Genomic DNA, 122,779 nt, shown 5'->3' on the forward strand with positions numbered 1-122,779 from the left:
AGCGGGATGTGGGTCTGTCCGGATCTGTCCTCTGTGAGCAAGGTGCGAGGCTGGGCTTGGCATCGGGCTTGTTGTCGCAGCAGGAATTTCCTGCTCTTTCAGCTGGGAGCTACCTGGGCACTGGGAATGACACGCCCCAGTGGGACCTTTAGAGGAGAAACCCCCGGCAAGGGGGACCGGGGAGCGCCCTCGGCTCTGCCCAGAGCAAACAGGCGAAGCCAAGCAGCTGCCGCTGCCCATGTCCCACGGCCCCCTCCCCGCACCCCCGGCACCTTCCCACCACCCACTCGGCCCTTTTCCTGTGGGATGGCGCTTGTGCGGAGGGAGGGCTCGGGGCGGCTGCGCGGGCTGTGCCTCCTGTCCAGGTGTGCGAGGGAGCGATGCCAACCCTGAGTCACGGGCACCCCCTCCTCCCTGCCCAGCTGGGATAAAGCTCGTCCTCACCTGGGATCCGATCTCATTTATCCCGGCTCCCACCTTTCCTCCCCGCCAGCCCCCTGGGAGGGAGAAGCGAGGGGAGCGAGAGCAAAGTCGAGACTTGACTGGAGGGTACAGGAGCCAGCGGGGTGGTATGTGGGATCGCGGGCTGCCGGCCCTCCCTGCTGCACTGGAAGTTGACGTTTAACCGGAAAGAGAAAAGGGACAGAAAATAGAGAGGAGGGAGGGAAAGAAAAAAAAAAAAAAAAAAAGAAGAAAAGGCCAAGGCTGGAAATCAAGTCGCAGCAGCGAAGCAGCACGTTCTCCCCCTGCCTTCGGAAGAATTTCTTGGCTTGGTGTGTGGGTGCCTGTTATTCGGGCTGCAGCTGAGGATTTGGACACTGAGTCAGACCCAGCGCTAATGAGGTTTGTGGAATTAATTCATCTGTGCTCTTTAGCGTTCAGCTTGCTTTAATTTCACTGTGTTGATTAACCAGGGGGTGAAATAAGGCGCGGGGCTCCTTGCAAAGGCAGGTAGGCAGGAGGTGTGGGGAGGGGGCTCAGCTCCCTGCCGGCTTGTTCCCCCTTTTCCCGCTGGTTTTGGCTGTCGGACGCTGCCTCATGCCTCTCGCCCGGCTGGGAAGGGCAACACTCGTGACCGAGCAGGGCTTTGCAGAGCTGCACGGTGCGGTTTTTGTCTCTGAAGGTATTTGGGTGAGCGGCCGTGGAGCGGAGGAGGGGGTACCGCGGCGTGGCAAGGTAGAGCAGAGCCCTTGGGACCCTCTGTTGCAGGTTTCAAAGGTTGCCCTCTCCGTCCGCCCCGCTCCCGGGGGAGAAAGCGGTCATGCCTCTGAGCTGGCACCCAGGGAAAGTTTTCCCAGGTGAAACGGCACAAGGTCGGCCGGGCTGTGGGTGGCTCCAACCCACTGAACCCACGGAGGTGGTTCTGCAGAAGAGGCAGCTGCTGGCGACCCCCTGCGAGGGGGGGGGGGGGGGGGGGGAGGCAAGGGCAGGGGGTGTCCCTGCAGGAAAAGGCCACGAGGGAGTGGGGACTCAGGGTCAGTTTTGCTGAACCGCAGGTATCGGGGTGTTCGGGAGCTGGTGGGTCTGAAATGGATGGGAAATAGAGAAATGGACGGAAGGATTGGTGCGAGGGAGCTGGCAGGTGGGCGTTAGGAGGGGGAAAAATCGGATGAGGAGCACCCGTGGAGGGGCTGGTGAGGAAAAGTGTCTCGTGGGGCCAAGGGAACAGTGAACGCGCTGGGAGCAGCACGTGGGGAGGCGCGGGGGGGACGGGAGGGTCCCGGGGCTGTGCTGGCATTTGGGCAGCCCCACCGGCAGGGTCCTGAGCTTCCTACCTGACCCTCGGGGCTCCCCCTGCCCAAACCCGGGGGGACAGAGGGACAGATGGCACCGCAGCCACCAGCACAGGGTGGTATTGGCCGCTCCCCAGCTGCCAGCAGCACCGGCTGGGTCCCCGGGCTGGGTCCCCGGGCTGGGTCCCCGGGCTGGGTCCCCGGGCTGGGTCCCGCTGTGTTTTGTCCTTTGCTGGAAGATGCCAGGGGCTGCGTCCGGGGCTGGAGCTCAGCCTGGGAGCTGAGATCCCCCTTCTTGCTGGAAGCAGGAACTGGTGCCACTCGCATGGAGCTCCCTGGTGGCATAGACATGCCCAGGGCAGAAAAACAGAAGCAAAGATAAATAGGATTTCATGTTTAAGTGATTTGTGGGTCAAGTTTTTGAGTTTTCTGGGGGGCTTGGCTTGATAATTTCCAAGTTCTGGAGCGTGGCCCCTGGCAGCTTTGTGCTGCCGCGTATTCTGGGGAGGGAGAGAGCATGAGATGTGGCCCTGATCCGTGTGCCCGCAGCCCAGACCTGGAGGAGAGCTGAGCCTGCATGAGCCGCTGTGGCTGTCACTGTGTGGCACCCGGGGGAGCAGGACATGGTCCCTGGGGGAGGCACCCAGCTGCCTTTCTGCTTTGCCTCCACCACTATTAACTTTCCCATGGGACCCCCAGCCCCGTGCTGAGGGTGGCCGCAGTGACCAGCACTGCCTGCCTGCCCCAGCGTGCTGCAGTCCTCAGCACATGTGGTCAAGCAGATGCTCCTCTAGATGCTGCCAGGGCATCAGTCCCCTACACAGTCCCAATGCACCCCTCAGCAGGACGGGGGGGGCTACAGCCATGAAAAAGGGAGTGCCCACCGGAGGGAGGGAAGGCTGTGCCAAGAGCTTGAGCATCTTCCTCGCTTTCCCACTCTGGTGTCCCCAACCTGCCGGGTGTCCCCTGCACGGCAGCTGGAACCAGGCTCCCACCTTGGGCGTGTGGCTCATCATAACCTGCTCCTTGGTCCCTCTCCCCCACCCCCCGCAGGGGTGATACCTGACTTCAGCCTTGTCCCTTCCCAGCACGGAGCTGCTGGGGTGGGGATGAGGTTGGGACAGGATGGGACAGGATGATGGAGCTCTGCCGCTCCAGCCCTGTCCTCTCGCTGCTCCAGTGGTTTCTTTGGAGCATCCCCTGGTTTTGGGGGATGAGGTAGTCAGCCCAGATGTCCAGAAGCTCTGGGATTCCTGGATCTTTCTGGAGTAGGTTGTCAGCTGTGCTGAGGTGCAGGCAAAGGCTGGAGGAGCAGGAGGGACCCAGGAGGAGATGTGGGCGCAGTGGCCTGGGATGGGGTAGGATGTCTGTGAGCAGCCAGGAGCTGCTCCGCTTCGTTCCTTGGTTTTGCACAACTGAACAGCTTTTATTGTTGTTGTCATCGTGAAAACCGGACCAAACCCCTGCAGTTTTTCCAAAGTGAAAGTGGCCTTTTCCCTTCCAGAGTTCACTTTTGAAACGGACGGATGGCTGCTCGCATGTTTTTGCACAAATATTATGGGCTGTGCTCCTGCAGCTGGCGGTGCCAAGCGGCAGTGGCGATGCTCTGTGCCACCAGCTCCCTGCCCGCTGGCAACCGGCCAGCTGAATCCCTGGAGGCCAGCGGCTCACAGAGCAACAGGGCGTTAATATCGAGCTGAGTTTTATGGCCGTTTATCTCAGCACTTGAAAAGACCTGAGAGCAGTTTGTGCCCAAGGCCCAGGGTGTGTCTGTCAACCCATTGGTGACTCTCTCTTGACTTGCAATTGAAGGAAGATGAATTAGATGTGTACTTGGACTTGTAGACAGGCGTGTGAGCCAAGCAATCCTTTCCTTACGGCCTTTGCCATGATGGGAGATGGGATTTGCCGAGTGCTCAAGGGAAGTTTTCACTGTGTTTTCCCTTGATGGGCTCAAAGGACTTCCCTACCCTTTCATCTCACCTCTAGCTGGCATCTCCCCACGTCTCCGCAGCACCAGTCGCTGCGGCTGGCATGGCTCGCTGGGGTGGAGCGAGGGAAAAGGGGATTTTCCTGGCTTCAAAACCTGCCCATATTGGTGGCAAGGGACATGATGTTTGCCAGCGAGCGGTGGCGTGAGGACTGCTGCTGAGAGAGGTCACGGACATGTCCAGGGATGAGGATAACTGCCGGCCTCAGAGCCAGCGCTGGGGTTTGGCTGGGGGGACCGCCTGAGGCCAGACCTGCGCAGAGGCTGAGCTGGGCACAGGCAGCGTTCCAGGGAGCTCCGCTCAGGGGCCACCGCAGGGAAGCAGAGGGATTTCCTTGGTCAACTGGTATTTTTTACCCGTAAGAAAAACAGCGTTTTTTCTACCAGATCATGACCAACAGTAAAACTTCCCTGGGTTTCCCTGCAGAGATGCTGCCCTGAGGTTTCCCTATTTCTCACATTTCAGCTATGGGGCATTAATTACTGTGATAAATCCCCCTGGGCACAGCAGACAAGATAAATGAGATAGCAATGCCTTGTCATTTGCTACCTGTGTATCCAGTGACTGTCATGGGGAAGAAAGCGCAACCACAAGGGGAGATGTCCCCCGGTGTCGATGCTGTGTTGGTTAGAGCCCTGTGCCACAGTGATTTCTGCAAGTGCTCAGCTTCACGTGTTCGGTGTATTTCTATAAGCTTCAGTGGCCGATGCAGGATCCAGAGGCCAAGTGTGATCCAGTGCTGTTGAGACTAGAGAGGGTCTTTCCAGGGATTTCCCTGGGCCCCAGGTCAGGCTGTTATTAGCAAAGTAACCAAGTGACTGGTCTGAGTACTGGTTTGTCCTGCTGGGAACTCAAACTTCTTCACTGCACACAACAACTATTCCTGTTTTCCTTCTCTGTTTTTAGGTGGTTTTCACATTATCTTCATTTATTTTAGAGTCAGTGCTTGCACAGCAAGGAGCTATAAGAATGTTAATTTGCATTTTATATTTCACATTTGCATCTTCCAGAAAGGAGATGCTTTAAAGATGTCTTTCCACTGGATTTTTTTTGCCTTGACTGCTCTCACTTGCTCTGCTGGGGTGCTAGAATCAGAGCCGCTCTGCAGCACGGCAGCTGCAGAGCTCGAGTTCCAGCTTTGTCCCTTTTGTTTACCATGTTCAAATGCTGACTTCTGGATGGCACCGAGTCTTCTCAGTCACGTGTGGGTGTGGGGAGAATGGTTAACTCTGTTTGGGATTTGGCCTCTGGATCCACACGAGGGGTCCTACTGGGACAGGGCAGAGGGGAGCTGCCAAACTCTGAAGACCACAGATTCATTCAGCAACTCCAAAGCTCCAAGTCTGGCATTTCCCAAGGCCTCAGCTTCTATTTATTGTTGGTTTGACTATCCTGGAAACTCTTAGTGCAATAGGAAATAGCTGAAGGGAGGGGTCATTTTGTTTTTGGGGAGAGACAGCCACTTTGTTTTCCTCTGCTATTTTTTTTTTTTCCTTAACCTGCCAGGAAAAGCAAGGTCTTGACCTGGTCGATGCTCGGATGTGTGGATGGTGCTGGGCTCCAGCCAGGAGCAGCCTGGGCTCCCGCTGCTCTGGTGACCCATCGAGCTGGACACCCCAGCTCTGGGACGCAGGGGTGCGGTGGCATGGCAGCTGCCAGCCCTGGCATGGCCGGGGACTTTGAGACTTTCGCAGATGCCCAAGCAGAGGACAAGCTGCTCTTGGTTTTGCTTTTGTGCCCTGCTCCGCTGCCATCAGAGACTGCTTCCAGGCATCACCTTCTCTGGGTGGGCAGGGCTGTCCCACGCCGGCGGGGCCGGGCAGGGGCTCTGCGGGAGCTGCCCCCATCACCTCCAGGATCGTGTCCATCTCAGCTCTCCACAGCATAGCAATCCATGTGTTTCAGGAGGAAGAGGATGGATGTGCTGCCACGGGCATGTGCCGGGCTGCTCCTCCTGTCCCTGCTCTGCGCCACCGGCCTCTGCCAAAGGAGCAAAAGTGAGTGCGGCTGTGGTAGATCTGTCTGTGGTGTCCCCTTGGTGCTGCCTCACGGGGATGCTGTGCACCCTTCCTGGGCTCCAGAAATGTTGGTCCTCATGTGCCTAAGGCCTGTTGTGTGCCTTTCCTCCTGTTTTCCATGTCCCTAGCACTTGGGGCCCCTCTCTGGTTACCCAACTGCTGTTTTGTAGCCAACTTCCATTAACCACCCATGCAAAACCCCCACCAGCTCCCCCAGGAATGGGATCAGCCTTCTTCATGCCCTCCCATGGCTCACCCAGGTTTTCCCATTCCTGATACCCTGATCTTTCCTGGTAGACAACCGCTGCGTGCTGTCCCGGGCGAAGAGCTGCACCGAGTGCATCCGAGTGGATAAGGATTGTTCCTTCTGCACCGACGAGGTGAGACCTTGCAGGGGGGCCGGGGCTCTGCTTCCCACCCTCTGGCAGAGGACATCACTCTGCTGGGACAGGGACCCCAGAGCAGGGTCAGCTTCTGGCTCCGGCTTCTCTCTGCAAAGAGCTGGTCTGGGTGGGAAGCGCCAAAACGTGGGTTTTCTTTGGTGCGGACAAATGGTGGGGGAGGGGAATCCAGGGCAAACTTGCAGAAATGCAGAGGTTTATCAGAAAACGCCAGTGTGCCAGATCTGAAACTGTGTGCAAAGGCTGGAGGGAGGGCCTTATCCCAGGCAACCCAGTAACCCACCGGTGGTCATATTTCCCTCTTGTTGGGGGACATTGGTTCTTCTGTGCGAGACTCTTCCCCGTTTCTCTGCCCTGCCTCTGCTCCCAGAGGCTCGCTAACGGTCTCAGCAGAGGACCCTGCCTCCTGATAAGTGCCCTTCTCCCCTGCGTGGAGGATTTGCTGCTTTCTGTGGCTGAAACGTTGTTCTCACCCCCTGGGCAGAGCTTTGAAGAGCCGCGTTGCAACTTGCGGGAGAACTTGCTGCGGTACGGCTGCGGGGAGGCCAGCATCGTGTACACCAGGGGCGAGATGCAGACCCAGCAGGTGGGTGCTGGGGAGACAGCCCTCTCCTGAGGGGGTCCCACCATTCCCAGTGTCCTTCATCCTTCTCTAGAGTCTTCAGCAGGAAAAATACAAAGTCCAGGCCTCTGTTTACGTAGGCTTTACTCAAAAACAGTGCTCTGCCTCTTCTAGCTGATGAACCTGTTGGCAGCCAGCCGTGACTGCTCAGGGCTGGGGTGGCTTTTCAGGCAAAATAGATGTAAGCAAAATGCCAAGGTCTGGAGGAGGTGCCCAGCTGGGCACGTGTGGACACAGGGGATGCTGCCTCAGCTGTACGTGAGGGAAGGGAGCATGATCACCCTTGTCTTTCCCCTTCCCGTGTGTCTCCCTGCTCCTTGCCTCCTCCTCACTGCATCTGCACAGGGGATGGGGTCTATCCCAGGAGACGGACCCCACCCCCTTCACGTCACTCTTTCTTCACAGAATTTCAGCATCAATACATCCCTGCAGAGGACCCAGGTGTCCCCCCAGGGCATGCTCGTGCGGCTGCAAGCTGGGGAGGAGAAGAGCTTCAACATGGATGTCTTCCAGCCTTTGGAGAGCCCTGTGGATCTCTACATCCTCATGGACTTCTCCTACTCTATGTCTGACGATCTGGACAACCTCAAAAGCATGGGCCAAAACCTAGGTGAGACCAGAGCTGAGAGAAGAGGGGAGTCTGCTCCTGTGCTGATGAAGCCCGGCAGCTCACTCCTGCCTGCAGCTGCAAGTTCTCTGCCACCACCAGAGAAAGAGATGGGTGTCTGTTTTATCCAGAGTTCCTTATTATCGCTGCTTTGTGCAGCTTTGGGGGGGATTGTCTCCTGGCCCTGCAGGGATCATGTTCTCTCTCCTTTCAGCCCAGCGTGGGGGCTGGTGCCCTGCAGAGTCCATCTGTGCAGTGGCTTTGGCATCCCAGACCTATAGGTGTGGCGTGTGCTACTGCAGAAGCTCCAGTCTTGGAAAGGGGCTACCAAAGGGAGTATAGGTTTCTACCCCAAAAAGAAAGACAAGCCACAAGCCCAAACTGCTTAAAAGCTGACAGTCTGGGAGTCTTAATCTAAGACGTGGCCAGCACAGATGATGCCCAGGAAAGGACTTCTTTCCCTGAAGCAACACCCTCACAGATATCTCTTTATTCATGTGTGTCTTCTTCCCTCTCTTCCTCTCCTCCCAGCGGAGTTTCTGCAAGCCCTGACCTCCAATTACACCATTGGATTTGGCAAGTTTGTGGACAAAGTCTCATCCCCTCAGACAGACATGAGACCTGAGAAGTGAGTGAGGCCAGTGGGTCCCCAAGATGAGGGCGGAGGGGAGGGCAGGCACCTCCTGTTTCTCTGTGGCTTTCCTGACCTTCACCGCCTGTGGTGGGAGAGCCTCTGTCCATCTCTCTCCCTTTGTGGTGAATGCCTCCCCTGGCCTCCCCACCCTGTGCTCAGGGCTTGCTGTAGCACTGTGCCAATGCCAGCAGTGTCATCCTCTGCTTTCACACCTTCCCTGCTCTGCCACGACAGGTTGCATGTCTTGTCTTCTTCTCCACCTCTGCCCTCATCCATTCTACCTCTCTCTGCTCATGACTTGCCAGATCAACTTCATCTCCTCCCTTGAGGGATGCCCCAGCCTCTGGTGCCCTCCCCACACTTCCTCTCCTGGCACCCAGGCAACCCCTTGCTCCTGCCCCCCACAAAACCCCCTGCTCTCCCCTTCTGTCCTAGGCTGCGTGAGCCCTGGAACAACGCTGACTCCCCTTTCTCCTTCAAGAACGTCATCCGCCTGACCAGCAACATCAGCTCCTTCAGCCAGGAGCTCAGGAAAGAGCGCATCTCTGGCAACCTGGATGCCCCTGAGGGTGGCTTTGATGCCATCCTGCAGACAGCCGTTTGCGAGGTGAGGGTGGCCAGGGATGCAGGAGCCATGTGGGCAGGGCTCTGTCTCTAATGAGTTGATCTCCTTGACACTGGGTGATGAGCAAAAGGGCAGCATGCTGGGCAGCTGACGAGACAGCCAGGGAGCCCAGGGCAGACATTCAGCTACAGCCGGTTCTTGCCCTCCCAGCCGCATGCTCCCGGTGCCGAGTTGTTTTGCGTTCCCAATGCTTCTTAGTTTTTAGACCATCTGTGTGTGTATCCCTGGTGCCTGATCCCCAGCACAGGAGCTGCTTGCTGGGCACCCTGCCTGTGCTCTTTGCTCTGTCGCCCTTTGTGCCTGCGGTGGTGAAACTCTGCTCCCTGGAAACGAGCCCGTTCGGGCTTGGCCACTTGGCTGAGGGATAAGCACAGCTCCAAACATGTCCAGAAACGCGTGGGCTTGCCCCCTGTGCATATATGTGCCTGGCACCGAGCTGCTGGGAGATATCCCATGCATTGGGGGTGCAGATGGGGGAAGCGGAGACCTGCTGGCTTGGATTCCCGGGGCTACGTAGCTGGTGTGTTTGCTGCCAAGAGGCGGTTCCTTGCCCCTTGGGTTTTCCAGCTCCTGCCAGTGCCGGCCTGCCAACGGCTGCAAGTGCAGTGGTTTGGGGAGCGCAGAGATAAAGGTTCCTTCTCCCCCTCCCTGGCTGTAGGATAAGATCGGCTGGAGGAAGGACAGCACTCACCTGCTCGTATTCTCCACCGAGTCTGCCTTCCACTATGAAGCTGATGGTACCAACGTCCTGGCGGGGATCCTGGCAAGAAATGATGAGCAGTGTCACCTAGACACCAATGGCACCTATGTGTATGACATTAAGCAGGACTATCCTTCAGTGCCCACCCTGGTGCGCCTGTTGGGCCAACACAACATCATCCCCATCTTTGCTGTCACCAACCACTCCTACAGCTACTATGAGGTGAGGAGACCATGGCAGTGGTGCCGTGAGGGCTTACCTTTCCACCAGCACCATCACTCCTCTGCCTGGAGCGCAGCTGTGAGAAGAAAATCTTCTCCCATCTCTTGTCCCCTAGTACTAAACCACCACCATGATGCTTTGGAAGGGTGCCAAAGTGTGCTGGGGGGCTGCTTTGGGTTGTGGGAGGTCTCAGGGTGTAATCTTGGGTGCAGGAACCTGGGCTTCTAGAGGTGTCCCCTTGTTGGTGTTTGTTTCTTTTAAAGCAGCGGGGACGCAGAGGTGGAGAGTAATTTAGGGTGGAAGGAGCCTTTGGAGGCCTCCAGTCCGAGCCCTGCTCAAAGCAGAGCCCGCTGCAGTGCCAGAAGAGGTTTCTCAAGGCCTTGGCTCAGGGAGTTCCTGTCTCTCTGCAGAAACTGCACAAGTATTTCCCCATCTCTGAGATCGGGGTGCTCCAGGAGGATTCTTCCAACATCGTGGAGCTGCTCCGCACAGCCTTTGAGGTAATGGTGTTCCCTGGAGCTTTGCTCTCACTCCCAGGGAAGGCAGAGGCTGGGCACCTCCTACCCAGGGCAGGAGGCAGGATGTGGCCCCTCTGGGGCAGACCATGGGGTGGTTGCAGGTGTACCGCTGAAAATCAATGTTGTGGTTACCTTCTGCCACCCAGCGCATCCGCTCCAAGATGGACATTCGGGCTGACTTTGTTCCCAAAGCCATGAAGACGGAGTTCACCTCCTCGATGTATAAAAAGACAGAATCTGGCTCCTTCCACATCACCCGTGGGGAAGTGGTAAGTCCTTGGGTGGCCCTGGAGGGAGGGTCACCTAGACACACCTGCAGGGTGCACGCGGGGCTGAGCCCACCGCTGCGTCCCTCCTTCCTTCTTCACCTGGGGTCGGTCTGGCAGAGCTGGCTCACCCCTGCGGCATGTCCCGTCCTTCAGGGCAAGTTCAACGTGCGCATGAAGGCGCTTGAGTATGTTGGTGGGCAGCACGTCTGCAGCCTCCCTGAGAAAGACCGGCAGGGAGTTATCCACGTGAAACCCACGTCCCTGAGCGACAGCCTCAAAATCACAGCCTCTGTCATCTGTGACGTGTGTCCCTGCGAACAGGTACACGGGGGTGCGTGGTGCAGAGAGATGTTCCCCTCCTGGCCAGCCTGGGGTGGGAACATGTTGGCTGGCACGTGTGGGTCTCGCTCAAGCCCTCACCACCGCTCAGTGAAGGCTCAGCCTGGCCAAGGAGACCTCCCTCATTGCCTGTACCAAGCTGGGCATGCTGTCCTATGGCAGAGCTTGGTCTTGTGGGCAAAACTTTACCCCTAGGTCTGCTTTTCTGATTCCCGAAATGGTCCTGGGGCAGCTGAGCTCATCCAGCAATGTCTCTTCTCTCTTCTTTTACAGCAACAAGAGTTTAACTCGCCCAAGTGCAGCTTCCATGGAGACTTTGCCTGCGGACAGTGCATCTGCCACCCGGGCTGGTAAGTCCAGCTCCACAGCCCTCCCAGTGTTCCTGCTGGGTCCGGGGACCCACAGTGACACGTGTTCATGCCCCGGGCATCCTGCTCAGGACCCTGCTGTCCTGCGTTCTGCTCCTGCCTCTCTCAGCACCAACTTCTCCCCACCAGGCGAGGGGACATGTGCGACTGCTCTCCAGCATCATCCCCCAACAACGAAGCCTGTATCCGCCCGGGGGATGTGGAGCCGTGCTCGGGCCGGGGCGAGTGCCTGTGTGGGAAGTGCCAGTGCTACTCTGAGGACCTGATGCAGCGCTTCGACGGGGCGTTCTGCCAGTACGACGTCCTGCAGTGCCCGCGCACCTCCGGCTTCCTCTGCAATGGTGAGAGGATCCCCATCGCCCCACCGCCCCCAGCTGTGGGATGTGCTGTGCCCTGCTCTGTTCTGGTGGCACCGGCACAAGGGGTTGGCTGACCAGCGCTGGGCTGTGGGGACTCTGCACTTGCGAACATACAGGGAGGGTGTCTGCAGCCCTTTTGCACCCCAAAGAAAAGGGGGGAGCTGCAGACGGGGCCAGGGAGCAGCGCAGCACCGTGCCCTGGGTAATTACTCCTCCTGCGCTGCAGATCGCGGGCGCTGCTCCAAGGGCGCATGCGTGTGCGAGAGCGGCTGGGAGGGTCCAGGCTGCGAATGTCCCACCAGCAATGACACCTGCATCGACAGCCGAGGGGTAGGTCCAGCCCTGCCTGTGCGAGGGTGACCGGGCCAGGCAGGGCTCCAGCACGCTGTCCCGGTGCCCGAAGCGCAGGGCTGCTGGGAGCTGGCACCTTGCTGACTCCCAGTGCCACTGCGTGTCTACGATGGCTCTCGGACACCAGCTGTCACCTCTTCCCTCCCAGGGCATTTGCAATAACCACGGGAGGTGCAAATGCGGCAGATGCATCTGTGACAAGGCTTCGCTGTACACCAGCTCCACCTGCGAAATCAGCTACTCGCTGGTAAGGCTCAACCTGGGGACCCTCTGGGTTTGTCACTGCTCCTTCCCACGCAGAGCCTCCAGGGAAGGAAAACAAAGCAGAGAGGAAAGCGCATCTTGGTCAGGAGCAAAATCCTGAGCAGGGGTTGTCTTGCCTGTCCTGCCTTTGGTAGCCAGGAAGGGTCTGGTATGGGACCTGCTTTGTAGCCACCAGCTTTTTTTGCCCACCAGTTCACCAGCCACAGCTGGTGAATGTCTGTGTTTACCTGCACACTGGTGGGGGGCAGAGGCTTGAGGCTCAGCTCCTGGCTTGTTCTGATTTGGTTCAAAATTGGAAAAAAATATTTCATGGTCTGGTGCTTCAGCTTCCCCACTGACAAACATGAGTTGATCTCACAGTGGGAGTGGAGAAAGCTGGCTTGGTTCGATTTTGGAAAGGCCACCTAAAGCCCTTGGAGAAGATCTAATGGCTGCCCATGTGCAGGCTGTTGATGTAAGAGATTTTGCAGCCGGCTGTACTGGGCTCCTGGGCTCGTAAATCCTTCGTTAGCTGCTGGTTCTCTGGGATTCCTCTTTCTGACCTTGCTCCGGTGCTGGGGTGAGGATGCAGCGTTTCCTCTCCAGATCTGCCTTTCGGAAGCGATGCCCTCCCCAGCTCCCCGTGGGCTGCATCCTGACCCCCCCCACACCTTGCCTGTCTGCCCAGGGCTTCCAGGCTGTGTGCGAGAGCATCCGGGACTGCGTTCGCTGCCAGGCCTGGGGAACAGGCAACATGAAAGGGAACTGCAGCAGGTGCCACCTCCAGATCCAGATGGTGGAAGAACTGAAGAAAGGTACCTGGAGAAGCAGAACTGGGTGCAGACACGTGGGGTGTCTCCCGTGGGCCCTGCTCTCTGTGTTTGCGTGCACATGGGGCTGTTCCCCAAGCTTTTCCTGGTGCTGATGGCTTTGACCCATGTCCCCTCTCTCCGCAGAGGGGGCCAGCGAGTACTGCTCCTTCCAGGATGAGGAGGACGATTGCACGTACCACTACACCCTGGAGGGAGACCCCAGCGTCCTGCCCAACACCACTGTCCACGTGCAGAAGAAAAAAGGTGAGCAGGGACCCGGCAGGAGGGGGTGCCCGGTCTGGCGTGTGGGTCAGCAGTCACCTATTCCACAGCACCTCCAGTCCCTGCTTTGCCCCTTTGCTGTGCTCCTGGGCAGGGTCAGCTGCAGGCAGCACCTCCCTCCCCACCTTCCTGTGTGACCCGGGTGGGTGACATTGACTGTTACATGGAGCAGACATCCTCAGAGGCCAGCACCTTTAGAGATCACTGCCTTTTCACTGCTGGCAAGGGCAGGGATCAATGTGAGGTGCTGAATAGTCCCTTGGGATGGCTGGATGTGAGCAGAGAGGTGGGAGAGTTCTCCCTGAACAGCACTTTTCATTGTGAGCACCAAGACAGAAGTTCCCAAGTGTAACTGGGCTGCTCCATCCCTCAAAGAGCCGTGGTCCAGCCTTCCCCCTCCGTCCTTGCCTCCCCACTCCCTCCCTGCACACCCCACGCAGGGGCTAATGCCCAGGACTGACATTGCTGTGGCTTGCAGAGTGCCCGCCGGGGAGCTTCCTCTGGCTCATCCCGCTGCTCATCTTCCTCATCCTGCTCCTGGGACTGCTGCTGCTGCTCTGCTGGAAGTTCTGTGCCTGCTGCAAGGTGAGTGCCTCGGCTGGCAGCCCCAGCCCAGGGAGACGATCAGATAAAGGCCAAAAACATGACAAATTTCCAGAATCCATCCAGCCTCCAGCATGGCCAGATTGGCAGGGGCTGGGTCCCGGTGGTATCCAGCACCTCCTCTGTTGCCGACATGAGTTGCTGTGGGATTTCCCTCACTGAAGGGACATCAAGCTGGTTACCTTCCATAGCACCATCCCCCCGCTGCCCACCCAGCCCTGCTGTCAGTCCTCCCAGCTGGAGACACGGGGCGGGGGGTCGCCCTTGGGCGCAAAGTGATTGTGTCTTTGGCCATTTGTTTTCTAGGCTTGCCTGGCCCTGCTTCCCTGCTGCGCACGAGGTACCAGCCCTTTGAACTGGGGGGGAGGGGGATCTGTGGGGTTCACTGCCTTCCTGGGTTGGGGGGACATGCTGAGGTAAGCATCCCTCCTCCTCTCTGAGCTGGGGAGGTGGATCAGGGGACAAGCTCCTAGCAAAAAGCCTGAGCCAAGGAAGTGCTTGAGTTGCTGCTCCAGTGCTTGTCCCTGCCCCACACCCTGGTGTGCCCTACTGGGAATCACTGCTGGCTCTCCCTTGGCCAGTGCCCCTTGTAATGCCTAGCTGCTGTGATGTGTTCTCCCCCCTCATGGACGCTCCTTGCCTTTTCCACTCTGCTCCTGACATCCCAACACCCTTAGCACGGTGGAAACCCTAAGGATTCCCCAGAACAAAGTTTCCAGCATTGGGAAGTTGATGACTGGTGGCGTCCCCATCTGCCCAGACTCTGACCCTGTCCCTGGCCCGCAGGTCGCACTGTCGGCTTCAAGGAGGACCACTACATGCTTCGCCACAGCCTCATGTCCTCCGACCACCTGGACACCCCCATGGTCCGCAGCGGGTCCCTCAAGGGTCGGGATACAGTCCGCTGGAAGATCAACAACAATGTTCACAAGCAGGGTTTCGCCTCCCTCGCTGCCGCCAACCCCAAAGATCTCAGTAAGTGCCGCATCTGAGGAACAGGGTGTAGAGGAGATGCTACGGGTGTTGTAAAGGACATGAACCCTTGGTGGTGACCCCTAGCTCCAGCAGCTATGGCGTTACCTCCAAGCCCAGTTGCAAGGGGAGTTGTTCCTTTATCTGCTTCCATCCTGGGGGAAGCTGAGCAGCACATTCCTGTGTCCAGCCCTGTAGCAGCACAAGCAGTAGCCTTGGAGACCTGACAGCCTGGCCACATGGTAGATGCACCCTACGTGTGTCTTAGTCTCGTTAGCTCAGTGACCCAGTCTTGGTTTCCCTGCCTCACCAGTCCAGAGCCACCACTGGACACTTGCCTTTGCTGGATCTGGCAGAGAGCTTCCCAGTTAGCCCTCCAGTTCTCAGAGGGTTTTCTCTGCTGGTGCTGTGGGGTTTGGGTGCTAGCGATACAGGGTCTGGATGCTGACCGTCATGTGTGTCCCCATGCATCCAGCTTTTGGATGGGTTATTTCTCTGACCAAGAAGGAAGGAGTTTCATAGAATCGTAGAATGATTTGGTTGGAAGGGACCTTGAAGGTCACCTAGTTCCACCCCCCTGCCCCGGGCAGGGCCCTCTGCCACCAGCCCAGGGTGCCCCCAGCCCTGTCCAGCCTGGCCTTGAGCCCTGCCAGGGATGGGGCACCCACAGCTGCTCCGGGCAGCCCGTGCCAGCACCTCAGCACCCTCACAGGGAAGGATTTCTTCCTAACATCTGATCTAAATTTACCCTCTTTCAGTTTAAAGCCATCCCCCCTTGTCTATCGCTGCAGACCCTTGTAAGAAGTCCCCCTCCAACTGTTTGACTTGGGAATTTCTCTTCCCAGTTCCCTATGGGCTGTCTCTGAGGCTGACCCGGCTTTTCACGCAGAACCTGGTGAAGCCGGACACCCGGGAGTGCGAGCAGCTGCGCAAGGAAGTGGAGGAGAATGTACGAGCCTGGGCACGAGTGGGGGCTTGGGGTGGGACTGGGGGGCAGCCACGCTGAGGGGCTATCTGCGATGCTGGGGAAGGGGGAGTGCCCTTTCCCTGTGAAGCCAGGTGGTTCTTGAAAGGCAGAAGCAAGATTTCCTCTTTCTGACAGAAAGCACAAAATTGTAAGATCACACCTGTGAGAATTATCAAAGCATCACGTTGATGAGATTTGAGGTTTGCTTCGGGGCATGTGGTCTGAAGCTCCGGGTTGGCTTCAGTTTGCAGCCTGGGGAGAACCCACGTGGTGGTCTCTGCCTGGCGTGGCAGGGTGAGGTGGGAGAACCCGGGGGTGGCCAGAGGGCTCTCGTGTTTGCTGGCAGCACTCTCTGCTCGCTGAACACATCCCTGTTCAGCAAGGAATATCTTGGAAACTCCCTCTTCTCCTTGCAGCTGAACGACGTTTTCAAGCACATCCCTGGCTGCCACAAGCTCCAGCAGACCAAGTTCAGGTGAGTCACTGGGGGAGCGACCCCCTTTGGGCAGGGTTCCCCAGGGCCCTGCTGAGGAGGGAGTGGACCAGAGACCTGGGGCGTGAAATCTGGGATGCTGAGAGGGAGTGTGGTCTGTGAGACATCCCTGGCACAAACCAGGTGTGGTGCTTCATCCACCCAGGGCTGTAGAGCAGAACCCAACCAGCTGTCTGGGTGATCTCAGCTACATCTGACTTTGGATCCAAGACTCCTGCAGACAGGGACAAATCCTGGTTCATGGTGCTCAATGGGAAAACTCCCATTGACTTCAAAAATATCAGCCCTGTGCAAAGTTGCAAATGCTTGGTGTGGGACGGAGGGGTGTGGGGATGCTGGTGCTCAGCAGGGAGTGTTATCCCCTCCCCGCATCTCTGACGAGTTGTGATGTCCCCCGTGGGCATGTTCCTCCTTGCATTGGGAAACCCAGGGCTGGAGGGAGCAGCCAGGCAGGAGGGAACATGTGATGGGGCCACAGGCTCTGCAGGACGGGTTGGTACCCGCAGGGCAGCTGCCACAGCTCAGACCTGCACAGGGCTGTGATTCACGCAGAATGTTGTCTCCCCAAGTGTGTTAGTCACTCTGATTTGGTTTTTTGCCCCCCCCCCCCCCCCTAGGTTACAGCCCAATTCTGGGAAAAGGTAAGAGGAACTCGCAACCTTCCCTTGTGCTGCTTCTTCCCCTTTGTACACGCACGTGTGGGGTGACTGAATGCCCCCCCACACTCCCTAGTGCCTCCAGCTGCTATGTGAGATAAGCAACCCTGGCCCCAGCTCATACTCGGCCTTCTCTTCCCGCTGGTCACAGGCAGGACCACACCATTGTGGACACAGTGCTCACTGCCCCTCGCTCAGCCAAGCCAGAGATCATCAAAGTGATGGAAAAGCACGTTTCCCACGAGGCTTTCAATGACCTGAAGGTTTCACCGGGTTATTACACTGTGACCTCTGACCAAGGTAGGGAGCAGAGCCCAGTGCTGCCTCCTGGCTGGGCCACGGGGAGGCATTTCCCACCTCTTCTTACCCTTGCCCCTTCCCCCAGATGCTCACGGGATGGTGGAGTTCCAAGAGGCTGTGGAGCTGGTGGATGTCCGTGTCCCACTCTTCATCAGGGAGGATGACGATGATGAGAAGCAGCTGCAGGTGGAGGCCATTGATGTCCCCACTGGCATTGCAGAGATTGGACGCAGGCTTGTCAACATCACCATCATCAAAGAACAAGGTGCAGGGCTGCGACCGTGGCACAGGATTAAGGGCATTTGGGTTTGAATGTCCCATGTCCAGATGGACTCGTGTGGTTTCTAAGGAAGGTGCAATCTGCGTATCTGAGCTCCCCCTGATCACAGGCTGGAGACTTGCTCGGTGACCTCTATCTTAAGTCACCTGGGCCTAAACTAGAGCATCTTTTAAAGCATCCAAAGGAGCGTTGTTATTCCTGATGACAGAGACCCAAACATTTGGCCATCACAAGTTTAGACGTTACCAATTACACAGCAGATCCAGGGCTGACCTTATCCCTCTGCTGCTCCACTTCATAGCTTACTGGAGTAAAGTAAAACCTCCTTTGCTGTTCTGCTGTGCTTGGGGCAGGTGAATGCCCCCAGCAGTTTGCCTCTGCTTCCCGTCTGGCTGTTTCGAGCAGGGAGCATGAGTCAGGAGCGGTGAAGTCTCCAGGCCATGCAGTAATATTTCATACACAGTTCACGCCCATGGGTGATATGAACTCTGTTCAGGGAGGACACCTGCATGTCTGTAATGTGATTCTTCATGTATTTACTCTACACATTCCTTGTTTCCCACCCCTTCCAGCCAGCAGCCTCATCACCTTCTTGCAGCCAGCTTATTCCCACAGCCGCTTTGATAAGCTGGCCAAGATCCCTGTCTTCCGGGAGATCATAGACAATGGGAAATCCCAAGTCACCTACAGGACCCGGGATCTCACCGCCAAGAATGGCAGGGTAAGGGTGATGCTCCTGGCCTTGGCAGGCAGGAACGAGCGGGCACAGAGGGCTGGGAAGGAACCGGCCCCAGGGCTGCAGAAGAGCAGCTGACCAGGCTCAAAGGGGACGTGGCTGGGAGAGGGGAGACCCAAGGCTTGACATTCCCCTCCATCCTTTGCTCCCCGTGCCACAGGGACCTGAGAGGCTGCCTGTACCTGAGGCAGTGGGTACCAGCTGCCCCCTGAGCTGTGGGCACTGGGAAGCAAGTGGGGATTCACTGGGAGAGGAGGGGAAGCTCTCTGGGAGCCTTCTCATGGGTGCTGTGGGCTATAATGAGGCGTTTTTTCCTTCTCTGGCAGGACTACATCTTCACAGAAGGTGACCTGGTCTTCCAGCCTGGGGAGACCCGAAAGGAGGTGCATGTCCCCTTGCTGGAGCTGACTGAGATAGACACCCTCCTACACCACTCCCAGCTCAAGCAGTTCGCCATTGACCTCCTCCATCCCAAGCACGGCGCCAAGATCGGCCGGTACCCCCAGACCACGGTGACCATCGCCGACCCAGGTAGGGGCTGGCAGCCAGGTGGTGGGCAATGGCAGCAGGGAGTGTGGGACCCCCGCACCAGCCCAGCCCACCCCGAGGTGAGGTACAGAGCTCCAGCCCTGCTTCTCACCCAAAAAGCAACTGAGGAGGTTCCTCCAGCTCCAACCGGTAGATTTGGGCCTCCCCCTAGAGGCACTGGTGGGTATAGACAGTGGGTGCGAAGAAGAAGGATGCTCTACCTGGCAAAAGGAAGGAGTGCCGGGTTCTTCATGCCTTTTCCTTGAGGATTGGAATAAAAAGCTATAAAAAGCTATAGGGGAGAGGGAGGACTTGTCATGAGCTGTGCTTGGTGGGTCCTGTGGCTGGACAAGCAAAATTGTAAAGGTTGTCATCAAGCGGGTCAGTAACCTAAGTGTATTTATCATAGTACTGGTCATGAATATTGGGGGTTCAGGAAAGTCCCTTGTCACCGGACCACCCAGAATCACTTCAGAAGCAGGCACTGGGGCTGGAGAGGCTCTGGAGAGCTCTCACCTGGAGCTGGTGGGTTTTCAGTAGAAGCAGCTGGGTGACTTGAAGGCTCTGCCCATCTCTGTCTTCTCTCATGGCTGCACAAGGCCGAGATGTTGAAGCATTATTCAACACATTCAGACAGAGCTGAAGACTTTTCAGAGGCAAGAAGGTGGTCTCTTCATGTCCTCCTACCTGGGCAGCCTGTGAGAAGCAGCAGGAAGAGCAGGACTTGGTGATGGGGGATCTGAACCCAGCTCTCATGCCGGCTTGCTGTGTGGCTTTGGGGGATGTCATCACCAAGTGCCTCAGTTTCCCTCCCCTATCATGGGGAATCTACCCCTTAGAAATTCTTGGAGAGGCTCCTCAGGGTAGCAGGGCAGTGCTGGAAAGAGGCATGCTTCCTTCTTTTCCTTCCATGCGGGGGACTAGCACTGATGTGACATTTCTTCCTCATGTCTGCAGAGGTGGTGGATGGTGTCCCCTCGATGGCTGGCCTGAGTCAGGTCTCCCAGTCCCCCAAAGGCCGCCTGAGTGCACCACTTAATCCCAACGCCCATGCCGTCAGCTCCAGGGAAATCCGCTTCAGCTGGTTTCCTCCACCGGGAAAACCTCTGGGGTACAAGGTAAGGGGTGAGTGGATCCCAGGAGAGGGTGTGGGTCCCATCCTGCAGGCATGTCACACACCGTCATTTGTGCCGAAGGGATGGGAAGAAGATCCCCAAAGGAGGGAGCAAGCTCACCCCTTCTGGCCCCCTCCATCCCTGGGGAACTATCGCTGGGTGGATGTGGGATTTGCAGGAAAGATCCTTGGTGATTTCCTCTCCCTTTCCACCGCTGACCACAAAATGCCCAGATTGTCCTGGCCTCGCATTTCAGAGGAACGGCACAACGCCCTGGCTTTCCCAGAGCAGATCTAGTAAGAGATGGGGAATTCCTCACCCATTACAGCAAGGATCTGAAGGAATCATGGCTTGCTTTTGCTTTGCCAGGTGAAATACTGGACCCAAGGGGACCCCGAGTCAGAAGCCCGTCTCATTGATGTCAAAGCACCATCAGCAGAGCTGAGTAACCTCTACCCCTTCTGTGACTATGAGATGCAAGTCTGTGCCTACAATGCCATGGGTGAAGGGGCTTACTCTGACATCATCCACTGCCGCACGCTTGAGGACGGTGAGCAACTACTCTGCTTCCCACCATGTGGGAGCAAATTGGTGGCTGTGCACTCAGCATGGGGTCAGGGCTCCAGCTCTGAGCTTCTGATGGTCTTGGGGACAAGCACTGAGCGGCTCCCACTGCGACCCAGCCATGACCCATGGAACTCTGGGCATCTGTGTGTGCTGGCTCCCACCTTGTGCTAATCTGGACCTCTTGCTCTTGCCCTTCCAGTCCCCAGCGAGCCCGGCCGCTTGGCTTTCAACGTCGTGTCTTCCACTGTGACACAGCTGAGCTGGGCTGAGCCTGCAGAAACCAACGGGGAGATCACGGCTTACGAAGTCAGTTACGGACTTGTCAACGAGGAAAACGGTAAGAGCTCATTTTCTGACTGGGGCAGTCCAGCCAGACCGAGGGGCTGGAGTACACTTTCCACAGCCCCAAGCAGCAGCAGAACTGGAATGGCTACAAGTAGGTTTCTTGTGAAAACTGAGATCTGGAGGAGTCACTCCTTGGTGGAAGGAGTACAGAAAAATCACCACTCGGGATTTAATCCTGCAAAGCCTAGAGCACTCTCAGTTCCCATTCACTTCCATAGTGTTTTGTGTTGTTTCTCATCTTAAAAACTCAGTTCACAGGTCTAGACCCAGGGCTAGGGTGCCAGGAAGATGCTATTTGGTGACACACCTGGCACAGGAGACCTCTGCTGTAGGTTGACTTCAGCATTCAGCTTGGGAATTTCCCCGAGACGATGTCTGTTGTGAGCAGCCCAGATAGCTGCTGCACCTTGTCCTAGAGCCAGACACCAAACTTCAGCGAGCCTGTTGGCCAAGGGTGGGGTGCTGTGGGGTCTTCTGTGTCTTGTGACCTCGTGGGTGATAGGCGTACCCGTATCCGCAGTACCCATTGGCCCCATGAAGAAGGTACTGGTTGAAGACCCAAAGAAACGCATGGTGCTGATAGAAAACCTGCGGGAGTCCCAGCCCTATCGCTACATGGTGAAGGCCAGAAATGGCGCTGGCTGGGGACCTGAGAGAGAAGCCACCATCAACCTTGCTACGCAGCCCAAGCGGCCGATGTCCAGTGAGTTACTGCCCTGCCTGAGTGGGGAGCAGGGGGGACAGGAGCAGTGCTAGGGAATGCTCCCCAGCTGCTTCTCCATGTCCTGTCTGCTCTGCTGCACTGGCCACCCAGTGAATGCTGAGGGCCAGCTTGAGCATGGGAGGCCTGTGTGGTTATGAGCTGCTTGTCTAATGGCACTTTCCACCTCTCCTTCAGTCCCCATCATCCCTGATGTCCCCATCATTGATGCAGAGGGGGGTGAGGACTACGACAGCTACCTGATGTACAGCGCAGACGTGCTTCGCTCTCCAGCTGGCAGCAAGCGTCCCAGTGTCTCTGACGATTCGGGTACGTTGCTCTGAGTTTTGCAAAGGTCATTTGTGACGTTCATTTTCCTTAACAGCAGCTTTCAGCAATGAGCATCACTGCTCCTTTACCCCTCATGGAGATGGAGAGATCCAAGTCACGGAGATGGTGGAGATCAGCCTTTCCAAAGCACAGTAGCTGCATCCATGGGAACACTTGGCTAGTCACAGTGTAAATAAGACCAGTGCCTCCTTACCTTAGCCGTGAGGCACAGACAAATCTCAGCGTAGGGTGGGAGAGGAGCTTTTCATGGCCTTCTCTGCTCATCTTCCCTTCTTGTTGCCATTTGGCTGGACTACGAGAGTTACTGTCAGCAAACAAGCACTGGCGAGGCACAGACCTCTGAGTCCCTTGAACGCTCAGGGTCTTGGCCAAGCCAACAGGAGGGAACTCACCAAGTGCTGGGAAGGCACTGGCGCCTCTTCTCCATCACTTCGCTCTCTGAACGAGACTGGCTCCCTTGTCTTGTACTGGGACAACGAGGGGAAGATGGGCCATGAGTGAAAGATGAGGCTTGTCAATAGGATCTGGAGGGTCTTCCCTGGGAGGGTTCTCCAGGGCCTGGGATCCAGGAGCGAGTCCCTGGTCCTTTCAGAAAGCAAGGTAATGGGAACACCAAGAATTCAACCATCCTGAATGCACATCAAGAAGTAAGGAAACCTTTCCTGAGCAGAGGACAATTGTCGCAGACTCTTCATGGCAGGGACAGGTGTGTGGTGGGACTTTGACTCTCGCCTTTTGTCGCAATGGACATAGGGCTGGAAAACAGCCCTGGGGTTGAGGAACCCCATGCGTGTCACGCTCCCACCATCCTCCATCTACCAGTCACACGATGGTTGCACCGCCTGACCTCATCAGCCAACGTTTGGTTAGACGGGCTATGAACGGGTGTCATCCCCACTGGCGCCTGCCCCTTCCCCTCCCTGGCAAGCTGCACGAAGGTGGTGGGTAGCCCACTCTGTTCCCTGCAGATCATGCCAACACCAGTGCTTGCATTGTCCCAAAAGGCTCCAGGTGGAAATATGTGCAGTTGCTGGGAGAAGACTTGGATCTTCGCCGCATCACCTGGAGGCTTCCACCTGAAACCATTCCCCGCCTCTCTGGCAGCAGCCGCTTCTCCTCAGACACCGAGGGTCTCCTCCACGAGGAGGACAGCGACGTGGCTACTGGCAGCCTGAGGAGGAGTGGGACACCCCGGCCCCAAGCAGGTGAAGGACAGCTTCGTTACGGCACTGAGTGTCCTGTCTCGTCCTGCTCTGAGCCAAGGGACCGGCGGCTGGGCTCTGCCCCAGTACATGTCCCCTTCCTTCCCTTGTGTGCCCATCCTCGTGTTGGCGTGATGCACTGTTCACGTGCTGTAGTCTGCTTCAAAACCTTGTCCTGGTGTGTCTGCTCACAAGAGTGTCAAGGTAACCCCCATCTCGGCACGGACTTGGGAGCCTGCTAGCAAGTTGCTTCTACAAAAGGCTGGACCTTCAAGGCAGGAGCAAACTCAGATGATACCTGCTAAGTGCCACCTCCAAGGGCAGCTCCTCACCTTAATTAAGTGCTCCGAGCTTCTGGGGCAGATCCACTGGACTGATAAACAGAAATTACTCTCTTGTGGGTAGCTGATCTCTCCTGGCCTGCTGGGAAGGGATGGGGGTTTGTCAAGGACCAGAACAATGGAGCAGAGTTTGCTTTTCAGATCCAGCTGAGATGGGATCCAGAGTGAGATCTGGAGAAACTGCCTCCATAAAGGGCTGTTTTCCTTCTTCCGCCTTCTTTTAGAATCTGGAATTATAAACCTGTGCTTGCATTTAAGGAGAGATGTGAGAGAACATGGCGAGAACCACAAGGCAGTGCCCCAGTGAGGCCGAGGTCTGGAGTTACCTTGGGCACCATGGGTGTCTCTGGTGCTGGGTGTAGGGCAAAGTCTCCGTTTACCTGTTTCCACATCATCGTGTTGGGTGGTTGTGGCTTGTTCTAGATGTAGTGCTCCAGAACAACCTTCCAGAGTGGCTGAAGCCGGGATGCAGCCAAGGCAGGGTGCACCATGATGCCTTCTGCTTCCTCCCCATGGAAACTGGAGCAGCAGACCTGCCCACATTGCCATGTTCCTCATTGTGTGCCCTCTTCCACAGAGCACTTGCTGAACGGCCGGGTGGACTTCTCCATCCCTGGCAGCAGCAGCAGCACCCTGACCAGGACAACAAACACCGGCTACCACCAGCTGAGCTCACACATGCAGCAGGAGCACAGGGTGATGGGGAGCTCCTCGCTGACGAGAGACTACTCCACAATGCTGATGGGGCACGGTGAGTACTGTGGTGATGGGACCTGTCCTTCCTTTCCACCCCCATGGCTGTCTTGGGACCCCTGCCCTGCAAGTCCTGTTGGGGTGAGGACTGTGTTCACAGAAAACGGAGCCTATGAACCAGAGATCTGGAAGGTCATGTTCTCACTGCCGAGGTGTCCTCACCGCTGAGGTGTAGGTGCTTTGCTAAGGCCACCCTGCTCCCAGACCAGTTTGCAAAGTGTTCCCATCCCTCAAGTGCAGAGTGCTTGGGAAAGAGAGCTACGTCCTTATCCTCACACTGGGAAGCACTCTGGGAAGAGCATGTGTCTCTTCTTGCTCTATCTAGCAGCATGGTTGCCTTTCAGCTCCACACATGTACATCAGCCAGCACTGACAGAAGGTTGCTAAAAGGCTCTTCAAATCCAAACCTTAAAAAGTCATCTCTGCAGGAGCCAACACCGGGGCTGAACCTGCTCGGAGGTCTCCAATGGTGGTTTTTTTTCTCTTTCTCTTGCACCACTTCTGTAGATTACCCGGGGAGACTCCTCCCTCCCATCCATGAAGATGCTAGGAGGACAGTCCCACGGCCCCGGGATGTGGGTTTCAGGAGCAGGGCAAAGGTGAAGGGTTACTACCCCAGCACTGGCTTTCGGGACTCTATAATCATGACTGATGGGTCCGCGGGGATTTGCAAGTACATAGGTACAGCTTTGTCCAGCGTCTCCTCCCAGTCACCCATCCCATAACAGCCAAGCCACCGGCCCTCCATGAGCTGTTGCCATCCACTGCTCGCCCCAAACCCTCTCCCCATGGCTTGCTGTGTGCCACACTGATCTTCCTCCTGACGCAGCCTGTGCTTCCATCACACCACCTTTTCCATTGGCAGGTGACTTCAGCTGTGTTTCAACCCACCTGGGCTGATTAACACTCACCACCACTGCCACCGTGCTCTAACGAGCTGATCAGCTCATTGTCGCCGTACTCTTCATTCCTAACAAGCTTCTTGTTCTCAAGTCTCACCCCACAGGCCCTTGGAGAACTCTTGGGGAGAACGTGTGCTCTGTATGAGATGTCCCTCTGCAAGCTCCTTGGCCAAAGCCCATGTCAATGATGGGTTTCAGTCCCTGAGTGTCACCTGGGAGGCTGCTGTGCTCGCCATGAGCCTTGTGTCCCCATGGGCTGAGCTGGAAAGGAGCCAGAGCACCCAGCTGTGGTCCCAGCCACCCCTGTCCCCTTGAACAATCCCTGGAGGTGTTGGGCTGCTTTAGCTATAGACTAGAGCCAGTCTTAACTGATCTACACCTGAAGACATCTGTGGAGCTTCTGGCTGACTGGCCAGGGTGCTCCAGGGTGAGTGAGGAGGGCCACACACAGCACCCAGCCCCTGCTCTGGTCTTTCTACCACAGGGGCATGAAGACCACTTTGACTTGTCCCACCCAAGGCTGGCACCAAAAGGCTATGGGACATCACTGTAGGTGTGCAGAACCAGCCAGTCCCTCCTCGTGACAGGCCAGCTTGCAGAGATGGCATCTTGCCACGTTCTCCCCGGACCATCGGGACCATCCCACGCTTGCGCGTGTCTCCCTCCTTTCTCCCAGCCCCCTTAGCTGCAGCCCCCAAATCTCTATCTTGATGTTCCCTTTTTGCCTCAGACTCCAGGCTGCCACTGGGCGTCCCTGACACCCCCACACGCCTGGTGTTCTCTGCCCTGGGACCCACCTCCCTGAAGGTGAGCTGGCAGGAGCCGCACTGCGAGAAGGAGGTGCAGGGCTACAGCGTGCAGTACCAGCTCCTCAACGGAGGTCAGTGAACAGGCTCACCAGTGCTTGTCCTGGTCACGGTGCTCACCAGGTGGTTGGTGGGTGGGAACTTCTGGTGGGGGAGAGTCTGGTGGTCTGCATCTTCTCTGGGGCAACTGGCTCTGGGTGACCCTGCTTGAGCAGGAGGAGTTGGACCAGATGACCTCCAACTCCTGTTGGAGGAAGCTGGAGGAAGGAACCTCTGTCCCTTCCAACCTCAGCCATTCTGGGATTCAAGCACTCATCCCAACTCAGCTTTTTGTGTAGCCTTGAGGAAATGTCTCGGCTACCCCACCGCTCTCATTCCCCATTTCTGCTGAGGGGACAGTTCCTGGGGTTGCTTGTGGAGTCACCCCTCTTCCAAAAACTCTTGGAATCATTCTCTACCAGCCCCCTAAGATTAGCTGAAGGTTTTTTCATCACATTGGACTTGGAGGAATGATTTTTACATGAAACTTGGGGCAGTGTTAGTGAAAATGTAATTCTCTCTGGCTGAAAATCCTTGAGTTTTCAAGAAGCTGTTTGCCCCAAGCCTTTTTTGGAACCACATCTCATGTTGCACTACCAGTTGGTGGTGGCATGGTGTGATGAAGGCTGGGGAGGGGCCCTGAATGTCTTTTCCAGGCAGTTCATTGGAGATAGGGTTTAGGTGAAAGCCATAGCTCTGTCTTTGTGCCTGCAACGTGGTGCTGATGTCCCCCTTCCCTGTGCGTCCCAGGAGAGGTGCACCGACTCACCATCCCCAACCCCAGCCAGAACTCGGTGGTGGTAGAGGACCTGCTGCCCAACCACTCTTACATCTTCAAGGTGAAGGCGCAGAGTGAGGAAGGCTGGGGTCCCGAGAGGGAAGGAGTCATCACCATAGAGTCCCAGGTGGACCCGCAGAGCCCGCTCAGCCCCGTACCAGGTGAGGTGGATGGATGATGAGAAAAGGGTGGCATTGATGTCACTGCTGCTGCTGCTGCTTCTCCCTTTACCACTTCCTGAGCTCTCCTTTCCTTCCTTTGTTTTAGAAATAGGACCTTCTTCCCCAGGCACTCACCTTCCACTAGCTGCCTAGAGAGCTGAGACCTTTCCTAACGCTGTGTGCAGATCCCTCCCAGGCTCTTCCTTGCCACCTCCTGGTGCTGACCTCTCTCGTGCCCCTGCAGGTTCACCCTTCACGCTGAGCACACCCAGTGCTCCTGGACCGCTCGTTTTCACTGCCCTCAGCCCTGACTCCCTGCAGCTCAGCTGGGAGAGACCCCGCAAGCCCAATGGGTCCATCTTGGGCTACATGGTCACCTGTGAGATGCTGCATGGAGGAGGTACGGTGTCAGGCTATAGAAGCTTGGTTCCCTGTGTAGAGCACAAAATGCCCCAGCCCTGGAAGTATGCAAGGCTGGATGGGGCTTTGAGCACCCTGGGCTAGTGGAAGGTGTCCCTGCCCAGGGCAGGGTAATTGAAACTAGGTGATCTTTAAGGTCGCTTCCAACCCAAACCATTTTATGATTCGATGCCTCCAGCAAAGGCAGCGACTTGCTGCATTTTTGCTGGGACCAGCAACAAAGTTGTCTGCTTACATCAGTGCAGACAAAGTGGGGACATGAGGCTGATTCCAGGCCTGGGAGCTGCTGGACCCTGACGCTTTGTGTCATTGCGTGGTCTGGTGTAACAAACGTGATGGGAAGAGGAAGGACCTGTAGCTTATTACAGCCCAGCCCCAGTGGAGGTTGTTTGTTGAGGGTCACCACTGTACTATAATAGCGTTATTTTAACCCTTAGTAGAACTAGGTGCAATCATACAGTCTGTGAGTGGCATAAAGCTTAGAGAAAGCCAAGACAGCAGCCAGAGTTGGGGGGAGTGTGTTTGGAGGGACCGCTGCTCCTGTCTGTCTTCACCGCTGGTATGTCTGTGTGGATTAGGGGAGCCCAGGAATATCTATGTCGAAGGAGACAATCCAGAAACTACCCTGACTGTGCCCCACCTGAGTGAGAATGTCCCATACAAGTTCAAAGTGCAAGCCAAGACCACCCAAGGCTTTGGGCCAGAGAGAGAAGGCATCATCACCATTGAATCTCAGGATGGAGGTACAGTATCATGTTTTTGTGGAGGTGCAAAGATAAGAAACCTCTCAGAGCAGGGAACACAGCTCCTGGAGTCCCTTTCCAGCTCTGGTGGGGACCCATTTTCCATGAAAGACATGGAGACATCGTCTTCCATGAAGACAATGCTGTGCCTAGTGAGCACTGTCCCAATCCTGATGTACTGAATGAGGAAGGATCATGAAAACCTGCCAATGTTTAATTTATTATGAAACTTTTTTCTTATGCCTGGTTGTACACATACCTGGAGGCAGCTTCTTACGCTGCACAGGTGTAAGACCTTCCCAGTCCTCCCAGTTTCTCTTAAACCTGGCTCTGATGTCCAAAAGAGGAACCTCCTGATCTGGCTATTGATGCTCACTGTGCAAGGCTGAGGGCTTGGAAGCTCCTCATTGTTTCCTGGCTGACTTGTCCCTTTCCCTTCTCCCCAGGCACTTTCTCTCAGTTTGGAGGACAGCAGTACATGAGAGAAGAAGTGTACAACTTCCCCACCGAATACACCACCAAAACCAGCATCAGCCATTCCTCTCTGGATCCCCACTTCACAGGTAGGGACTCGCTGTGTGCTTTGAAACCCTTAAAAAGCAAAGGATAACTCTGCTTGTCCAAAGGTCTGAGGATGCTTTTACCTCAAGCATCAAATGCAGGGAGGGAGGCTCCGTCAGGTGAGATTGATGAAGAGGACCAGACCCTTTCCTACACCATGTCCCTGCTCTGCCCCAGAGGCAGCTGCAGTTGTTGCCCCTTGTGCTGCCCAGTCACAGAGGGAATGCTGAGTCTTCAGAGTTCCCCAGGACTATCACTTGGGGCCAAATCATAGCTCTTCTTCCAAGGTTAGCTCTCTTTAGAGCAGGAAAAAACAGAGAAGTGTGACGACCATCTTAAATTAAATCAGTGTGGTTGTCTCATGTTGTTCCACTTCAGTTCATGGACTCACGGGTTCATGCTGCAACAGGGAAGAGTCTGGGAGCTGTTAGGAGATCCATCCGACTGACTGACATAGCAAAGTACTGAATCACTTGACCTGGAGAGGTTTTCCATCAGTGAAAGTGGTATTTAAGGCAAAAGCTCTGCCAGGAATCATCAGGTAGAGCAGACCTTACTCCCTGTGACTCTGTGATCCTGACCACTGAGCATCTCGTTGCAGATGGCATGCTCATGACGACCCAGCGAGTAGAGAGCGCCAGCAGCACCCTCACCAAACAGATCACCAAAGAGTTTGTGAGCCGGACCGTGATGTCCAGTGGGACCCTCACCAAACAGATGGAGAGGCAGTTCTACGAGGCCTGAGCCAGGGCAGGCTGCCCGCCAGAGGGACATTTGTGTTCAGATGGCAGGACTTTGTAGAACAATACAAGGGTGCTTCATCCAGACCCTGCTGCAGTGCCTGGGCAGCCCCTCCTGTAGGCAAGGACCCTCCACGGCACTACAAGCTCTGGACCTCTCCTTTGGTGTCCAGTGAGCTCAAAGCTCTGGCATGGTTGGGTCATCAGATGTGTGGGCTTCATCATCCTTCAGGGTTTCTCCACCCTGTCCTGCTCTGCAGAGACTCAGTTCTGCACAGTCCACAGGGATGCCTTCCACGAACAACCACCGCTCACCCCAATACCATTCTTCAATGCCCATCCATCCCAATACACCTGCCAAAATTCGGGTGTCTCGATGGCTCCAGCCTCCCCAGATAAATGGAACAGAAAGATTTATTCTCAGGTCCTCAGTTTTGAGAGGATCCCAGCTGGCAACACCCTGATTTATAGAAGGTCACTCTTTCCGTCTTTGCTCCAGGCTCTCTGGCAACTTGCCTGTCCACTGGAGATGGTTATTTTGTTCTGTTTGGGTTTTTCATGAGAGCTGCAAGGTAGGGGTTTGGGGTAACCTATGCTTTCTTACTGCACCTATTTGTGTCTGTCCTTCGCTGCTAACATTGGGTACCACGATAGCAAAGTATAGCCTTTCGTTTGTATAGCGTTACTGATGATGGCCTCTGCTGCATTTTTTTTTCATACAACATTGTACAGTTTTCATAGTATATATATAAATATATATAAATGTATTTTATTGTTTTATAAAAAAAATGGAGGTAGATGAGATCTATGCTGAATGTGGAGGCTACACTGGGACTGGAGCTGCTGAGAAACATGAATAACTGGAAGAAATTAGTTCAGGGCTTGATCCAAAGGCCACTAAACCCTGTGGAAAGCCTGTTGATGACCTGGTGGGCTCTGCCTTGGGCTTTATATCCTCCAGCAGCAGAGACTCCAGCAAAAGGCTGCAGAGCATCTGTGAGCTAGGTGTGCTCCAGCCACAGCACGTGTCTGCAGAAGGGCTGGGAGCTGCCTGGAGGCGAGGGATGGGGATGGCCCAGGCAGCTCCCATGCCTGCAGTTGGGAACAGCACCTGGCGTTCCTTACGTGGCTGGTGAGGACAGTGTGAGATTTTGGAGCAGGAGATGTTGGTTATCTTTCAAAAGCCCTTTTGCCCAACAGCAACGTCCATGAAGAGACCTGCGACCCCTCATTAAATGCAGGGGAAGAGCAAGCCTGGGAACAGCGGGTGCCCTCACCATCCCGGGCAAGGCTGTGCTGCCCTCAGCCCTTGGCTTCAGCTGCCCCTGCACGGTGCGGGGCGCAGGGCTGAGCTGAGACCTTGCTGGGCTTTCCTGGCTCTGGGCACGATGCCTGGCGTCTCACTGCCCTGTGCCAACGGGAACAATCGGGCTCTGTGTCTCATTGAACAGCATGCTTCCCTGGCGTGCTTCAGCCGCACAGGAGCAGGCGAGGAGCCTGCCGAGAGCAAGGACCCTGCCGCAAGCAGCAGCTGCCGCTGCTCTGAATTAGAGCTTCCAACCAAAACAGCAGCTGCCTGGTCTCCCTGGCAGCATCCCTGCCTGATTTGAGCTGACACTGGACCTCGGTGCTTTCGTTCTTTTTTTTCATTGCTTTTCTTCTTTTTCTTTTTAACTCAGAAGATGACTTTCCAGCACTGACACCACCGAGAGCTCCCTCTCCTCTCCAGGATGTTCATTTGGGTGGGAGGGGTTGTACATGGTTGAGCCAAAGATGCACGTGGGTAAGTAAAGTCCCCAGCAGTCTCCAGGACTGCAGCTGAAGCTGGGTCAGTTTTGGACTTGGGTCAACAGGCACTTCACCAACCCTGTGGTTTTACTGTGCCTTGAAGAAGCACTTATTTTCCCAGAGCAACTATCAGTGGCATTAGCCTGTCTGCCTCCCAGCTCCCATCTCACCTTTGTGGCTGGGGCATCTTCTTTGGCTGATGTGCGTCCTCCTGCACAAGGACTCTGTGACACTTCCCTTCTGCTTTGTGATCCAGGGTAAAATGCCGAAAATGCTTAAAAAGGGAGCCCCATTTCTGAGCATTTTAGCCAAAGAGTATCCTGTTACCCAAGAGAAGAGCACAGCCCCTCAGCTGCTGCTCTCCAGCGCATCACACCATCCCCATGCGCAAGGCAGCTCTGCACCTAACCAACGCCTCGTACTAGAACAGCGTCACTTTTTAATTTTCATCTGGTCATGAGGGCTGGTGGTGGTTCAGCCTTTCCGAGGTGGATCCAACAGCCCGCCCTTTGATCAGATGGCTTCCTATTGCACTCAATAAATGTGTTCTCTACAGTCTGTCTCTTCCCTTTTCTTTCAAAAAATACTGTAATTAAAAAAAATATCACACACACCCCACTACCTTCTATCTGCAGCAGCAGGTGAAGGACACGTGCTAGATGCAGGTACCCAAGCAGGGGCTTCTACCAAATGTCAGTACGTGCCTCCTCCACCACCATCCTCTCCCGCCACTGCAGCTTCAGAGGCACTACTGGACCCCATGACAAACTGGAGTTAAACCAGTCTCCTGTGAGGAAAGGTCTCCAGTGACTCTGGTGTCAGAGCTTGGCTCAGGCAGGCGCAGAACAGCTGTGCAAATGTTTTGCATTTATTAGGCAAATCATGCAAACAGGCAAACGATTCCCTTGCAAATCGAGGCAAGTGGCTGCCTCTCAGGGGGAGGCGATCCCAGCCTAGGCAAGGTGGTTGCACCTCTACAGGGGCAGCACCTTTGCCCCTCCGGAGGGTTTGGTGAGGTAGAAGGTGGCTGTACCGCTGAATCTCTCCTAGGAGACAAGAGAAAGAGTGAGTGCTGGTGCTCTGGGGCTGTACCACACCACAGGCCTGGGGATGCCAGAGCTGGGGGGACAAAGGCCCTGCCAGTCATCCCAGCTGTGTGTCTGGTCCAGCCACCGCTCCAACAGTGGCCGTGTGAGATGCTTTTTGGGGACAGCATGCTGCGCTGGCCACTGCCTGGGGTTCCTTGGTCCATCCACAGCATGAGGCAGGGAATCTATCAACACATCCCCAAGCTGACCCTTCAGCAGCCCCGTATGGACTGTTGTCCATGATTTTTCCAAGCCCTTTTTGACCCTGCTGATGCTGCCAACCTCCATGGCCTCTGGCAACAGCAGAAAACTCACCGCCAGTTCTGTGCAGTGCTTCCTCGACTCTCTTTTTCTCCTCTCATTGAGTGGTTGCTGGTCCTTATTTCAGAGGATTTGAGGGCCAGTTCCACCCTCACCCTATGTAACCCCCTCACTGTTCTGTAACTCCTGGTCATGTTCCCTCTCTCCCAGCTTCCCATCAGATGGCAGAGGCACAGACCCTTCGGTCTCTCCTCATTTCAGACAGCTTCCTCTGCCCCTTCTTTATCCCCCCTACTATTCACAGGGCGCAGCACGATCTCCTATAGCAGCAAAATGAGGCTCTGCCTAGTTCACAGCCCCCCTTTCCTGACACCCCCATTTTGCTGGCGTTTTCAGCCACCAGTGCACGCTGAGCTCCTGCTTTAGAGAACATCGATGACGGCACTGAGATCCTTCCTGGGCCATAACTACCAGCGTTAAGCTCAGCATTGCCTAAGCTCAGCTTGGATTACTTTCCCCTAGACGGATTTAGCCTTCCTGAAGCTCAGCCGGCACCTTTTCACTGACTTTCTCCATGCAGCAAGGTCCCTGGGCAGCACTCTGCGACTAGCACAGCACTGAACAGCCTGCAAGACACCCTGAGCACCCTGAACACTGAACCAACAGTGAACCAACACTGAACACCCTGAGCAGCATCAGCAAACTTGGGGTCACCCCTGCGCAGCACTGGATGGGCTACCCCAACCCCAAGCGCCTCAGGAATGCACCTTCAGCGGCGTCCCCGGGCCATGCCCCTGCGTCTTTCCTTGGGATCTTTAAGTCAATCTCCTGGCGGTTTTCTGCCACGTACCTGGATGTGGTGTTGGGCTCTCTCTGCAGCCCCAGCCTCCAGCAGCGTCACCGTGCAGCCTCCAAAGCCTCCCCCGGTCATCCTGCTGCCATAAACCCCATCGACCTCCAGGGCTGCCACTACCAGCTCGTCCAGCTCCGGGCAGCTCACTTCGTAGTCGTCCCTGGAGAGAGGAGACCGGTGGTCAGCCCCGTCCCACACCCCAGCAACAGCCCCTGCACCCCAAACAGCTGAAACATGCATCTTGGTGCATCCATGGCCGTAGCAAACTGCAGCGAGGCAGGATGCTGCAGATCCTAGTCCAGATCTTTGTCTGTAAGTGCACGTAGATGTGAGCAAGGCCATGAGCACTGGGGACCCGCTGGGCACTGCTGTAAGCAGCACATCTATAACATACGTGACCGGCTGCCTCATCCCCCCGGCACAGAAGCCTGCAGGGCTTTTCTTAAAACTCCCTGGGAGGCTGAACCACGAGAGATGCTGGGCAGGACACGGTCCTGGCTGCCCTCAGTGCTGCATCCACAGGCAAGGGAACCCCACGAGGACTTGATGCTGATGCCCCCCCAACACAGCTTGCCCTGCCCCACGTAGGTAAATTGGTAAATTCTCACCTGAGCGAGTTGTGACTCTCCACCATCAGTCTCCCAAACATCCTGTAGTCCCTGTCCTGCAGCGCTTGTGCTGCCTGGACCGTCCGTGCTATCTCGCCAATGACATGCCTGGCCCGCCGGTACACCTCCTCGCCCAGCCGGCTCCTGGCCGCTGCAGAAACATGCATGCCACTGCAGCAAAGCCGCTCAGGTCTGCAGGATGCTGCTGGGGCTGAGCGCGGCCTCATCCTGCAACCATCCTGTGCCAGAGCTTCTCTGCTTGCAGCATGCTCCCGCCCCGGTATGTGCACCCCCCACCTGTCATGGGTGCTGCCCCACAGTCTCAGCCCGTGCCATGGGGCACCGAGCTCCCACTTCCCTGAGGCACAGCCAGAACCCAGAAAGGGACTGTCCCCACCTTCCAGCTCGGCCATGGTAGCATCTCGAAGGCTGGCTTTGCCGAGCGCCGCTGCTGCCTCCTCGCACTGCCGCCGGCGCGTGGGGTACTCACTGCCCGTCAGCGTGTGCCGCACGTTGGAGTTGGTGATGAGGACGGCCAGGCTGGCATCGGTCAGTGGCACAAGGGTGGTCTCCAGGGACCTGCAGGGAGAGCTCAGCACAGGCCACGTGCCCGTCCCCTCTGCCCGCTCCAGCCCTTGGCCATCCAGGTGAGGCCACGTGGCAGGCAGCTCCTGCCTCAGCAGAGGCAAAGTCCAAGTGGTTTAGGATTTTGCTAGAGCATTTAACTCGCTCCCAATTATTAGTCCCATAATAGACCCTAATGACTTCGCAGGAAGGACAGCCCAGGCAAGCAGCAGAAAGGATGCAGGAGGAAGAAACAAGACAAGGGAATTAAAATGCAGGGAGCCCCAGCCCTGTGATGAGATCCTGGGCTGTGTTCAGGGGTTAACCCCTCTCTGCACTCCTGCATTTATTTTGTAGCCACAGAACCAGCTCGTCCCCACCCGGCCGAGGTGGGCACAGCACAGTGACCTCAGCCCCCGGCCCTGACCTGCAGTCAATGAGCAGCGCGTGGCCTTCCTTGCCCATCACAGATATGAACTGGTCCATGATCCCGCAGGGCATGCCAGCAAACGTGTGTTCCGCTTTCTGGCATGCCAGTGCCTTGGCTACCAAATCACCATCATCTGTGCCAGAGCAGAAGGATGCAGGTTAGCAGCTCTGGGACCTTTGCCCCTTGCTCTGGAGCAGGGGGAACAAATGAAAAGGTAAAGGGTGGCTTTCCCACAGAATGGGGTTTTGCTAAGGCATCAGCTGCAGGTGCTTGCTTCTGCACCAGTGCATGGCATCAGTGCCAGCATGGGTCCCTGGAGCCAGCTGGATGCAACAATTTGACACTGATGTCTCAGATCTCTCAATTTTTGGGGACATGAGGGTGGGGAGATGCTCCCAAGGGAACATCCTCCCATCTCCGCAAGCTGGGCTTGTCCATGTGCTTTAGAGCATGGACAGGTCAGGCTGCGTGAGCCAGAGAAGCCCCACAGCCACAGTGGTGCCAGCTCTGGCTACAGGGAGGGCAGGGGGTTGTGACCCATCCCACATTGGCATTTCCCCAAGGGCTGTGGGATCTTCCTAAGGGCACCCCCCTCATCCTGGCTCCCACCTGGGAATGGAGGTGCTGGGGCCAGGACCGGCTGCTGCCTTACCAGGACAGAGCTGCTGGAGGAAGGTGTAAGTAGCCACCTCCAGAGCGGCCGAGCTGGAGAGGCCCCCGCCCAGGGGGATGTTACTGGCTACCACGGCGCTGAAGCCTGGCACAGGACCACCTGCGGGAAGAGATGGGAGGAGGGGGGCTGTGAGCCCCTGTGAAGCTGGGGGTTGCCCTAGCCCACAGCTCGTGGGGAACTCAGTGAGGAGTCCCTGTCTGATATCCCACTTTAAAACACAGAGTGTGACCCACGAATGCCCCACCCCCTAACACGGAGGTCTCTGGAGTGGAAAGCATCTCTGCTGGAGCCTGGGCCCAGCAGCAGCTGCAGGATTGCACCGGCACTGGAAAAGCCCTTGGAGCACGCCAAAAGCCAGGAACAGAGCACTAGCCCCGCGTGAAGGGGGCTCTAACCCACCCAGCAGCCTGAGCCTTACCCCGGTAGTGCTGGATGACACCCTTGATGTAGTTGGCCCAGCGAGGCTGCCCCGGGCTCAGAGGGCTGCCTGAGCGTGGGGTCGGGAACTGCACCCTGTGGGGCTCATCTGCCTCCGCCGAGGTGGTGAGGATGGAGATGGTCCCGTCCTGCGTGGGGGATCCCACCAGCACCGTCCCCAGCGGCAGGGCCTGGGGGGTGGGGGGGGGGGAAGGTGCGCTCAGACCCTGCGGCATCCCTTGGAGCATCCACACTGGTGGTGGGGGGACAGCTGTGACCCACAGCTGGCAGCACCCAACACTGTTACCATTAACTCTGCGCAGAACTGCCAGCCCCCAGCACACACTCCAGCTCATCACAGGCTATTTAATTTATTTCAGGGTATTTAATTTATTTCTGGCTATTTAATGTCACACAGGGTCAGTCTTAGCACTGAAACGCTGTGACCGACCCCCTCAGCTTAGCACCGGGGTGCTGCTGCTGGGCTCTGGGGGAGTGGAAACCCTCAAAAAGGACATGAGAGGCTTCAGGAAGTTTTCATAACTTCAAGGGAATTCGGCTGGCCTGCTCCCACTTTCCTTGCCCCCAAAATAATTAGCTGTAGGTTTGATTTAGGACTGAGCAGGGGCTTCCCTGCCAAGCCGGAGGAGGGCAGGAAGCCCCAGCTGCTTCCAACCATCTCTGCCACCAAACCATCGCCCTCCAGGAGAGGGAATTTGTTTGACGGGGTTGCAGAAAAGAGGTTTCAGCCCCTCAGAAAGGCGGTCGGGGAGGGGGAACCGCATCCCCTCTGCGGTGCGTTAGGAGCCGGAGTGCGGGATGCTGCCCGCGATGCTGCGGGTCCCGCTCCGAGCTCCGGTTCGGGGATCCCGCAGGGTCCTGGGCGGGGGATCCCTGGGGGGTCATAGTGGGGCGGGGGAGGGGGGAAACGGCAGCCGGGGACCCCCGGGAGGCTGCCGGAGGGACCCGGAAGGGTGACAGGAGGGCTGGCGGGGCCGGGGCGGCGGAGCGCGGCCTTACCATGGGCAGCACGAAGCCGCCGTTGTAGTCGGTGTGCTCGCCGATGAGGTTGACCCGGCCGGGGGCCCAGGCCGCCAGCACCGCCCGCGCCCCGAGCGCCGCCCCGTGCTCCCGCCGGGCGGCCGCCACCAACGGGGCCCACCCGGGCTCCGCCACCGCCTGCGCCATGGCCGCCAGCCCCGCGCCGCCACCCCGCACCGCCCCCTGGTCCCGCACCGCCCACGGGCTCCGCCCCCTGGGCCCCGCACCGCCCCCTGGGTCCCGCACCGCCCGCGGGCTCCGCCCCCTGGGTCCCGCACCGCCCCCTGGTCCCGCACCGCCCCCTGGGTACTGCACCCGCCCCCGGGATTCCGCACGGCCCTCGGGCTCCGCATCACCCCGCCGGCGGCCGGACTCGAACTTTCGGCACTTTGGGACCGAGCTGGGGGGGCCCTCCCGGTGCGGACAGCCCCCTCCCGGTGCGGGCAGCCCCCTCCCGCGGCCTGGGAAACGCTGCTCGTGCGCGTGCACCCCTATAGGCAGGGCGACAGCCGCACCTACACACGCCCGTGTGTACCTATGGCGGTGCCGGCACCGGGGGCTTTCCAACACACGTACCTGCCCCCCCGCCCCCCCTGTGCTGGGGTAAGTGTCGACACACGCGCACACACGTGCACCGCCGACTCTTACATAGGCCATATATATGCCAAGACATATATTTTGTGTACGTGTATCTGTGCGTGTCTGTCACACCTATATACATCAGCGGCTGTCAATGCTTTTGATACACGTAGAGGTTTGTATGTATAGTTGTGTGTGTGCCGGTGTGCTGTAAGTGTGCGGGGTAGGGGTGTCGCTGTGTCGGGGTGTCGGTCGGTCCGTGCCTGGCCGGCCCCGCAGGGGTGGGGGGTGTGAGCCGGGGTCCCCCCCGCGGGGCCGGGCTACTCCGCTCCCGGGGCGGGGCCGTTCCGGTTCCCGGTTCCCGCCCGGAGCCGCTCGCAGGACCTCCCGGGCGGGGGCAGGACGAGCCCATGGCCAGGAAGGAGCCGCTGCTGAGCGCCCTTAAAGGTAAGCATGGCCCCCCAGGGCGGGCCGCATCCTGCCGGGGTGTCAGGCCCGTCCCACAGCACCGGCAACCCACGCTGGGGGGGCTTGAATGAGTGCCCCCCCCGCCCCGCCGGCTGGGGTGCCACCCGTGGGTGCTGATGCTCCCCTCACCACAGGCGGGGTGCTGCGGCTGCGGGAGGGTGGGGGGCCCTGCACCGACACCTCGCCGCACCTCGCCTCCCTCTGCCAGCTGCTGGAGAGCATCCTGCGCAAGGGGCTCCAACGTGAGTGGTCCTGTGTGCCCGGGCAGGGGGGTGGCAGCATCCCAGGGCCCACGTGAGTGGTCCTGTGTGCCCGGGCAGGGGGGGTGGCGGCATCTCAGGGCCCACATGAGTGGTCCTGTGCACCTGGGTGGGGGGTGACAGCATCCCCATGCCCACCTGGGTGGTCCTGTGCACCTGGGTGGGGGGTGTCAGCATCCTGGTGCCCACGGCGAGGGGCCTCGCGCTCCCTTTCTCCCGCAGAGCCAGCCTGGGGCTTCAGGAGACGGGATTACTGGCACTGGCTGGAGCAGCTTCCCACAGGAACCAGCGGCGGGTGAGCAGCCCCAAGCCGTGGTGGTGTCCATCGCGACGTGCTCCCCCCAAAAGACCCCAGGTGCAGGGGGGTGCTCCCACATTCTGCCAAAATCTCCCCCGCGCACTGCTTCCGCTCTCCCCAGCAGGCCGACCCCTCTCTCCGCCAGCATCCAGCAAGTGGGCAGCTGCCAGGGGGTGCGGACGGCACAGGGTCGCGGGCGGCACTTTCTGCGCTTGGCCCTGCAGAGGAAGGTGCTGGCGGCGGCCGTACAGCAGCTGGCGCAGACCCCCCGGCTCCTGGAGGTGCAGGACACAGTGGGGGGCTGTGACCCATGGGTGGGGGGCGGTGGGCAGCGGCACGGCGGGGTGATGGTGCCGTTCCTCTGCGTTTCAGTTTTACGATCCGGTGAGCTCCATCCTGGGCAATGAAGACCTTCTGGGTAAGACGGGTGGCTCCTCCAAGGTGGGGTGCAACCTGCCCCCGGGGTGGCTGTCACAGGCATTATGGCACCCTGATGCTGCAGCGGGGGATGTGGGAACAGTCCATTGGGATTTTTCTAAGCCAAACTTAGTGGTGAAATCGGAATCTGCTGCTGCAGAGGTGGAGAACGAGGCGTAAACATTTAACCATGGTTTCAATCCATCTAAGGTTGGTTTTAGTGTCATGGGATAGGAAAACTGCTTCTGATGTGTCTCCTGTGTTACCTCTTTGCACCAAGGGTGCTGGTTAAGCAGCCTGGCTTCTCGGGGAGCCCTTGGCAGCTGGGTCTAGGCTGCGGTCCCGTGGGGGGGTCACAGGGGGGGTTGGTGCGGTAACTGGCTGCGTTGCCTTGGCAGGCTGTACCACCCCACCCGCAGCCATGCTCCTTGGGGGGGGCCGGGTGAAAGCCTTTAATCTTTTGATTATGATAAATAACCCCGTGTTAAACCTGTACCTTGATGGCTTATAAATCACCCACACTGCTGGTTCATGAGCAGATTGCAGATCTCCGTCAGTGTAATTGCAAGGCTCGGTGCAGGAGAGCCTGGGCAGCTTGGCTTTGCATGTAGGGGGAGAAATGGAGAGCAAGTTGCTCGTCAGCAGCGTTTGCTGTGAGCCTTGGTCTGAATTTGGGGACATCAGGTGGCAAGCTGCAGCACTTCTCTCCCCGTGCCGGCAGCAGGAGCCCGGGACGAGCCTGCAGCAGCAGCCAGGGTGCCGTGGTGCTGGATGCTCTCAGGGCCTCACTCCCCAGGGCTCATCAGTTATGCTGAAAATGGCTTTATTCGGACCCCTGCCATGTCCCTGCCAGGCTGTGGCTGCCATGAACCCAGCGGTGACACTCTCTCCCTGTCCCTCTGCAGAGCCCTTCCTCTCGCTGCTGCTGGTGATGACAGAGATGGATTTCTCTCTGGACCTGCAGGTACGGTGACAAATCAGTGGGGTGGTGGCCAGCCCATGGCTACTGGTGTTTGGCCCTGGCCCCTTCCTCGCCGGGACCGATGGCACTGACACTCCTTTGTTTGCAGAACTGCAGCTTCTTGGATGAAAGCTGGCTGCTGCCGGTAAGAGCTCCCCTCTCCCCAGAGTCATCCTTTCACCACCTGGTCCTCGCTGAAAAGTCCAATGAGGAAGATAAGGAATGATGTGGTGGGGAGGGATTGCCACACAGCCCTACCCAGCCACAGCCAGGGGTGAACTGGCTCAGGGCCACCAGCACGAGCGGAGCCATCTCTGCCACCGAGGTGGGATCCTGCTGGGTGCCTGTGCTGTCACCGGGAGCAGATTCCAGCATTTCTGGGAGTAAACCCAAGCAAGAGTAGTACCCAGGCCTATAAACTGCTGACATAAACAAAGTTTTCCTATGCTCCCTTCCCTGCTTTCTTGCCAAAAAAAATCCCCGTTTCCCTGAGCTGACACAGACTTCAGTTGGGTTTGCTCTTGGTTTTGCTCAGTGAAATAGTGCATTTATGGAGAACAGCAGGGACGCCTTGATGGCTTTTAAAAATGAAGAGCAACCTTCCGCTGCCTTTTTAACCCAAAAGAATCCCAATAAAAAAGCTCTAGGTGGCTCTGGAGCTGGTTGTGGTGTGCGCTGAGCCATGGCACTGCGGCGGAGGCTGGGATCCTGTTGGCTTTTGGGCATTTCTAACAGCTGCTGCTCCTGGCCAAGCTGGCCACATTTCGGGTCCCTGCTTAATGCAATGTGACAATAAATGCCACCACGAAGAGCTTCAGGAAGGGGCAGCAGTGCTGCCCTGGCTGCGTGGGGCAAGGCAGGAGGGCTCATCGCACAGTTCAGGGTTCACCTTGCTGCTTTGCCATCCCATCCATCTAGCAGGTTTGTCCCTCCAGGGTCTGGCCACAGCTGAATCCCAGGAGAGGACAGGGATCAGCAGCCACTGATGGTCCCAGCTCAGCCCAGGGCACTGGGGACTGGCCTCCCAAAGCCCTGGCTTGGCATTGATGCCAGAAATGATCCAGGGCAAGGGGTCCCCATCCTCCCTGTTGTCCTGGTCATGCTCCTTGGGCATTCTGTGGCCATTGCCAGGGCCACTGGCACTGGGCACTCTCTTCCAGGTGTGCATCACTTATGAGACGGTCCCATGCCGAGCACTGGGAATGGTGCTAAGGTAGGAGCCCTTGATCCTCCTCTCCAATCTCCAGCAGGATCTGGACTCAATGCTCCTTTCCCCCCTGCCATCACCCGCCCACCCCCCCCCAAAAAAGGAGGGGAGATAAATACCCCATTGACAGCATCAGGGTGCTCTCGGGTGCTTTTTTCACCATCGGCTCATGGTATCTGCTGTCTGTGGGGTGGCTTTTCCTTGCCTCCGTGTATCAGTGGCACATCACTGATGGTACAGAAGGGCTGGGGGAGTGGGGCTGGGTCCCCGGTGCTGAGCTGGGGCTCGGCCACATGCCCAGGTACGTGGATGGCCGCGTCTTTGTCACCGAGGTGCTCCCTGAAAGCCAGGCAGAGGTGGATGAGGTGGTGCTCGCCGGTGACATCCTCGACGAGATCAATGGCTGCTCTCTGAGAAACGCCTACAACGGGCAGGTGGGTGGGCATGGGGGACTGGCATATCTCCCCCTCTCCTGCCCCCTGTCCTCCCCTCTGCTTCCCCCCCCCTCTAGGCCGGGGCCATGCTGCAGAAGCTGAAGGGACAGCCGCTCAGCTTCCGCCTGCTGCGATGGCGGTGGCACGACGGGGAGGTCTACGAGCCACTGCTGCCCTACCTGAAGGTCCTGAAGGAGAAGGAGCCCCAATTCCAGCTCCAACGCGGTCCCCGGCACAGGAGCGAGGGGGAGCCATGGGGGCTGCATGGGGGCAGGTAGGTCTGGTCCCACAGAGACCCCCCGGGAGGGGCTGGGGGTCCTGACATCAGGGCAGCCCCCTGCCCACACTATCCCCAGCTCAAGGCTGTGGGGCTGAAGCTGCCCCCATTGCCTGGGGGCGGTGGGGGCCTGTGAGCATCTTCCCTGTGAAGAGCAGGAGGAGGATGAGCAGGGGGTCCTTGCTCTGGTGCCCCCCAGCCCTTTTCTCCCCAGGCTGCTTTACAACCTGCGCTACCTGGGCCAGACCAGCGTTGGGAAGGTGAGGCGATGGGGCAGAGATGTGCCCAGGGGTAAAACGTCTCTGCTGAGTTTCTTTTCACTTGCCCATGGGTTATCCCCCCCCTTCCCGCTCCGTTTCAGTGTGGTGGCAAAGAGGTGCTGGACCGGGCCATCCCCGCCGTGCTGGAGAGGCATGCGGCAGCGCGGGTGAGCGATGGGGCTGAGGGCATCCCGGGAAGGGCTGGGGGAGAAAACTGCAGGGAGAGGTGTCCTCTGCCCGGGGATATTTTTTCCTGCCAGCTCCAGGTTTACTTGCACAGGCTTGAGTATTTGACACCCCCACCCCTTTGGGTTTGTTTTGATTGTGGGGTTGTTTTGGGGTTTTTTTTCCTGGTTGGTTTTTTCTCCTGGTTAGAAGTGTATCTGCAGCCAGGAAAGGAAAGTGCATTAAGGAAAAAAAATAGAACCACTCTGCAGGAAAGCACTTGGAAAGCTGTGGGGAGGCTAAGCCTGGTTCTGGCGTGCCTTAAGGCTCAGGTCACTTGTTTTAACCTTTTTTTGGGGGGGTGGTTTGTGAAAAGATTCAGGTGCAGGAGCACTGGGTGGTAGAAAAAAGGGCAGCGCAGGGAAAACTCCTTGAAGAAGCTGTGCGTGACTGCTTCATCACCTCCACTTCCGAATAATCTCGCTCTTGTGAGTGTCTTACGGAAGCAGAGCTCAGCTGCTGTGGTGATGGGGGCTTCTTCCTCCTCCATCCCCCATTCAGGAGGTTTTATTTGATGTGAAGGAAGCAGAAGTGCTCATACGGGAGAAACCTTCTTCCAAGGTAAGCAAGTGACTCCCCAGGCTGCCTATCCCATGGCGCGGGGAGCCTGGCTGGGGGGGCCATGGGGCCAGTTTAAACCAGGAACAGGGATGACAGGGACGGGTCCCCAGTGCCACCTCCCTCTTGTCCCCTGCACAGCTCCTGTGCCGCTACCCCTACCCCACCATCTCCTGCGTGGGACGCTGCATGGACAGCAGCAATGTATTCGCCTTCTGCGTGGCGTAAGTGTTGCCCGTGGGCCCTGGGAGGGGGGATGGAGAGGAATGTGGGTCTGAGAAAATAAACAAGCAGCATCCAGACCAGCCGCAGGGTCTCTGGTGTGGTTACAAGCCAGGGCTGGGCTTTCAGAGCTGCTCTCTCTGCCGGCTAATGTACGTGTTTCCATTTTTAGTGCTTCCCCGGAGAGCCCTGACAGGAGCACGTTCGACTGCCTGGTGTTTGCATCGAGTTCGGAGCAAGAATGCGAGGAAATCATCAGGAGAATCGGTAAGGGAGCTGTTTATGTCTTCAGATATCATCACAGGGAGATTGTGGGAATACCAAGAATTGCTGTTCTGATCCACCACATGGAAGATGTAACTTAATTTCTTTTTTTGTTGAGGTTACTAAGATGAATAGATACTTTGATAGAGTTTTCTGGTGGGTTTGGGGTTTGCATAGTGGTTGGTTTGGGGTTTGTTTTCTTTTTTTCAGAATTGCTAGACAATGGTTTTATTTTAAGAAACGGCTCCTAGGCATACCCAGACGTTTCATTGTTTCCACTAAGAACTTGGAGGAAACAGTGTTTTCGAGGGATGTTATTTTAAAACATAGTTTTCCTGCAGGAGCCCAGCCTGCTACTGCAGTTTAGCACCAAACCAAGCATTCATAAAGCCCATTCTGATTTTTAACCTGCCTAAATGCAAGCTGGGTGGCGCTTCCCTAATTGCATGGCTCCTGGGCCACTGACAACACTCGGGTTTCTCGTGGGGACATCTCTGCCATATGTCCCCTCGACGGGCTGTACCCCCCGGGACAGCCCTGCCTGGGCAGTCTAGCTGGGATCACTCAGCATCAACTGAAGTTTGAGATGGTGCTTAACTTGGATCCAGGCCTTGAAAGCAATGAAGCTTACGATTTAGATGCAAGGAAATCTTTTCTTCACTATAGGTTTAGCAGTGAGGGAAATACTTGTTTCAGTCCTGATCCTGGATCATTTTATAACACGTTTTTAGCAGCCCCGTAGCAGACGTAATGGTGTTATGGGGCCGCCTTTGCTATGCACGCATGCGGAGCGGCGTAGGAAAGGGTGCTGGGGAAGCTGTGTAGGAGCGGGTGCTGAGTACCTCTTCCTCCAGCTGCAGGATTCAAGCACACGGAGTGGTTTGTCTGAGAAGGGAGAGCCCTGGCTCCAGCCCCCCACTCCCGGGAGCAGGAGCCGGGATGGTTTCACGCCGTGGCCATGGAAGGAAGCACTGCAAACGCATCCAGTCAGCGAATGATGGTGCAGGTGGCCAGTGCTGCTCTCAGGTGTAACTATTGCTGTTTATTCCTCCTGGAATGCTGCTTCTGCCATAGCACTTTTAATTTCATGGAAATAAATTGAGATGAGCTAGTTCAGCTACTTCCCTGTGCTACTTTTCTGTGCCAGCCCTACTAGTGCAGCCTGTTCTTTTAAGAGCCAAGAGCTGGCCTCACAATTCCATTTAAATTGTTAATTACCTGTGTTTCACACGTAGTCCGAGCAGCTTTCCTCCACCACGACCTAACAGGTATATACGGCTGTTCCCAGAGGCACCGCTGAGGAAAGCAGATCTGCCTTAGCAGAGAGCCTGAAGAGCTGTTCTGAAGCGAAGGCTGGAGTATAATCCCGTTTCATCAAGAAAGCTTAGATGGGAAATGAGAATCTTATTGAACACCGGTTCCAGTTTGCTTAGCAGCCCATATGCTCTCAGGTTGTGTAATTAGCTTTCCCACTTGCCCGCTGTCCTGCACCACTCATGCTGGCTGCTGTTATTAACCGGGACTTAGTCACGCAGCCACACACACCCTGCACCAAGACACTGGTGAATCTGGGGGAACAAGCTGGTGTTTTCCTTCAGGCAGACCAGTCACACAACCAAAGCATACTTTCCCCTGCATCTACCAGAAAGGAGGAGCAAGAAAAAAAAAAACAACACCTCAACAATTTAGTTTGAGAGTTGTGCCTGAACAGCTGACAGGGGCAAGCAGTTAGGCTTTATTAAAAAAAAAAAAAAAAAGCAGCAGCCAAGAGCCCCCCACAGCAGCAGGGCTCTGTCTCACAGGCCAACAGCAATGACTCAAGCTACAGCAAACCTCTAAAAACCACTGAGGGTGGCCAGGGCAAGCTCTCCATTCTGCTGACAGACAAGATTAAGTTGCCACAGCAGCAGTCCATGATGACAAGCACCTACTGGAGCCAGGAGGAGGAAGCTTCTTCAAGCCCATACAAACCAAATGACAAAGACTCCTCACATGTGAATGTAAAACATTTAATTTAAAAATGTTGACACTACAATATATAAAATAGCTATTATAAATGCACATAGTGTATTCTATAGCTGCCAGGTTTACGTTTTTAGGAAACTGTAAGTTACACTGTGGTTAAGACTTGTAGTTTCACCCTCTGAAAAAGTCCACATTTGATCACAGTGATGTATGGTCAGACTAACAGCCCCAATTGTTAAACACTTGGATCAAGTCATAACCAGTTTTATTGCAAAAGGACCCTGTACACATTTATATCAATTCTAGTACCTTACAAGTTTAGCTACCCAACAAGTCATTAACATACAGAAACATGCATGAGAAGCAAGAAAGATCACCCATCCCTTCTGCATATTAGCAACTTGTCACTCCTGAGCAACAAGGCTCACATCACTGAGGTTTATGTGAACAGTCACTTTTAGCATTCATCCTGAGTGAAAGATGGAATGACTTAAGTACAAATGCAACATATTATAAACAATTTCTTACAAAAAAGTCACAAATTAAAACCAAAGTATTTTACAGAATTTACTACAAAACACCATAAAAACAGCCTTCACTTAAGCCCTCTCCCCCCGTATCCTGCGAGCCAACTGGATATCTTTGGGCATGATGGTGACTCTCTTGGCATGGATGGCACACAGGTTTGTATCTTCAAACAGACCCACCAGATATGCTTCGCTGGCCTCCTGTTTCAAGAGCAGAAGAAGAAATGTCGTTAGAAACCCTCAGCGAAGCACGCTCAGCGCCGCGAGCGCCGAGGCCCAGGAGGCCATAGCAATACCTGCAGCGCACCGATGGCTGCACTCTGGAACCTCAAGTCTGTTTTGAAGTCTTGGGCGATTTCCCTGACCAGCCGCTGGAAGGGCAGTTTGCGGATCAGCAGCTCCGTCGACTTCTGGTAGCGGCGGATCTCACGGAGGGCGACGGTGCCCGGCCTGGTGGGAGGAAGGAGCGGGTGAGCCGGGGCAGCGGCTGCGGCAGCGCCGGGCCGTGCCGGCGGCCTTACCTGTAGCGGTGAGGCTTCTTGACGCCGCCGGTAGAGGGGGCGCTTTTTCGGGCCGCCTTCGTGGCCAGCTGCTTGCGCGGAGCCTTCCCCCCGGTGGACTTGCGGGCGGTCTGCTTTGTACGGGCCATTTTTCCTCACTTACCTACGGGGACAGGCGCACGTGACACGGGGCCCAGCGACCCCCCACGCCCGGCCACACGGCGAGTCCCCGCTCCCTCCCTTCCCCCTTCCCCCCTCGCCCCCCCGCAGCCAGTCGCCTCAAGATCCAGAAGCGGCAGATGTCGGCGAGCTGCCCCCCCTCCCCCGCCACTGAGGCGGGCAGGCGGCCAGCGGCCTCCCCCGGGAGGGGGAGGAGGAGTCACGGTTCCCCCTCCGCCCCCGCTTCGCGTCGTGGCCCGGCCGCTCCCCTCCTCAGGGGAAGCCGACTGAGTCACGCCGCCTCCTTCTTCCTCCCAGGCCGCCCCGGGGAAGGGGGGGGGATGGGAACCGGCGTGACTCAGGGCACGTAGGCATAGGCCCGGCCTGCCCGCCAGGCTCGAAGAGGAACGAAGGCCGCCAGCGGCCGCGCAGCGCCGCCCCCCGCCATAGAACGCGCCCGCCGCCCGCCGCTTACCGCTGGGAGAAGAAGGGAGCACCAGTGCCGGTAGCGCTGCGCACCGAAGCCTGCGCTGCTCCTGCCACGACCCGCTCGGCAACCAACCACCCCCTCACTGCGCCCTCCCCGCCGCCGGGACTCGCCTTTTATAGCGGGGGCGGCACACGGCGCGGTGACCTCACAATGCCTGGAAGCAGCGCGCCGCACCATTGGCCGGGACCTCCGCCGGCGCCGTGGCGTCACAACACACAAAGGCCGTGCTCCGGTTCCTCGGCGCTGATTGGACGCGTACCCGGCCGCTGATTGGTTGTTAAAGTAGGCGTCCGATTGGGTATTGTGGGGCGAGAAGGGGCCAATCGACGGCGGGCGGGTGCTCTGCGCGCTGATTGGACGAAATGGGGCACGGTTTGGATCCTACCCTTTGTTGCAAAGCTCCACAATGGGAAGTCAATAGGAGCGGGGCGAGCGGCGGCGGGGCGCGGCGGGGCGGTGGGCTCCCCCGGGCACCCCCCGGCCGGCCCCGGCGGCCGCCGCCGCGTCGCGGCCCGCCCCAGAGCGCCTTCCCCGCCGTGTGGTGCGGAGGCGCCCGGCGGGGGGTCTGCGAGCGGCGAGGGCCGGGCCAGGCCGCGGGGCCGTCCGGGGGGGACGGCGGGTCCCCTCGGCCGTCTGTCCGTCCCCCTCGCCCTCGCCTCCCCCGGAGCCGCAGCGCGCAGGCGGCGGGGAGCGGCGGACAAGGCGCGGGAGCCTCCGGTGCGCGGCGGTTCGCTGGGGGTCCGCGTCCCCTCCCCGGGCGCTCGCAAGTGTCGGGGGGGGCCGAGCGGAGCCCCCCGGGGGGGGCAGGGTCCGCGCCTCCGGCATTGCGTGCCCGGTTCTGTCCCTGCAGGAGCCCGGCAGCACTCCGCATGGGCTGGGGGTCGCACCGGGCAGCACTGTTGCTCTGTGACCCCCCCACCCAAAAAAAAAGTATGGGGAAGCCGGCCCCAGGGAGGGACCCGCAACACGCAGGGGCTGGGGCTGTGTCCCCCCCGGGTGCCTCCATTCCCCAAAGCCCACCGACTCTGTGGGTCGCCCTCAGCGCCGAAGGCCATTGCAAAGTTTCATTGCAAGTAGAAAGCCAGAATTTATGTTCCCTGTCAGTAACATCTAGCAAGATAAACAACAATTAAATAAAAAGCCTGACTTTGGCGGGAAGTTGCTGCTTTAAGTTATACCTCGCTATATATTACTATTAAATTGTATTAGTAGCAACTGCAGAGGCAGGTCCCTGTCCCCATGGGAAGGGAACCGCGATCAGGAAGAACAGGTCCTGAATGCCCCACGGTTGTGCCGCGCAGAACGTATGGCGAGCACAAACGGCCCAACTGCTGCTCCTAAAGGTGTCAGTGAGCTCCACAAACCTCGGCATGGCTGTCATCGTGCAGGCTTGGCATGAGGTTTTGCATCCTCCCTGAGCACCTGAGTCTCTCGGGCCAACACCCGGCACGACAGGCAGAGCGAGGATTGCCGTGGCACCGGAGCTCGGCACGTAGGGAGCGTCTCTCCCGCTTCTCCGCCTGCTTGGGTAAGTCAAGCAAATGGGTGCCAATATGGTGTGACAGGATTGTCACATGTGCCTGGGCCAGGGCTGCCTGGGGACCGGATCTCCTGCATGTCTCCCCGGCCTCTGGGCCTCATTTTCAGGTTAATTTTCTCTCTTGTAAAGGAAAACGTTAATTGCCAGAGCCAGAAAGCTGCATATCAACGGAATGACTTGGGAGGTGTGAGTAGGTAAACAATTGTTTGCATTCTATCTGTTTTGGAAAATCAGAAGTGAAGAATTCCCCTTTCATCCCAGTCGTTCTTGCTTAGGAAAAAGAAATGTAGAATCCTGTTCTGGTGATAAAAATGGCTACTTAAAATTTGTTACTTTTAGGAGCCTAGTCCACCGTCACCAGTGCCATGAGTGTGTAATGTTTCTCACTAGCAGTTGAGATGCTCCTTAGATATTTCCTTTATCCCGTGTTTTCATAGCAATGGCTGCTTACGCTTCTACTTTTGGAGACACTTTTGATTTTTTTGTTCTCTTTGAGACTGGAGAAAAGCCGTGCATCCCCTTGGATGAAAGAGGCTGAGGGAAAGGCATACACACCAAAGGTGGAGAGAGCGAAGGAGCACACGTTAACAAGGACCTGTGTGGAGATGGAAGTAAACACACCCTGGGTGCACGTACCTGGCAGGTCTTAAACCCGTGTTTGTTCCTAAATCGTGCTGTTCCTTGGCAGAGCGTGCATCGAGTTGTCCTGACTGTGAAACAAAAGTGAACTGGAAGAGGAAACGGTGTCAGTACCAGACCAGAGAGCAAACATCAGCGTAGAAGGACTTGAGCCCGCGGTTTCCAAACCCCTGTGTACAAAGTGCACGTTGACGGTTCCTTTCTCAGTGTGCTGTGTTGATAATTTAAGGGTGGGGTTTTTTTTCCACAGGTTCATTGCTGACAGTGATTTTGTGTTGGGCATATAGGCGTGTATGTGTAAATATTAACTGAAATCCCTCCACACGTATTGACGTAGGAAAAGCCGTCCTGCTTGACCAAGAGCTGTATAATTACAGTACTCCAGCCTCCCGTGGAGGGTTGTGAGAGGAATAAGAAGGTATTGATATCCTATGACTTATTCCTGCAAATGCAGGGCAATAAGCTATTAAATTACCCTGGTAAAAGCCTGCCCACAGTAGACGCTGAATCGGTATAAATAAAAATTTTAAAAGTTGTTTCCCTCCCCGAAACAGCGGCAGCACAGGCTGCACGCAGGCCAGGCCCGAGAGTTTATTATGAACATCTTTCACCCCGCGTGCACTGGCAGCGTTGGGGAAAGGTGTTTGCCTTCTAAACCCTGGCTGCCCTTTGCCACACAGCTGGAAGATCCCAGCCAGGCCAGCGGTTCTGTGTGGAGCCCAAGGGATCAAAGTCCTATTAAAAGAAACTCGTATCATTTCCTCCCCCAGGAGAGAAGTTAATTTACGGAGGAAACTCTTCCCATGGGAATTCAGCCGTTTCCTTGGACACAGCTCTTTTTTTGGGGGGGGAGGTGGGGGTTTTGGGGTTCTCCTGGGGGAGGACAGGGAGCCCATGGCATCTCCTGGTGACCCAGCATCCGGGGGCCTTTGGTGTAACGCCTACTGGGAGGTAAGTTCTCCACTCGGCTCGCTGGGCCTTCCTCCTCCTCCTCGTCCTTCTCCTCGGGACTGCAGTGCTATTCCCGGGCACTTCCTGGACGACGTTGTCCCGTGGGTGGGGAAGGCTGCGGAGCAATGAGAGATGCCAACACTAAAATAACCCTTTGGCCAGGACACCGCGCTCCCGCGTCCACGTTCGGTCCCTGGGGCGGAGGGAGGGGGGGGAGGAAGGAAGCGAGGCCGCCTGCCACAAATAGCTCCCCATCCCCTCCCCGGCCTCCCCCCGCACCCTGCCCGGCCTGCGGGGGCTGGGCCCAGCGTGCAGCCCGCCGGGGCTCGGTGCCGCCCGGTTCCCCGCCCGCGGCGGGGGCTCGGTGCCCGGCCTGGGGGCCGGCCCGCGGAGGGCCGGGCCTGGCAGCGGGTGGGATCCCGCCCCGCCGCCGGGGGGCGCCCCGGCGCGCAGCCCCTCCCCTCGGACTACAAGCCCCGCCGCCCCCCGCGTGGCCGGAAGCGCGGGCCGCGCGGCCGCGGGGCGCCCCTGGGAGCTGTGGTCCCGCCGCCCGGAAGCCGCCGCCCGCCGCGTCCCGGGTTGGCGGAGCGTGCGCCAGCGGCGGGACTACAAGTCCCGGCCCGCCCCGCGCACCGGGGCGGCAATGGCGGCGGCGGCGCCTGCGCGCGGCGCCCTCCGTGCGGACCGCGCAGAGTGAATAATAAAGGTCTCCTCGGCGGTAGCGGCGGCGGCGGGAGCGGAAGGCAGGAGGCATGTCCAAGGGCCCGGTGGCGAGCGGCCCCGCCGCGGCCGGGCCGGCGAGCGCCGCCAGCGCGCTGCAGGCGCAGCCCGAGAAGCCGCAGCACTACACGTACGTAGCGAGCAGCTCCCCGCCGCCGCCGCCGCCCGCGCGCCAACACGCGCCTGACGTCAGCGGGCAGCGTGCGGCACGCGCGCACGGAGACCCGCCGCCCGCCCGCGCCGCACCGGCTGGAACCGGCCCCAACCGGCGCGGGCCGGCGGGTCCCGCCTGCGGGGGAGGGAGCGGGGGGGGGGCGGGGGATGAGCGGCTCCCCTCCCCCATTCTCCCCCTTCCCCCCCCCCCCCCTCCCTTCCCCCCCCCTCCCCCGCCGCGGGTCGAGGCGACCGTGATGCACCGAGGCGGCGGGGCACCGGTGGCCGCGGCCTCCACCGGCGGGCCCGGCCCCTGCGGCGGGTTGGCCGCCATCGCAGCTCCGGCCCCCTTGGCGGGGGCGGCGGGGCCGCTGTCAGCGCTGCGCCCCGGCCCCTGGGCGGGCGGCCCGTGGTGGGGGCCCGGCCCCCGTGCCCGCGTTTTGTCACCTCAGACGGTGGTGGCGCTTCGGGGCGTTGGGCCCCTTGTGGCCTGTCACCCCCGGCCTGCGCCCCCTGAGGGGGCCTGGGGGCTCCTCGGGCGGGAGGTGGCGTGCGGAGGCGGGTGCCGTGCTGAGTGGCCATCCCAGAGGACCAAAGCCCTGCTGGTGGGCACCTCGCTGCTGCCTGTGAGGGGTCTCTCGCCGGGGTGGGTGTCCCTCGCCGGGGTGGGCAACTCTGCAAAGTTGCCCACAGGCGAGCAATGGGAGTGTCTTACACGTGTGTGTGAGAAATGCCCCCCATAGGAAATGTTACACAAAAACCACAAGAAGTGCTTGTCCTGTGCCCACCTTCCCTCACGCCGCTGGGGTGCGATTCCTCCATGAAGGAGGAACAGTCGTGCGTGTCACCTCATGGTGCGTGTTGCCTCCGTCATTGGAGACAGCACCTCAGTGAAGTCTTGTTGCTGGAATATGCCTTCCCTAAGCAAAAAACCCACCGTTTTGCTGCATTGTTCCGAGGATGTAGGACCCCCTGGAGCTGCGTGAACTTGGCCTGTGATGAGGTTTCTGGGTTGGGAATTGTGGCAATGGCATTCAGGTCCCCATTTGCGGTAGAGATAATGGGGTGGTTTAAGAGTGAGCGTTGTCTTCGTGAGGATGGGCTAGCGGTGAAGATGTAATGGATAAAAATATCAGGCGTTCCCTGTCCTCCTTAAAAGAAAAAAGTTTGGGACTGATCCTGGTGAACAAAATATGTGTGCTGAACTGTCTACCCTTATCACTTTAGGGTGTTGTCTGCATACAGAAAAAAATGTTGTACGAATTACCCATATCTCTCACTTGTGTTGATGCCCCCACCCAAAATGAGAAGGGCAGGTTCATAGTGTGGTCTGTATTCCTTTAGTTTGTGTTTTCATAACGTTGGTGATGGACGTCTTCCCTGTGTTCACACTGTGATACGTGGAATAACAAGAGCTGCAAGAAATGCAGAGGCACGGATCTGTACGACCTGTATGCCTGCTGCAGGGATCACAGGCCACTTGACATCCCCTTCCTTCGATCTGTTTGGAATACCAAGTCTATGGCTGAGGGCTTTTGGCTTTTTGAAGATCCTGTTGTGATCTTCAGGAAGCTGGCAAAACACAGCCTCGTAAGTTGCTTTACTTCTAGTGTCTGCAGTTAAAGTTTGACAGCTTTATCCGACAAACTGGCATGAAGGAGTCTGCTAGGACTGTTGTTGTAGTGGTAAAAGAAGGTACAGGACCTGCCCTTAGAGGTGGAGTGGCACCAACGACAGAGCAGCAGTTGGTCAAAAACAAGAGAAGGAAAAGCCCGGGTGGCAAGTAGGTGGGGTAGAGAGGTTAAGTGCATTAGGTAGAGGAAGACAAAGCTGATAACCTGGCTAAGCATGGCCACAGAACCAAGGATGTTAAAGACTAGGAAAGAAAATGTGGAAGAAAAAGTTCAAGAAATGGGAGGGGGAGAAGGAAGATCGAGACCTGGTAGCTGAAAAGGACAGAGGAGGAAAAATGGGACAGTGAAGAGCAAAGGTGGTGGTGCAATTAGCTTCTTTCCAGAGGGTAAAACATGTATTTTCAGATGGATGCTAAAAATACTTCAGTGAAAACAGGTGCAGAGAAGCTGAATAACGATAAGCGAAGGATGGGTTTGGGGGCTGCACAGTGCTGACAGCAGGATGCAAGCCATACTTTGAAAGTCTTGGATTTGTACGCTAGGTCACATCATACTGTAAACCTCCTTCCAATAACATATGGGAACTTATCTGGGGGTTGCTCATGTAAGCAAGTTGTATGTTGTCAAAATGTAAATATTTTCTTCCTTTTTTTTCCCTTAAATACAGTTTGTTTCCATAAAATGACATGAAGGTTACAAATTGTAAGCTGAAGTGAGCTTAATTATCTGCATACTTTTCTGTTCCCTGGGGACAGGCAATCTGGTGCTGGGGAATCTCTTGTCTTGGAAAGTTTTGGTTGTGTTTGTCAGGAGATGTCTCGATTTCCATACTAGTGTCAATCTCTAAACTCTTGGTATTATTTGCATGAGATTTTTTGGTACTTTGAACTGCAGTTGTAGATCCCGTCAGGAAGCCTTTCTATTTGTTCTAGATGTACAGCAAAAGAAAATCTGGTGGGGAAAAAAAAAATCACTAATTCTATTATCTCACACCTTTGGTACTGTTTGCTAGTGGAAGAAGAACCTAAAAAACCCCCTTTGATTGCGTCCTTGGTAGCAGTTGTTAGCGTGCAGTTGGATGCTCCTGGAGACCAAGTCATTTTGGTATATGCCAAACTTTGCTATTTAATTATGAATGTTGTTTTTTTCATCTGGGGATCTGGTATTCCGTTTGTAGAATTCAAGTGAGTAATGAAATACTCAACAACTGCTGTTGTGTTCTCTCTGGGTTGCTGGGTTAGACGTTGCTGCGCGTGGCTGGCTCTTGCAATCCCGCAGCTCCCGTAGCAGGGTGAGGTCAGTGTATTCCTCAGAACAAAGGGGTGAGATGGGCTGGTTTGTGGGGTACCGGCGGGCTGGCGTGGCTTTGATCTGCTTTGGGCGATGTGCTGTGCTGGGGTTAGTTGATTGCTTGTAGTGGGAAGTGGATTTGGTTTGGGTATGCGCTGTCAAACCTCAACCAAGTATTGACTTTGCACTGTGTCTTAGCTCTAGCTGGCATGGTTATTTCTGTATGCGTTTATCTCTGTCTTTAATGTATTATCTACAAATGTGGATAGAGGCCAAGTTCAAAGAAACTGAAAGCAAGAGATCAGTCACTTGGAGTTGTAGATAGCGGGTACTGTGGTGTAGTTTTGTTCTGGTACAGGCTATCCATTTGGCCGTTGCCATCTTCCCGTGTTTTCAGTCAGACTGGACTCTTTAATTGTGAATTGTAAAGATTGTATCCACTGCTTGGGTGTTTATTGATCTGGCAGAATTTAGATAAGTGAAAGTGGAGCGGTCCTTTGTTCACTGTGCATTCACCTGGAAGTCAGACAGTTTAATAACTCTGCAGGGAAGCAAACATTTGGGTGAAGATAAATTAACCCATTTAATTAAAAAACCAAAGAGTGCCTGCGTTCTAGCTATTCAAAACACACACGCTCAAAAGCAGTGTTGAAAATATTCTGATTTAGGTGATAAACTCTTTGGGACACAGATTTGTTGGGCATAACCCAGATCATCACTACTTAAGATAATTCTCTTGAGCGTGCTGGTCTTAAGTATGAGCAGCCATCCTGTACATAAACTTCAGGTTTCCGTGTCCCCACAGGCTGTACCCTCCCTCGCTTGAGTTCTGGACCAAGATGCCTGGGAGCGCATCCTGTCTTCCTTTGTACTACGGCAAGATAAGCTTTGTGATTATGCCGTTGCAGCATAAAAGACAAAAAAACTTGTCTTTCCTTTTGCACGAGGGGAGGAATTGTGGGAAATTCCTGAAGGATTAGTACCCTGTAAGTAGCACTGGAACTGCATCCACACGGTTGGTTGTGCTGTCATGTTAGCGACCACAGGCTTGCACTTACCCAGGCTTTATCTCGCAACCATTTCCATGCCAGCCGATGCAGAGGTAGAAGGACTAGTGCACTTGAGTGAAGGACATTTTAAGTGGGGTTGAAAATCAGGTTGGTGCAATGCTTTAGTTATAGCTCAAATCAAAGATGTTTTTGTAGCTGCATGGCTTTGAGCAGTGCCTTGTCTGGTGGTTTCTCAGCCTTAACTAGGAACTCTGATTAGGACAGCGATGAAAATAAGGGTGAAGAAGAAATAAGAACAAGATCATAGGTGGACTCGGATTTCAATGGTGAGCTTGCACGCACGGTCTTATTTATCTCAAAATCTTACATTTACATTCGTACTCAAAACTAATGGCACACAAAAACGCACCTCGAAGTATTTGTAGTAGCAGAGCGTAATCCTTCTTATCAGTGGACAGTGTCTTATCACTGGCAGGGTGAACGCAGCATGACTGATCTCAAATGTGCCGACTGACTGTCTGTGGAAAGAAAACTAAAAACCAGATGTGTAGCTAACACATTTTCAGAATTGTTGCTTTTTTTGTAGGTGGCTTGCTCTTCTAGGACCCTTAGCATTTGTCTGCGTAGACTGTTAGACTGCTTTTGATGTGCTTGACTTGGGTGGTCTTCACAATCTAGCAAATACCCTTTAGGCTTTTGAATTGTTTTTAGAAACCCTTTGTGTCCTTTTTAAACCATCAGAACTCTTAAAATAACAAACTTGTTGCCCTAATTCTGCTTTGGTTTTACTGGTGACAACCCTTAGATCAATAAGCTGGTATGGACTTAGACAAAAATAGAAAGCGGGCCTGTTATTTAAACAAAAAACCCAAACAAACAAAAAACCCCACAAAACCCCCACCAACAAGTAAACCTCGTGCGTTTTTATGTTTCAGATTTGGTAATGCCCATGGAGGTAATTAGGAAAGCACAGAATGAGTCAATACTTCTAAACCAGGGACTTAGCAGCGGTCCACTACTTCATTACCTGTAAATGTCGGCTTATCAAGGAAGTATAAGCTGGTTATTATTGCTGTTTTGTAAGTCTGTGTGAACTTTACTGAATACAACTCTACCGCAAACTGTTATTAGGAAGCGTGAATAGTTAGAGGAAGTTGGAAATACAAAGTACTGGAGTGTGAACAGGAAGGGCTGCCTTCGCAGTATATGCTTACCACCAGAAACATACCCTGAAAAATAACGCTCTGGATTTTATGGTTCCTCGGAGGATGAGTGTTGAAAGCCTGCAGCTCGAGAGATGGACTGGTGGGTGGCATGGGCCGTTCGGGCCCCATCGGTGCAGGTGCTGTGCAGGACTGTGCTGTCCTGGTTGATGCACGTGTTGAGGCAATAAGGGATTTCTCCCTTGCGTTGAAGTGGGACTGGAGCTGTGGTTTCCTTGCTACGTTCACACTAAATGAGTGAGTACCTTGGGATATCAGGGAATTCACAGAGATAACTGCTTTATAGGTGGCATATAAATGTTTTGTAGAGTGAAAAGCTTAATGTACTGCTTTGACATTTTCAGAATTAGTTTTGGTCTGGCAAGGCTTGGTATGTCAAAAATCCGAAACTCTGTGAAAGAGGAGAGGGATTCAGTCATGCAGAATTGTTCCAACTTGGAAAATGGTTCTTTCAATTTTTTTAATTAAAAAAAGTATTATGTTAATGCTTATACGCTCCTTATGTTAGCATGTAGGATAATTTTTTTCTGGCATGGGAGACAATATTAAAATTAATAATTCTTTTAGAGAACCTCAGAGTTTAGAGCTTCCTATTATATCACTTCTTCTCATTTTGTAGGTTTATATATTGTCTAATTTTTTTTTTTTATATATTGTGTGGCTTTAAGGAAAAATTCTGTTGGAATTCAGTATTTTATTTTCTTTAGATCTATTCTTTCCACCAGAATAAGGTTTTCCTAATTCCTATGAGGAGCTGAAATGTGCAGCCTTCTTGTTACAAAGGATTTGACCAGTGTCCTCTGGAAAATCTCCCTGCAGTGCATTACAGCGTATCTGCCTGGCTGTTTGCTGGATGTTGCTGCCCCTGTAACAGCGTGGCAGGAGGGAATGTGTCAGTACATCAGTTAATCACGCTTATTGTGTAGCATATTAGCATGAGCTAACTGTCACTGGTAGACTGTATTAATATACCAGGCTGTGAACTGGGGCAGCTGGAGAGCAGGCACGCGTTCCCTTCTGTTAACCCTGTTATAAGGAGCTGTAATTTCTGAGAGAGGAGCAAAATAAAGAGCTGGAGCAGTAACATCTTAAACTGCTGTGTTGAGGCTCATGAGAACCTCCTTGTCAGGACCCGAAGAGCTATGTTCCTTTTCAGAGGATGCCAAGATAGTGTTTTGTTCGTTCTCTTAACTTTTTCTTTGCCTGTTAAAAACGTCATAGATCTTTTTGAAAGCACAGGAGACGGGGCTGAAAGAGGTGATGAGAAGTCACCTGGTCCGTCGCTTTGCCTAATGGAATCACCTACATCTAAACCTTTTCTAAGAATTTTTTGGTTGAGTTGTTGTTGCTTTTTTAATATTGTGTTAGTTTCCTCCTGAAAAACACCATAAACTAGATTTTGGTGAAACTGTGGACTACAAGAGGGAGACAATCACAGAGGTTTTGATCTTACAAAGACTTTATAGAGTGTCTAAACTTTTTGTAACATTCAGCACAACACTTGCAAATTGAAGTTGTTACTGAAAGCTATGCCCTGTGCGTGCACAGAGCTGGCCAGCAATTCCCCTGGTGTCCTAAATTAATGGAAGGTCACGTGCTGACAGGCTGTAGAGCAAGTGCAATTTCTTAGCGACCTTTTTTCTCCACTTTATTGAGAGATAGTTTGTCTTTTGTATCAGGGCAATCAAAAATACAAAGCCTCACTAGAAGGGTACATAGGGAGATGTTAAAGGCTTGTCCTTTCTCAAACTCCACCTAGTAATGACAGCCAATTTAGATGCTTGTGATAATTTTCTCAGCAATCTCTGTCTTGTGTATTTTCATCATCTGAAATACTGGTTGTAATGAACGTGCCCTTAAAATGAATACCAACAATTTCTTCTCTTTTTACCTTTGTTGCAGGCTGTCTTCTGATTCATATACCCTCACCCTGCCGTACAGTGTTCATTCAGGTTTAGAAGGTTATTGTCACAACAAGAAAAGTTCTAGGTTTTCCTTGAAGGAAATATTTCAATTTTAAGTGCTAAAGTGCAATGATGGCAATAAAGGTGCTAGCTCACTGAAATGCTTGATACTGGCCTGATATCTCTTAATAAGAGTCAGAGCCGTTTAATTGAATGTAGTTATCAGAACACTGGCAGAAGAGAAACCTATACCAAGTTTGTTTTCAGACAAGAAAAATCCTAGGCCAATCCCCAGCTCTCTGCTGGTCAGACACTGCAAATAAATTTCAGTAGAGCATACTGGCTTATTAGGAATGATAACGCAGTTAATTACAGTTAAGAAATTAAGGTTGGGTTGCTTTCTATCATTGTATGCCTATAATTTCTTTAGATTAATAAACACTCATGCTCATATGGCAAGGGAAATAGTTTCTTGAAACTATATGTGATGAATATCTGCAAAAATCTGAATTTAATAGAAGCTTCCCTATTGTTCTAATTGTTGGCCTTCATCTTCAGCATGTCACCATAGTTCAAAAAGAAACTGTCGGTCCATACCCAATATGCTCAGAGGTGGTTTTTCTTCTCTAATTTTCAATAGACTGTGAACTTTCATTAATAGCACTTGAATATTACCATCGTAGCAGAAATAAAACCAGCAGATGCCTCAGGACAACTGTGCAGCTTTACAGCAACAACAACAACAAAATTGTTTGCATGTTGAAAACATTTCGAGAGTGCCACCAGATTTATTCATATATTGATCAGTTGGAATGGAAGATGAGAAGCTGTGATGTAGCCTGGGATTTGATTACTTTCCCCTTGGTGGAGAGCTGGTATACTATGTCTTGATGCCAGCGTACCTATTTGAAGTGCAGTCTGGTGGGGGGTTGTATAATGGTGCTTCTTTGGACCAGTCCATCTGTGTGTGCAGGATGTTTATTCTGAGGTGTGCATTGCCTTACGGAGCGTCAAAAGAGTCCGCTGGGCTGTAGCAGACACTGATGAAGTCTGATTTGAGTGCTGGACGGAAAAGAAAATTGATTGAATGGCTAACATTGATTCTTCAAAATCAGCCAGTAAGGGCTGGCTTTTATCTTTGTGCTGGCATACGTGTTATGGGATGCAGGTTCATGCTTGTTAGATAATCACCGTGTTTTGTTTCAAACTCGCAACAAAATGGCTGTTCACAAATGTGAGCCTTTCCAAAGAGGCTGCTGCAAATCTGGTTGGCATTTAACCTGAGAAGAAGCAGATGCTGTTTCATTTTCAAATGTAGATTGGTCTGGTTGAGGGCTTTATAGATCTGTTGTTTCTTGAGGAGTTTTGGGTTTCTATTTTTGGTCCAGTATAAGCATAGGCCTTCAAACAGTTCGTGTGCTGTCTTATAACTGTTGTACGGGGCTGTGGTTGATCTACGAGCTGACTGTTAAATCATGAGGGTTCTTGGGAATGGTCAGGAGAAGGAAGGCTACTGTGCTGTGTTTCTGAAGTACCACGTGAGACAAGCTGTTGGAGGTTAGCCGCTTAAAAATGCTCATAAAAATCTGTAACTGAAACCCTGAGCTATGTAATGGCTTGTATGGAAGTAATATTTTTCTGAATTAGCCTTTACGAATTCTTGCATGTGGGATGTTTTGTTTTGGGGAACTAGCAGAGTGAGTAACGCAAGTTTTAGAACAGCCCAGCCCTGTTCCCAGCCTTCACTAAGTGTTTCTGTAGTTGCTAGCCCTGGGTAGGCTTTGTTAGTGGTTGCATTGATGGTGAGAGGAGTAGTGTGGAAAACATTACGGGAAGCTGGAACTTTAATTTTTACGGCGCAGGACATCAGTGTATTATTCAGACCTTAATTCATTGTAGCCTAGTGCAGCAAACCTGATGCCTCTTAACTCCGTTTGAACTCTGCCTTTTTGCGGGCGTTCTCCATGTGTCTGAGGCTACAAACACTAATGCCAGGATAAAGAAGCATCATCTAACTGATCCAGTTAATATAAAATAGAAAATTTATCTGGATAGAAGCTGTATAAATGGCCATAACGGACAGGTCTGTGGATGAAGGTTTTTGCAAAGTAATTACTAGTAAAATATTTAACTGCTCATATTTAAGCACATGTTCCTGTATTGTGCTGACAATTAAACCAGGTATAAACCTTCAACGGTGTGCAGCTGTCTGGATGCAGTAGGCTCCAGTATTTTCACTGAAACAGTTAGGCTCAACCCACATGTTATTGAAAAATAATTACTTCAGTATGATCCTGTTTTCATAGACTCAGCACTTACACAGGTGCTGTAGGGAAGGATTAGTGGCAGCTGAGTAGTTTGTAGAGCAGAAACCAGCCCACAGAGTGATGAGGGTTGTCTCGATTGGGGGCGATCCCTGTTTGAAAACAAGGTGTACTTTAGGCACAGCTGTGTTGTTTACATAAACTAGCAGTGTCAAATTGAAAATAGTTATTTAAACTTGGAAAGAATTGGCTATGTGTTTTAAAACATTGCATGAGCCATCTAAATGCTTAGTTAATTTTGAGGTCATGTCAAGTAATACATATTCATGGACAGCTAATTTTGGGGAAAAAAAAAAAGATCGAACTCAAGGAAATGGAAATGTAAACTCAAGGCTTTATGCAGAGTTCTGGATCTTGCTGAATGGCTTTTAAGGAAACACGTAGTGTAGTTAAATGTTTGCATACGCCCATGCTTGGATTGTTTTAATTAAAAAGGTGAAAGCTCTGTGTAAACAAACACTTGTGTTTAAAATGGATTTTATTGCTATGGCTTGGTCATATACATTTCCTGCCGCTGATGCATCAAGTTTATGCTTTTTAAAGAGAGAAGCACGCACCGCCAAAAAAATTACTCAAATTGTTTTATTTGTTGGGTTTGAATGACACCACTCGATGCATGCCAAGCCTAAGGGTTGCGCAGCTCGAGGGAAGTCTGAGCAAGCACCTCTTTTCCCTGGCACCCACTGCCTGTAACACAACTGTGAGTCAGTGGAGCTTGTGGCTTGGCTGTTCACAAATGTGATAAATGTGCATTTTATTGAGTTAACTCCGAGGTGAAAGCCTTGATTTTTCCTTCCTTATCAAGACAGAGCATTGGTGAGCTACTGTGCTACAACGTGGTATTTCTCTCAAAACAAAGCCATTTTTGCTATAACTGTGGAAACAAGTTTCCCATGATGGGCAGGCACCATGCTGTAGTGTGTCTGTTTGTGTTTCCTTAGTTTGTCAGTGTAGACAAGACACAACTGTTTGTCTCTGGAGTTTTTCTTTTAATTGAAGAATGTCCCGATTGTTTCTGATAGTTGCCAACACATGTTATTTTTAGCATGAACTTTTGTGGTCAGTTAAAGTTCTTATCTTTAAAGTATTGGTAGTATATAGGTCTTTCCTTGTGGCTGAATTGAATCAGTTGCTTTATTGTCTACCCCATGATCTCCTTTGAAATCCAGAAATAGAGTTACAGCAGTGATCGTGTTACTGTTGAATATGACTATTGTTGGTGTGTTATCCGTAGCTTTCTGTAATCCAGCAGTTTATGTTTTAGCTTCTGCAGTACACGCTATCCTTTAGCATCTATTTGGAAGCACCCAGCTCACCTTTACTTTCTAAATCGATCAGATGCCTAGAAAAAGGAAAACTTGTGAGTGCTGCCTACCTATTTCTGTAGCAAAAAGGGGGAGCCATGGGCTATGGATGTGAGTAGTTGTCTTTTTGATCACTAAGGTACACAATGAGTTATATGAACTCTTAAAACAAAAAAAACCCTCAACAACCAAACAAGCCCAACTCCATGCATCTGTAATAAGTCTCTCCAACTCTCACTTTCTTTATTTGCCCTTAGACTGACATTATTGTCAAGCTCTAATGGAGAAGGGGAAATCTAACAGCTTTAAAATCACACAGTGCTGTCTGCTGTGTGACCTTTTTCCAGTTGATGGTTCAATTTATTTAGGTGATAAAGAAAACACTGAGGCATGTGAAGTCTATCTTCTTGACAGATGTGAGCTTACTGAAACTTTTTCCTCATCCTTTTCTCCTTCCCCACATTCACAGTCAGCCTTTTGTTTTTATAAAGTGATCCATATATTTTTCTTTGAGATTTAAATGCTTTCTAATCTTTTCAAGGTTTACAAAACTGCACCTGGCTGTTGAGGGTATGGAAAGGCAGCTAGACTGATAGTTGTTGAGGTGTACGGAAAGAAAGCTGTTTGCATTTTGTGTCAAGTGATGCATGGCATATGCAAAAGCCTTGGTGTGAAGCATGAGGATTTGGTCAGGTCTGTGAGGTTATTTAGAAAATACCATTCAATATGGAAAAAAAGGGAAATATCCAGTTGAGGTGAGCCGCAGTAACTGATAAAGATTACTGGTAAAACCTGGTCAGATCTTCTCTTGAAATCATGATGAAAACCTTAAAAGATTGCTGCTAAAAGTGTGTGTTATTGTTTGCTCCTCAGCAGTGATTTGTGTAAGGCTCTGTTTCAATATTAGATTACAGCTGCCAGTAAGTAAAAAAATAGTTTATTGAAACAGACTTAGCTTAACTACTGCTCTTATTAGAAGGATGCTAAACATTTCTATGCAGAGAGGTTTAGGCAGGCTGTAAAATAGGCTGCTGGTAGACTGCAGCTGTGGTTGAGGGATTTGGTTGCCTGGTGCCCACCCCTGGGAGCAAGGAACTACAACTCCTATGAAGTTAGATTGTTTCTTTCACCTTTTTTTTTTTTTTTTTTTTTTTTTTTTTCTCCCAGCTTCTCCCAAATCACAAGAAATCTTGAGAATCACAGTCTGTGTTTCCTGTCAGGAAGCTTGTTTTACATTGAAACACCAGCATTTTATGAGATGATGTGGGAATGCTGGTATCAAACCATTTCTCAAGAGTTATTCTGGAACAGCACTGTTCTTTAAATCCCTGGGTTTTTGGGGTTTGTTTTTTTCCCCCTCTTATTCTGGAATATCTTCTTTGCCCTAAGAGCAAAAACTCCTGAGCAATGTCAGAACTGCATATCATGGGTTTTCTCTATCAGTAATGATATGTTAAACGAAAGGTGCCTTAGTAGGATTTTTATTGAGTATCCTGTTGGAATAAGTAGATTCTGTCATGCACCACTGACTCATTTCAATTGGAATACCACAGTTCAGTAAAATAAAATAATTGAGTCATGGGTTTCTTACTTAAAGTGTGTCTGATATCATCTTTAGCAATAAAATTTTATGAGGGTGAAATGAATTTAGAGAGCTGATTAAATATGGACAGCTCTTTTCCTCTTGTGTTGGGGTGGCTCTTTGAGCTTACAAAGAAAATAGGAGTTTTGAAAATACTTTCAATAGATAAGCATTATTGAATTAGAAACATCTATATCTACGGTTAGATGTTTTCTCCTGGGTTTTGCGATGCCGCCTACTTTGTAGGCAGTCTGTTGGGTAAACACACCCTGGTTTACTTCAAATATTTTTTTATCTGTGTTAGCTCAAACCACTAATTTAAACTCTAAAGCTAAGCTGGTGATTTTTGTTTTTTTCCTCCCCCTCTTCTTTTCCTAAACTGAATTAGGAGAAATTTGTCCATTGTGCTATCTGGACAGATAGGTGCCAGTAGGAGCTTCCAGTGAAGGAGAGCGGATGAGCATTTGAGAGCAGTGACCTCTGTCATTCAGATTGCATTTTTCAAGAAGGATGTCTGTCTACGACTGAGGTGACTTGGGACCACCTGAAACTTTATGCAGAGGTCTGTGGCCTCATGCAGTCCTGTTTGAAACAGCAGGACGTGACTGATACAAAGGTGCCAGCAAAAGTCCCCACCATTTCCATGTACTTTTGTGTCAATAAAATTACATCTTTGCCAGTGTGAACCTCTGCTGAGAGAAGGCAGACAGGACTGAAATGGTAATGGCAGAAGAGTATTTTCTTCCTGGTATCTGAATTCTTATCGGGAACTTAAACCTTGTTTTTAAAAAAAGAACACCACAACAAACAAACAAAAAAACCCCAACAATAAAAGACAACTAACCACTTTATTTGTAGATTTCTTGGTTAATTTGCCTCTGTGAGCCCTTTTGGACAAGGGCTAGTACAAAGAAGCTTTATACAGCCCTGAACTAGAAATTTCTAATATTGGTGTTAGTAATAAAGTAAATTGTCCACACCAGGCTGGACTTTACAGAAACAGCCAGAGCCTGGGCTGCCTTCTCCAGGTTAGTTTCTTGTGACCAAGGAGCAGCAGCAGGGATGGAGCCCCGCTGACAGTGGCCAGTGATTTGAGCGTGGACCTGCTGGCTACTGTAAAAGATACCCGTAGTTTTACACTGGCCTAACACCATATAAACAGCACTGGTACCAGTCACTTAACGTGAGCCTTTACTAGGTGCTGTAGCATAGTTTCATGGGTGTAAACACACACCCACGTGTAGGTGAAATCTCGATGACAGTGGTGGTAGAGCTCACTATTGTCCTACATTTACAGCCAGTGTGCTAGTCTGGGGTAGCCAAACAGATACCCGCTCTGGTGGTGTGCTGCCGCCGAAGATTCAGACCCTGTTTATGACACACTCTGGACCCAAGAGGAATCTGGCAGAAAGGGGATTGACTGGGAGGAGCAAAGAGGGATTGCAGAGGAAAGAAGCTCGTTTGGGGGCCACCATAAAGATTTTAAATAGCACAGGGGGTGTCAAAAGCAAAGGAGGGCTCAGCTTTGCGTTTGGAAGAGTTGGCTTTAATCTTTTCGTTTCCATGGTCCTCGGTATTGTTTCACTCCCCGGTATTGTTTCACTCCCCGGTCTTCCTGATACCTCTGTTACAAAGCAGAGGCTTCTCTCTTGGCATCAGTGTGCATCTTCCAGTGATTTCAGGGAGCTTTGGGTAAGGCTTTCAGCAAGGTATTTAGAGCTCAGCTGTCTTTGTGAATTACCAGCACATTTTCCTGTATTGAGATCATGCCACTGCATGCGTGACTTATGTCAAGTTTGGCAGGCAGTTTGCAGCCCTGGAATGCAGTTCGGATGCAGGTATCCTCTCGTACTGAGCTGCTTGAGTGCACTGGGTGCAAACAGAGCCAAACCAGCAAAGCTGCAGCAAAGCGAGCGGTGTCTGCAGCAGCAGGCAATGAATGTGACCAGGACAAGGCTGCAATTGTTGAGTTTAAAAATGAAGCTTCTAGGTTAGAGTTTCTTCTTGGTTTCTCTCTTCCCGCCCGCAGCGTTTGTGGTTGTTATTTTTTGATGGGGGTGTTGTTTTTTGTGTGTTGGGGTTTTTTTGTTTGTTTGTGGTGGTGTGTGGAAGTACATTTGATAGGTTTTTTTCTTTTTTCTTGCAGCTCCCAGAGCAGATTGCCACTCAATTCCTCCAGGGCAGAGGGGGAACTAGCTACAGTTGGTAGCTGCAGATGTAAACACTTGCTGCCTGCCCTGGAGAGTCGAGCTGCTACTGGCTGTTTCAGACAACAATTCTGACACCCCTTAAATTCTTGCCGAGAGTAATTGCTGCCCCTTCCCACATCCCACCCCAGAGGAAGTGGAATTTCAGCAAAGTAGCCTTGGGTTTTTTCGTAATGCTTTGTCGCTGCTGTCAGTCTCTGGGAGTTCTCAAAGCTAGTCTTAAGAACCTCTCCTCTTGTCTTCCTAGTGAAAGAAGCTTTCCTTTCCAGTAGTGTCCATCCTGTTCAGCAGCAAGTTCAGTTCAGCCTGGGGACTTTGGTCTGCATTGTTCTGGCCAGTCTTGTCCTATTTGTTTAGAATTGCTTTTGTCTTTGTTGAGGAGGACTCATAAATGATAGCATTTCCTCCAGGAATTCGGTTGTTGATGTTAATGTAGTGTCAGAAGACCACCGTGCTGTGTGCTTTCCACTTTTTAAAAAATTGTATGTGTTTGAAAGTGAGATATACACACATACAAAAAAAGTTCAGGTAAAGTAGACCAACACGGAACTGATTAGTCGCACCTTTTTTTTTTTTTTTTTTTTTTTTTTTTTTTTTTTAATAGAAGTAACTCCTGTATTAAACAGGGGTAAATAATTCTGCCTCTCATGTGGTGGCTGTAGAGTTTCCTGAGATCTTTAGAGCGGAGTTGAGAAACGCAAGTTATCATTGCTGGATTTCCTCTTCCTGTACAGACACAGCGCTTGGCTGACACGCTGTGAAATGTATACCAGTTATCAACATGTTTTCAGTTTCAAGGGTTATTCAAAAATTCCTTTTCTCAGCTGTTCAGGGAAAAAAATTATAGAGACCATTGACACCAGAAGGATCTGTCATGACAGTGTTTTCCACGTTTTTTAGAGCCTTTGCAAAGAGGCTACTGAAATATTAATAGCTTTCTGCTTTGTGAGACGTCACGTCGCGGTAGTGTGGTCTCTGTATCCTTTCAGTGTTCCTAAAACACATGTGGTTTAGATGCCTTTCATATATATTAATACAAAGTGGCTGGTTGAGTAGTCCATGTTCTCCCAGAGGAGCCAAAACTCACTTCATGGATCAAGAAAATACAGGGCTATAAGGCAATTTACCATTCAGGCTATTGTGGAGGAGGGTGATTTAAAATGTTGTAGTGGCTTGAAAAAAAGAAAAGCCCAAAGCAGTGATTGAAATCGCAATGACTGAGTTAATGTGACAACTCTCCTTTTCCTCTGTTGGGTCTGTTGCAGAGGTGATCGTGCACAGTTAATGTGTTGTGCGCAGCTCAATGGTACCTGTTTGCAGGACTTGCTTTGAAATTAAGAGTGAGAGATCATTTATTTAATAGCATTAAAGAATGAGTTTCTGATGAAGCAAGTTAGGTGTTAAACACTTTTCAGGTGAACCATTTACTTATGTAATTATCTCTCATTTACATTATAATAAATGTTTCTCCAGGGAGTTTAGCCAATCATGAAATGCAATTAATTTTCAAATGCTCTTCAGCAACAATTGACACTCCAGAGACCGAAATCCCTTGTCACTGCGTATGTTTTTAAACTCTCCTGCTAAAGGGAAGCTGTTTCAGCTTGGTTGATCATGCAGTTGCTAAATTCTAGGGGTTTTAACAGTGTTTTCATATGTGCCTATCACTACGAGTCTGGAGTGCTGGGCTGGTATCTCCCCTTAGTTTCCAGAGCATGGAAGAGGTTCAGGAATTAAGCCCGGGACTCCCTTCAGTGAAGATGGAGTTCAAATGCTCTTCATTTCTGTCACCGACTCTGCTTGCTGTATGATGCTGGCTGGGGCACGTAGCCAGCTGTTTTGCAGTTTGTCCATATGTAAAATGGGAGTAACATAAATCTCATGTCTCTAAAGGTGTACGTGGAGACGTGTGGGTGGAAGGAGCTGGTTGGTGACTGTGTAGTGTCTGTGGATGGCAGTCTAAGTATCATGGTGCTTAAGTTTACTTAATTCACTTTCTAACCTAAACGTTGTTACAGTCACTTTTGTTCTAAGCCTTATTAGTGTGCTGATAAGATAAAATAATCTGTGGAATTCCACCTTTTACAACTGTACTTGGTCCAACAGCTTAGGAAGCTTTTCAGGAATGGATTAATTTTATTGTGGCATTCAGTTTTCAGTTTAATTGCAGCTGTGGTTGGAGTAGGGATCTGCATTTGAGCGGAGCTGGCTTTTTAAAAGTGAAAAGGAACAAAGTGATGTTGTTAGCCCTCACCTACTCAACACAGACCTGTTCCTGCATGCTGGCTCTGGTTTTTCTGATGTTAAGCCTTGGGTCCTGATGCAGATACTGTTCCAGCCAGGCTGGACTGCAGGGGACAGATGGGCTTGGATTGAAAAGGGCTTACAGCCAGCTGCAGAGGCTCCCCAGCCCCGAGCGTTTGCAGATCCGAAGCGGTGGAACCTGCAAGTCTCGTATTCGGAGGCTGAAGAGGAGGAAGAGCTTTTATCCTTTCATGCTTGCAAAATCCAATGTAGGAAAGCTCTTGCCAGTGATATTCTCTCTTTGCAGCAAGCAAAACCACTTTGGTTGAATTTGCATTTTCCTGAGGCTCTCTCTTCAGCCGGGGGTGAAGCGGAAAGGAGGCTTTATTTACAGAAGTTGCTTTCAGAATGGATCTGGCACGATGATATTATCTGTAAATACATCTTTGGGCATCAGACATCTTTCCACTTATTTAAAAACATGATAGCAAGATTGTCTGATATGAGAATGAATACTCGACAAATTCCTATAATCTCTTGTGTTGCATTGGAGTACATGTGCAGTTTAAAATGAGTCCATATCTGCTGTTATATCATCCTGTTGCTTCCAGCAGAATACCAGCACTTTTATTTTGACCGACAAATTTTGTTACTTGCTGTTTAAACTGACTTCTAAACATAAGAGATCAGAATGCTCTGGACCTTCTGTGTTGTTCTTGGGGGTGTCTCTGCGACCAAACCTGGCGGGATTCAGGTCTGAGCTACTTGAACCGTTCATATGTTCACTATAAATACAGGGCACTGGTGAGTTTCAGGCAGCGTGGATTTTTTAAGCCTCTACACACAGATCACAGTCAGATCATTATGTTGATCTAAACCATTTTGTAATCCTCTACAATCTGGGTTTAAAGACTGTTACTAGTGTCACAAATAAAAGCTTGTGACTTCTTTAGTTCTCAGGATAAAAGAAGACACGTACTTTCAGAGAATTACATACTAACATTAAAGCAACGTAAACATGCAGGAGTTTTTGAGGGTGGTTATCCCACTTTTCAAGACTGAGTCCTGAATTCACAAGATTGCAAGAGAGAAATTGATTAATTTAAATTTCATGGTCGACCACGTGCTGAAGAAGCCAAGTTAAACTAGGAGGGCAAGGCATGAAAGGATCTTTTAAAAGCCTTTCTCAGTAACTCGAAGCTTTAAACATGGCTACAAGGAAGTGTATTTTATTTATTATTTTTTTAAAACTGAACGTATAGGAAGGAAACCGTTTTTTGTCCAGATAAGTCTCAAGTTTAGAGATGGAAATGGATAGAAAGGTACTTAAGAGTTCTGTTTTCTAAGGTCACGAAAAGCCTCTTCAAGATGATACCTGAAGGCACAATGGAAAGTGATTTCAGCTATCATTAGCGTTGGTGTTTGTGCTAACTGGCCTGGTAACTGCTGTCTTCCCATTACAGACAACCAGCTTCCAGCCTCCATTATTGGGAGCGAAAGCAGGGGAGGAGGGCGTGGGAAGGACAGCCAGCAGGCATCCCTGTGATGGATGTGGCTGGGTTTGGCCTGGACTCGGTGGGGTGATTGGATATTGCCTCTGACCAGCATCCTGGTCCTGATTTCCTGCTGTTGGATTTCTGCCTGCAGTTACCTGAAGGAGTTCCGCACGGAGCAGTGCCCTCTTTTTGTGCAGCACAAGTGCACTCAGCACCGGCCCTACACTTGCTTCCACTGGCACTTTGTCAATCAGCGTCGTCGCAGATCTATCCGCCGCCGGGATGGTACATTTAACTACAGCCCTGACATTTACTGTACCAAGTATGATGAGACCACAGGAATCTGCCCAGAAGGAGATGAGTAAGTAAAGACTGCACCCTGCTTTTCAGGCATTAGGCTTTTGGGATCAGTCCAGGTGATGATTCCAGTAGAGAGGAGGCAAGTCAGCAGTAAAGCAGCTTTGTAACATACGTAACATGAGAACAGATGTAAAAACTGTAATAGCAGCCCATGTGCTCCAGGCCTGCTGCAGAGGTGGTACTGAGGGTGACTTAGATGGGAATTCAGCTCTTGTATCATTCACTGTCCTCGTGAGCCTTGGCATCTTCAACGAAGCTGAGGTAGGAAAAACAGCTCGCTGACAAATGGGCTCAGAAAGACTCTGTTCCCCTAAGTCCCTGACTGCCAAATAATAGCTCATGCTCGCTAGCAGTGTAGCTTAGTTTTTCACAGACTGAAGAAAGAGGAGGAGGTTTGTCCTCTAGTCTGCCCCCGAATTACCTATCCTCAGCTTTTTAAATCATATCCATTACTTGCCAGTTTATTTTGTCTTCCTAAACTTTTAAGAAGCCAGTAGGGAAGTGACAGGTACCCAGAATAAAGCAACATGAGGAAGAGTTTGTTTGAGTGGTTCTTCTCTCCCTGGGACTACAGTAAGTTTAACTGGAGCAGACATGCAAGTGTTGTTGTTGTGCATGTGCCAGACTCGAGCAATTAAAGGGTTAACCCAGTAATATCACTTCAACCACGTGACAGATATGGAAGAATAAATAGTGTAGCCAAACTGTGGTCAAATATAGGGAGTGTTTTATATAGAGATGCTACAGAGAGATGGAATTTCAATTCCCTTTCACGATGCCAGTATAAACACATAGAAAAATACTATTTGTTGGGAAAACAATGTGGTTTTTTACCCAGTTAGGTAAAGATCTTGTGACTTTAGCAGAATGGAATAATCCCCCCAGCCTGAAGCCTCAGTTTCAATACTTTCATAGTTGTTAGAAGAGGACTTTTGAAAGGCACCGGAAATAGGATATTTGGGGGCTTTGGCTTCTAGTGGTTCATATCTAGTTCAGACTCTGTGAATGGAAACCTGCCATTTCAGAACTCACTGCTGATTTGTATTTTTAGCTCGTGCTAATATCTAAACTGCAATATCTAAACTTTACCTATTCCATCTTGTTCTTCCGCCCGCGCCCCCCCCCCCAGTGTAGATTGTTCTTTTCCTGCCTAAGAGGGGAAACAAAGCATAAGTTAAAATGGTAGTGTTGTAATTCTCCTTTCTTGTCCCGTGCTCTGCATAAAGGATGCATCTGGCTATAGTAGACTGTTGCAGCCCTGTAGGAGTACATCAGCAGGAAACAGTAACAGCACGAAGTCTAGATGGGCTGCTGAGGAAATGGTATGTGCCATGTGATGTCCCTTCAATCACGGCTAGCGTATCAGAACACCTTGGCTGTCCCTTTGCTCTCTTCCAGACCTGTGGCAGTCACTAGACTAGAATAATAAGCTGCTGCTGGCTTAATAATCCAGCTGTCTTTTTTTTCTGGGGAGGGGAACTATTACTTGTTGTGTAGTGGCAGGTTTAGGGCTTCTGTGTAGCGTTGGAAGGCACAGCATAAGAGAAGGGGCAGAGTTAGCAAAGGTGTTGTCAACTGCAGCATCCTGTATTGGCAATATGTCATCTGGTAGCGTTGAGTCCATCACTTGTGTGACTAAACTTTGTCTGTTCTTCCCCTCCTTCTGTACCTCAGGTGTCCTTTCTTGCATAGAACTACTGGAGACACAGAGAGGAGGTATCACTTGCGCTACTACAAAACTGGAATCTGCATTCACGAGACAGACTCCAAGGGAAACTGCACAAAGAACGGAGTTCACTGCGCATTTGCTCATGGGCCCCATGACCTACGTTCTCCAGTGTATGACATCAGGTTAGTAGAGGTTGGGGCTCTATATTTAAAAGGTAATTTCTGTACCGAAATGAAGTCAGGTGGTTGAAGGACAGTACTACTTCAGCGTGGAATGCTTAAGAGTTGGAGTCATGATGGTATATCCCTTCCTAACAAGGTAAATCTACAAAATCTCCAGGGAAGATATGCAAAATGGGGAAGGGAGGACACTTTAAACTAGTTGTGCTTGGAGTCTTTTGGGGCTGTGTGTCAAAAATAATGCATCTGGAATGCCAATGAATGAAGAGCATGTGTTGCAGTTGCTGTTCAACTAAAGGTGTTCTGATGAAAAATGCAGGAACAAAGTGCACCCACTTAGGAATTGTTACCATGCTCCAATATGTCAGTTTTTATACACATTTATCTGTCTCTTCATCTGCTCAGTCTGTATGTTCATTTAACTCTGTCCACGAAGGGAGCTTCAGGCGATGGAGGCTTTGCAGAATGGTCAGACTACATCTGAAGGTGGCATAGAGGGTCAGTCTGCAGTCGCTGCTAGCCATGCTATGATAGAGAAAATACTGAGTGAGGAACCAAGGTGGCAAGGTGAGTGTCACTTAGGGTCTGTGGGGTTAGGAAAGTCTATGTTTGTGGAGCACCCGCTCCTGTCAAAAACTTTGATATAGTAAATACAGCTCATGGTCATTTCCCACTAACTAGCTGCTTCTTTTGCAGAAACAACGTATGTGTTGGGAAATTACAAGACAGAGCAATGTAAGAAACCCCCCCGTCTCTGTCGCCAGGGTTATGCCTGTCCCTACTACCACAATAGCAAAGACAGAAGAAGAAGCCCAAGAAAACACAAATACAGGTACTGTCATCCTGCACAGTCTTATTTCCCAGCTGAATGGTGAGGTGTAGTAGAAATCTATAATGAAGGATCTAGGATTTTGTCCACGAGGTAGTTTATTTTTCTTGTGTTTCCAAGGCCTGTACTAACTGATGCGAGGCGCTATTATTTCTGCCTAGGAGGACCATAACAAACTAAACAAGTTTTCCGGTGTATAGGAACCAGTATCTCTAATAAGTGACCATTGCTAAATTGTGTTACAACTCTGATTTTGTAGCAAACAGAACCTGTGTCTGGCTTCCCCTTACTGCATAACTCCTGCTTTAGAAAGCAGTGCAGGAAAAAGGTTTAATCCCCATCTAGAAACAAAACTCATACACAACAGTGGTTTCATGGTGAAGGATTCAGAATCATCAAGCTGCTTGTTGTGTGTGCCTGGTGTTGGGGACCGTGAGGCACGGTGTGACCGTTACTGTAGCTGGACATGCATTCCTAGCCAACTGCTAAAGACTGTGCTTTTTGAGGCACCAGGGAGTCCTCGTCACTCAGCTGTCGCTGAATTTTTCAGCATGCTGCGTCTCCCTGAACGCATTTTATCCAAGTTGTAGGCCCTCATTTCCTCCAACACAACAGAGCTTTTGTTGTGGTCTCAGTGGGGCTTTTCCTTAGTTCCTTTTCGAAAAACATAAGAGCAGACCCAAAAGCCAGGAGAGAAAAAACCATGGGTGTTCTCACTTCCCTTCCCCACCCCCAGCATTCACAGAAATTTGTGAATTGGCACTGAAATCCTGTATTTAAAAAAATTAAACAAATGAAAATCAAATGAAGGTTAATCCCAACGCTTTCAGGAGAAAAAGAAACACCAAGCCAGTCTTCAGGCAGCAGCTATGTGCTTTCTGCCCCTGCCTGGGCCCTTTGGGAAGGGAAAAGGTGGAAGCTTTTCCCCTCCTGATCTCCACTCACTTCTGTGTAGCTTTCCCCACCCCCGGCTGATGTGGCTGCCTTTCATGCAGGCGTTTGCTGCTGCTGCTATCTGCTTCCCTCTGCTGTTGTTTGAGGGAATGGTTAAGAGCATAAAGAGCAGGGGAAGTAGGTCACAGAAAAATTCAGAACCGAGAAAAAGAACTGTTCCTGGCTGGGAGAAAGAAAATGGACTTGCCTTTTCCCCAGTGACCTGACTCAGCCTGTTTTCTACATGGCCATACTATAACCCTGGAAACATACCACTGTAAGGGTATTATGTGTTTTAGGATTAGCCAATTAACTTATTAGCTTTCTATGAATGTACAGTTCCAAAACAGAAACCAGACCCAGCATCTCTGACACTAATCACATCAGCTGCTAATATTGTTAAATTATGTTGGTTCGAGTTGTGTTCAGTTTCAGTTAGAGCGTTAAGCCATGTTTCTTTCATCGGGAAATTGGAAGAAGGGGAAGAAGATGCAAGAACAGCAGGGTGGGTGGGGGCTGGGATAGCAGCAGCCAGCCAAACAGATTGTGCAGCTGACGGTGGGCAGCCAAACCTGCCTCGCCGTTGAAGAATCATAGAATCATAGAATGGTTTGGGTTGGAAGGGACCTTAAAGATCATCTAGTTCCAGCCCCACTGTCATGGGCAGGGACACCTTCCACTAGACCATCCAACCTGACCTTGAACATTTCCAGGGATGGCGCATCCACAACTTCTCTGGGCAACCTGTGTCAGTGTCTCACCACCCTCATAGTGAAGAATTTATTCCTAATATCTAAACTAAGTCTACCCTCTTTCAGTTGAAAGCCATCCCCCCTTGTCCTGTTGCTACACACCCTTGCAAAAAGCCCCTCTCCAGCTTTGTTGTCGGCCCCTTTAAGTACTGGAAGGCTGCTGTAAGGTCTCCCTGGAACCTTCTCTTCTCAAGGATGAACATACCCAGTCTTTCTGCCTGTTGTCTTAGGAGAGCTGCTCTGGCCCTCTGGTCATTTTTGTGGCTGCCTCTGGACTTGCTCCAACAGGTCCATGTCCTTATGTTGGGGCCCCCAGAGCTGAACACAGTAGTCCAGGTGGGGTCTTGTGAGAGCAGAGTAGAGGGGAAGAGTCGCCTTTCGCAGTCTGCTGAAAGGCAACAAAGCTCAAAGCACATTTTTGAGTCTTGATGCATTCTCCTGCTGCCTTATTTACACAGATCTTCGCCATGTCCCAGTGTGAAACATGGAGACGAGTGGGGAGATCCCAGTAAGTGTGAAAATGGAGACTCATGCCAATATTGCCACACTCGCACAGAACAACAATTCCATCCAGAGGTACGGTAACCTCCTCACTCTATTGGGTAGCTCACTAGAAAAGCAAAAGCATTCCAGTCTCATGAAGTAGATTAGCGTGCCAGCTGGGAGAGTGTGTGGGCTGCTTGTGGTGTGGTCCTGGGACACAGAGAAACTGCATGTGGAAGCAAGCTGAAATTCAGCTGCTTTACAGGTGTGCCCTCTTGTTAGGTAGACCATATGGGAGGAGGTAAGAAAAGTAGGGGAAAACTCAAATGTAAAAGCGGTCTCATTTATGGGGGGCCTTTTGAAAGCATGATGTGGGTTTGCAGGTGAACATACAGCATCTGTTTCCTTGAGGAAGAATTCTTGGTTAACGATGATCGCACTAAACCGTAGATAGCCATGAATTAATGCTAAAAAACACCAAACTCTTAGTTGTGAGCATGCCCAGAGCATTCCAACATCCTTACAGAAAGTGTAATTAAGACCTTGTCCTAGTCTGCTTCATGTTACAGTGTTGAAAAGCTTTGATGTGCCTGTATGGGCACAGTAACCATTGTCACCACCTGTCAAACTGGAGGGAAGGGGAATAATCCATTTCCTACAATCTTTGTCGATGGTTTGTTATTTTCATTGCAAACACGTGACTGTAACTTTCTGTGCTGGCATCTGTCGACTGTTTCCTACTTTTTATCATTTGTAATATCCATGAAGCTTCCAGGGGGACTGAGGGACTATGGCAGATGGTGACCTTTGGGTGAGCTGATGTGTGACGGGTTGATCTTTGGGTGAGCACTAGCTGTGATGGGCGTATTTTGGTTGTTTTAACTACTAGTGGGTTTTCCATCCTCTGAAGCAAAGCACTGAAATGGTCACTCTGAATTCTGCTAGCCTTTGTGCCTTTGATCTGTGTTCCTATCTTGCGGTTGAGTCTCTTCATAGTACTTTTGTACCTGGGCTGCTGGTCACTGTTTTTTCCTGTTCATGTCTGGGTTTTTTTTGTTTTTTTTTTCCCATCCTTAGATCTACAAATCCACCAAATGCAATGATATGCAGCAGTCTGGCAGCTGTCCCCGAGGACCCTTCTGTGCCTTTGCACATGTAGAACGTACGTGGGCTGCTTCTCTTGTCTTTTGTGGATATTTAAACTATGGAGAGCTTCTGGCCAAAATAGATAGTTTAAAATACTGGGCCGCTAAACTAGAGCTTCTGTGAAGGATTTTCAAAAACAAAGTATTAACTTGGATAATTCCGGTAAAACTGTGCTAGTGTGGGAGGTGTTGGCAGAGCTGAAGGCAGTTAAGTAGTCTGTAGGACTCAGCTCTCACTGCGCTGTCTCTTGAAGTATTTCCCTCTGTTCCCTCTCACTTGCTTAGTTCTCTGTACATCAGTTTAGGAGGAGAAAACTGCTTTTCATCTGTACGTGGATGAACTGTACCTAGCTAAGTTGCAAAGCGTTTTATTTTAAAAAGCTGAAGATAAGATTGCTAATTATAGATAATGTATTGATCTGCTTTAAAAATTAAATGCTGTTTTACTATTTATGAAGTTTTGCTTAGAGTTTAAGTCTTTAAGTCAGGTTGGAGAAGGAAAATAGGCAGCTTTTTTGTCCGCTTTTCCTCAAATCCTCTTTTCTCCATAGCTCCCTGATTTATAAGGCATTATTTCAATCCTCTCTTTCATCATCTGTAAAGTAGCGATGCTGTTTTGGTTGTGGGAGCTCAGTATTCAGGTGGGTACTAACATTCACAGATAAACAGTTAGCTCCTGTTCCTGTGGCTCCTGCTCAATTTCTGCACTCCAGTTTCACTGTTGAATTTGCAGCAATTAGAGCAGGTTACTCAGAAGTCAATAGATTGGCTCTGATACTGACTCACTACATGGCCTTGAGCAAATCTTTGTTATTTGATTATCCTTTGTAAATGGTGGAATTAGTAATTGCTGCCTTTGTCAAGGAATGGTGAGAGTAAATTCCCTACAGGTTATGCAGTTCCTTTTATAGGCAGCCTTGTCGACAGGCAGTAATTATAGCTAGAGCTGTGGGCTATAATGGCCCAAAACACAGTAATGCAACTGCACAGTATGATCCAGCAAGCTTAAGAGAGAATGAAGCCTTGATAAAGAAACGGTGTTTAGCAAACTCCCATGTGTGTATAACATAGTATTTTTGTTTAGGATATGCCTTATTCCTAACAAGATTACTGCACTTGATGCTATACCGCTTTGAAGTGGTACAGTAGCCATTCTGTGGCACTTAGGTCATTCCAACCTGGTTATTGCTTGTGCTGTCTTACACAGTTGTATCTTTTAGTCCTTTCTTAGCAAGGTAAACACTGAGGGCCTAATTCAATTAAAATAACAGGAGTGCATTTATTAGATCTGCTCTTAGCATGAGTTTTGCTGATTATTAGCAAGAAATGTGTTGCAACCAGCACTTTAAAGATACTACTATACAAGCATGTACATGTCAGTTATATAGTCTTTGTAAAGATGCTGAGTTGTGTTAGATGTAAATACAAGTCTACAGCATCTCTTACTTTACCTTCTAAGCCGATGACGCTTTATTTTTGTATATGCCTTTCTATGTACATTACTTCTTTTTGGTAATGGTTTGTACTGGAGCACAAATGGAAACTTATCTCCCTCAGCTACTTATAATGCACCCATCAACTTTGTGCCTAGCAATGAAGGAAGCTCTGCTTAATTCAAGACAGCTGAATGAATAACACACAGTTCATGCAGAGAAGATAATTTTGGAGCAGCATTAATGGGCTAAGGAACAACACAGTGTACAAGTGATAACAGTAATAACATAAGGAATATTAGATAAGTAGTAGCCATTTGCCAGATAAGGTTTCTCCTTGCTTCTATACTTATAGTAGGTGCTTGTGGAATATTTCTTCTTTCAAAATTATCTAGATATTCTTGTTCCTAAACATCTTGTACTCCACTGCAGTTGTACAGCTTTGAGTAACGTTACGTGTACTTTATTTCTTCCAGAGCCTGCTCTGAGTGAAGATTTACAGCAATCCTCAGCTGTGTCTAGCCCGACACAGACAGGCCCTGTGATGTATATGCCATCGGCAGCTGGTGATTCTGTTCCGGTCAGCCCTTCCAGTCCACATGCCCCAGACCTTAGCAATGTATGTAGCACTGTGGGAAGCCTTGTTCATAACTTATATATCTGGGTTTCTCTGAGTCACTGTACTTCTCCTCCCAGGAAGAGAAATCTGAAGTATCCAAAAGCCCAAAGGGATATGGCATTTTTCTTTTTAGATCTCAGTTCTACGCTTTTTATAGGGATCTGTTTGTTTGGAATATACAATTCGGTGGCTTTTAGTATTGTCCTCTCACCTATAAAATTTCTAAGCCTTCCTTTCTGTGCAGAGTTTGTTGATGTACTTTCAGGAAAGTGGAATACATCCGCACATGAAGTCCAACTCCTTCCTGTCTGGAGGTACATATTGGGCTTAGCTTCCAAGTACTCTAATTAAAGGCTGTGAGCCAATAACGTCTAAAGTACATAACTACAGTTGAGTTTGTTTACATATGTAATCTCAGAGCCTTAGCCTTTGGATATTGTGTTGCATTATAGGATATCCTTGATTCCCTCCCTCTCCTACTTCTGGAGATAGCTAAACTCTGGCATATGTTTAAGTAATGCCCCAACCTTTAGTTGTACGTACAAGAAGGGAGTTCTTTAAATGCTGAACAGATACATGCAGACAGGTAAGCCGCCCATGGAATGCTAGACCACTTCGTTTTTGCTGAGATTTCTTTTTTTGTTGTTCATTAAGTCTTTCCTGTTTGCACTACTGTTGATAAGGTGTGTAACCTTTTCAAAGGGTTGGTTGAGGTTTTGAGAAGGTAAAATGACATGAGTTTAACTCATTTGAAACTGGTCAGAATGAGGTGAGCTCACGTAGGACCTCTGTTTTATCTTATTCCCCTTCCTTGAAAAGAAAAGCCGATAGTTTGATTTTATTAATGCCAAAGCCAACCTAACAGTTCATAGTTCTCCTGAATTTGATTGCAGCTAGAATTCCAAACAGATCTTGACAAGTCTGGACAAAATATTTTCTCTCACTAAATAACACTGTGGAAAGGAATAAAAACCAATACCCCTTCGTCTTATGTATCATCTAAATTCTCTGAAAACTGCAGTGAAATTGAAGATATCTTCCACTTAATAGACCATTTAGGTCTTTTCTATCTCCAGCTCTTAGTCTTTTAAACAGTCTTTCCTAATCCTTGGATATATGCCAAACGGCAACACATGTCTTTCTGTGACTTCATCACTCCACAGGGCATCTGCATGTAGCTTGCAAACAAATATGGCTTTGCTGGTGATCATTTTACATGATGAATTAATCAGAGAAAAAGGTCCCTCTAGCAGCCAGCCTCACGTGGCCTGTTCTGTTTTGTATTTGTACTGTAGGTGTGGAATAAATCAGGAACTCTGCCAACTAGCCCCACCTCCACCACAGTGAGTAGTATCTTTGCGACTGTAGGGAAGCGTGGACAGCAGAATGTCTGTGTAAAAATAAAATCAAAACATTGTAGGATGCTCCTTCTTTCTAATGCCAGCCCAGACTGTGCCACATTTGAATCTGTGGTAGCAGTAGCTGTCTAAATGATATCTAAAGCACAGCCACACTTGCCAGTGCAGGCAGATAATTTCTTGTCCCAGAGAAATGGGATATCTGCATTAATCCAGGTAGGCACTTTCTCTAAAACCCATCTTGATCTCCCTTGCTGCTGTCTGTGGCTTCATCTACAGTGCAAAACTAGCCTTGTTGCATGTGATTGTGATCCCTGGTATTAGTCTAAAGAATGGAACTGTTGGAAATTCTTAGGTTTTTTAATGCAGCTGTTGATCTTAGGCTTTTGCCTGCATTAAAACTTTCAGATTTCCAACTGGAAAGCAAAAGATACAGTATTACACCTAAGTCAGATATGCTTAGTTGTTCTGACTGCCATAGCACCTTTCCAGGTTTCACGCTACTACTCAGAGTGCAGACAGGATCCACTGTAGCCTAAGGCAAGCAAAGAGGTTTTGGTCAGGTTTGGAAACTTGATTAGTCATGTCCGAGGCCTCCAAAAGAATAAATGTCACTAGAACTGTAGGTTGGATTTTATAAGACTGCACTCCAGTACAAAGTAATGACAATACCATAATTGTGGGACTGTATAAATCCAGTAGCTACTGGAGCTTTTTCCTGGTTTTTAATTACTGTTTCGTGGAAGCCCATATGCTTGTGTTGACTGTCACTATAAGCAATGCGCAAACAGTGAAGTGAATGAGCTCTTCCATGGGATGTCTCTTTTCTTCGAGTCATTGATGCTGGCTGCACTTTCCTGACACTTGTTCCTTCTATTAGATTCTTTGTAGGAACAGCAGTCTCGGAAGCCCATCTAATATATGTGGGTCTCCTCCTGGTGCCATTGGAAAGCCGCACAGCTTGGAGACCATTGGTTTTCCTCCAGACTCAGTAACAGCAGCCGGCAGCTACAAGAAAGCACCGGGGTTTGAGCGAGAAGATCAGGTGGGGGCCGAGTATTTGAAGAGTTTCAAATGCCAGGTTAGTAGGGAATATTGGCTGGAAGAGTTGGGGGGATGAGGAAGAATAAGAAATTGCCCAGTCTAGCTTGAATGTATGTGTTTTGGTGGTTTTTTTTTTTCCCCAGGGAACAAAACTGAGAAAGCACTGTTCTCACTCGCAGTTCTAAGATATCTGCTGTTGCTTTCAGCCTCCCTTCCAGTCTCTTCCATCTTACATCTGTTCTTGTCTGCCTAGCTGCCATCACACACTCAGTTTGTAGAAGTCGAGCTGCTGCTTGTTTTCCTAACCCCTCACAACTTCTGTCCTGTGTTGACCCTGGGTAGCTTCCCACATATCACTTCTTGCTCTTTCTTTTCCCTTATTTAGGTCCTTGCCAAGAGTTGCTGTTTCTTTTGCTGTATTGTGTCATGGAAACTCATCCTTCCTTCTCTGTTCTCGCTCCGAACTCTTACCTTGATCTTCGTGACTTGGTTTGTCTTCTGTTTTCGCCATATATTTCTCCGGTGTATGAAAAATGTCATGTTAGTTGTCTCTTGCTTCTCTGGCTGTATCATTCTGATCCTTGGCTCTCTCCTGTGGCTTCTGTATTAAATTTAAATTCTTCATTCTCATTTGAAGAACCCTCTGCAATCTTACCCAACCCACATCTCTAATGACATTCCCTCTTATCCCTTCTGGATATCCCAGTCTTGCCTTGCTGCTTCCTCAGTCGTCGTCTTGGTGTCGTGCCTTATTCAGACTGCTTCCTAAGCCTAGAACAGGCTCTTCCATCTCTTCTGCCACACATGAGCTTTTCCACAGTCAACTTTTTATTGTGAATTTCTTTTCTTGACGTGACAATTAATAGTTTCTTTGCACTATTCCTTCTAAGTCAGCTGAGTCCAATGCAGAGCTTGAGTCTCAGTTTTTATTCCTCAGTGGATTTATAATTGTAATAGAACAACATCCTGCTTTAGGGGAAGGAATAGCTACTTTTATGAAAGAGATGCCTGAAAAAGTATTTCTCACATACTTTTAAAAAAAATGAATAAAAGAATAAAAATGCCTGGTCTGTGTTGCCTGAAAACAGAGATGACAAGAAGTGCTGGTTTCAGCTTGGCTACATTTAAAGTAATCTGTAATATTAAAGAAGCTAGTCTTAATAAGCTTCTACTGCTGCGTTAGTATTGCACTGCTGTGAGAAAACAGTGGAAATATCCCATCCAGACAAGATCGTGCATGAAGTAGTTGGATTTAGAAGCAGACTCTGTGGGGTTTGTTTTATTTATTTTTACAACTTCAGGGAAAATATGACCAAACTTTGCAGTAGGACCAGCCTTGAATGCTGTTTAGTCTAATTAAAATGATCTAGTGACAAATACAGATTAAGCTATATGCATGTACACTTTCTTGTAAATGCTTCCATTGTCTTGCTTAACGTGGATGTGGCTTAGGAAATTGCAAATTGATGCAACACGTCTTTGGGGGTAAAGAGCAGACCATGCTGTGATCCTGGCACTTCTTGTGGGCACAGCAGCTTGTAGCAGTTGTTTAGAAACAAAAGAAGAAACATGTGCTCGTTCTCTATTGCCTCTGCTGCAAAGGAGGAGTGAACCCAAAGCCGAAGGACTGAGAGAACCCCTGTTTCCTGCCAGCAGAGGCAGGGTGCCAGGGAGGCCCTGCTTTGGAGAAAATGGGCAGCAAGCCTAAGCCAAGGAGAAAGGGGATGGAGCATGAATAGGACTTTTAAAAGGAGGACCAGATGATGAGCATTTGTGTCTGAAGTCCAGGCTGTGCTACAAAGATACTGTATTCAGGTAGCTTCCCACTTATGTGGCTTTAATTAAGCAAAAACCTGTGTTAAATGACTGGAATAAATAGCTATTAAGATATAGATGGAAGTAATCACAGTTGCCTTATACTAGGCTTCTAAAGACAAAATTAGGTGTCTCATAAGTGTCCTGATTTAATTTGCTTTTAATCTATAATTACTGACTTTTTACAATCCTCTGTCATTTCCTTTGGCTGCGGTGGGCACCAGAGATTCTCATATACTCTGTAAATTAGATCAATAATTAGGCATTTAACTTTATTCACTCATATTTGAAAACTTAAAGAGAGACTCTGGCTCAGCTCTGCAATGAGCTTGTCATTTCTCCTCTGTAGAATTAGTACAAATAGTTTCTATCTTATTAGAATGAAAAATGCACCTTCTGTGTTAATAAGTTCCACATAGTTTGTGGTAAGGCTGAGCCAGCAGTTAAAGCTAAAAATACTTTTCCTGAGTCCCAGAAGATTTAGCAAGCTGGAAAAATGCTGGCTGCAATGGAATAACTTGAGTGCCATGAGCAGGAGGTGTTCCGAAGTCCTGACACACAGTACAGTGGGTTTGTTCCATGCTGGTCAGAAAACGTTCAGTTTCACTTGTAATTTATGTCCCCTGTTTTCTTCCCTGACTTAACAGAGGGAGCTGGAGAATTTCAGCCTGCCCCTTGAATTTGTCTTGACGTACTCCCCTTTTTAACGTGATCCAGAGCTAAACGAGACTGGCTTAGTGGCGACGATTGGTTTGCTCTACTTTTCACTCACATGTTACGTAAATTCAAGGTAGTGGGAACTGGGACTAGCTTGAAAATGTGTACGCTTTTTCTCCTCCTTAAAGGAAAAAAAACAACCTTCCAGTAAGACTTAACTGCAGCAGAGCCAGCTAGCTACATTGGCAGGAAGCCTCTCGGGGAGGGGGGGCATGGTTGTGTATGCGGCTTCACTGTAGCTGCTGACGTCTGTTGATAGCACATTTTGTGTTCAGATGAGTGTCAAACAGGGTAGGGATATGTTGGATAATCGAGCAGGCATGTTATCAGACGCACACAGATGCACCAATGTAACACATCTATTGCACACAAAGGAAAACAAGCCCGTGATAAGTTCAGTGGTAGTTTTTTCTGTATGTAAACTCACTGCACGTTTTTCAGGGAAGCACAAGAGAGTGGTACCCACTGCAGAAGGATCTTTGTGTCCATATCTCAACTGCCTGTGTGCCAGGTTTTGACCTCCCCATCTGCCCATAGGCATACAGCTGAGCAGAGAAAATGATTTAATTAAGTAAAACCAAGGGATGAATTCTTCTGCTGTTCTTTCGCCTGTCTGGTTATGTCATCCCTCTCCAGCAATCATTTATCTTTTTCGTAAGACTGTTTAAGCCAAGAAGTCAAGGCGTATCACTTCAGGTCAGTGTGGCGTCTCGTGCGCTGCTGTTGCACATCATGCCTGACTCTCCCCTGCAGAGATGGTGACTGCCTGCATTTGTGATAAAAACAATCAAGCGGACTTTATGCCTGGAATAAGTCTCTGATTCAGACTGGGGGGGTTGGAGAACGAGTAAACAAGCAGCCCTGACTCTCAGCCCTTTTTTTGCTCCCTCTCTGTACCCAGAGGGTGTGATTGATCTCCCTGTGCCTTATGCGTGTAGCAGCGTGGCAGGAGCAGAGCCAGGCCTGCAGAACAGACAGTTACACACAGACAAGCTCATGAGGCCACTTCCTTCCCAGCTCTGGTTATTGTAGCTCAGAATTAACTGATGTTGTGAGGCAAGAAGGTTGATATCTGTTAGGGGTATATAGCACTGGAAGGTCCTTAAGCTGAACTTTTAGGCTGAGTAGCGGAATTCTAAATGTATGTTGTCGTTCAGGCAGTTTTGCGGTTCCAGACAGCCTTGACCTCACGTTTTATAGCTTTGCGTTCTCCATGTTAACGGATGGGGAAGGACTTTTTAAAAAATCAGTTTTGATGATGTTGCTTTCAAAATCTGTTAGTTAATCACTGTATTTTACTTTGCAGTCCTAGCTGGGAGCTGGAGAAGTTTGAGGGAAAACATAATCTACATTCTTTGTTTTCCCAAAGCTGAAAAATGTTTACATAATTTTAAAATGACAGTATGCCTCCCACCATTTCTGGCCTTTTTTAGATACTAGTAGAGCTGATGGGTTATTTATAGCAAGGCAAATTAATTCACTTTTGGTCTTGGTTCTTAAGATGTGCTTTGTGCTAGCAGAGGACTTAGAGCAGCATTGAAGTCAAATGTAATTGTGATAAGTCTTTGCATAACTCTAGGGGTGATGTCTTGGTGTACAGAAAGCAAATCACTTGGAGTGTTTTCAGTTTGCTATGCTTTCCCGCTCTCCAAATTCTCTAGTGCCCTGAGCAGGCTGTAAGAGAGCAGAGGACTCTGTTTCCTATGGCCTCTCCAAAGCCAACAGTCAGCCATTTTTAATTTTGCTGCTAATCCCTCTGCTTATCTTTTTGTTTTGTTTCTTTACTGCAGCAAGCAAAAATGAAGTCTCACTCGCTGGAACACAGGAGCCAGGAGCAACCTTTGTTACAGCCCAAACAGGTACGGTACTGCCAGCAGGGCTCTGAACCTAGCTCAGTGCTCACACCACCGCAGACAAGGACACGAGAAATCTGTGAGTCCAGACAACTCTGCAGGGAGTAAATGACAGTCCAGACACCATTAGGGACGCTCAGCTTGAGGGATTACTTTATGAAGATGGGATGATTTGCTGGAGGTGTTATTTGTGAGCAGCTAGACCTGTGTGAATTCAGGATAGATTCATAGGCCTGGACTGTGCTGGAGAGAGTCTCCAAATTACAGAAAATTGAGCTGAAATGGATCTCTGGAGTCATCTAAGTTCAAGGATTCAGCAAAGAGAATTTAATATCAGGTTCTGAGTTGTGTGCTGAACTAAGTCTGAGTGAGTGATTGTGCGACTCATGCCTGTGATTGCATGCAACCTGTGGGTCACAGGAGTTAATTCTGGGGAAGCCTGAGAAATGTCTGTAATACTGGCCGGGGGGACAACAGACGGAATGGAGAACAGTCGGCAGAAATTAAAGAAAAGCTGTTAATCTCTCCCCCACCCCCAGCCCAGTAGTAGCACCAGCCATCTGTCAGGTTGGAAGCAGGCAGGAACAGGTTTGCTGCTGATCTTTGGCTCATTCCTGCATGTTTCTGAAGGGATTCTTCTATAAAGATGTTTTATTTCCTACCTCTTTCCCTTTTAAAACTCTTGTTTCAGGACATACTGGGTATTCTCCCAGTGGGGAGCCCACTGACATCCAGCATCTCCTCTAGTATCACCTCCAGTCTGGCTGCAACGCCACCAAGCCCTGCCGGCACCAGCAGCATACCAGGCATGAATGCCAATGCCCTTCCTTTCTACCCAACCAGTGACACCGTTGAGTCTGTCATAGGTAACTTTGCCTTTTTTACTCATGCATACTCACAGGGCTTCCTCAGACGTGGATCGCCAGGTATGAGAACTGGAGTAGCATGGGTGTTCCAGTGAGCATCACTTTTTCGTCTCTGTCAGTGTTGGCAGATTCCTGAGGCTGTAAGCTTTTTCTGTGACTGTGACACATCTGATGTTTTCTGCAGGTCATTATGGATGAAATTCACCCACAGGACCAACAGAAGGCCTCTGAGCTACTTACTCAGAATGTCAGATGGTGTAAAGGGCCTTAGTGTTAGGTTTGTCAGAGTGACAAAGAGGTCTTGGAGTAGGCAGGAAATCACAGGGGCATTTTCCACAGTTACAACCCCTTACATTCTAAATGACAATTTTATAACAACGGCTACCACCAGGTAGATTGTAGGGGCTTACCCTTCACAGAGTGTAGGACAGCACCTGTAAGAAAAAGGAAAACAGGAGAGTCCAGATAATGGAGTCGCTTCTCTTAGGTACAGGTTTTTTGTCACCCGTTTTCCTTTTTTCCTTTTTTTTTTTTTTCTTTTTCATTAAATCTAACGTTTCTGAGGTGATCTCACTAATTTGTTAAAAATAATAATAGAAATGAGTAGGCATGTGTGGGATGGAATTATATCGATCATGATTAGTGATGAGGCATGTTCAAATAGATACAACGTTTGCAGGCATTCATAAGTTTTCTTTATTTTACCCTATCTTTGAACCTCAGAGATGTTTTTCAAGTGTTCCCTTCTACTGGTATTTCTTTTCTGAGTGGCTCTTCAGCAAAGTAGGGACAAAGCACAAGCCAGACCCAGACATGTCATAAGCCAGTGTTCCTGCCTATTATGGACAGACTTGAAAGAGCAGTTTGGGGAAGACTTACGGGAACTGCTGTTATTTCATCAGATTTTTGTTTTCATATAGCATTTGGGAATACTTTGAGACAAAAGGAAATCAGATCAGGCCAAAGAACCTGAACTGAAAAGCTGCCCGTGACACTTCTGCCAAACCATTTAAGAACAGCGTTGCACAGGGCAGAGAGTAGGGCCGTGCAGACTGACAAATAGAGAGCAAAGGCTCCTCTGCATGTAGGCTCTTTGGGCCATCCTATCTCTTGAAGTTGTTGGTCCTTTATAACATAATTGGTACCTCTGTGTCTGGCAGAGTCTGCCTTGGATGACCTGGACCTGAATGAATTCGGAGTGGCTGCCCTGGAGAAGACATTTGACAGCAGCACAGTGCCCCACACGAGTGGCATCATGATAGGTACATGAAAGCAACAGAGCTTTCTTTATCTTCTGCCAAGCAGTGTTGCCCAGTCACCTCAGTGGAGCCAGCCCAACAAAGCTCTAAAACCAGTCCCAAAATAACATTGGTTAAACCAGCAATTATAACCAACTCTGGCAACAGCTGAGCATCTTTGAAGTGAAAGCTTGCCCTTATTGACTAGCAGAGCTGAGTTCTTGCCATTGGGCCCAGGTGTCTTGGGGACGTTTCTTGAGACTGAATGGGACTTGCTTGATTTTTTTTTTTTTTTTTTTTTTAAAGTGTGTAAGTAAACTCTAGAAGGCATCGAATACCTTTAAAAACAGGCCAAAGTATAATGATTTGCATCTTAAGCAGAAAACTCTCCCTAGCAGTAACAGGAAACTCACTGACCTGGTAATGCTATCCATCTGTCACAGAGTGTCATCATGGTCTGCTGATTTGATTCCTGTAATGTCTGTCTCATTTGAATACGTGGAGGTAGGCTAAGGCCTCTTCTACCTGTCTCTAATGAGTGTCTAGGGAAAAATGAAATGTCTCCTAACTTTTTGGAAGTGGTTGTAGTTTCTGGCTACCCTTGCTGTGTAAGACAGGTTTCTGAATGGGAGCTAACTTTGGTTGTCTGAGGGTTTCCAAGGGAACTATGCTGCCAGGAGCTGTACTGAGGTAGGAAGGGACCTGTGGAAGGGACCCTAAAGAATATCACTTCCACTTCCCTGCCAAAGATAAGAGCCTGGTCGGAGAGTTTACTGTACGTGTCTGCTGATACGTGCAGTGGCTGCATCTCTGCAGTGGCTTAGAGATGATCCACACTGCTTTTCCCTCTGTTCGTGTCAGGTCTGGGTGTTACCTGGTGGTCTTCTAAGAAGGGAGATCAGGAGGGAGTGGGGAGCAGGGCTGAGATCTCTCTCGATATATCATCTGTGGCAGGCAGAATGACCTCTTGCATAAGGGAGGTGTCTTTGGAAGTTGGGCTTTTGTTTATTTGGGATTTTTTTTATTGCTGATAGGTCCAGACACTCAAACATGTCTAAAATTACTAAAGCTGGTTACTGATTTGTAGTGGTTAAGATCACAACCTGACCCAGCATGGTAGTCTTCTCACTGCAGGTTGGTTGGTAGTATTACAGGCAGAGGTGCGCGTTGTAGAAGGGAATTTTTCATTACCAAGTATTGCACCAGATACCAAATTCATCTTCTCTAGACTGATAGGGACTGAACTCTGCTCAGAAAACCTTTTGTTGCTTTGACCAATGGAAAAGTAGTCCATTGAACTCTGGAGGAGGGTCTTAATCTACGTGGTTCTGGGATGGCAGCTTCAGTGCTCCTCTTAAAGGCTGAGAGGGGGATGAAATGTGAGAAGCAGAGGGAATCCCGAGGGGCTTAGGGAGGAGAAGGGAACCTAATGCCTTCTGCCCTGAACTCCTGTGCTGTGCCCATACTTCATGGTCATACATAGCCATCCTCTCTGTGTGTTCTTTGTCCAGGTGGGAGTTTGCTGCAAAGTTCTGCTCCTGTAAATATCCCCGGGTCCCTTGGAAGCTCTGCCTCCTTTCACTCTGCCTCTCCTTCTCCACCGGTCAGCCTCTCATCGCATTTCCTTCATCAGCCCCAGGGACACTTAAGCCAATCAGAAAACACTTTCCTGGGGACATCAGCTTCTCATGGATCATTAGGTAAATGCACAGTGTGTGTGTCCCATGTACATGCCTGTCTGTGCCATGTAAGTATTTTCTTTTAAGTTAGCTTTAATTTTAATGTATTATTTCACTGCTGCCATTTGTGTCTCTTCTTCCCATGAGAACAGCAACAGTACTAGAAGCTGCTTTACCAAAATCAGCTAATACCTTGTGAACAAGGGAGCAACTCCCTCTACTTCGCGTGTTTCTAGGCTGAGAAAAAGGGACAGATAGGTTAAGTGACTTGCTCTGATGATGCCTTTCAGGGAAAAGAGCTCTGCCTTTTCCTGCCGACAATACTGTGTGGAGACTTCACTTTACGTAAAACTCGGAGTTGGGTCCTCAGCTTTGCTTAGTTACGGTGAGGACTGCAGTTTGCCCTCGGGACTGCTTGTAGGTCGGATTGGCTTCTGGGAGCTCTGGAGCAGGCATAGGTCGTTGTACTTTTTTGTCTCCTCTTTGGCACTGTGCACGCAGTTTTGCAGTATGGACTTCGCAAAAAGTTACGATGTTCTAGCTTTGCCCCCTTTGCTCCTTTCCCCCCGCGCACCCCACCCCTGAGGGTCTGATTCCTGCGTGAAGGGCTGTGAAGGGAAGGCAATTTGTTTTGGAGCTTCAGCTGTATCAGGCAGAACTGGGAACTGAGGAGCCAAATCTCTTTTATTATCAAGACGCAGGGTTGCCTTGAGAAATAAAACTGTTTGAGCTCAAGGCTGCAGTGGCACTGGCTCTGCTCATTTCTGTTAGAGGACTAATATTTACTGTTACTCTGTTGATACTAGATGTAAATGCTGCTTCAAATTTGAGATACGCCTTAATCTTTAATATTCAGTTTAACCTAATAAAATGATGACGTGCTTTTGTAATCTATTTCTGCATGCACTTATCTGTGTGACTGCATCCCTTGTTTGCATAGGCCAAACCCATGCTTTCATGCCTTGCAATTGTTATTTGTTTGGCTTTAACAGCTTTTACAATTACTGTAATAAGAAAAGAGACATCAGAAGGCATCTCTGCTATTAGTTAGTGTTGAGGCTGGCTGTTTATGCCACGTTCAGTAAGAAAAGGAAAACTTGCTGATACAGCCTGCTTTTAATTTCAGAAGAAACAAGTTAAGCAGTTACATTTGTCTTGACTATATAGTTATACAAATAAAAAGCCAAAGAAATGCAGGAAATTCACAAATGCATTTAAATATTTTGAAGAAAAAAGTTAGATATTTTCCTGTAACATGATTAAACCATTTTTGCTGAGGTTTTGCTAAGATATTTATATAGTAAGCTAGCAGCTGGGACTCTGGAATTTATCTATTCCGTGTGACTTGCTGAATGCATGCACATAAGTTAGTGTGTGTAGTTATTACTTGTATTGCAATTGAGTTAAAAATATCTAGTCCTGGGCTAGTTCCCACTGTGCTAGATGCAAAATATGCAGAGAAAGCATTCCGGAGCAAAGGGGCTGCTACTTCAAATGTGAAATGAGAACAGCAGGTAGAAAGAGGGACTAAAATAAGCTTGGTCAGCATTATGGCAGAATTTGTGGTTTGCCAGCATCCTGCTTAGTGCTAGATCCCCATTCAAGAAAACGGGAGTTTTAAAAACAAAATGTGAGTTGGGATTCCATTATAACTTCTTGCTGATGGCTGAGCAACTTCAGAGCAGCTGAAATGGATCTATGGTAAGTGGCTTGAGCCAGCAAAGATCCCTTGCTGCTCTCCTGAATGATCTGTTAATGCGCCTAAGCCCTTAGTGAAGACAATTTACTATTTTTCAGCTGTACTTTTTTGTAACTGTTTCTGTCTTGGCTGGTACTATGTGGGAAGGAAGTGGTGCTGGGTTAACCCTCAGTGAGAGGCCGTTGGCTCCAGGGCTTGCTTGCAGACACAGTCAGTTTGGCTGCTGTAAGATCAGAATTACCAGATGCAACTAGGTTTAGGAATGTCCACAGCCAGTGGTGGGCACTGCTAAATGAAAACAACTCCTGCATCAGACCGGTGCGTGTCTGTGTGCGTAAGAGTCCACATCACTCAGTGGCCCTGTCTCAATATTAGCTTTTCCTACTAGTTCTCCCCTGAGTGCAAAGTGTAGATGTTTATTTTAAGTAAAAAATATTTTTGTTATTAAATGAGTATGAACCTTGGAGTCTGTGAAAAATAGCCAGTTTTGTTTACAACTGGTTTTCTACTGCTTTGTTTCCTAAGCCTTGAATTTCTTCCTGAAAAGAGAAATTATTTGAACAAGCTAAAACAGGAAGGTGGTTAGTTAGTCTTCTCTGGTGCCAATCACTAGCTCTGTGCTAGAACTCTGCTGGGGATGAAGCTGATGTGTATATACTGCTGCCTGCACTTGTTCGTAAACAGGGGGTTCCAGTTAGTTCTGTTTCTTGCATATGCAAACAGTAACAGTGTTGACACATTTTAGTCTCGCTGTTTGGGAAGTGAGACTCCTCTAATACTAGGCTGAGGAGACAAAAGCAGTTTTCTTAGGGTGTAGCATGAGAGGAAACACCACCTGGGTTGGCTGTGTGGACCAGTCTGTTCACCGACACTGATGGCAGTGCCACACGGAAAAGTGGGAAGGCAGAAATCATTCCGAGGTTCTCCTGTGAGAAGGGGGATTCAAGCTGGTAGGCAGCTCTGCTGTAAAATCAATGCTTCTAAAAACAGCCTGGTTTGAAGGTTGCCTCCACTCAGTTTCTTGGGTCCTCCCTGTATCATTAAAGATGAAGCTTAATGGTGTGAAACTTCCCCTAGAAAGTCCCTCTATGATGGACTCCTGGGTCCTGGGGGTGAAATTAATTCTTAAGATGATCTTCTCTTTCCTACGTACGCATTTTTGAATCCTGGATTTCACAGGGGTAGGGAGGAAATGGGGAAATTGCCAGCACTTGTGACATAACCCTCTCTATTTCCCTGTGAAACAGGTTTAAATGGGATGAACAGCAGCATATGGGAACACTTTGCTTCGGGGAGTTTTTCGCCCAGTACCTCACCTGCATTTCTGTCAGGTCCAGGTGCTGCGGAGCTGGCACGGCTACGACAGGAACTGGATGAAGCCAACGGCACAATAAAGCAGTGGGAAGAGTCTTGGAAACAAGCCAAACAGGTACTTGGGCAACTCCTGGGAAGAGGGATTAGGGAGTGTAAAGGAGTAGGAGCGTGTCAGCCTTTCAAAGGAGCTTTCCAGACTTTGAGGTGATGGGAAGAGCTGTCGGTTTTACAAACAGACTCCCTTAAGCATTCTTTTTCTTTCCTCTCTCTTGGAAAGAGGGACTGAATCGCTGTGCCTGATGTGCTCAGATGCTGGAAGTGCAAGGCCAGGTGTCATAACAGATGCACTGAAGTGCTTAACAGTCTCTTAGACCTGCCAGTTGATTTAGATCCATGACGATTTGCTGGTATGCAAAGTTCATCCCCGTAACGGTGGGAGCCAAATACGTAGAACTACAGCCCAACCAGATGGGGTATCTGGAATGAGCAGCACTTTGAAGCAAAGTTCAAGGATGTTTCAGAATTTGGGAAGAGGGCGGGTTGGACAGAACGTGCTCCTGGTGAGGAGTGCGTGCAAATGGATATTTTTGCCTGGAATTCTCTCTTGAAGGCTGACAAAGTTTTCAGACTGCTTCTTTTACCCTCTTTCTTGGAACTTGTAGGCTTGTGATGCTTGGAAAAAGGAGGCAGAGGAAGCAAATGATCGCGCCAACACAGCTAACATGGAATGTGAACTGGCCCGGGAGCAGAGGGAAGCCTTGGAGCTGCAAGTGAAGAAACTGCAGGAGGAGCTGGAGAGGATCCACACAGGCCAGGACCCTCAGTTTCTGCGCTCCTTCTCTGATCTGGAATCACTCTCGCTCTCTTCGCTTTACACCCTTCAGAAACAGCTGCGGGCAAACCTGGAGAAAGTCGATAAGGTGAGTGCCAGGGATTTGCAGGGCAAGGCTTTGCTCTCTCTGCTTCTACAGGTCGCACCTTTTTTCCCTTTCTTAACACGGCCAGGAATCAGAAGCCTATCGAAGCAATTCCATGTGGATGTAGCCAAAGTGAGTTTTAGCCAGCTTACAGGAAAATACCTACGTCTTCTTTTTGCCTAAAGTTCAGAGTTTAAGTCAATCAAAGCTGCTTTCTCGATCCTAAAGGTCCTAAAAGACATCACGCTGTGCTGCTTTGCTTTTGCTTCAGAAGATGAATGGGCAGACGGCTGCAAGTCCTTCCCCTGCTGCCTCCTTGCTGTTCCCCGAACTGCCTAGTGCAGGATGGCAGCTCCTTTGCTTTGTGACTTTGACGCTCATGTTCTGCCCTGTCCCCCTCTTTTGCAGGCGGTATTTCAGATGCAGTCAGTGAAATGCCTTAAGTGTCAGGAGGAGAACCGGGTGGTGTTACCGTGCCAACACGCAGTGCTGTGTGAAACGTGCGCCGAGGAGGGCGAGTGCCCCATCTGCCATCCCAACAGGCCCCACTCTCTCCAGTCGTGACCTTCCAAGGACACTTGTTCTAATCATATCGTATAGAACTTTTTAACTTTATACATACATACATACATATATATGTATGTGTATATATATATGTATATATGTGTGTGTGTATCTGCATGTTTGTGTATGTATATATATGCACACACATGCACATACACACATAAAACAAAAATTAGTTGCAGAGCACTTTTTAATATTTTACATCCCGTATCTAAACTGCCCCTCACCTGTGCCCCACTAATTCTAACTCTTGAGGAACTTTGAGAGCTGTTTTTAATACAGATCAAAGGGCCATTTGCAAAGAGTCTGTGTTTCTCCTCTTTTCTATTTAGGTGATAACAAATTTTTGACTATTTCCAGAAGGATTTAGAGTGGGCAAGAGGGGCTTCCATGTGCTTTCCAGAGGAAGAGTTGAGATCACAGGGAGGATCGAGGTAGATTGAAATGACTTGTTCATGTCTTCGGTCTCCCTGCTCTTTCACTGACCCAGCTTGGTTAAAGCCGTCCTCCCTGATGGAAGCTCTGCTGGGTGCCTGCCTGGTGGGCCTCACGTTGCCGATCTCTGAATGTGCAGGAACTTTGTCTGTCATTTAATCAGCAAAGTTCGCTTTTTAAATTTTTTTTACACTCTTTGTATATTTCTATGAAAAGAAGAAAAGAGGGAAAAAAAAAAAAAGGTATTGGACCTAGAGCAAGCCAAGCCCCAAAATTCAGTGACTAGTGTTCACTGCTGATACAGCTAACGTGTTCCAGGTCTGAGCAGCCTTAGAAGCATTGCCCTTGTGTCGGCTAAAGCCCTTTATGAAAGAAATATAGCTGCAGAGGTTATTTTTCTCCAGGCGCCCCTTTGTCTGGTGGCTGTCTAGAGGCTTTTTACTGTTGCAGACCAGATTAATTTTGCTTTAGCCACAAGGACCTGATTCATAGTCATTGCTGAAATGCATGAAACAGTTCCAGGTAGTCTGAGGACACTTTTGTTGAGCAGAGTCGATGTTGCCTGTGTCAGCAACTCAAGGATGGTTTGTGGACTACTGGGTCCAGAAGCTGTCATGCTAGAGATCATGTATGCCTGTGGTGACAGAGAAAGACCAGCATGACAAAGAAATGCCACCAGCTTAGACCTGTCCAGTAGCTGAGCTTTCCTGTGACTTTCTTTACCAGTGTGTTAATTGGATTTTTACATCAGGTGGATTGCAGTAACCTGCTGGGATCTCAACCAAAACGCCACTCGGTTGTCTAAACATTTTTATTTCGCATGGGAATGGTGCCTGTGCTACCCCTCCCTGACCTGGAAAAGCACTGGAACCTCCAGCAGCCCACTGTTGTAGGAAAACTGAATTTTTACCGGAGCCGCTCAGAAAGCTTCATATTTAATGCAAAGACATAATTAGGTTTGCTTCCATAATTCCACCTTTCCTTTACATGGAAGGGGTTAATATGCATTCCCAGATGATCTCTTAAGTGCAGCTCTGTGTAGTTCTTTTTTATGTTTTTCCCATTAACTTGTTTTTGGGTTTTTTGGTAAAAAATGCTTTTTTTTTTTTCCATGTGTATTTTATTGTAACTAGCATCAGTTTTTTTAATATTTTTTTTAATGGAGAGACACTGTTGAGTGACTATTGTGGCTATGTTGTTTGGTTATAGCCTTTGAATGTCTGTGCCATGGGGCAGCGCATCTGCCTTGGTCTGATCTTAAGGAAAGACCTTTTATTAAAATACATGAACATTTCTTTTTTAGGAAAATAATAAAAAATAAAAAGAAAAAAGTGAGGGGAAGAGGAAAAAGCCCAATTAAGATAAAAATTTACTAAAAAGTTTTTGTAACTACCTTAAATCATAGGAAATAAACTCTTGAATCAGGTCTTTAATATTTATAAGAACCAGAGTTGATCAGCCTGTTTTGGCTATTGGTTTGTAACACTTACTTTTTATTAGCGTGGTGGTTTATCTGCTCTCCTGCCGCCCTGTGGGACTGTTCAGGGTGACGCTGCCTTTGGCCAACCCTCTGATTTCAGAACGGTCTGGCACCTGGCTGCGTGACTGCCTCTTGATTCCCACCGGGGCTCTTCACCTCGTCCCTTCTCTTTGAGTGAAACTCATCCACTGGTAGCAGCTCTGGCTGTCTCAGTGGGATTTCCAGTCACGGTGTGATGCAGGGCTATTGGATCTAGGGGGAAGAGATATTTGCCCCCAGTTCCTCTGGGGGCACATTGCTTAGGCAGGGGGGTACAAGGAAAATTCCAAGCCAGAGAAAGCATGTTTTTCCCTTCTGCATAAAACAGTTTCTCTGGTTTAAAACTTATACTGAAGGACCAAAGAATTCAAAACTTCGCTCATTTGTGGCCCTTAAATTCTAACTTTCTATTGCCACACTGCACTCATGGCAGAACAGCCTGAAGGAATTAGCACTAGCCCCTTCCCTTGCCCCCACCCCGGTGTATCTCAGCACTCTCTTTGCACAAGCACATAGACTGTTTCTCACTTTCCTCTGGTTCTTTAAGAAACACTTCCTAAATTTAGGTTTCTATGAATTTGCTGCTTTATTAAAAAAAAAAAAAAAAAAAAAAAGAATAGTCTGAAATGTGAACTATTTTCTTAAGCATCAGACGGAAAAGAGAACTTAATCTTTGCGTATTTTGTGAATGTTGGGGGGGGCCACTTATATGACAATTTCATAACTGAGTGAAGTGAGAGCAGGGGGAAAGGGCAGCGTTTCTGACCCGCTCCAGCAGCTGTCACTGCCTGCCCCAGGCAGGAAGGTGAACTGTAATCACAGCACTGCATTTAAGGCTTAAGGGTCTGTGGTCAGCTTCTGTATGGTGTAAAAAGAGTCTTTTTGAAATAAACCTGGTGCTAATAAGTACAGCCCCTGTAATGTACTGTCAAGCTTCCTTCTGAAGCAGGAACTCCCTTTTACAGGACACGCAGTAACGCATCTGATCTAAGGGGGCTTTTTGGGCCAAGTCAAGCCCCAAAACAGTTTTGGTCCACAAGGCTTCTTGATGAGCAGCCCAGCTGGCTGCTGCTGAGCAGCCGTCACACGTCTGGGTCCTGCCTCTTCACACAGACTCCTTATTGGATAACGACACTTCCCTCCCCAAATTTTTGGGAGTTTCAGGAGTATTGACCTCAGTGACTAATTGTGCCGGTCAGACACTTCTGAGTTAAGAGCTGGGGGAAGGGAGTCTTAATTGTGTTGTGAAACCGCAGTATCTTAAACGTCAAGAAACTTTTTACATTTTATGGAAAAACAACATAGAAGCAAATGGCTTAAGACAACACTATCCTGGGTAGGTAGATCTCAAAAAGCAAGGCTAGAGCTGTAGACGATAGCCAGGAGCTGAAGAATTTTGGCATTGCTTTGGGCTAACAGGACCACTTTTAGATCATCTCCGGCCTTAGATGATGTAGCTGCATGCCAGCTGTGGCAAAGACACGGTGGCACAGGAGGGACCGGGGGAAAGTCTCGGAGCTGGAGCACAACATTTTTCCTTAAGCAGCTACACCCCCCGCAAGGGGGTCACTGCAGCTGATCCCTGCCGAAGGGTTTTATACTTCCCGTACATCTCTGAAGCTGAACCTGAGCCACTTGCAGGGCTTGTGCAGCTGAGACAATGAAGAGAAGTCCTTAACCTGTGAGGAAGCCTGTAAAGCTGAACGGACTCAGTAATCCATTGCTGTTCCACCAGCCTCCGAACCTCCTCTTTCTCCTTTTCCCCCATCTGAGAAGGAAGAATATTACCAGTGTTTTCCTCCAGAATTATAGTAATCCTTGGAGTGATGTCCAACAGCAAAACAGATGTTACTGATGTAAAACCTAGTATTTTAAAGGTGAAGTATTCCTGCAAACTAGTGACTGCATCGGAGAGATTTCTGGGGCTTCCCCACTCCGTAGCTTCCAATGTTAAAACAAATACAGTATACGTTTAAAAAAATAATAATAATACACACTGCAGTATTTCTGGTGGCAATTCCTGGCCAGTCCCTTCCCTCGTTTCCCCAGGAGGAAGGGCACTGGGCAGAAGCGCCCCTAGTCCGTGTAGAAGTTGGCAGAATGGTGATTGGTGGTGTGTAAAACGTGTTGTTGATTCCATGTATAGAACTGTGATTTCAGCTGTCGTTCTCTCGTACTCTGTAAATATGTGTTTTGGCTGTCAGAAACCTGGTTTAGACTCTTTTCTTGGCAGAGTGAATTTGCATGTGGGGCTGGAAAGAACTCAATCTGTGTCACAGTTTCCAAGGGCAGGATGGATTTTTTTTTAGAGGACAATAAATTTTTATTTTTTTGCTAAGAAAAAAAAAATTATAATAAAGCAGTGTGTGCGTGTGTGTGCGCGCATGCGTGCCCAGGGTGTATGTGCAGCCCTGTGCCCTGCTCTGGGGCCTGGGGAGGTGTGAAGTCTGTGCGGTGGAGCCCTCAAAACAACAGCTCTGTGGCCGGGTTTGCCTTCTCCCTTTCACACAACCACAAATAATTTCTTTCTGAGCTCCCTTCTGGATCAAGCCACTTTTTCAGGGGGCAGCCCTTCATCTCTACAATCAAGGTGCAGCGGAAGAGGGGGAGAGGCAAGGCGGTGTGGGTAGTGGGGGCAGAGATGCAAAAAATCTATGGTTTTGCCAGAGATGGCAAAACCCACAGAGCAAAGCATGGTTTTTTATCCCCCGGATTCTTAGTCTGGGCAAGGATTTATCTCCTGCAAGAGCTGGGCTGGGCAGAGGAGAGCTCTGTGCCTGTGCAGCTGCAGGGGATGGGAACGTTTAAATTGTTACATACACAGTTCTGTGTGTTCGCACCCAAAAAAACATGCCTTACAGATGGATCCGAGAATTGCCTCTAGTTTTGGTCTAATTAGTGCTTCAAAGGTGCATCAGCCACTTGCCGTCAGTCCAATCACAACAAAAATCTGAATCACCCGATTTATATTACAGATCGTTAGTAATGCAATAAAATCGGTAGACGTGTCTGCCCCCTTCCCTCTTGTGTCGCAGCCATGTGCCTGTGTTGGGGTTCTTCACCAGGATGATGATGATGATGATGATGGGGATTTCTTTCTCCTCAATCTTGCATTTGCTAGGAGCTGGTTTTGTGTGCTTCAAGCCATATTTTTTAATGCTTAGGCTATTCTCCTCCTGGGCCATGGGGTTAGCTGCGCTCTGATGGTTTAAGGTTTATTAGTCCTCTGTAAAGGGTGTGATTTCTTTTGGGGTGGGGAAAAACCCACGTAGTCACCCAGAGCCAAGCAAAAATTAAGCTCAACCACCTCGGATAATAAAGTGCAAACAATCTCAGACCAGAGGTCGGCCCGTGCCGCCTGCTCCCCGGGACACGCTGGCTCCTGTAGCGAGGACAGTCTGGGGGGGTGGTCAGCCCAGAGCAAGGCAGAGCACAACAATTTTTAAACGCAGCTAAAAATAAGCTAAAAAAACACATTCCGACCTGCAGCCCCATAGAGCTGAGCTCCGCAGTAAAGTGTGAGGCAGGTTGCTAGCAGGTGCCGACACCGAATTAGCTGCAGAGCGCGGATGTGGAGGTTTCTCTGTCCAAAATGATGCTCTGGGACAGCATCTCCGCCGCCAGCCGGGACCCTTCTCCGGACCCTTACTTCTCTGCAGAGCTACAAGGCGAGGGACTGAAAGGAGTGATTTAAGCCAGCAAATGGCTTCCCCGTGAGCAAGCAGCGCCTTAATCCCTCCCGCTGTGGGTTCGATTGAGCCCAACCGTGTCACACAGATACCAAAGGAGCTTTTGCCCACCCCCCCCTCCCAGCCCTGCATCGAGGGCTTGACCTGAAATGACCCAGCAGTTGCTCTGTCCACCGAGAAAGCAGCTGGTGCTTGGCACCCCAGGGGGTGATGCTTTTTAATTCCCCAGGACGCGGCAGCTCCCAGGAACCCGCTGGACCCTGCAGGGTGGGGGCAGAGAAAGCTCCACATTTATAATTCATAATAATTACAGCTAAAACAAGCTCTGAAAAAAACCAGCAGATAATTAGCAACCACCTGCCCCCCCTGGGCATTTGCTGTTACACTTGGGTCGCCCCACATGCGATGGACTCTGTGAGCTGCCCACCCCTGCCAGAGGGACCCAGGTCCCTGGCACGGGCTGGGGGGCACCGCCGGGGGCCTGGGGGCTCTCGGCAGCCCAAAGCACCGTGGTTGAGCTGACGGGGCTGTGATGCTCTCTCTTTATTGCTCCTTGGGCTCCAGCAAACCCCCGCAGCCCCGGCCGGCACCCTGATCGGCGGTAAAACACAGAAACACACCCAAGAGCTATGCACGTTTTAAAAAAAGGAAACAAAAAAACAATGCAAAAAGGCAAACTACAAAGCCTGACTGGCTGCATGGGGAGGTGCCAGGAGCCCGCAGTGCCAGGCTGGGCAGGGATGGCTTCTGCTCCCGTCCCCTCTCCCCAGCCCGGAGGACACGCGTATCTACCTGGGCCCCTTTTTCACCACTGAACCACCACGTGCTGCCTGAGCCAGCCCTGGGCCTTACGTATGTCTCGTCAGGCTCTTTCACACGCCAGCCCCCAGCTCCATCAGCCGGTCGACGGGCACCGGCCGTGCTGCGTGCTGAGCCCTGCCTCCAGCACCGCTGGGCAGCGGCAGCTTCAGTTGGTACCTGCGGGCAGGTGATGCCTCGCACTGCCCATAACTCCAACCAGCGCATCCCGATTCCCTGCAGAGGGAAACAGCCCGGCCGATTCCGCACGGCCAAGCCCTCGCCAAAACCTGGGCTCCTGCAGGGACCAGCCAAGGCTGGGAGGGGAGGGACAAACCAGTGCCGGTGCCAGTGACACCCGGTGCTGGTGGTCCCTGAGCAAGGCACCTGGCTGCCTCCCAGTGCCAGCACAGCTCCTTGCCAGCAGTGCAGGGCTCAGCACCATCGCAGCGCTCTATCCTGTTTCCAAAGGGAAACTTGGACCGAATCACTCATTTGCCATCTCATCCCACTGACCCTTCCCGGCTGCCCCCCCCGTACCCCAAACGCCTTGTCCCACCCTGCCACGCTGCTGCTGCGGCTGCTCCCGGCACAGGGCCATTGGCCCCCGAGCGCTCCCTGCGCAGACTCAGCCCACGCATCAGCTTTGTTCCTTTTAATTTAAAATAAGAGGTTTATCCACAAGAGAAAGAGGAAAAAAAAGGAGGGGGGGGGGTGGTGGTGGAAGGCAGGTTTGGCCACGGGCTGTGCCCACCCTAACTGAATGCCGACGTGTTTGCATTGCCCTGACGCAGTGTTGCGGACAGGAGGCTTGGGGACATGACCAGGAGACGCAGCACCGGCAGTGACAAGCTAATGGGGGACAGGCAGGGACAGCCACACACTTTCACATCCCCATGTAGTGTTGCTAGTCCAGACATGCAAAGAAAACCCTGAAACACAGTGTGCCCACCCTCCACATCATCACGGGGACGTTGCTACCTGAAGGTGGGGGTGAGATGGGCGCTGGGAGGTGGTGGGGGACACAGGGGCCACCTCTGTCCCCCCATCTCCTGTGGATGGCTCCATCTCCAGCACTGGCAAAACTCCTGGGGTCCCACTGGCCGGATCCCCTCGTTTCAGGACCCCCTTCCTCCGCCTCCCTCACTCCACCTCCTTGGACTGCTTTGCTCGTTGCTTGCGGAGCTTAACGAAGGCTTGAGCCTCTTTGTCCCCCTTCCTGGACTCCAGCAGCTGGAGGATCTCATCTCCTGCCAGAGAGGAGGGGAGAGGTGGTGGGAGATGCTCACCGCAGCCCCCTCCCCACACCGCAGGGCCGGCGAGGGCTCTGCAGGGCTCAGCCTGGCCGCGGCACCACGTACCGGTGGGTTTGGGGTGGGTCAGGGGGAGGCGGGTCTGGGGCACCCGTCCCGCATCAGCCTGGTCCTCATCGGTGTCGAGACCAGGCAGGTGGCACAGGGGGAAGAAGGCTTCGCCCTCCAGGTCATTGGTCCCCAGCGTGTCATAGTCGAAGACGGTCAGCAGCAGGCAGGCCCCCTCCTGCCGGCACTTCTCAGGGGGGATCAAGCTGCAGGGGGAGGGGTGCAGGGGCCCATCACATCCCACTCCCTTGGTCCCAACATTCAACCTTCCCTCCAGGGACCAAACAGGCTTCCCTGGGGTGATGCTCTGTGCAATGACCCCAACCCCATCAAAGCACAAGGCCCTGGCACAGCCCCACACCAGCCTGCAGGACCCAGTTTGGGGTGCCCCCACCCCAGCCCCTGCCCCCAGTGGGGTCCAGGGGGTGAAATCGCAGGGCAGGACCCAGTTCCTGGAGCAGCAGCCCCCTAGCAGGGGTTGAAGTGTGGGGTGCTGCAGGAATTTGGGGGGTGGAGGGGAGTGTCAGCCCTTACGTACAAGTCAAAGGCTTCATCGAAGAGGGGGTGCAGCTCGTTCCTCTTGCACTGGGTGGTCCGGGCCACCACCTCAGGGAACTCGTGACGGGGCTCCAGGGTGAGCTGGACGAAGGGGTCACTCGAGCCTGGTGGGGTGCAGACATCAGCACATTTAAAATTAAAAGTTGGCACGGCCAACTGAGCCCAGCCAGGGCAGCTGGGGAGGTCAGGGCACCCCCACCCCACCCCCACCCCAGCCCACGCTCCCACGAGGGCTCGGGAATCACCCCAACCCCGCCTACAGTCCATCGGCCACGGGTGGCTGCAGGAGGAGTGACCTCTCCTGGAGACCTCCCCAAACAACAGCCAACCCCCGAGGCTGTCCCTTCCCATTCCGCTGTATTTTTTTTGTCCCAGAGATGGTTTGCACGATGGAAAAAAACCCCGCCTGCCCTGGCTGCTGGCTTGTGCCGCCCAGGGAAGGCAGTGGGATGCGGGCACAGCGTCCCACCTGCCACATCCCATTGGACCACCCCAGACCAGTGCAACAACCCCCCTTCTCCCCCAAATCGACCTCCTTGTGTTCAAAAGCAAATCAAGACAAAGTCCCGTTACCCCGAGCACTGCCAGCATTTCTCCTACCCAGGGGCATATCAGGGGCTGAGGACAGGGGGTCCTGGGGCGCTGGGGGTCCCCAGCCCACCCACACCCACCGTTGGAGTCCAGTGGGATGAGGTTGACAGCGTTGAGCACTTCCACGCGGAGTTTCTGCTCTGAAGGCCGGTACAGCGCTTTGATCGTCACGGCCCCGTACTTCTCCGAGCTGGTGTCCAGCTGAGCAGCGGGGCACAGGAATGAGGGTGCTGCCATTCAGCACGCTCATGGAGGGGATGCCCACGTCCCATTGCTGAGTGGGCATTTTGGGGTACAGGGCAGGGGGTGATGGGCATCCTCTGGGATGTAATTGAACCCCCTCCTGCCCACCGCTGGGGAAAAATCAACCCCAAAACCCCCAGGACTGGGAGGGTGGTGGGGAAATCCTACATTTCCACAGGCAGGCTGTGCTGGGCAGCCTCATGTGTGCAAGGGTGGGACGTGGGAAGGGGCTGGGGGCACCATCCTGATTTCTACCTGCTGCTGGATCCTGTTGCTGAAGTATTTCTGGATGAGTTTGCGGCTGGTGGAGGAGCAGAGGGCCAGGTGGGTCTCCAGTGACTGCGGGGAGGATGAGAGGTGACGGTCAAGCACGCAGACAGGAGCTGCAGCCAGGGGATGCCCTCCCTGGAGAGCACCCAAAGGAAACCCTTGGGGACCCCCCTGTCCCCAGCACCCCATACCAGGAAGGCTGGAGTGTGGAGGGTCTCCAGCGGCAGCCCGCAGCCCTCGGCGTGGAAGCACAGCTCCAGGCTCTGGGGAGAAGGATGCTGTCAGCTGGCAACCAGACACCCATCCTGCCGGGACCCCCGGTGCCCCCGCCCCGTACCTTCAGGGCACAGTGCAGCTTCTTGTAGCGCTGGGCCGAGGGGACTGGCTGCCCCGCGGCTGCCGAGAGCACGGCCAAGGTGTGATGCCAGAGGAGGGTGAGGAGGCTGCAGGGGTGAGGGAGGAAGGCTGTGAGTGAGGGTCTGTGCGGGGGGTTGGTCCTCAGCTGAGGGGCTTTGCTGAGCAGCCAGCCCCAAGGTGGGATGTCCCCCTGGGGCTGGGGGAACACTCCCGCCGAGGGGTGCGAACGCTGCCGGCCTCTGCCGTGGTGCATCCCCAGTGCCCTGGTCACCTTTTGAAGTTCTCCTGGACCAGATGCTCGTTGAGATACTGCAGCTCCGACTCCAGGAACTTCATGAGCGGGATGATGGACTGCAGCGAGAGGAGAGGGGCATTGGGGAGGGCACGGGGGGCCGTATCCAGCAGGGTAAGGCAGGGAGAGGGGCAGAGCATGGCAGGCTGGAGCCAGCAGAGCAGGGGAGAGCCCAGGGGTCTCCCTCCCACAGTGAGTAGGTGGGCAGGCGGTGCCCGGTTTGGTCCTGCTGCCAACACAGGCGTCAGACAAAGCACACGGAGGTCTGGGCCCCAGGCATGAGGCAGGGAAAGGTGGGGAAGGGTGATGGGGGCTTCCAAGTAGGCAAGGTCTGTTCACAGCCGCCCAAAAAGATGACCCAGGAGAGGCAGGGCCAGGTACTTACGTCCTCAGGTACCCGGCTGTCACTGGAAGACGAGAGCTCCTGGATGTGTCTGGCGATGCCCTTTTCCAGCTGCCGGGGGGAAATGCACGCAGGTGCTGGGGGTTTGCCCTCTGCAGCAGCCTCCCCATGCCCAGGTCCACCTTGTCTCCATCCCAGGAGCACTATGGGCTCCAGGACCCCTGGGGCGAACCCCCCACACACACACTTTGGGCCAGGTGAGGGCTAAGGGAGTTCAGTGGCAGGTGGTCACCTTGGTGGCCAGGGCTTGCACCACGTCGCGGACCTCATGGTCCAGGCAGGAGACCGTGCTGTCAAGCTGGTTGTGCAACGTGTGCTGGATCTGCTGCTGGTCGATGACGGCCCCCGTGCGCTGCTCCAGCTGGGCCCAGTCCAGCTGCAATGGCAGCTTCAGGATCAGCAGTCGCAGCTGCTTGATGTTGTTCACCACGATGCAGAGCTGGAGGAGGTGGGTCTCCTTCAGGGTGTCCCACACCCCGTGGTGCATCCCCCGCCAGCTCCATCTACAGTCCCATCTCCATCCCCGTCCCCATGCCCATCCTCACTCCTATCCTTATCCTCATCCCAGACCCCAACCCCATCCCGCTCCCCCTGCTCACACCATTTCCCTCCTGATTTCCCAGCATTATGGTTACTGGGGGCCAAGTGGTGCCCGTGAAACCCAGCAGAGCAGCTCACAGCTCATCTCCCTCTCTGCCCAGAAACCGTGGCCAAATCCTGCCCCTCCCTAAGCAGCAGATGCTGCCCCAACACCAACCCTGTTGGCTGCTTCACCCTCGTTCTGCTCGCTCAGCGACAGAGCCCGCTCCTTGATGAGCCGGCAGTACATCAGGGCGATTTTGCACATGTCCTGCAGGATAGAGAAGAAGGCAACGGGACTGAGCTGGGCAGCACAGGGACCACCACGGGGCCAGGAGACCCCGCCACATCACCGTGGGACACCAGCCCCATTCATGGAGGCACAGCTCCAAGAAGAGAGAAAATTCCAGCTGCTGCTGAGCGTGGCATCTGCCGGCAGGGCCCGGTGTACAAACCTCCACGAGCTTCACCATGATCATGAAGGCTTCCTCGGGGTCTGGCCAGCTGAGCTGCTGCCAGGTCTTCACGATCTGGGCGTAGCAGGTGGACAGGTCAACGGTGGAGGTGCTGTGCTTGTTGTGCTCCCCAAAGGGCGTCAGCTGAGGGGGCAGGGAAAGTAAACGCAACTTAGCTTGTCTGGGACTCTCTGGCCCACCATCAGTCCCAATAGCATGTCCCAGTATCACGTCCCAGTGTCATCACCCAGTCACTTTGGAGAATGGAGATGAGGATGGATGGAGCAGCCTGAGCATGCTGCCTTGGGCTGTCCTCCACCACACCCCAACCCAGCGCTATCGGACCACACTGAGGAGCGGGGCGAGGAGCCCGTGGCCCCTTGGCTGCCTTCCCTCCCCTCTTGCTGAAGGCCAGAAGCGGAAGGGATGCTCACAGCGTGGCCCAGGTGCAGGCTCATCAGCTTGCTCGGGCTGCCAGAGGGCAGCAAGGGAAAGGGGAACAGGGGCTTGGGGTGGGGCTGGTTCAGGAGATCGTGTCCTTTGTTACGCATTTGGGAGAGGAACCAGCTGCTCCTGGGCTGCAAGAGGCATCTGCATGGTGGTCTCTGTGCTCTGAGCCAGACACAGCAGCAAGGTGTGGAGGGAGCTGGAGCGTCCCCAAAGGACGGAGGGAGATGTTCCCCTGCCCTGGTTACCTGGTCCATCTGGACGGCTCTCTGTGCCCTCTCCAGCGCGATGGTGTAGGCCTTCTGCAGCCACTGGGGCACAGCTTCCTTGAACCACTGGTGGAAGTTGCTCAGAGCCAGAGGTCCATCCCTGTGGATGGAGGCACCAGCTTCTCCAACCGCACAGCAACAGCAGGGGCCATCACCCCTCACTCTTATGTAAAAGAAACTGTCCCAAGGTGGAGGCACGACACAGCAACGTGCTAAGGAGAAGCCTCCACTTGTCTCGAAGTTGAGGTTTCCATCAACCTCACTCAGAGACAAGCCTGACACCCTTCTGGTGGTGCTTGCATGGACCCCAGACACCAACAGCCTGGTCTGCCTTGTGTGTTATTAGTGATGTAAGTGAATTGGAGGGACTTGGAGTGCATCTCAACTAACTACTGGTTCCCTCGCTTCGGCATCTCCCCTCTGTCTGGGCTGGATACCTCTTTGGGAGGAAGTCCTTCATCCGATAGAGCTCCTGCAGGTTCATGTAGAGCTGGAAAAGGCTCTCAGCCGTGGGCTTGGACATGCTGCTGTCGACCTCATGCAGCTGCTCCTGGACGTGCTCCGCGACCTGGCAGTGAGGAAGGGAAGGGGGGAGAGCTGTTAGCGAGGGTCCGGCCAGGAGGGCTTGCTCTGCTAAGGGCTCTGTGGGGCCACGGCGTGCGGGTCAGCTCGAGGGACTCTTCCTTTTGGGTGGTATTTCAGGAGATTCACTGGGTCAAGCAAGCAGATGATGGGCACGCAAAGAAAGATGGAGAGTTTCCCTGGCTTGTGCTCTTTCCGAGCTTGCAACAACCAGTTGTCACCTGAAGGGTGGACAAAAGCCTCAGCCTGGCTTTAGATCTTAGTCCCACAAGTGCAGAGTAGCCCAGGTTGCTCACCAGGTTCTCCAGCTCTAGGTAGGCGATGGAGAAGAGATTCAACTTCAAGGTGCTGCAAGAGAGAAACAGAGTCAGGAACGTGCCAGCCCCAGTCCAGCAAACCCAGCCCAGCTAACGCTCCCAGGCCATGCCCTTGCCATGGGGACAAGGACAGTGCAGCTCTAAGGGGCAGAGATGGGACCACAGACGCTGTCCGTGGAGCCCAAGAGCCAAGGAATGAGGCGTCAAAGTGCCCCGTTGCTCTTGACCCCAGGGAAGGTGGATGAGGGGGATCAAGCTCCAAAACCTACTTGATGAAGAATTTATTCCAGATTTTCTGGCACTGCTGGAGATCTGCTACCACCTCCACGAGGAGTCTGGACAAAGCTTTGCCGTTCTCCTCCATGCTCTGCAAAGGGAGGAACAGCTTGTTTTGCATGCTCGGTGACCTTGAGATGACCTAGGCTCCATTCTGATTGGATTTATTTCTATGATTTATTCTCGTGGGGTAGCAATCTATCATCAGATCCACATGACGAGCACCAAGAAGTTGTCAGTAATGTCTGCTGTCACCCTGTGTTTGCATGGCTGGGCTGGAAACCACCACCTGCTCTCCTGAGCATCGCACCAAGGCCTTAAGCTTCCATGCACCTCGGCATTGCAGGTAACGTGGCTCATGGTATTTTTAAGCTGGAAGCCCAAATGCTTTGACTGTATCAGAAAACTGGAGAAGCCCCATCTCAGTCTTGTCTTCCCACTCCCTCAGGCCTCCCACCCCAAGTCCAGCAAATTGCTTCTTATGTCAGAGAGACAGAGATGGGACCTGACCTTCACCATGGGCTTGAGGTGCTGCTTCTTCATGTGAAACCACTCCGTCGTGCCTGACTGCAAGAGAAGGGTCCTGGTGGGACGGCAGGGAAGCAGGAGGAGCAAAGCCACCTCTGTCACCCGCTTTGCTCTCCCTGTGGCCAGGACCCAGCTCCATGTGGTGGGAACCACAGACTGGGACCACCAAGTTGAAAAGGGGCAGGTATTTCCCCTGCCATGGTGGCCTTTGCTGGGCATTGGGCAGGGGATGGATGGGACCCGCAGGGTCCCACCTGCCAAGGGCTGGGGAGGGTGAGACCCCTGGTCCCGCTACCTTCAGTGCCACGGAAACCATCTGAGGGAGGTCAGGGCTGAGCGTGCACAGCTCGTGGAAAGCTTTCATTTTGCACATCTGGACCAGGACCCTGCAAAGCGAGAACCTCAAGTGAAACCCAGCACCAGCCCATCAGAAACAACTGCCTCTCCCCACAGAGACCCTGCCCAAACAGACCTTCCCCTCCCAACGGCATCCCCCGTGGGGAGCCCAGGATGAGGGACAGGGCAGGACAAGTGTCACAGCAGCCGAGAAAGGGGAAGAAAGGGCTCCCGTGGGTTTTTGCTCAAGCTTACAGGCTTGTCCATCGTGGTGACCAAGCCATATGACCCCATGCACAGCTGGCACAGGTGCTCGACTCACCGAAGCAGGGACTGGAGCCTCTCGGTGGACCTTGGGACAGAGAGGGGGAAAATGATGCGGTACCTCCGGACAAGGGAGACCCCATAAGTCAGCAAGGAATGGAAGGACTCGGCCAGCTCTGCTTTCTGGGGAGAAGGTAGAAAACACATGCTGTCCTCCTCAGTGGCAAACAGAGATGCTGGCAGGACCACAGCATCGCAGCGGAGGGAGCTGGGTGGCTCCCATTCCTTTCCAGCCTGCTCCAGGGATGGGAAACCCCCCTGACGCCTTGGGTAACTTCTCCCTGGAGGGGCTGAACTGAGCTTTCTGCTCAAACCTCACAGATAAGCATGAAAAATTCAGTCTCAGCAGGCTGCTGGGATGCTCTGGGAAAACAGGCAGGGAAAAGTAGGAATTGGGTCATATTCAGGCTTTGCAGGGGGTTGTGGTTGACTTCATGGCAGCAATGGAGCAGGGGGATGTTAGTGGCAAGGGCTTCTCTGTGGAGAAGGGGAACGAGCCACCAGGGCAAAGTGTCCCCCTGACCCAGGGTTGCCCTGGTCCCTGTGGCTGGTTCTCCCCAGAGATGCCCTCCAGCTGCCCCAGCACCCCTGTACCCCACAAATTCCTGCCTTTGCTGGAACACAGGGAGGGAAATGGCCCCAGGATCTGGGAGGAGAAGCTCGGGGTTGGGTGCACGGGACATGTTTCCCTGATCCCTGATGCCCCCCATGTGGTGCCCGACCCCCCCACCTGCTCTGGCCTCAGGCGCTCCTGCGCCCACTGGTACTCGATGCTGGTGATCTGGTGGAGCAGGCAGTTGCTGTTGAACTCCAGGCTCTGGTAGAGCTTGCTGTACGCCAGCCACTGCCTGGGGGGGGAGGGAGAGGCTGGGCTGAGCCCCCAGGGGCTGGGGGGCACCCAGGGGCCAGCATGGGGCTCCCTCACCCACGGCTGCTGCTGGGCTTGCAGAGGCAGGACCCAGGTCTCTGCAGGGAGCGCTACCAGCCACGCTGAGCTCCTGGGGGAGACCAGCTTGTCGGGGCCCTTGACCCCCCCGGTGCTGCATCACGGCTCCCTGGGTGGGGGGTACTCACGCCATGACCTGGTGGAAGTCGGAGAGATCCTTCTGCGTGGCGTGCAGGTACAGCACGGTGCTGGCGTGCCTGCTCAGCTCCCCGTCCCAGGCAATGCTGCCGGCCTGTGAGGATGCAAAAGGAGGGTGAGGTGTCCTGGAGCAAGCTGGGCTGAGCAAGGAGGGGAATGGGCACTGGGATGGGGTGTGTTTGCAGGACCACGGGAGGAACGGGCATCCCATAAGGATGCCAGGCACTATCATGACCCTCCTCCCCATCACACTGCAGCAGCGCGTCAGGCGTGATGGGCTCCGAGGGAAGCCCTCACCCCAGCCCAGCTGCCGGAGGGGTACCTGGTGCTGAAGGATCTCATAGGACACCAGCTGCTGCAGGAGGTGGCGATGGACAGTGTAGCTCGGCTGTGTCCGGCTGCTTGTGGTGGCCCTCTGAAAAGAGACAGGGCATAGGAGCAACAACCGTAACCTGCCTGGCCATGCAGGGACACAGTCAGAGAGTGGGGACACAGGAACCCAAAGAGCATGGGGCCAGAGAGCCCCGTCTGAAGCTGAGCCAAGGGACGCAGATGCACCAGGAGCAAGGCCCCCATGCTGTCACGGAGCTGGGGGGGGGGGGCGGGTCAAGCTGTTTTCCAGCACGTGCAAACCCTGGTGCTGGCACCTCTGGTCCTAGGGCAGGGATCTGTGACCCATCCTGCCAAGGCAATGGAAAGGGCTCCCCTTCCCCATCCCCTCCTACCTTCTTGTGAGTCAGCAGGAACTGCAGGTGACACTGTCCCCGGTTGGGGTACGTCTCTGTCCGTGGTTCCAGCTGGTACCACTGGTCGTCCCAGCAGTGCAGGTCCTGCATGTGCAGAGACGAGGGTGAAGCCCCAGGCAGCCTTCCTCGGGGAAGGATCCTGCACAGGGACCAGGTCCTACTGCGTTAATGGGGCAGGAAGATGCTGGCTACTCTAGTACTGGATTAAAAATAAAAGTTGTATAATCACTGATCAAGTGTGCTGGAGTGGCTGGGGCACCTGACACTGAACTGAGGGAGCTGACACCAACTTGGAGCTCTGAGCCGGGATCCTGGGTGTTCAGGGCTGGCATGGGGCTGGGATCCTGCCCTGATCCCGTGGGGTTTTACTGGTGCCTGGGGAGCCACTTGGAGGAGAGGATGCACCGTGGTGCTCACCTTCAGGCGAAGGACCACGTTCCCCAGGAAATCATCCTGCCCTTTGTCTTTGCGAGCATCTTTAAAGATCCTGAAAGGCACGGGTGAGGGAGAGGGTGAAAAGTTTTCTGCAGCCATGACCCAGCCGTGGACAGGGTGAAAGGTGATGCAGACCTGCCACCCTTCCTCCCTCCTTCCAAAGGCAATTTTTAAAATCCAGCAGGCAAATAAGGAAGACATTAGGGCCACGCCAGCACCAACCTTTTGAGCCCGTGGAGGTCCGTCAGCTCTCCCAGCTTGTGCCGCACCGACTCCACCGTGTCCGAGTCCCTGCGAGCGTGGGCAGCAAAACCCACCAGGGCAGAGGAGGAAATTCAGGTGATTGCAAAATAGTTCAGGGAATTGCAATGATGGTGGAGAAGGGAAGTCGCTGGAGATGGGGGAAATGTGTTGGGATGAGACCACCCCCAAAACCAGCTGACGAGACAAAATCTGCAAGCATGTGGGTTCTTTCCATAAATAAAATCAGGGCTCAGGATCAGCCCTGCCTGGGCAAAGGCAGCCTGGGCGCTCTTTGCGTATGCTGGTCACATCCTGCACTGTGCACTGCTCCGGCAGAAAGTAACGGGGAAAGGGGTCCCCGCATGGTTTCTGGGGGTTTTTAAAGGGTGCAGGTTGAAGGACCACCCCAGGGAGGCAGGACCCCACTCAGGGTGGGGGTTGGGGTTGCTGGCCATGGGGTGCTGCCACTCACCACATGTCCAGGTGGAAGCTGGCTGTCTCTATGTCTTCAAACTCCCTGCAAGACACCAGCAGGATGCCATTACTCGAGTAGCATCCGAGGGACCGGCAGCATGCAGGCGGAACAGCTGGGGATTACAGGCAGGCAGCTCCTCCCTGGGGGAGACCCCAAACCACCCTGCACAGCCTGCAGAAGCGGTGGGAGAGCCCCAAGGGTTTTGTTTTTCCCCTCCCTGGACCTGCTGCATGAGTCAGACCAGAAGCCTGGCAAACCCCAGTGGGCACCGACCCAGCAGAGCCCCAGCTCCCGGCTGGGACAAGTGGTCAACTCCCCCATCCACCCCCAAGAGCCCTGGGCACCCCCCCTCCAGCCCCCCGGTGAGCAAAGGCAAGGGGCAGCAATTACAGGATAAACGTCTCATCCCACACTGGGCTGAGGGTCTGGCTTATGACTTGGGTGCGATGGATCTGGTCTTCGGGGATGAGGTCTTTGACCACAGCCTTCATCCGCCTCTTGTGCTCGGGGTGGGCCGGCTCCTGGCTCTTGGTGTCAATGCCCAGCAGGCAGTACGGGTCGCTGAACCCTGCGAGGGGGGAGGCGTGCAAGTCCCCATGGAGGGCAGCAGCTGTCCCTCTTCTGACGGGACACCCACCCGCCTCCACTTACCGCTGACGTCTTTGCCCAAAATCCCCTTGGCTTCCTTCACAGTTGCTTTCAGGCAGAAAATCGGGCTCTAGAAGAAGGAAAATAACAGTGATTAATGTAGGGGGTCACCAACCCTGCGAGGGAAGATGGGGCTCGAGCAGGGTCACATCAGCTGCCGCTCAGGCCAGCAAATAGCTCCTGGGCAACTCCCCACACACACAACCCAGGGCACCCCATACCCCCCAGCCCAAACACGGGGCCAGGGGATATGCAGCCCCCCCAGCACCACCCCGATATGGAAGCTTCCCCTAAGCCTCAGCATAGCGGGGGGACACCGTCTCACTGCGCACCTCCAGCTCCTTGACCTGCTGCATGATGACGCTGTGCTCCTCGGTGTCCATGCCGAAAGCCTGCGTAGATACCGGGGTCGGTAACGGATGCTGCCCTGTTAGTGTGGCTGGAGAGCATCCAGGGGCTTCCCTTCATTCCCTGGGAGCCAGCTGCAGCTCGAGGGGAGGGGAGCAGAACAAAGAGCCCAGCAGAAAAGGCTAGGGACCAGCTGAAAGCTCTCGGGGGAGAGCCTTCTTCCCACCATCCCGAGCCCAAATGAAGTATTTCTCCCTAAAGCTACTATTTCCCATCCTCACGCTGTCCCAGCCCTCCAGCTGGATGCTGCTGCTGCTGCATCTTTTGAAGGTGCTTGTTAAAAACTCCCTCCAAGTGCCCCCCACCATACTCTTCAGCTGGGGGGATGGACAGGTCAGGGGACAGGTTTGGGGGACCTCACCAGGGAAGTGGGGACCCACCTTTTGCACGTAGGCGTAGAGCTCCTGGGAATCTGCAACATGGTGGTGCTCAGGCTTGCCCAGGCGGTGCAGGATGGTGTAGAGGACCTCCTCGTAGAGCAGGGCCAGCTGCAGGGGGGAGCACCGACACCTTGCACGGGGCCAGGCCAGCGGGGACTTGCTCCACGCATCCCCCAGAATGAGCGGGGTGTCCCCCCTGCCTCCAGCTCCTGGGGCTCCCAGACGGTCCCTGCTGCCCCCCTCTCAGCATCCACCCCTGCCCAGCCACACCGGGTGTCCCTGGGGAGCATCTTCAGGAGATGAGCCACGTCCCCAAAGCCCAGCAGTGCTGCCACCCCCACCAGTGCCACCAAGTGACACCGTGGCAGGGCCATGCTCCTACCTCTCTCTTGGAGAACCGGTGGGACAGATCCATCTAGAGAAAGAAGGAGAGAGGTTTCCTGTCAGGTCTCTTGGCAGAGGAGGTTTTTAAGATGAAAACACGGCCAGGCAGGGCAAGGCAGCTGGGACGTGCATTGGGGTGCAATATCCCAAAGGATGCTGTGGCACCCCGCAGATGCCCTGAGGTCAAGGGACCGCTTCCTCCATCACCCACCGGGGGGGCAGCATGGGGTGCTTCACCCCCAAGCCCCATTAATTGAGGAGGGGACAGCGAGGATGGCAACAGCAATTTGGGGTGACCCATAGGAGGCTTTAAAAGCCACCCACCTGCCTCTTGCCCCACAGAGCTGCTCGCTGGCCTGGCCAGGCCCAGCAGGACTAGGCTGGAGGGCAAACCAGCACAGGGAGAGGGCAGATGGCCAAAGCACAGCGAGGAGCTGCAGGCTGGGCAAGGCAGCTATGGGTAAGAAGATGCCAAAAAGCCACTGGGATTTGTGACATGAGTCCTCTTGCCAGGAAGAAAAACGAGCACTGTTGCAATGGTGCATTGCTTGCTGTTGAGCTGAATGTCCATTTCCCACTTGAAGGATGACCAGCAATAGCATTTACTTTCCAAAAAACAGTGCCACACGATGAGGTGCAGCTGGGCTCCAGTTGCGCTCAGCCCCGGGGCTGGCTGGGGGTCCTGCTGCCCACACAGCCCCCGTCATCCCCCGCCTCAAATGTCACCTCCCACACATGGGTCTGGCCAGGAGATCAAACCACCTCTGCCAAAAATACCCTTTTCCCTGGCAAACCCCTGCTCCCAGCCCATCGTCACCCTGACACTGAGGCTGAGCCCCTCATGCCTCCGCTTCTCTAACCGTGGGCTGGATTCAGCCACCGCCACGCTGAGCAACTCATTCCTGTCACAGCGCCTGGCCAGGTGACAGTGACTTTGCCACCGCCATGAGCTGTGATGCAGCCAGAGGAGAGGGGGACCAGTGCCCCTGTGCCATCCGTTATGGCTCCCAGTGCTGGTGCCTCTGGGAGTACAAAGGGGCGACGCCAAAAAATATAATGGAAATTTTTTTAAATGAGTTTGACCCTTCATGGCCCCAGCACCCTACTCAGCCAGGGCTGGCGGGGATGGCTGGATGGATAAATCCTACCTGTGGGTCAGCCCAGGCCCCCAAATGACCTTAGGATCCCCCTAATAATAATAATAACAATAATAATAATAATAATAATAATAATAAAACACCAACCTGAAGCTGGAACATTAACATTTGCTTATGGCAAATCTAGGGCTGGCATAATCCCCCGGCCATCTGGACTACATTCAACTCTTCCACCCGTGGTGAGTTTAACCCTCGAGCTGCTTCTCCCCCACCTGCCTCCACATCCCTCCTTTTAACCGCTGGCTGGTGCTGGGGGCTGCGGTGGGTCAGCAACCCCCGTGAAAGGGCGACCTGTTGTAGCCAGATGGGCCACTGCCTGCCCCTGCGCAGGAGCCATCCACCCTCTGCTGCTCCCAGCACCATCCTGCCTGCATCAGCGCACAGTGGGCACGGCACGGTCCAAATCCTGCAGCATCCCTGTGGGCAGTGCTGCCCCATAGCAGGGTTGCAAGCGTGGAGGGGAGAGAAAAAGGACTTTACTTCCCTGCTGCCGTTACTTATCAGCAAGGCGCAAACATCTGCTCCTCGGCCAGCAGTGGAGTAGCATGGGAGGGCAGCCGGAGGGATGGCTGTTGATCTGGGCAGTGCCCTGTTGCTCCCTTCTGCCATCGAGGACGGCTGCTGAGGGATCTGCTTTATGCTCGCCCATATGTGCACGGGACTGGTTAAGCCAAAGCCGAGCTGAGCCACCAGGATGTGTTTACTGCTGTTAATCCCCACGCCAAGAGCCCAGCTCAAATCCAGGGGCGCTGCTTGAATCCAGGTCTGGATAGAGCCACCAGCATCCCCCCCACCCCATTAGCAGGGGCAGCGTCACTGGTGCGGGGTGCCAGCTTGGCTGCGGAGACAGCGGCATTTAGGAAGGAGGTCAAGACCTTCTCGGGGGGGACACCACCAAGACAGACCATCCCGGGAGTCCAGCATAGGGGATCGTGCCCGTCTGCTCCCAGCAGCACTGGGCAGAGCTGCAGGTCCCATCTCCACGGGGGCAGACAAAGGGACACCCACAGGGACACTGTCTGTCCAGCCACCGCAGAGGAAGTCGGTTGGGTTAGGCTGGCTGAGAACAGGGCTTTGGCAGATCTGATGGCAGCAGGGAGCTCGAAGGGGCTGGGAGGCACTGGGAAGCTGTGGGCGAGCCAAGAGGGGGACCCTGGGAGCCAGCCCAGAGCTGCAGCCACTGGGTGCATGTTTGCACGGGTACGGTACCCCCATATCCCCACTCCTTGCTCACCCTTGCCAAGCATCCCAGCCAGCACATGGACTCGTTCCCTTTACTCAGTCCCCTTCCTCAGCCTCAGCACCCGGCTCTGCACCCCGGGGACCCCCGGGCACGGCCACCCCAACTTCCTTCCTGGGGCCATCACACCCCAAACACGCTCCCCAGCCCCAAACATCGCCCCCAACCCCTGCGCATCCGAGGCCACCTACCTTGGAGCTCTCCTCCCCGGGGAGGGTCCCCACGGGGGTCTCACCAGCAGCATCCATCTCAGGGGGAGGCTCAGCACAGGGCAGGGGAGCGCCTGCAGCTCTGGCTGCTGCTGCCGCTTCTCCCCCTCACTCGCATGCTCGAAGGAAACCACAGACCTTATCTCACCGTGGCCATTTTAAGAAGCGGAAACACGCACAGGCCTCCTTCCCGAGCAGCACGGGGATGCCCGCACCCCAGCCCTGCTTCCCAGCACCCCATCCCACGCGGGCAATCCCTCAGCAACGGGGACTTGGTGGTATAGAAGGGATGGGGGCAAAAGAAAGGTGTCCCACCCAGTCCCTGCTATTATTTATGAGCAAGGAATTGGGAGCAGGTGGACAGAAGTCATTCCGAGAAGGCAAAGCGCAGCAGGGAAAAGGGGATGGTGGGGAGCACGGGTGGGGGCAACATGGAGGATCTGGGCTGCAGCGCGTATTTGGGATCTGCCACGCACTGTGAGCACAGACGGGGACCCTGCAGAAAGCAGAGTCACCCTCAGCCTCAGGGGATGGAGGGGATTTGAAACCCAGTGCAAAAGCTGCAGGATGGGAAATCCCTGGGGCACCTGGGCGTGTTGGACAAAGCTGAGCTGAGAACCGAGGCGGTCAGTGCACATGGCACTGGGAAGGGGCGCAGGGCCCCCTTCCCGGAACGGGCTATCCAGGCAGGAATGGTTACTGAGGCAAAAAGCATCAGGAAATGGAGCTGAAAACTTGTGATTTACTGTCAGCTTTCATTCTTGTAAACACTTAATCTGATTGCAACTTGCAAGGCAGTTGCCTATCACAGGCTGGCAGCAGCACCCACCCCTTGAAGATCCCTATCGAAACGCCTGCGCTGGTGGCAAGCGGTGGGGGGGGAGGCGTGGGTGGGCATCAGGAAGAGCTGCAGGAGACGGCCAAGGGAAGAGCCGGTTTGCTCCTGGACGTCGAACGTACGTGGGTGCACAGCTCAGAGCAGCCTCGGGCTCCGGGGGCCGTGGGGCTGCAGAAGCGTTGGCTGCTCAGTGGGCAGAGCCACAGCCCGGGGAAGGAGCCCAGCCTGGGTCCAGGACCTTGCGTGTCACTGCTGGGGGTGCTGAGCAGCCACAGGCTCTGTGAAACAGGGCTGTGACCACGGCTGACCCTGCACTCTCCCTCGAGGGGAGTTTTTTTCTTTCCAGCCTTCCTGTTTCTGGCCCCCAGACACCCCTGGAAGCCATAAACAAGATGCTTCAGATGCAATGCAGGGGCCAGAGGCTCCACGTCGCGTGCAGCGGTGCTGTGCAGCCTGTCAGGGATTTCCGCTTAATCCAAACAGAAAACCATGACCATGGAACACGCATGGGAAAGTTTGTCCTCTTACCTACCGTATGAGGCGTTATGAGGAGACAACTCCAATAGCACGGCGGTACCGTGCAGCACGCTGGCTGGAACCAGGGCTGCAAATTGCTGCAGGAGGATGCTGGCAGCGGCATCCCTGTGGGAGGACAGGGGGGAGGCAGGCAGCCAGTCCTTTCCATCCTTGCAATCATCTAGTTCCTTAATTAAGGCAAGTTGCACTGTTTTAGCTATTTTAGGAGAGACACAACTTCCCTTTGCCCTGAAACCCTGTGAGAGCAGGTTACGTTGGCAAAAGTGGTTCCCTGAAGTTGGGGGACTCCAAGATGGAAAAAAGGCTGTGGGTGTTGGCAGCAGATCCACATGGGGGTCAGGTTTTCCTTATCCAGGTCTGCCAGCACGGGACCGGGACCACAAGGCACTGCACAGCAGATGCACAGTGAGTTGCCAGGGGCAGGGGAATGCCAAGCTAATCTATGGAGTAAAAATCCAGAGATACAGTGAGATGCTGAAAAGCTGAAATCCATCCCTGCTCTCACAGCGATCATTCAGCCTCATCCCCTGAGGTCTGAAAAAAGCTGCTGGTTACACTTCTGCTCTCCCCCATGCCAGGAGGCTCTTTTGTAACTGCCCCAGGCACTGGCACAGAAAGCCCAAGGAACTGGGATCCGCATCACTCCCTCGGTGCTCCCCAGTTTGATGCTGGAGCTGCCTCCTCGCCCTGTGCCCGGCGAGGGTGCCCATCCCCTTGGCTGGCAGAGATGCTCAGAGGTGCTCGCGCAGCCCTGCCAGCCTCAGCCTTGACTTTAACCAGCTTCACCTTGGGCAAACAGTTTAAAAGCATCTCCTCCCTCGCTGATGGAGGGGCCGTGGCAGAGGAGCTGTTTTCTATTCTGCATCCCTCTCCCTTGACACACACAAATGCTGTTTATTGATCTGGGACATCAGCACTATGCTCCACTGCAAAACGTTGTCAGCGGGATGTAGAGATGTAAAGTGCACAATGGCATTTGAAAATGATTGCTGTCATCTTTGCTTTTAGCTTTGATTGCAAAAGCAAAATCTGGCCTAGCAAAGAGCAACCACAGAGATAAAGGCAGGACACAGACGCAGCATCCCCGAGCTGCTCACACCTTCTGCTGCTTCTTGCCACAAAAAATAATAGGGGTCAAAGCAACGTCTCTTACCTCAACCAGCACAGAGAGAACAACTGATAAGAATTTAGTTAATCCTCAGATTCATCTCCCTTCTCCTTGCAATGCTGAAGAAATAAAACCCACTGCAATCATAAATATTGCTAAACATCAGGCAATCATTCTCCAAGCCAAGAGCTGGTGGCTGTGCTGGGTTTTTGCAGGTTTTAGAGAGGAAAAGTTCAGCTTCAGTGAGGAAGGTCTGTTAAAAAGGACTTTCCCCACCAGTTCCCCAACTGGTCACTGCATTGCCGGCTGGAAACGCTCAGGCACAGCCTGGCGGGGTGGGCAGCACACGTCTCCCGTCAGAGGCAAGCACGGTTCTTACAGCAGGTCTCTGTGCAGGGCTCGCGTGGGTCTGAGCCCCTGTGTGTGCCAAGGGAGAGTTTATTGGTGACCACGTTTCAAAAGCAGCAAATATCCTGTTTTCCCCCCGGGTTTTACCAGCAGCCACCTGCCCCACAAAATACTGGTGACAGAAATCACTGAGCGCACGTATCCCATCGTATTTGCACCTCAAATTACTCCCTGTCCAGGAAACAATAAGAAAAGCCCCAAAAGCAGCTCCAGAAGCAGCACAGTTGGCTGCTTAGCAGAGACAATCCAAACAAACTCCACGCCCCAAAGATGCAGATAAGTAGCAAAACATCCCAAACACCCCAAGTCCGGAGCTGTGATAGGATTTTGTTTTCTAAACGGAGCAGGACAGCGTTCCCCAAAACAGCCCTCCCTCCCCACAACATCAGTCTGCCTCCCCAAACAGCTAGCCAGGGCGGGTGTATCACATATATGCACAATATAGAGTGAACCCTTCCACTCCTTTTAAAAACAACTCATCCTAAAGGAAAACCTCTTTTCCTTACAGGCTAGAGAGCTACACTCTTGTGAGATTAGTCGGCCCCCAGTCTAAATAAAGTCCACAGTTCACTCCTGCATGGAGCTATAGGTGCTGCTGAGAAAACAGATCTCCAAAGAACAAGCATTATCGCCCTCTTTAAAGGGTATCGTCTTCCCTTTAAAGCCAAACCTGGTACAAAAGGGCCCTCTGCAAGCATTAATAGCAGTTTATTTCCCTACCTCTTGGCTTGATAATCCTGGAGCCGCAGCCTGCCCTCACCCTTAACTCAACCTCTTGGCTGGAAACAGGCAAATATCAAAAAAATTGATTTCATCATGTCCCTCCCTCACTTCTCCTTTTAAACACGGGGTCCAATGACACTGCAAAACCAGGCTGTCCCTGCCAGAGTTTGGCAAGGCGTACAGTAAAAGCACAAGGCAGAGGAGAGGAAGGTGGTTTCAAAATGAGAACGGTGATGTTCCTGCTCCCCCTCCTTGGGGCCACCTGGCTGGGGCATCCCCTTGGGGACCTCCGGGTACTGTGTGCTCTGGGACCAGCCATTTCATACCCAGGAGGGATGTCAGTCATTTCCCCTCCTTGTCTGCTAGGGCGCCTTCCAGTTATTTCTGCCTTGACCCCACATCTTTTCTCCCACAGGCTCTCCCGAGCACTTGGGGTGCACCTCACAAAAAAATGATGGTACCTGGGAAGAAGTGGGGGAGCACACAGAACCCCCACCCCATTTGGATCATCTTAGAAGGACATCACGGCAATCCCCCGTCCTTCTGGGAAGAGCAAAGGGGACCTGAGCCACCCACGCGAGGCAGGGCAGTTGGGAAAGCTGTTCCCCACAGCAGCCCCGGGCAGGAGCACGGGTTTGGCACGAGACCTGCAGCTCCACGGCTGGGGTGGGCAAGGGTGACTCTGGCCAAGCTGCCCGCGAGGCCATCAGCACCCCAGTCACCCTGGAGGGGCTTCACTGGCCAGTCCCAGCCCCTCCGGAGGAAACGCCGCTGCGATGCCAGGCTTTGCTGGCTGCTGCTTGGAGGTGCTCCAGCTCCCCAGGGGGCTGGCTGCATCCAAGGGGGAAAGCACAGTGTGTCCTGCCCACCCTGATCCCACTTCCCCGAGGTCCCCCCAGGGATCCAGAGCACAGGGCTGACCTGCCCGGACACCATCCCAGCTCAAACACTAGGTCTGGCTCCCTGCACCGCAGCACACGGCAGGGGGAGAGCCCAGCCCCCCCCAGCAGCAGCCTGCCTTGTCCTTCAGGAGGTCACAAACTTCACGTACAGCTCTGGATGTCATTCATTTGGCTTGCAACATCCCATGACAGCTTTAAAATGCTTTCTCCATCACTACCATGTGCTACGTGTATGCAGCAAATATTTCTTCCCCCTCCCCCTCCCAGTGAGATTAATTCAGTGTCAGCCACTGGATTTATCATCCCCTCCCCGTGGGGCCAGGGCAGCGGCTGCTCTCGCTGCAGGCACAGGAAAGGGGGGACACAGATTTCAAGGCCATTTCATCTGCCTGGTTTGGGGTGCTGAGTGCAGAGCAGCAGGAGCTACAGCATGTACATGAGCTGAGGAGGCACCGGGGTAGATGCTTGTGAAGGTGGAAGAACTTGGGGCTGACAGCCGGGTACCAGGCATGCCCCACGGTGCGCATTAAGCAGATTTGTGCCCGTCCTGGAGCACATGTGCCTCATTATTGACCAGCTTCAGCACCAAAACGGTCCCCCCATGGCTTTTCCACTGTCACCTCTCCCCACACACATGTCAAAGCCCCCTGAGGAGCCCACCAAGTCCCACAGAGCCACACACTTGGACAACAGGAGGAGGCTGCAGGGCTGAACTCGCCCACACTGCCCCTGGATCCCAGACACACACCAAACCCCAGGGAATTATTGCTGGCAACCTGTGCTGCGGGGAGAGCAACAGTGTCCGAGCCAGAGCCCAGCCCTTATGGAGCAAAGTACACGGAGCAGGAGGAGAGACTGGACTTGAGCAAGGGAAAGAAAAGGTTTAGAAAGAGGGGATTTGCTGCACTGAGCTTGTAAATGGAGTCCAAGCTAACAGCTTTTGTTCCAGGATCTGGAGACCGTAGGAAATGTGTAGGAAATGCCAGGCGGATGGCTGGGAGGATGCTGCAGAGACTGATCCCGGTCCCTTTGCACCCCAGGGTGTGAGATCCAGCAGTCCCTGCCCGCGGGCACAAGTCCCCGCTCCTGCTCACCATTACACGTGTCTCTTCACATCCCGTTGTGGCCCCTCTCAGCAGCACAAGAGGCTGCTGAAATACCAGTTTCCAGTTTAGTCTCATGATGGCAGCTCCTTGAGCTGACTCACCCAGGGCAGCAGACGGGTGAGTAATACCCAGTACGGCTGCAAAGAAAACCCTTGCCTAAAATGAAGATCTCCACCCTGTGTCCCCCAGCATTTCATACCAAACCACAAAAACCCCCACGTTTGGGCTTACTTGTACAGCTTTAAAACCTGAAACCACTTCTTGATCGTGGCCTGTCTTAGCAAAACCCATCTTCTAATACCAACCTGGCAGCTGCTCCCAGCTGGAGGTGCCTGCGATGCCACCACGTTGGCCAACACGAGCTGCTCACTGGTGAGGGCTGGCCCGGCTCGTGGCTCATCCAGGAACAGCTGCGTCCAAACTCTGCCCCACGCCTCCTGCCACCTCCAGCAGTGCTCGCAAAGGCAGCCGGTGCTTCAAGCCGTAGCTCGCAGCTCCTAAGTCTCGGTGTCCATCACGTGGCAGAGATGCAATTTGAGTATCTACTGCTCAGAGAGCGGTGGGGAGTCCTCGTGGTCCCTGATGGAAGAGACACACATGCACACGGGGCAGGCGAGCACCGGCCAGGCTGGCTTAACCACTGCCAGCACATCGCTCCAGCCGTAAAGGAATGAATGCAAAAAAATGATTTGTTTAAATTTTGTTTGGTAATAGGTCGCATGAAGCAGCAATGCTCAAAGTAAAACCCGGCAGAATGGTGAGGAGGAGGAGGTGGTCTCAGTCTCTTCCTTCAGCTGGAGGCGAGCACGTACATACCTCGTCCTTCCAGGGTAAAGGCCTTCCCCAGCCCCCAGGGCTGTCAGCAAGATTTCAGGCTGATAGGAAATCTGTAAGCGGTACCTGCAGTTCCTGTAGTAACAGCTTTTTGCACAAGATCTCAAAGCACTGTAGAAATACTCGTTACACCACGCTCCCGTGGAGGAGGGAAATAGCCACGTGTTCAGAGCGGGGAAGCAGGCACAAGGTGCCGTGAGCAATTTCTCAAATGAAGAGCCTAAGTCAATCCAAGAGACAGAATTGTACACAGCGGTAGAAAGTCTGTCTATGCCAAAAGATCAACTGGATCCAACACTAACTGCTCTCTGTACCCCACTCTTTCTTCAGTAGTATAACACCATCCAAATATTGGAATGTAATGGGACCGGTCTGCTTTCACAACGGCAGCCTTTCTGCTGCACAGCTGATTAATTATGCAACCAGGGACCAGATCTGGAGACATACTAATGCATGACATTTCCTCCTGCCCTACTCCCACCCTCTTCCAGAGCAGAAGCAGACTTCCAATTGCACTTTCCTGCTTTAATATTTTAAATCTTCTACCTTAGCAGCAGCCGACCCTTCCACCCCCTCTAAACCCTTTCCGAAGTAGAGCGCAGCTCCCAGTTCCCATCAGGGAGACGGCAGCGAGTGCAGAGTATCTCAATCAAATCTGGGTTTTCAGGTTTTAATGAGCGAGGTGGGGATTCTCACCAGCATCTATCTGGCCAAAACCCGCAGCCTCCTGAACGGAGCTGTTCCACTCAGCCTAATACCTGCAGCAGCCTTGCCGACTGCATGACTTGCCCGGCCTTTTGGCCCCACAGCTTCAGCATTCCCAGAATGTGCTTCACTTCCCATCGGCATGTTCCAAACACACCGAGAACACCATGATCCATCTCTCTATTTTAGCTCTCTCCTTCTCACCCCCCCACAGACCGCGCCAAGCTCTAGCCCAGAAGAACAGGGACATTCACCAAAAAAACATTGTAAAACGCTCACAGCTCCGAAGTCACTGATTTAGCTCACTAGTACCCCTGTCGCGGAAAGGAATACTTCATTTATTCCAGCCTGACTCATCCTCTCACCATATTTTCCTTTTTCCAGGCAGCAAACCTCATGGTCTCTCTGCAGCTCTTACTTGTCCACACTAGCGGAAAAGACGCTCAGCCTGAACCTTGGAGCCAGGTTCTCATCAGAGTAGATATCTAAATGTTTCTTCCCTCAAGCACACTTCGCCGACTGATTTTTTTTTTATTTTAAATCATGAGTTTGCACCGACTGTTGGCACGAGAGCTGCACAGTGAGCAGTGCTCGGCAAGAGACCTGGAAACTTCATGCCATCTGTGTTTCTAGGATTATCTGTCTGGGAGCAGTGGGTAACTGGGGGCCATTTTACAACCGAACAGATCTGGTACAGCAGATCCTGCAGCATCGTACAGTGGACTGATGGGATTCAGGAAACCTCGAGAAGTCATTTAGTTCACAAACCAGGATCGATGAGGTTCCTACTGGGCTGTAACATTTACCTCGTAACGTTTTCCTTCTCCACCCACCTTTTGCTACAGAAAACAAACCCAAGTGCCTCAGCCAGCCTTAAAGTGCAGTAAAACAGCCCCGCGGGAGGACATGAGCGTCAAAAGGGACGTAGGCCAGCAGGATCTGGAAG

General features: G+C 52.2%; 6 protein-coding genes and 1 long non-coding RNA gene across 32 annotated transcripts; 4 read left to right on the forward strand and 3 right to left on the reverse strand.

Annotated features, from left to right (window-relative positions):
* Positions 1-297: 297 nt before the first annotated feature.
* Positions 298-31,511, forward strand: ITGB4 (integrin subunit beta 4). Of its 4 annotated transcripts, XM_056326512.1 has the most exons (41): positions 298-843; positions 5,630-5,721; positions 6,040-6,122; positions 6,628-6,729; positions 7,171-7,375; positions 7,904-8,000; positions 8,442-8,613; positions 9,290-9,553; positions 9,964-10,053; positions 10,218-10,340; positions 10,494-10,661; positions 10,953-11,029; positions 11,177-11,388; positions 11,633-11,736; positions 11,906-12,004; positions 12,689-12,815; positions 12,957-13,076; positions 13,573-13,679; positions 14,004-14,037; positions 14,484-14,672; positions 15,515-15,618; positions 16,053-16,111; positions 16,747-16,770; positions 16,937-17,085; positions 17,171-17,350; positions 17,938-18,086; positions 18,428-18,632; positions 19,587-19,747; positions 20,114-20,294; positions 20,511-20,648; positions 21,177-21,359; positions 21,555-21,686; positions 22,712-22,912; positions 23,828-24,001; positions 24,511-24,684; positions 25,636-25,785; positions 26,501-26,689; positions 26,934-27,089; positions 27,688-27,852; positions 28,299-28,415; positions 29,015-31,511. In XM_056326512.1, exons 1-41 carry the CDS (start codon positions 839-841, stop codon positions 29,155-29,157), a joined length of 5,604 nt encoding a protein of 1,867 aa, XP_056182487.1. In that variant the 5' UTR covers positions 298-838; the 3' UTR covers positions 29,158-31,511. The 4 variants fall into 4 exon arrangements, with proteins under 4 accessions (XP_056182487.1, XP_056182488.1, XP_056182489.1 ...); XM_056326513.1 differs by lacking the exon at positions 24,511-24,684 and having other exon boundaries at positions 299-843; positions 29,015-31,510; XM_056326514.1 differs by lacking the exon at positions 22,712-22,912 and having other exon boundaries at positions 299-843; positions 29,015-31,510.
* A 280-nt stretch (positions 31,512-31,791) lies between these two features.
* On the reverse strand, positions 31,792-37,054 carry GALK1 (galactokinase 1). 2 transcript variants are annotated; one of them, XM_056325107.1, is made up of 8 exons: positions 36,856-37,054; positions 35,837-35,984; positions 35,398-35,517; positions 34,743-34,878; positions 34,149-34,330; positions 33,752-33,902; positions 33,141-33,303; positions 31,792-31,987 (listed from the first exon to the last, which is right to left on the reverse strand). In XM_056325107.1, exons 1-8 carry the CDS (start codon positions 37,021-37,023, stop codon positions 31,916-31,918), a joined length of 1,140 nt encoding a protein of 379 aa, XP_056181082.1. In that variant the 5' UTR covers positions 37,024-37,054; the 3' UTR covers positions 31,792-31,915. The 2 variants fall into 2 exon arrangements, with proteins under 2 accessions (XP_056181082.1, XP_056181075.1); XM_056325100.1 differs by having other exon boundaries at positions 35,837-36,026.
* Positions 37,055-37,197: 143 nt separating this feature from the next.
* On the forward strand, positions 37,198-44,422 carry LOC130143884 (uncharacterized). Of its 11 annotated transcripts, none has more exons than XM_056326836.1 (16): positions 37,198-37,902; positions 38,058-38,165; positions 38,406-38,478; positions 38,603-38,762; positions 38,854-38,899; positions 39,804-39,862; positions 39,969-40,004; positions 41,020-41,072; positions 41,368-41,500; positions 41,578-41,774; positions 41,992-42,037; positions 42,139-42,204; positions 42,764-42,823; positions 42,962-43,044; positions 43,215-43,309; positions 44,161-44,422. In XM_056326836.1, exons 1-16 carry the CDS (start codon positions 37,866-37,868, stop codon positions 44,193-44,195), a joined length of 1,287 nt encoding a protein of 428 aa, XP_056182811.1. In that variant the 5' UTR covers positions 37,198-37,865; the 3' UTR covers positions 44,196-44,422. The 11 variants fall into 11 exon arrangements, 4 of the variants coding, with proteins under 4 accessions (XP_056182811.1, XP_056182812.1, XP_056182814.1 ...); XM_056326837.1 differs by having other exon boundaries at positions 42,767-42,823; XR_008819911.1 differs by lacking the exon at positions 44,161-44,422 and having other exon boundaries at positions 41,936-42,037; positions 43,215-43,241.
* Positions 44,423-45,299: 877 nt separating this feature from the next.
* On the reverse strand, positions 45,300-47,086 carry LOC130143885 (histone H3.3A). Its single transcript, XM_056326841.1, has 4 exons — positions 46,933-47,086; positions 46,320-46,461; positions 46,095-46,248; positions 45,300-45,999 (listed from the first exon to the last, which is right to left on the reverse strand). Exons 2-4 carry the CDS (start codon positions 46,445-46,447, stop codon positions 45,871-45,873), a joined length of 411 nt encoding a protein of 136 aa, XP_056182816.1. The 5' UTR covers positions 46,448-46,461; positions 46,933-47,086; the 3' UTR covers positions 45,300-45,870.
* Positions 47,087-47,304: 218 nt separating this feature from the next.
* Positions 47,305-49,890, forward strand: LOC130143886 (uncharacterized). Of its 3 annotated transcripts, XR_008819915.1 has the most exons (3): positions 47,305-48,475; positions 48,617-48,681; positions 48,984-49,890. It is a non-coding gene; the product is annotated as an uncharacterized LOC130143886 (long non-coding RNA). The 3 variants fall into 3 exon arrangements; XR_008819913.1 differs by having other exon boundaries at positions 48,617-49,890; XR_008819914.1 differs by lacking the exon at positions 48,617-48,681.
* Positions 49,891-50,598: 708 nt separating this feature from the next.
* UNK (unk zinc finger) lies at positions 50,599-95,205 on the forward strand. Of its 7 annotated transcripts, none has more exons than XM_056326832.1 (17): positions 50,599-50,927; positions 69,320-69,529; positions 71,203-71,379; positions 71,813-71,943; positions 72,073-72,208; positions 74,349-74,466; positions 75,451-75,535; positions 77,428-77,570; positions 78,866-78,913; positions 79,809-80,009; positions 84,295-84,363; positions 85,049-85,223; positions 86,384-86,485; positions 87,973-88,161; positions 91,171-91,268; positions 91,816-92,073; positions 92,479-95,205. In XM_056326832.1, the coding sequence occupies exons 1-17, from the start codon at positions 50,830-50,832 to the stop codon at positions 92,632-92,634; spliced, it is 2,394 nt and encodes a 797-aa protein (XP_056182807.1). In that variant the 5' UTR covers positions 50,599-50,829; the 3' UTR covers positions 92,635-95,205. The 7 variants fall into 7 exon arrangements, with proteins under 7 accessions (XP_056182807.1, XP_056182804.1, XP_056182803.1 ...); XM_056326829.1 differs by having other exon boundaries at positions 50,600-50,927; positions 79,809-79,973; positions 91,087-91,268; XM_056326828.1 differs by having other exon boundaries at positions 50,602-50,927; positions 91,087-91,268.
* A 4,510-nt stretch (positions 95,206-99,715) lies between these two features.
* Positions 99,716-118,356, reverse strand: UNC13D (unc-13 homolog D). 4 transcript variants are annotated; one of them, XM_056326826.1, is made up of 32 exons: positions 118,284-118,356; positions 112,065-112,097; positions 111,683-111,790; positions 111,227-111,286; positions 110,898-110,964; positions 110,637-110,814; positions 110,244-110,288; positions 109,751-109,819; positions 109,511-109,580; positions 109,073-109,177; positions 108,670-108,762; positions 108,338-108,441; positions 107,994-108,111; positions 107,262-107,386; positions 106,899-106,989; positions 106,586-106,642; positions 106,069-106,166; positions 105,779-105,830; positions 105,338-105,468; positions 104,880-105,000; positions 104,185-104,328; positions 103,908-104,000; positions 103,383-103,589; positions 103,133-103,201; positions 102,727-102,806; positions 102,436-102,541; positions 102,290-102,361; positions 102,084-102,167; positions 101,666-101,786; positions 100,975-101,098; positions 100,437-100,642; positions 99,716-100,325 (listed from the first exon to the last, which is right to left on the reverse strand). In XM_056326826.1, exons 2-32 carry the CDS (start codon positions 112,095-112,097, stop codon positions 100,219-100,221), a joined length of 3,138 nt encoding a protein of 1,045 aa, XP_056182801.1. In that variant the 5' UTR covers positions 118,284-118,356; the 3' UTR covers positions 99,716-100,218. The 4 variants fall into 4 exon arrangements, with proteins under 4 accessions (XP_056182801.1, XP_056182802.1, XP_056182800.1 ...); XM_056326827.1 differs by lacking the exon at positions 118,284-118,356 and adding an exon at positions 117,201-117,295; XM_056326825.1 differs by lacking the exon at positions 118,284-118,356 and adding an exon at positions 114,655-114,851.
* Positions 118,357-122,779: the final 4,423 nt, after the last annotated feature.

Source organism: Falco biarmicus, chromosome 1, assembly GCF_023638135.1.
Source record: "Falco biarmicus isolate bFalBia1 chromosome 1, bFalBia1.pri, whole genome shotgun sequence".
NCBI classification, from domain to species: domain Eukaryota; kingdom Metazoa; phylum Chordata; class Aves; order Falconiformes; family Falconidae; genus Falco; species Falco biarmicus.

What these genes read in the sequence shown, in the direction of transcription:
- ITGB4 (XM_056326510.1), top strand. Translation starts at nt 5,619, where the DNA reads ATGTGTTTCAGGAGGAAGAGGATGGATGTGCTGCCACGGGCATGTGCC. An exon ending in AAGCATGGGCCAAAACCTAG is followed by an intron (nt 7,376 to 7,903) that starts GTGAGACCAGAG and finishes CTCTCCTCCCAG; the next exon opens with CGGAGTTTCTGCAAGCCCTG. An exon ending in CCCGCTCAGCCCCGTACCAG is followed by an intron (nt 26,690 to 26,933) that starts GTGAGGTGGATG and finishes GTGCCCCTGCAG; the next exon opens with GTTCACCCTTCACGCTGAGC.
- UNK (XM_056326828.1), top strand. Translation starts at nt 50,830, where the DNA reads ATGTCCAAGGGCCCGGTGGCGAGCGGCCCCGCCGCGGCCGGGCCGGCG. An exon ending in ATCTGCCCAGAAGGAGATGA is followed by an intron (nt 69,530 to 71,202) that starts GTAAGTAAAGAC and finishes TCTGTACCTCAG; the next exon opens with GTGTCCTTTCTTGCATAGAA. An exon ending in ATGCCCCAGACCTTAGCAAT is followed by an intron (nt 77,571 to 78,865) that starts GTATGTAGCACT and finishes TTTGTACTGTAG; the next exon opens with GTGTGGAATAAATCAGGAAC.
- GALK1 (XM_056325100.1), bottom strand. Translation starts at nt 37,023, where the DNA reads ATGGCGCAGGCGGTGGCGGAGCCCGGGTGGGCCCCGTTGGTGGCGGCC. An exon ending in TACCATGGCCGAGCTGGAAG is followed by an intron (nt 33,903 to 34,148) that starts GTGGGGACAGTC and finishes ATGTTTCTGCAG; the next exon opens with CGGCCAGGAGCCGGCTGGGC. An exon ending in GAGCCCAACACCACATCCAG is followed by an intron (nt 31,988 to 33,140) that starts GTACGTGGCAGA and finishes CTTGTCTCCTAG; the next exon opens with GAGAGATTCAGCGGTACAGC.
- LOC130143885 (XM_056326841.1), bottom strand. Translation starts at nt 46,447, where the DNA reads ATGGCCCGTACAAAGCAGACCGCCCGCAAGTCCACCGGGGGGAAGGCT. An exon ending in AAGAAGCCTCACCGCTACAG is followed by an intron (nt 46,249 to 46,319) that starts GTAAGGCCGCCG and finishes TCCTCCCACCAG; the next exon opens with GCCGGGCACCGTCGCCCTCC. An exon ending in CAGCCATCGGTGCGCTGCAG is followed by an intron (nt 46,000 to 46,094) that starts GTATTGCTATGG and finishes CTCTTGAAACAG; the next exon opens with GAGGCCAGCGAAGCATATCT.
- UNC13D (XM_056326824.1), bottom strand. Translation starts at nt 113,832, where the DNA reads ATGGCAGAAGGGAGCAACAGGGCACTGCCCAGATCAACAGCCATCCCT. An exon ending in TCCTGCTGACTCACAAGAAG is followed by an intron (nt 108,763 to 109,072) that starts GTAGGAGGGGAT and finishes GTCTCTTTTCAG; the next exon opens with AGGGCCACCACAAGCAGCCG. An exon ending in CATCCCACTGGACTCCAACG is followed by an intron (nt 101,099 to 101,665) that starts GTGGGTGTGGGT and finishes GCACCCCACCAG; the next exon opens with GCTCGAGTGACCCCTTCGTC.
- LOC130143884 (XM_056326836.1), top strand. Translation starts at nt 37,866, where the DNA reads ATGGCCAGGAAGGAGCCGCTGCTGAGCGCCCTTAAAG. An exon ending in CCCACAGGAACCAGCGGCGG is followed by an intron (nt 38,479 to 38,602) that starts GTGAGCAGCCCC and finishes CGCTCTCCCCAG; the next exon opens with CAGGCCGACCCCTCTCTCCG. An exon ending in GGGCAATGAAGACCTTCTGG is followed by an intron (nt 38,900 to 39,803) that starts GTAAGACGGGTG and finishes GTCCCTCTGCAG; the next exon opens with AGCCCTTCCTCTCGCTGCTG.